We start from the raw sequence: 144,179 nt of genomic DNA on the forward strand, positions 1-144,179 counted from the left end.
ACCAAGTCAAATAGGCATGAACTAATGTTTGCAACCATTAATTCCACAAATTAAAGCATGAACAAAGCTAAATAATATACACTCAACTATAAACAAGCATTAAATTAAACATCCATAAGGTTTACACACTAGGGTTGGGTCACAACCCTAGTGAAAATCTAGCTACTCATGCTTGAAATTGAAGAAAAAGAAGAAGAAATGATAATTAAACTCATATTACAAAATTAAAAAGATAAAATCTATGTTAAAATATACCAAAATATGAAAAACTACTAAAAGAAGCAAAGAAAAATGGCTAATGTAGCTGTTGATGTCAAACTTTAACCTAAAATTATAAAACTCGTCTATTTATACAAGGCTGGAAATTTCGGACAAAAATGCCCTTCGGGAGATTCTGCGGCCGCACAATTCCATTTGCGGTTCGCAGATTTCTTCAACTTGTCAGGACTGGGAGTCTGCGGTTACATAATTCTGATCTGCGGCCGCAAGACACTCTTTGGGCGGTCCACACTTTTACATCTGCGACCGCATAGCACTTTTTCTGCGGCCACACAATTCCTGTGCGGTCCACATTTTTGATGGATTTGGAATGCACATTTTCTGAACTTTGCACTTTGCACCAAACTGTGCTGGCTTTTCCTTCATCATCTGCGGCCGCAGATGATATTTTGCGGTCTGCACTTTTGAGCTTTTGTGCCTTTTATGTCCTTGAGTTCAGATTACTCCTTTTTCAGTTGGATTTCATCTTGGGAGTCCATTTTTCAATATTCCTGCAATTTAGCACATTTTATCAGTTTTTGGGAACATAATTAAATGCTCTTGGACTAAAACAAAAGCTAAAAGGCGTTAATAAATAGTCAAAATCCCCAATTATCAGGGACTCACCTGTGCCAAACACACTTGGTAGCAAGGCAAAACTCCTCAATAATGGTGTCAAGCTCTCCACTCAGAGAAAATGTCCCCAAAGTGAAGGGATACATATAGAAGTACGTAAAAGCCTTCTTGGGTAAAGTTACTCGCTTCGCCAAATCAGGAGCGATAATGTCTAAATCCTGGCAATGACAATCTTCCTTCACAACAGGAATGCTGGAAGGACGGATGGAAGAAGGATATGTGCTAACGGCTCATGTACGAGGGCTAACAGAAGAAAATTTCTTTTCGAAATCTTTTGTTGTGACAAGAAAGTTAAAGAAAGGTTGAAGAACAGAATACAAGTGGAATGAAGAGAGTTTAGAGAATTATGGAGTATAAATGAAGGAGGTTGATGCGTATAAGTAAAGGTTTAGGCGGCTAAATTCGTGGCCATAATTACGTCGATAACCGGTAAAACGTTATGCTGAATCGAGCGATGACGCGTGTTCGGGGCATTAAATGCAGAAAGATGTGCATCTAATCAACCATCAAAAGCTTTTCAGAGGGGATCGGAGAAATTCCCGCAAAAAAGAATGCTTCTACCAACTTCCCGGTGACACAGAATTATATCACCGGAAAGTAGGGGGACTATCTGTGTCAAGCCCCAAACCTGAAGAGGCGTGGCCGGCACCCGGTACCATACTCGGCCCGAGCGTACCACTCTGTAACTGTGAACTCTAGAGGAATAACCCTCAACCTAGGCCGATGAGGCCATATTCTGAATCATCTGAAAATATCGTTTGTCTCATCTAAGGGGTAAACATGCCCAAAAACTCATATAGTATTATACAAACTATACATGACTTGTCTACAAGCCTCTAGAGATAGTTGAACTGTATCATGGTCGGGACAGGGCCTCGACCTACCCATCAAACCTGTATATATATAAAACGGACTCCAAGGTCTAGACCTGGTAACTCCGGGGAAGTGGAGCTTACCAACCAAGCTGATATTTGGCTCTGTCTACTGGGAAGGTCTATCCAGCTGTCTATCAGGACCTGCAGGCATGAAATGCAGCGTCCCCAGCAAAGGGACGTCAGTACAAATAATGTACTGAGTATGTAAGGCAATAAAATAACTGAAAGCTGAAACTGAATCGATGATATAATAACGGAATGTAACTGGGAGTCAAAAATAATCTGAAGATATGCTTACCTGCTGATACTGACTCAACTCTCTCCATATAGTATGTAAAATAGTTGTCCGGCCCTATAAGGCTCGGTATGTGTAACTGCCCTGCCGTAGTAGGCTCGCTCATAGGCGCTCGGCCATACTAGGCTCTGTATCTCGGCCATTCTGGGCTCGCTCATAGGCGCTCGGCCACAGTAGGCTCGGTATATAACTTACCATCTGATCAGAGGTTGCCCAATAGGGGCCTGCCCACCGATTATAGCTCGATGGTGGTAAAAAAATACTGTAACACTGTATATATATATATATACTCTCTAATCTCTTAGATGAAATAAGACAATACTAAACTGAATATGAAGTCCAGATATGGGAGAATACTGTAACTTCTGAGACTAGGATAATGTGAATAAATTCAGGAATACGAACTTCTCTTTATGCCTCGTTATCAAACTCATGCAGTTACGAGATCATGCCAAAATGAAGAAAGGTTTAGCCTTAACATACCTTATCACAATCTTTCCAATCACCAACTTGAACTCTCCTCTTCTCACCTTAATCTACAACAACGATAATAATACTATCATTAAGTTACGAAAGGTACAACTAACGCACAACGAACGACAAGCTTATTTTGTATTAAAACGGACAGCATCTCCCCTATAATCCTTACTTCCTCCAAATTCAAGATAACACCACAACACCAAAAACAACAATAACAACATATATACATTAGTTTCCAACCTTATGCACACCACACAATACTACAAAACAGCCCAACACACCCCAATCTCTTCATACACAAAACGACCACCGTAGTAGTGTCAACAACCCGAAATTGTTACGATGAACAACCAGCCCAACATCCTGCATTTATGTGGTGTTTCTCCACACCCTTCCTCCTCCAAAACTCCACAAAACAATAGTAAAACATGCTGCCCAGCAGCACCACAAAATAGTCCACAAAACAGTCCGCTACAAGTGAATAACTCAAACTCACGGCTTCCGATCACCGTCCCGTGAGTTCTTACAAATATAGAACGACTTACTATGCATATACAGCAGAAAAAATGGATGAAAGAGAGCAGTAAACTTACCTTATTTGTTGGATAACTCAGCTCCTATCTTGGTTCTTCAAACTCTAGGCTTTACCTCCAATTAGAACTTGAAAGGGAGAGAAAATCAATTGGGGTTTGGGGAAAATTTTTGGGAGGAGATTTGCATAGATTAAGTCTGGTTATTTTTCTCTATTATCAACCTAATATATGAAGGGGATAAGACTTTAAAAAGTCCTTTTTGAATGACCCGAACTGGCCCATTTTTGGACGACTCGAAGAGGCCCATTTTTGGATTTTCGTTTAAGCAAGTAGGTGACAGTCTGCGCAGTCTTGGAAAAACTCTCATATCTCTCTACTCTGATGTCGTATTGACAAACGGTTTAATGCGTTGGAAAATAGACTCATAGATATTTAATTTGATGGGTGGAACACCCCATAACTCTACGTATATTAGGAGAAAATGCCAGTTACATTGGACCCAAAGTTTCAGTAAAACGTATGAACGTAACTTGTGATGACTTTCATCGACTTTTGTTCCACCACTCGCTTGACTTCAAAATATAACACACGGCTATCATACGAATAAAATAACTCATAACATAACCTCCTTATCATGTTAAACACCCTGGTCTCACTCCAAAAGTACATGTTATAACATTCCCCATTTTGTCGATTTTCGACGAAATATTATGTTTTTCAATTCCTTTAGCTTTTGAATCTTCCAACCATCTTTGTACTTTTTGTTCATGATCTTCAATATTTGTAACCTCCGAGGTAATATGATTAACTTACTTTATAAACTTTTCAAATATGATTTCATTTCTGAGCTTACATCAATTGACTTACGACGTACTCGTACGTACGAAAACATGGGTTGTAACAATCTGTATAGGGTAAAATATGCTACGCTATGTGGTTGCATAAGAGAGTGACACGTAGAGCCGAAGACAGAGTATAGTTAAAACCAAAGACAAATGTTTCATTTGTCACCGGAAAGAATGACGCTCATAAAGATGTAAAAAATATCTACCACCCGGTAGCATTCAATGGAGAATATTCCACAATATTTAGTATACTTCCCGTTATAAAGAATTTGTCATTTATGCTCACCGTTACACATTCTTCAATGACCCTCATAATTGACATTAAAGAAGGCCATGATCCTAGGGCTTTGTTCTTTAGGTGTAACTATAAATAGTGATCTATGTTATCATTGTAAATGAAATAAATTTTTCTGGCAAACTTACGCTATAATCTATTCAAAGCTCTATACAATTTTGGTCTCCTTACTTTTTGATTTCATTACTGTTGTACCCGGAAGTCTCGCTCCCAGAACTACTATTTATGCTATTTCATCTTCATATCAAGGCTAAGTATTGCATACTTCCTCAATTCTTTTATTATTTCAGGATCGAATTAATTCACTTGTCTAGAAACCACGTATAAATTCAATTGTACCGTTTTACGGGTAAACAAGTTATAAGTTTGATTGAATTCAATAGTTTTGGTCAAAATCATATATTTATTTATGCTAAAAAATCTACTTAATGCATGTAAATACTTTATTCAAAACTTAGTAAGCTGTCTTTTCTAGCATTAAGAATCCATATACTCAAATATTTGATCCTCTCCTGCTAACAGCACAAAATATTTGTTTTAAAAAACATTCCCCCAAAGTCAGGGTGCTAAAGTGCGTAAACTGAAACTTGAAGGTGGTTTAGTGCATTAACCTATAATATCAAGATGGACCAACAAAATTGGGAGCGACTAGCGACTGGGGAGGTATATAATGCGGTGGTGAGGCAGGAACACAGAAACAGAGAAGAGAAAGCCAAAGAATGGAATCGTCAGGGCAATGGCTGGAAAGAGCATTACTGGAGCTATGTGACAAGATAGGGACTGGTCTTGATTTAGATGCTGAGATAATATCTGGGCTCGTCTCCTATTGCGAGCTTGCTCCTCCTCTCGATGCTAAAGAATACCTTGATGTAACCTCTTTCCCTCCATCCATCTCTATGGTTTACACTGTTTTTGTTAATTTCTGTGTTGTTGATTTTCTTGTTTCCAATTTTGATGGGAATTGTGTTATGTTGGTTTGGGTTCTGTTCAGTAGATAGTCCATGATTGAGGGTAGGGTATATGACTGATAATGGACTGCACCCGTAGACATTTTAAGATCAAGGGGTTCTCTTGTTAGATTCGAAGGGATAGTTTTTCTGTGTGTATATTTTGATCTCAGTGTTACGCATTGAAAACCTGATTGGACATCCCGTGGAATTTGCTTTCGTTTTTTGATTTTGTGATGAACTTTGATTTTTTTTTATTTAAGTTAAATCTATTATGGCCATTGGGCTCGGTGTTGAAAAGGTGGTACTAAATAATGTAAATAGAGCTGGAAAAAACAATTGTTATAGAATGATTATGGAAGTATTGTTGGTGATTTAGGTGTAGAATATTAGAAATTTAGCTTTAATAAAAAGTATTTTCCGAAAATAAATTGGATTCTATCTTGATAAAACAGTTTAAAAGATTTTTGAACTTGATTGACATTGGAGCCTTGGCGCAATGGCTAAAGTTGTTGTCGTGTGATCATGAGGTCATGGGTTCGAGCATTGGATATAGCCTCTTTCGGATTTGTAAGATAAGTCGGCGTACAATTAGACCCGATGTGGTCTGGTATTTCGTCGGAAATCACTCAGTGAAAGATTATTGCACCAGGCTGCCCTTTATTCACATTGATTAACTTCAAATATTTCACTAGATTGTTCTCAGTTCATTTGCTCATATAACTTTATTTCTGTTTAAAGATACTTCATGTCACATTATAAACTTTTGTTTTTCCTTCATCTCTTACTTTTTCCACCAAAGCACAGTTTGTTATTGCACTTTGCACTTAAAGCCCGAGCATACCTTGGCGCTTTTCGCCTATAGGCTGTAAAGCACTATATGAATATCCCGAGTAATAAAGCAACTACGCACTCTTCTAACCATTTTCACATTTGTAATAATTGCTTTTACTTGGCAACTAAAATCTGTACAATTTCCAATGTTATGGCTATTTCTATAAGCATCTATATCCTGAAGACAGCAGCCAAATTCTGTACTATAAATCCAAGAGGTGCTGCCGCAATTGTTTCTGCTATCTGAGTCTCGCTTCTCTGAAAATTTTTATTGTTGAGAGGATGAAAAGTCAAATGGCCTCGGTTCATTCCAAACCTTTTCAATCAGACATGAGATCAGACCATTTTAATCATTTATCAAATTGATGCCTAATGCTCATTGATACGAGTAGTTTGTTTTTTCTTGTATGTATGTCGTTAAGTCTTGTTGATATTTAGAGAATGTGTAGATTAACAGGACGGAGCTTCTTTGTTGATTCTTTAGTGTAGCATTCCCTTCCTCCAGTTAGAAATTGAAAGACTGCCTTTTCATTTGGTATTTGAAAACGATCCGAATTGGAATCTTGCTAAGACCTTTCTCACATTGATACTTGTTAGTGGTTATTAAATGGGATCTTTACACAAATAGCCGGCCACATTCATTGTTTACTTTTTCTAGCCATATACATAGATTATATAATGATTATCCACGACTATACACATATAATACATAAATTATGTATATATTATACCTCTACCGGCTATTTTTAGTTTAAGTGGTTGGGTAGGCGGCTATTTGGGTTAATTCTTCTTATTAAATCTTGATCTCATGTATCAACATGTGATTGTTTTGTAAGATCTTCTTTGCAGATGGCCATGGCAATTAAGATTGTGGTTGGTGCTTTTTCTTATTGGTACCATTTGACTGTTGTTGGTGCGTTTACTGAGATCTTTTCTTTCTGAATCTTCTATAGAATATCATAGGTCAGGAAGCTGGAAAAAGTGTGACGGATGAGTATTTGAGACGGAGAGGTCATTCAGATATATACCACACTACCCAAGGTACTTCTGCTTCCAAATTGCAAGCATATGTAAAGCCCCCTTCAGCTGATAGTCTGGCAGCTGGAACTAAAAAACAAGTGCGAGCACCGAAAGAAAGTAAAGCCTCAAGTAAGCAGGAAAGTCAGAGCACAGCTGGGACATCAAATGGACGAAACGTACAAAGAGGGAGTCAAGGAAACTCTACGACAACAACAACAACTGCACCTCAACCCCAAGCAAGTCAAAGAAACTCTAGAAAGAAAAAATCTGACAAAGTTGTTTCGCTTGCTGAGGCTGCAAAAGGGTCTATTGTATATCAACAGGGGAAGCCATGCTCATGCCAAGCCCGTCGACACAGGCTGATTAGCAATTGTTTATCTTGTGGAAAGATAGTCTGTGAGCAGGAAGGTGAAGGGCCTTGTAACTTTTGTGGTGCACTTGTGCTAAGGGAAGGAAGCTCGTATGCTGGATTAAATGAAGGCCCAGTTCCAATTTCCGATGCTGAGGCAGAAGCTGAAGCCTATGCAAAGAGGCTAGTTGACTATGATCGGAACTCTGCAGCACGTACGACTGTTATCGATGACCAAAGTGACTACTATGAGTTTGAGGGAAATAGTTGGTTGTCGAAGGAGGTACAGTGCACGTTTGTGAGAACATTTCACTTTGCAAGACTTGGCTTCTATGATGACATTGACTTATGTTGTGATCCTTCGTTTCCTCCCCTTTTAACAGGAAAAGGAACTTCTGAGGAAAAAGAAAGAGGAGATAGAAGAGGCTGAACGTGCTAAACGAAATAGAGTCATAATGACATTTGACCTAGTTGGCCGCAAGGTTTTTCTTTCATTGCTATTAAGGAGGATATATGTGCTCGCATCTTATTCCCTCTCTCTTTTGTTCTTTTTTCTTTCTTTCGTTTCTCTTTTTTCTTTGTCTTGAGCATGGAGGGTGGGAAAGTGGTTCTTATCTTCTTGTTCTTTTGCGCATATCTTTAATCTTGCCTTTTCAATCATCAGGACAAACTGTTTTGTTCTTTGGCTTTTGACTGTTGATTCCTATCTTTTCTTTATGCAAATGCTGCAGCATAGCTCATAATTTATTACCATGTTGATAGAGATTGCATATCCAAAATCTGGCTTGACTTTAACCAAATTCTGATGAGTTTCATAGCCCAAATAGTAAAATGACATTGGATTTGGTTACAAGTTGCACTGGAGTATTGATCCATTATTTCTGTAATTGATGCTCATGCAATTTCCACAACCTGCTTGTTGATAGTTGGAAACTTCTTCGAACTCACTTTTTTTGTCATTCCCATTTTCTGACTGTGTGCGCGCGCGATGCAATTGTAACTTGTTGCACAGTTGCAGTGTTATTACTCTCTTGTATTCAAGGAGCATTTTCAGATGCCTGATCCAACACCTCAACAATGTAAACATTCTTTTTCGCATATTTGATTCATTGAAAATTTTAGTTGGGGAAATTATCTATTGTGTCTGTTCTGACTTATTCTTAGGCATGGGCCTTAGGGCTTCTCTTTTTTTTTATTTTTATTTTCATGGTGTATAAGCCTCACTCCCGCAACTTTTGTAATAACCTGAAGAATGCCTGCTGGTTGCTTGGAGTTAATCCTAATCGTAACTACAATGCCTTTCTTGATCTATATTCTGCAGGTTCTTATAAATAAAGACGAGGCTTCTGAAGAACTGCAGAATGGAATTCTACTCAGACCAGTAGGGGAAAAGGAAGCAACCCGCATTAGACCTAATCCAAACCTGAAGGTACAACCCGTCTTTGTGGATCCAGGTCCCAGGAAAACTTCCAAGGCGAAGAATAATAAGAAAGGACCAAGTAATGGCTTGTGCTTGGAGATTACTGGGAGAGTACAACATGATACCAATGAACTCTCACGTTTGATAGTAGAGGGCAAGCTACATGGATCTTCGAATAGCAACTCGTGGCATGAGCCATCTGTTAATAGGGCTATTGGAACTTCAGATGACTCTGAATGTACTTTAGATTACTATTGAGAAGTATATAGCTGGCGAGTCGAAAATTTTCATCCCCACACCTCCAATATGCGGTCTTCAGAGATAATACTCAAGATGTCAACTGAGTTTTGTTTTTTTTTTTCCTTTTTCTGGGATAGGGGATGGAGGCAGAAAGTTCTACAAACTTACTATTGTAAGTCCTGATTAATCTAGAAAAAAAGTCTTCTGCATATGTTTGTTCGGGGAGATTTTAAGTGGAACTAAACTTAATGTCATCTGTGTTCATCCTACATCATGTGGATATGGATGCTCTGCACGAGCTGAGAAATATATCAAAGTGTGATAGGTCACTCGGAAGCTTCCTATGTATTACAAGGAAGTTGCATATTTTTATGAATTATATTTTCGTTTACTTTGTAGTTTGTGCATTTTTGGTTCGTTGAAATTGCCAAATTGGGGTGAAAAACAGAACATTCGCATTCTTTTATGTCAAAAATTGTTCCACTGATAATACAACAAAACGAAGATGCAGTTCGCTAGGAATTATTGATAAGGAAAAGAAAAATGAGGAAGATGTAATCTATTTTTGCTTATTCCTTAGCAACATGTAATATCATATGCTTACCTGCAAAACTTGTCTCCCATATTATACTCGCAATTGGGATTTTGTCATAATATTGTACATTAATTTCAGTTGCATCGTTGAAAATACAAACTCAGCGATGAAAACATATGATAATAGAAGAAATGCAGGGGGAAAAAAAAAGAAAGAAAGGCTACTACTTTACTCCCTTTTTAAAATTTTATTTATAAAAAATAGGACTCTATTAGATTTTAGTTTGTCTTCTATAATTAATTAAATCTATATCTATATCTATATCACCGTACTATATCGAAGATCAATAGTTGAATATGAAAGACCAAAACAACCCTATAAACTTAAATGATTATGATACCCTTCAAAAAATTATACCTTCATAAATAAGTACAATAACCAAACTTACATTATTAGTTTCATTATTTTAAAATATCGAAAAATGTGAGGTTGTGTACTGGATAATGAAGTGTAGACTAATTCAATTACTTTAAGGAAAGGATAGTTCAAGAAATTTTAACCATGAAAAGAGTAATTATTATCTTCAATTTAATGTAGAAAAGAGTAATAATTAAGTATAATCATGAATATTGTTGCTAATTATGGGAAAGTTAGAGTAAATAAAGAGCCTACTGCTACAATTATCATTTATGTTGCTACAATTATCATTTAATCACAGATACATAGTTCACCATAAAGTTGCAACCTTTTGGTTCCTCAAGAAATGAGAAACTAACTACATATACTTTATATGCAAGTACATATTCTTGCGATCAAATTCAAATTGTATGTTCATTCGAGATTCAGTGCAATCCTCGCCAAAGGATTTGAAGAACGTAATTATCCATTCATTTAGGTAAAACAATAACTTCTTTTTATCTTAATGATAATCATGTATTTAATTCTTGACCCTATGCTTACAGTGTAAATAATACCTTTTGATAAATCCAAAATAAGATAAGCGAAAAAGGTGAGAAGAAAAACAAATTTATATGTGGAAGCAAGAATTTCTCCATTAATTTAAATATTAATCTTATAGTATATGCTTCTAATTACAATCTAAGTATAAACCTGTTGTTCCTAGATTAACATGTTGTTAACTAATTTTGTTTTCTAATTTTCCGTCTAGAGAATTCATGGCTACAAAGGTAAAGAACCTTATCAATGAGAAGCCAATTGAAGAGAAGAACGCCGATGAAGCCAACACAAAGAAGAAGAAGAATATAAAAGTTTATTGATTTTACTCATATGCTGGTTTTTTTTTTGGGGGGGGGGGGGGGGGGTCAAAGGTATAGTCGTCGGAGTTTATTGCAATTAATATTTCAAAATTCTTGTATAATTTTGCATAACTATGAAAAAAAATTCTTTTTGTTATGTTTTTATTATTGTCAATCGCTTCTTACTTAATTGTTCACAAAATTTTACAAAACATTGAATTCTTCCATTCTTTAAAAAAAAATATATCATGTACAAATAAGTATTAGTTTCTATTTATATTTGTTGCATAGATCATTTCGCTGAAACATCAAAATGGAACAACTTCAAGAACAATATCTACAAAGAAATATTAGGTGAATTATACAGTTATATTATATGTTTGTAACTCATAACAACTAAATTTATGTAATTATAAAATACACTTGTCTAACTAAATAAAATTATTGATCTTTGCAGAGCTATCCAATCAACTTGAGTTCAACACTATATCTCTAAAACTATTTATTATTTTTAGCTTGTATTTTTTTCTTTTGAAATTTTTGTGTAATATTTCACATGTTTTAATAATATTTTTTTTACTGCTTGTACGGAATTACACGTGCAACATACGTATCAAGAAACTAGTTATATTAAAAGCATGAACTCCTAAACTGAAAAGTTAAATTACTTATTTACCCTTTCTAAAAGTTTACTTATCCTACTTATTTAAAATAATTTATTATAATAATATATTGATTGTAATATTTAAACAGAAATAAAGAGGAAACTGTTCGGAAGGATTGTGTATCTTAAAATGCTTCAAATTATTTCAAATGTTGCCTTTTAAATGAATTCAACGGTTGCCTTTGTAGAAGTCTTCTCATCTATTTAAATGGTTCTACCTAAATCTTTCTCCTGTCCAAATGAAATGCCCTAAATTTTTTGATGAGGTATTCTCTTTTTCATAGAATTCAGTTGATGAATTCTTAAGTTGTAGCGATAACACGGTGCACGATTTTCAGATTATGTCCACGTAAAAGTCATGTACTCATTTACAATGAATGAAAATACTGGAGTCAATTACTCAAATGGTCACTCAACTATTTCAAATTATCTCCTAAAGTTACTTTTCTTTCGTTTGTAACAACAAAGTCACTGAACTATGCCTATTGCACTGAGAAGGTCACTCAACTAGATTTTTCAAATTTTGGATTGCCAAATACCTATTTTACCCTCTAAATTATAAACATTTATCTTCTTTTTATTATTTTTAAACTTTTTAGTACTAACAACAAAAATTCAAAAAATTATTTACACAATTTAGAATGAAAGAAAATAAAGGTTGTAAAATATATATTCTATGCACATAATATAAAAATAATTATTTAAATAAAGGTATTTTTATAATATACATTATATATTCTTGAAAATTATGCTCAATTATATTATTATGTTTCTACCAACTTTCCGATGACACAAAGTTATGTCACCAAAAAACAGGGGGATTATCTGTATAGGATAAAATATGCTATGTTAAGTCGTGCATGGAATATATATATATAAATATAATTGAGCATAATTTTTAAGAATATATAATATATATTATAAAAATACCTTTATTTAAATAATTAATTTTATATTACGTGCATGGAATATATATTTTACAACCTTTATTTTCTTTCATTCTGAATTGTGTAAATAAATTTTTGAATTTTTGTTGTTAATACTAAAATTATTATTAGTAACAAATTATTCTAATTAATTTTTTTACTATGCTCATTATTTTGTTTATATATGCTTAAATACTTTTTATTTTTTTAATTTATAAATAATATTTATTTATTCTATAGGTAAGTCCATAATGTAAATTAAAAAGGGAAAAATCATAATATTAAAAAGTTTTAAAAAAATAAAAAGAAGATAAATGTTTATAATTTAGAGGGTAAAATAAATATTTGGCAATCCAAAATTTGAAAAATCTAGTTGAGTGACCTTTTGAGTGCAATAAATATAGTTCAGTGACTTTGTTATTACAAACGAAATAAAAGTGATTTTAGGAGATAATTTAGGATAATTTAGTGACCATTTGAGTAATTGACTCGAAAATACTGTGAACAATTGGTTTTTGAATTTTTCTGGCACAAACTTTCTATGTATAAAAGTCATTCTACAGTCCTTCACTAAATTCACTTCTCATAGAACTTGTATAATCCCATTTGATATTAAACTTCCAATTACTCGCGAAAATGCTTTAAGCCAAAAATGCATTATCAAATTACAACAAATTTTCTCCCATCGCGGTAAATATGACTACTGATTATCAAGGTGGAATAGATGACAACAATGGTGGTGGATTTGCTGCAGACGGACCGACCATACGTGATTTGAAGGCTTTATGTATTAACTGACTGACTTGGTAATTTTAGTTTTCTTATGCAAATCATATGGTCTTTATTTATATTTCATACACAAACGGACTTGCGCTCTCTCTCTCTCCTTTATATATATATATATATATATATATATATATATATATATATATATATATATATATATATATATATAGAGAGAGAGAGAGAGAGAGAGAGAGAGAGAGAGAGAGAGAGAGAGAGAGAGAGAGAGAGAGAAAAATTTTAAGTTCTTTTTAATTGATTTTTTTGCTTTACAATTTATTATTATTATTATTATTATTATTATTATTATATTTATGGTTCATTAAACCTACTTTATGAAGAATAAGCGGAAGAAAAGATTATTTTAGCAAACGAAATTTTTATTGATTAAAAATAATTTGATATAAATAATTTTGAAGATACATTGCCTACTATTGCAATATAACATATGAATATAAATTAAATTTTATACTTCAAAGTATTTGTTAATCATTATTTTGTATTTCAGTAATTAAACGTGTTAAAGATGGAGGTAATAAAAAGAAGGGGATGGAGAAGCAATGAGGTTAATTGGATATTAGAAAGATTATGCGCGTCTTTTCAATTTAGGTTTCACAAGGTTGACACTATATCTTTTTAATTATCAACAATCGATGTTAATATAATTACGTTAATTAGCATTTGCATCAAATGCAGATTTGTTTTCTACTATTCTTAATTACAGGTTACTTGCATTTACTCGAACATACAATTGGTAATACTTCTATTTTTTTAACTAATTAGAATTATTATTTCAATATATTACCTAAATTAATAGCTATCGTCAGTGCAATATGTCACATTATAAAGAAATGTTAAGAATGCTAATCATACTAGAAAATACAAAACCTATCTTATATTATTACTATTACATTATTTTTCTTTGTCCGCTTAATCATCTCAAGTTCAATCAAAATGAGAACCGATGTAGAATTGACAAAATAATATGTACATATTAATAAGTTACAACAATATTTTTTGATCGATGATAAAAGTATTAGTATTCGAAGAGGTTTAGTAAGACCATACAAAAATTAAAGACACAAAGGTATTTTTAGGCCTAAAACGTAAGTTGAAGAAGATGTAATATCATTTTTAATTGTTATTATATTATCTGCTTATTTATTTTGCCTTTGTTAATAACATCACTGCTGGTTAAATCTTTAATAAGGGACAAAGATCTAAGCAATACTTTTCTAAAATCATATAGAAAATGGAAAGACTTCTTTGAGCCAAATAATTACCAATTACAATATTATCAGTTTCATATTGAATCATGCTAATCACAACTACCCTTTAGTGCACAAAGAAGTTGCAATATCTCGTTTATTAACATCGTTATAAAGAAATTCGACAATGATAATATTCACAGCCAAAAAAATTTCAACTGCTCCCTAACATCAAATATGTTCTCCAAGTTCATTATTTGATGAAATTTTGCATTTCATTGATTGACGCTGGGAAAAAAAATTGGCATTTCAAACAAATTTATGATATTTTACAATGGGTTTGTGATGCAATGATTCCGAACTTAACAAATCAAGTGTGAAATATTTTTTGGTAATTGTATAGAGATAATTCAGTTTTATTTACCATGTAAAAAATAAGTTTAGGCTTAGTATAAATACTACGTTTGATTGTTAATCTTTGTAGGTTTCGAAAAAATAATTTACTTGACTCAACATATACATGGAACGCACTTATCGAAAATCATCTTGACATCAACAAATAAGTGTCCATACGACAATCCTCACTGGTCATTCACATGGCTTATATTTTTTTCTTTCATATAGAATTATGTATTTAAAGTTTTGCTTTAATAATATTGATATTATTTTACAAAATTGTATACTACATTACTCGAAGAGACTAGTTTAAAAAAAAAAAATTTATCTTATAGGTAGTGGTATCCATTTTCTTCTTTTAGCTAAACATATTTTTCTTGAAAAATATATATATATTCAACAATCAAGGAACCAAATACTGAACAGTAAATGGTAAAAGGAAAAATTCTGAGCAAAATATTTTTCAGAATAACATTATTCGTCGTACTCAATTGTTTTATACAATATTTTTCACTTTCCAGACGCGTATAGAAAAATAAATAATACTCCTAACAGAATCTGAAAATAAATGCTCCTCCTAGTCCACAATACAACGAATCCCATCTGGGTTGGGAGAGGGTATTATTTGATTTTTTTTCCTTAAAAAGCCAACCTAGTAATAACCCTGTTTTATTGAAAACATCGGATTTGTCTTTTGTAAGTGATGTCGAATGTTGTTGTATACGACTCTCACGAACTAAAATCTTTGCCAATTCTCTCCTTTTCCCCCCTTTCTTTCCCTCTTCTCTCAGCCCCGTGGCTCATTCCAAATACTTACGAACAACATCCCACTTATTACTGTAAAACTTCCGATCAAAAACTTTGTACTCTATTAGCACGTCGTGAATAATCGAACTATGCTCTGATCCGCAAAATTCCTGTTTTCTGAGATCCGTAAGATTTCTATTCTCAGTACGTGTTCGTCGTGTTGATTTCTGTTTCTTTTCTCTCTCTGTGTGAGTGTATTTGTTTTCTTCTTTTTGGTGCTGATACGAGATATAGTAAACTCTTGTGGGTGCTTATTCATTGAATTACGAAATACTCAGTCAATTCTTACAAGAAAATTCTGTTTCATATGTAGCAGTTGTTTCATAGCATTTTAGGAATTAGGACAAAACTTGTTTTCGGTTCTTTCTTTTGTGCTCGTCATGCGAATGTTGCTGTTGAGATCTTTAATTAGTTCTGATATAAATGAAACAATTGTTATTTCTTGATTTATATATGACGTTGGGTAATTGGATGATAAAAAAACGTTAGTATTAATTGAATATACTAAATTGGAACCCTGTGCTTTTTTTCCCCCTCTTATGAGTTACATAGTTACATTGACATCTGTTTGAAATTGCAAATCAAGCACATTTACTTGTTTATTACTTCCCTTTTTTACTTGTATATATTAGGATGTTTGTTTTCTTAACAACATGCAAGTGCTTGCATATTAAGGCTTACGGGTTAGCAAGGTTGCGGGAGGTAGAGCGCGTGTGACGGTTGTTTGCAATGAGATGTTGTTTGGTGAAAATGTGAATTATTGGTCTTCTATAAACACCTCTATTAAATGACACAATAAATAAGGAGCTCGGGAAGATGTCATATATCTAGTGAGGGCAGAAGGTGTAGGCTGCACGCAAGTTGCATTTTGTTATGCAGACAAGAAGAGGGGCAGTACCTCCACTCCATAGAAAAGTAACAAACAGAGGGAAGAGGGGTATGCCCATGATGTAGTGGCAAGTGCAGCACTAACCATTAACTGTGACTGATAACACCTTTCACCTTAAAATGCAGTGGAAGTTGAATCTTGGTAATTTAAAAACTCGCACGCCTTGATTATATCAGTGTTAAACAATGGTCTGAGAATTGCTTCTTACCTGATTGTATTTCTCAAACCAAAATTTGTTTGTTGATATGGGAAGGTACGGGGACGGGCTTATTATCCATCGAGCTTCGAACTATGCACCATTAGTCCTTGGGGATTTCTCGGTTACCAAAAAAAATGGTTGATATGGGGTAGTCAAACTCTTCATCTACATCCTCAATGATTACTTTCCATGAAAACTATTGAGCATTATTTTCTCTCATTGTTTCCATGTCATCTGAAATCTATAATACAATTCCAGATCAATCATGGCAATAAAAGGAAATCCAGGAGATAACAGAAGCCGAGGTCCGTTGCCAATATTTGTTGTAGTTGGACTTTGTTGTTTTTTCTATCTTCTAGGAGCATGGCAAAGAAGTGGTTTTGGGAAGGGAGACAGCATAGCTCTTCAGATGACAAATAAGGCAGAGGACTGCAGCATCCTCTCCAATCTAGAATATGAAACTCATCATGGTGATCAAAGCGGTACGGTTGATGATCCCAAGCTGGAAGTCAAGCAGTTTGAGCCTTGTGGTGAGCAATATGTTGATTACACGCCGTGTCATGATCAGATGCGAGCAATGACATTTCCTAGAGAAAATATGAACTACAGAGAGAGACATTGCCCTCCAGAGGAAGAGAAGCTGCATTGTCTTATTCCAGCCCCAAAAGGATATGTGACTCCTTTTCAATGGCCGAAGAGTCGTGATTACGTACCCTTTGCAAATGCACCACATAAAAGTTTAACAGTTGAGAAGGCAGTGCAAAACTGGGTCCAATATGAAGGGAATTTATTTAGATTTCCAGGTGGTGGAACTCAATTCCCACATGGGGCAGATGCATATATTGACCAACTTGCTTCTGTGATCCCAATGGACAATGGTACAGTTCGAACTGCATTGGATACCGGTTGTGGGGTGAGTAGAAGCTTGTCAATATATTCTTATCTCTTCACTAGCCGTCTTTACTGCTCTAATCTGGATGCACTTACTCTCGGTTTCAGATGATTTAGCTGCTGCTTTTTCTTTGCATTATCTATCTGATAGTTGTACTCTTTGGTTGAATACTTTACGTTTACAATATCAGTTAAGATTCATTTTCATGACAGCTGGTAGTTTGTACAATTTTGCACTATTTTCTTGGTTTCCTCTTCTTTTGCGAGGTTAAAGCTTTTACTTTTATTGCTGTTTCCATCATAATGATGTATGTTTCTACGCCAATTCAATCTCTTAATGTTTGACCAATGGCATATGGCATCTTAGGTTGCAAGTTGGGGTGCATACCTTTTCAAGAAGAATGTTATAGCCATGTCATTCGCACCAAGAGATTCACATGAAGCTCAAGTCCAATTTGCTTTGGAAAGAGGTGTGCCAGCCGTTATTGGTGTACTTGGAACCGTAAAATTGCCATTTCCATCAAGGGCCTTTGATATGGCTCATTGTTCACGATGTTTGATTCCATGGGCTGCAAATGGTGAGCATCTTTTTCTGGATATTTTCGTTCTCCGCGGTCTTTTAGTCTAATTAGAAATCTGATAAGGCAGGGGACTGCTCCACTAGAAAGATGCCACCTATCTTGTTAGGCATATGTGCTTTTCATTTAGTATTCTAGGCTCTTCTTTTGGCGTGTATATGATACCTTGGCATTACAAACTAATTGGTATTAAGACTTAGTTTTTGTTGTAACATTTTTATTAGATCTGGTATTTGTGGATCTTTTTCGCTTGGTGAAAGATTTGTCTGTTAGTGTAGGGTAAATATGATATTTAGTGAACTCTTCTTCTGGAGAAACCCTTATGTAGGGTAAATATGATATTTAGTGAACTCTTCTTCTGGAGAAACCCTTATTTACCTTGAAAGATAAATAATTTAATATTAGAAAAAATAGACCGGAATGGATATACAATATTCATATAGTAAACTCCTACTAGTAATCAACCTAGCTCAAGTCATCCTCAAACTAAACACAAGCTTTTATTAGGAACCATTTTCCAGCATCAATTGCCAATCCAGAATAATCCTAGATTGATTATCCCTTTCCATTTTGGATTGCCAAAACAATTTTCACTTTAAACTTTCCAATGAAAACTGTCCTATGCTAATAAGCCACATGTTCCCCTTTATTAAAGAATACACATTTCTTTGTCTCATTTTAGAAACCCTGCAAGTCAAATAAGATGTTTTACTTGTACTGTACTTAAACATACATTTGTACCTGGTCAACAACTTTCGTAACGTGCATCTACATGCAAAGCATGTCTTTCTTTTTCCCTTTTTGGGTTCCCCCCTTGGTGTTAGAGAAGGAACTTTAGGAGTAAGCAATGTGTTTTTGGTTTTGATAAGTCTTATTCTGAAAGAAGATAGTGCATGTGGATGCTGATGAGGATTGGAAATTTGCTCTATTGGCTGTTTTTGTATTTTGTATTTTTTTAATTACGTTCTTCCTTCAATTATCTTTTATTATTTTTCTGATAACTTCTGAGCTACTCTTTTAAGGTGGAATGTACATGATGGAAGTGGATCGCGTGCTCAGACCAGGGGGGTACTGGATACTTTCAGGTCCTCCCATCAACTGGCGGACTAATTATCAAGCATGGCAGCGACCTAAAGAGGAGCTGGAAGAGGAACAAAGAATGATTGAAGAGATAGCTGAACTTCTCTGCTGGGAAAAGAAATATGAGAAAGGTGAGATAGCAATATGGAGAAAACGAGTAAACAATGAGTACTGCAGTGAACGAGATTCTCGTGTAACTCTATGTGAATCCTTGAAGTCAGAAAATGTCTGGTAACTTCTTGCACCTTATAATGTTATTCATCAAAATTGCAATTCTCAAATGGCCAAATAAATGAGGATTTTCTTATCCTTTATTGTATTATTCAATGGATGCACAAAGCTGTAATGGCAAGCATAATTGAAGTTATTATAGAGGACCCTTTTTATGATTTTTGTCAGTCTCTATAGGTAAAGTCTTTGCTCTTAAGATTTAGAGTGGCAGTGATGTTTGATTATGATGTGGTGTGTTTAGTAGTCAAAGGGGATATCATAAGTTCTTTTATAGTATTTTTATCATTATATTTTGTTGCCGTGTCCTGTGTCTTTCGTCATCTATGACCAAGCATTTCATATTCCTACAAGCACTTGCTGTTCCATACCAAAATCGTTTCATTCCCTTCTTATAGTGAATGTGAGATGTTGAAAACCACAAAATGTTTGCTATAAAATATGAGCACGATAATGCTTATTAAAAGTACTGAATTGCATTACTTTTCGACTATAAATGGGAATCTGACAATTTTGAGTTCTCTATGACTTTGGTGTTGAAGTTTTTGGTCTCCATCTGATTACGTGATATTAAACCAATATATTGCTATAGGTATAAGAAGATGGAGGCATGTGTAACTCTGTATCCTGAAACAACCAATTCTGATGAAGTTGCTGGTGGAGAGCTCAAGCCATTTCCGGAGAGACTTAATGCTATTCCTCCAAGAATAGCAAGTGGATCTGTTCCTGGAGTCTCTGTTGACTCATTCCAGGAGGAGGACAAGTTGTGGAAAAAGCATGTGAAAGCTTATAAGAGAGTTAACAAATTCCTTGACACTGGGAGGTATCGCAATATACTAGATATGAATGCTGGCCTAGGAAGTTTTGCTGCAGCGCTAGAGTCACCTAAACTGTGGGTTATGAATGTTATGCCAACTAAAGCTGAAAGCGACACTCTTGGCGTATTATATGAACGAGGCCTGATTGGCATATACCATGACTGGTAACTATATGAAGCTCTCTTATCTTTTATCATTGTTCTCTAGCATCAGTTCCACCTTCTTTTCATTAATTCTAGATGGTAAGTTGTAAAAGAATAAGTAAATAAAAGAATGTTGTGGAAACAAGAAGACGTACAATCCATTGGTCTGACTGTTAAGTTTATTTTGAGAGATGGTTCGTTCTCTTTGTCTTCTTACTGTGTTGTAGTTGCATCAGATACTGTCCAAGTTTAAATTCTTAGATATGTTTAGCAAGCAGAATAGCTTCTCTATCTGTGACTATGCATAGGTTAAAATTGTCAAATCATGACAACTACTTTTTTGCTTCTTATATGTTTCCCACTCACTTCTCATTGAAACAGAGGTCGTGTATCTTCCAGTTAATGATAATTGTAATTGCAGTTTCTTTTTATTTTACTCATTGAGTAGTTGCTGCTTCTTGATATTTGATGTATAGGAGGATGCATCTTCATTGCATGTCCCACAAATATAAACATAACATTTAAGTACCTGTTGAGCTCAGAATGGGTAGAGCTATACATTTGTTAGGCCGGTCATGCTGCCAAAAGCAGAACAAAGATAACAATTTGCTGGTTAAACACCTCAGGAGCTCAGCCAGCATATGTTTGAACTTGTTACTGCATAACAGTAGTCAGGACATGCCCTTTTACTGATTTTGAGACGAGAGGGGCATAGAATTTCCCAGGATGGGGAAGACTTTAGGTGCAACCATCTTTTCATATTCGTATACCTGTGTAGTTTTCTTTCAGATGGAAAAGGGCATTAGTCTGGTTTGACCTTCAATCATGATCACTACTTTATATAGTCCTTTTATATGACATTGAAGATACTATTTCTACCCCCCAGGTTGCATGCCTCAGCATTCTCAGTTGACGGTAATAGCGTGACAGGACTACCGTTCTGTTTGAGCTTGTATTCAACTCTAAATCCCCCTCTTTGCATATATGTCGGAGATAGCTTGAGATTTGACTTTATAGGGAGTTTTTTGCATGATTTCTTCTGTTCGTGATGCTAAAATTGCAACACTATGAGCCAACCCTTCTCTGTTGGTGCTGATGCTTTTTTTAATGCTTTTACTTTTATAAGGGTAGGGGAGATTTTGGTATCTTGTGAATTTGCTATCTTGAGCTTTCCTTACTTTTTCTTGTTTTTCAAGTCTCTTATTGTTTGTTTCATCTTCCAAATTCAGGTGTGAAGCCTTCTCTACCTACCCTCGGACGTATGACCTTATTCATGCAAATGGAGTTTTCAGCTTATATAAGGACAAGTAAGTTCTTCAGACTCCACTTGATCTGCAGAATCTAGAGCATTTTAATTTAACTTCTTCCAATAGTTTGTCATGGAGACAAACTCCTTATGGTAGAAGGGTACCATGTATTTAGCAGGTAGATGAAGCAATTTTCTTTATTAGACTTTTTTTTGGGGGGGGGGGGGGGGGTTTGGACTTCCGGTCCATAATATTTCAAAAGCATTATCTTACACTTGGAGTTCTCTAATATACTCTAGTGGTTATATCTCTAGTATACTAAGAGTCTTCTAGTAAGCAATAATCTTCTGGTTGGTATCACCTTTACAAATTTTCAACTTCCATCTTTTTCTATCTTTTGCTGGATCTGCCTAGGTTCCGAGATATTCTAAATCTTTTGTGTTAACTTCTTTCCATGTGATTTTTTACCTCTTCCTCTTTTAACACCTTCAATCGTCATGTTTTCACATCTATGAACCGCAGAACCGGTGCATTTGAAGTCCTATGTAACACATGGCGAAACCATCTCAAGTCACATTCTCTCCTTTTATCCTCTATATGCGCTAGCTGCATCTTCTGACGGAATTGATCAGTTCAATATTATCTAATCTTGTATGATTGCAGATCCATCTTAACATTTGCATCTATGCGATACACATCTTGTGGATATGTTGGGCTTAGAGGCCCAACATTCACTCCCTAGAACATTGCTGGTTTTACCGTCGTTCTATACAACATTATGTTCTAGTCAGAAAAAAAATGATACGTCTAAATCCAGACATATCCTTCATTGCTAATAGTTTCAGTAATCTAAATCTTGATCAGAAGTTTCTGTGATCAGACTAACAAAGAACATCTAACCAGCACGCTCGTCGAGTTAGATTTGTAAACTTTCTGATTATGTGAGTATTTCTACTGCATCTGAGTTTCTTTGAATATACTTGCATACAGATGTAATGTTGAAGACATTCTACTAGAGATGGACAGGATTCTTAGACCAGAAGGTGCAGTTATATTCCGAGATCATGTAGATATTCTTGGCCAAGTAAAACGAATTGCAACTGGTATGAGGTGGAAGACAAAAACGGTAGATAATGAGGATGGTCCTCTTATTCCAGAAAAGCTTTTGTTTGCTGTCAAAAGATACTGGGTTGTTGGAGATAACAACTCCACCGCCTTATAGTGAATGGCGGGAAGAGATCCCTGTACGCCAGAGTTAGTATGATTATTTTTCCCCTGGGAATTCAAAGTTGACAACTAAAAGAAGAGATCCCTGCAGTTTGCCATGGTAATCTTTTTCTTTTTTTTTTCTTTTTCTTTTTCTTTCTTCTTATTTAGTGGTTGCAGGTAAGAAAAGTTTTTAGTTTCTTATGCCTCATTGATTGTATATTAAAGGGCTTCATCTCGATCTCTTTGTGTAGTACTTATGCCTCATTGATTGCTTATTAAAGGGTTTCATCTCGATCTCTTTGTGTAGTATTATTACTATTATTATTGCTATCTTCTTTCTTGATTTACTTTGATATATACCATGTATTTGTAGCAGTTTTTCAGAGTTTCAGCTCAGCAGAATGAGTTATTTATTGTTAGGAATCAGACTTACTTTCTAATGTCCTATTTTTCAAGAACATCCAACTGTGAAACAGTTTATTACAGAACTGGACATGGGCCAGGTTACTTTCAATGTTGAAACAGATTGATATGCAACCATCTGAGATCCAACTAGGCATTTATCTAACAGAAATGCCAAAGCAAAAACCGTGTACGCATAAATCAGTCTGTTAAATTGATAACCCTTAACCATGGGTAGCCAAATCATTGAACTACTGAATTTTGGAGAGGCATCAAAATTCATTATGGTGTGTTTTCTTGAGTCCCTACCTCACTTGGATGAGTGGTGGACTTTTGTCTTTGTTTTTGAGTTTTCTTTTGAGCCTCTTGTTATCTGCTGCCAATTCGCAGAAGTCCCATTGCATTTATTATCTGTAGTTAATATTGCATTCTTCCTGTGGATGTAATGACTGACTAAAACTGCAAACTATTAGGTATAGAATGGAAGATATCTTTAGTTAAAAGAACACTGGAGGTACTGTAAAGTCTGATTTATTGTGTTAGATTTGGTGAGAGATTATAAGGCTGTCAATACTAGGCTTCTCCAAACATGTAGGATCCACCATCTTAAAGCTACCCGATCCCCTTCCCTCATGTTTCCATGAAAAGCCATGTTATAAAGGAGTGCATACAGAACCAAGAGAAAACAAAACCTCTTCAAATCAAAATTCATCCTATGACTTTCAATTCTTTTAACTTTTGCTTCTAAAGTAAGTTGCTCCCTCCAAAATATTTTGAGACCTATGTATGTTGCTAAGCTGCTTTATATAAGTCAATTTGATTGATACCTCCGAAGATATTAATACGTACAAGTCCTCTCGAACTTTTGTTTCTTCTAGCTTTTCTGTAACTTTTCGGAAGAAAAAACTTTTTGTTTTCTCCATGGCAGCCGATGATAATGTGACCAGCCTTCGTATTGCATCATTTTCTTGTTATCTCAGCAACCCTGAAGAGAGCTTTGTACAGAAAATTGGTGGTGCAGTTGAGTCTGCTCTTATTTCACCCCCTGAGACCCCATTTTCCTCAACTGCAGTAAACGCTGCTACTGCAAAGCCCTCCTCAAAAAGCAACCAAGATAACCTCGCGAATCTTCGTGTTGAGTCTTTTTCTTCTTGTCTCAAAACTAAGGAAGAAAACTTTGCGTTTACGAATTCAGCAGCTCCCGTTCAAGATCCTACTATTGCATTTGTATTTCCTCAACAGGTAAAGCAACTAGAACGAAACAAGTCCAAAGATGGAGAGATTAGCATATTTGGTGCTGACAAGTACTTCAACATGGACTTGGATTATGGAGCTGCCCATCTCCCTCCAGCTGGGGTGATGAAGTACAGGGGAATAGATCCACCAAACCTGAAACCCAATGTACGGTCAGGAACTCCTAGCATTTGTTCTGAGGCAAGCAGCTGGAACAGTCAAAATGCACTGTTACAAAATATTCGGCGAAATGGATGTCAGACAAAGCAGAAGAAGATGACAAGAAGAAGATTTTTGGACAGCTTCAGCTGTCAACCTTGTTCGGACAAGAAAGCAGTTTATGTGGATGAAAGCATAGGACATGGAATTTCCCAGCCAGGACCAAAGCATGGGGTAGGTCCTTTTGCGTTGAGTTTGGCTCAGGATCAAAGCATTGAAGAGCAGAGGAAATCACTCGAAGTGTTTGGCTCTGGCAAAATGGGAAAAGGAGATATAGCAGTGAACTTGGAGAGGAAACTCTCTATGTTAACTTGGGACGCTATTCCTAAAGCCCAAAACCTCCCTACAACTACCAACGGAAGCAGCACGGTCTGTGATGACATGGCTAGTGATGCTAGCTCCGATTTATTCGAAATTGAGAATATATCCAGCAGTGGATATGGACTTGTGAATACACAAACTTCAGGTGATTATATGTCTGGCAGTTGCATGTCTCCAACAACTCAGTACGCGCCAAGTGAGGTCAGCATTGAGTGGAGCGTTGTCACAGCCAGTGCTGCTGAGTACTCGTCCATTATCTCTGATTATGATGAAAAGAACTTTGGCATTAGTGGTAACATAAATTCAAGAAATGCAACCAATAAAACCACCAAAAACAAGAACACAGTAGGCAAAGAGGTGCAAAAAACTCGCCCTAGTACTGGGCTTTTAGGTTGCAAGAGCCAAAAAGCGGTAAATGTGGCTGAAACTGTGCATAAGACTAGTGAGAAAGCAAAACAAAGATGATTTAATTTCCTCTTAGTTCAGTAAATTTGAGAGAATAAGATTTTCTTATTGAAAAGGAGTGTAAAACTTAATGGTCTAATTGAACCTGTACTTGGTATAATCTTGGTTTAATCCCTTTCTGTCCTTAATAAAGGAATAGTTTGTATTATTGTAGCTAATTTGTCTTCCTCTTAACTGCTATTCTACCTCGCCGTCAGTAAAGCTGTATATTAGTGTCCCTTTTGTGTCAAGAAAAGCCACAGCAGCCGTCATACATAAAAGCATATAGGTTTTCTCTCCAAGACAATAAAACCTAGTTTAAACCACAAAAAAGGTAGCCATCGGCCTGGCTTGTCTGAAAAGAAGATATTATATGGTTTGTTTATATGTTTTCTGCTTTCCTTATGCTCTCCTGATTCCATATAGTTGGTGTTCATCAACATTTGAGCATCTACATAGAAACAAAGCTACTTTCCAAAAGACATTTTTGCCTCACTTAAAAGTCATCAAATCCAAATATTGAAGTTGGCATGCACCTATGTCCAAACCCAAAAGGCCCTACTTGAACAGAATCTTGCTTCAAAATGAGATACACATTTGGATTTTAAACTGATGCCTTCAAGTGATGCTGTCTGCCTTGTCCATTGACAAAGTTTTCATTAGTGTTGAAATATTTGATATACTTTTCTTCTATGTCCGACCAACATGGTTGGGGGAGTGTGGCCATGCGACTTCCAAACCTAAGTAGTAGAATATTCCACTTGATTTTGAACTGTTTTATATGTAGCAGGTGCACTCGATCCCAAGTGTGTCCAACTATGTTATCCGTAAGTCTTGTACAGAAGATCTGTATAAGAGAGTAAGTTGAGCTCTTAGCTAATATTGTTTCCACTAGTTGAATATCTGTAGTTGAAATATTGTGTAAACTCTACTGACCCATGACATAATTAAGAAATTAAAAGTGGGCATTCTCTTAATAACTTAAACTTTTAGACTAAATGGTCATATATTTTTATATAGTCAAAGCAGATGTCCTAGGTTCAAATGTAGCGCACGTAAAAAAAAAAAAAAATTTACAATTAAAAAAATACTATCTTTTATACTTAAGCTTTTCAAATGAAATGATCTCACACTATAATAGGCTCCGCTAGCAATATTGGAAAATTTAAACAAAATCCTCCCAAGGCACTTCCTACCAGTTCTTTGTGTCCCCTAACCAGTTAATTGGATAACAACATTTTCAAGAGAACAATAGGATAAGCTTTGCCAAAACATCATATGCCAATTGCCATTAATGTATAATTTTAGTGGCTTTCATTGTCCTATTCGAAAGCACAAAAATTATATCTTAAAAAATTGCGTAACATGTCGACAGGGTGGGAAGAGACCACGTGTTCAATCTGTTAACGACTCTAAACTGTGGAAGCAGATAGATCTTGATGCAAGAGGTGGTGAGTAGGAACTCTAGAGTATAATTATAAGATTAATTATATACTTCTAATATATAAGTATGAGTTCAATAATTGGAAGAATCAAAAGGAAATGTCAATCAAGATAACATAACCACATGACAATCATGCCTGAATGTGCTTGGACCTTGTCGGTTAAAAATTCTTAATTTTGTAGTCATCCTAATCCTCTATTTGGAAGCGAATATAAGATGGATTCTCTAGTTTCTAACTGTAGTTAATTATTACATCTCTCTGAATAATTTTTTTTAAACATTTGCTTATAATGTATGGTTTCGATGAAGGTGCCACAATAGTGTAACAATCTATGTCCATTGCATATATTATCCGTTTTGGCCCAAAGGGCATGTACCATATGAATTTATACTATATCATATAAAACTCTTTAATTTCCTCTCATTTCAATGTGAGATTCATCTAAGATGTCATGTGCACCCCTCAGTTCTTCTCTTTGACCTGCCATCCAACATAGGCGTCACAAATATAAAGGTCTCGTGTTTTTTATACGGATTAATAGTGAAGAAAATATAAGCTATAGATTGCGATCAAGGAGGAGTAAGCATATGGAGTCATGTGGTTGATATATGCCTTGATTTAAGATAGAAGAAAGTTAGAAGCTAAACTAATAGCAAAAGATTGTGGTATAATATGTAGCTGTTTCTGATAGGCTTATTTACTCTAGTAGCTGCTCTGACATTGAAAGAAGAATGTTTGGAGAGACTTCAAAAGAATGTTGGATAGCTGCCACCAAAGTTAAAGATGGGGTGACTAAGGTGTGACTGAGTTAACATTTATTACATTGGTAGGCCAAGCAATGGGAATGTTTGTCAAGAGGGACCAATAGGAGTTGTGTATCAATGTCAAAGTAGGGTTTGAGGACGACCATATTAATATTTAATTAGGAGTTTAGGACCACTCCTTTTAATAAGCTGACCATCCTATATTCAATTTCTTTTCTTTTTTTGCCAATGAGTTCCATTATGGTTGTCAAGAAAAGGACTTAAATTAATAGGGCAACAAATCAGTTAAGGGTAGAAGCCCATGTCGACCTTGTTACAATTCCACTTGCGCACTTCTATCTTTCCTTAGATATCACACAGTATATATTGTTTACATCTTTCTAAAATGTATAGTTATACCCAATTCGTACCTGTTTGTCATGAGATAGTAGTGAAAACGTAGCATATCACATCTATTGAATTAAAATTCATAAATCACGCCTTCTTATTTGTTTTGGGCCTCACTGGACTACACACTCTTACACAATACCCACTTACCTTATTTGGATTAATATAGGAATGGTCCGTTTAATACAAACGTATAACACGAAGCCCATCCATGATGCTGTTGGACTAAAAGGTTATGCTCTGTTTCTCTGGAATGATTTGGGGCAAGTGCATAGATAGTCGATTTCAGGACCCTTATTTAAGATATGTAGCCGAATTTTATATATTTTTGTTAGTTGAACCACTGAAGTTGAAAAAATTCGCGTCTAAAGTTTGGTATATTGTTTGTTCAAACATATTTGAAATTTCTATGAAGTTTAATCGGGCAGTGCTAAACTTCTGGTCTTTTTACCTGAAGTTTGGCTTGGCAGTTCTAAACTTCAAACCGAATATTTGAAGTTAAAACAACCCAACCTAACTTCAAATTCACAAAAGTATGATTTACAAACCATTAAAACTAGTCAAAAGGAAAGTGCCTGTCGAGTGTAAGTAGCCACATTCTCCATTGCGAAACATAAACGTAGTGCAAAAGAAGTGAACTAACCTTTTTTAGTAGTTTTAAAATTTTAAATATCTTTTCAGATTATATTCAAATCATTTATGAACACTTTTGACATTTATCATAATTATTTCGAGTTCAATTCTTACTATTATTTTTTCCAATCAATTCCCAATGTAATAAAGTAGAAAACTAAAAAAAAAAATTCATTGACCCTTAACTATATGCACCCTTAGATGCACCCAAAGTATTAACCATTGTGGCTCACACGGAAAAAGAGTCGCACATAAGGGTGCGCCTGCCCGTGTACTTTCCAAAACTTGACATGACTAACACATTATTATAAACGAGAAGGGTTTTAGCCAAACTTAATCTTATACTGTCACTGTAGACTATTGCCCAATTCAATGTGTTTGCGTGAAATGTCAAATACCTTGATAAGAAACAGAAGCACAAGTTTTACGATTGATACTGATAATTATTAGTTAATCCAGCAGCGTGGACATCTTTTTAACAATAGTATGCACTCTCTAGGTTAGTCCGCTTTCAAGTGCATGGTTATTCTCATAAGCAGTTAGATATTTTTCTTGGATGACCAAGGGTGTTTTAGTAATTTCATGCATGGATATTTCTAGAAGCTGGACCCATTATATTAATGGCAAAGGGTCAAATATACCCACTCTGATTTCGAAAATGGTCTAAGAATACCTCTCGTTATAGTATTGAGTTATTTATACCCCTGCAGTCATACTTTGGGTTCAAATATACCCCTCATTTAAACGGAGGAACACGTGTCATTGTCCTGTTGGTCAATTCTAAATATCTCCTAATTAATTAAAAAGACTTATTATCCATACCCGTTTTTTTTTTTTTTTTTGTAAAAACTGAAAAAATTAATTTTATTTTTTTTATTAAAACTGAAAAAAATAATTTTTTTTTCAGTTTTTACAAAAAAACTGCTTTAGAAAAAACGGAAAAATATTTTCTAAAATAATGTTTTTGTATAAATTAAAAAAATAAAAAGTTGAAAATCAATTTTCTAAAGCAACATTTTTTGTAAAAATCAAAAAAAACTGAATTCTTTTTACTGAAAAAAATGAAAATATTTTTTTTCCACTTTTTACAAAAAAACTGCTTTAAAAAAAATAAAAAATATTTTTTAAAACAATATTTTTGTAAAAACTGAAAAAAAAACTGAAAAGCAATTTTCTAAAGCAGTGTTTTTGTAAAAACTGAAAAAATAAATATTTTCTGCTTTTTCAGTTTTTAGTTAAAAATATTTCAGTTTTTCTAGTTTTTTTTATTGCTTTTCATTGTTTTTCAGTTTTCACAAAAATATTATTTTAGAAAATATTTTTTAGTTTTTTTAAAGCAGTTTTTTTGTAAAACTGGAAAAAAAAATATTTTTGTTTTTTTCAGATTTTAGTAAATTTTATTTTTTATTTTTTTCAGTTTTTATTAAAAAAAAAATATTTTTTGGGTATGAATAATATGTCTTTTTAATTAATTAGGAAATATTTAGAATTGACTAACATAACGATGACACGTGTACCTCCATTTAAACGACGAGTATTTTTAAACCAAAATTATAAGTGCAAAGGTATACATAGCCTAATAATATATTTGACCGTTATATTAATACAACACTCATTGAAATTGGACCACATGGGTCCTTTTGTTCTCCACGTGCTCCACTTTTTACTTTAAAAATTTATTGCCTTTCTTTTATATCTTTCCATTGTCTAATGTCCAGCCACTTCATCTTCTTCATTGGAAAAAGGTACGACTCTCCCAACCTTCTTCAAACCTTCTTATGTCTTCTTCTTCTTCTTTTTGCTTAAAATTTCTTTTTTTTTAAAATTTCTTTATGCTTTCTGCGTTTCATTTTTCAATGTCTAATTTTAGGATTTGGTCTTTTCTGATTTTGACTGATTTTCCTATGTCTTCCATGTGTGAGCTCATTGAGATGAATAGTGGAAGTTAATTTATAGTGATTAGCACCTGCAAATTTCATATTTTTGTCTCCTGTTTCAGAATAAAATTTAGGACACCTAGAACTTTTAGCTATTTTTGTTGATTGCCTACATGCATGGCAACTGAAATTCTTTTTCTGCTGAAAATTTTATTATCTTTACTGTTTCTGGTGAAATTTATGCTACACTGAATAGTTTTTCGCTATTTTTATTTTTTTAAGATGAATTTCTGTGGGTTGATCCATAGGAAAATATGGGTCAAGAGTTAGGCATTTTCTTTGTACGATCTCTTAATTAGGTAGGAATTAGCGTCAAAGTAGTAATACTTTCTTTTTCTCTTTTGGTATAATATACTATCTTGGTAGTGATGGATGGTTAGTGTAAACAGGAGTGTTACTTACATATCAGAAAAGTTAGTTTGATAAGTTTCCTACAATTAAACTATAAGTTTGATGATCTTCTATATAATTAACACATGCAACTGGAGTCAAAGGTAGTCAAGAAGAATCTTCCCTCCTTGGACCATATTCTACGAATGGAGAAATATGTTTCTTTATAAAAACCCATCTTCAGCAAATATGCTTCTCTGATGCATTAGACTTTTAAGTATTGATATTTTTTATGAAATATTGCTTCTAATTTTTGTTGTGCTTAGGTGACTTCTTCTTCCTCCTCTTTCTTTTTTCCAGTAATTTTGTTGGAATAATGGGGTGTTCCCTTAATTATTTTTCCAGCATTTGTCTATTTCGATTTTTGCAGGATTATTCTGTGTCTTCCTCTTTTTTGTGGCTTTATTCATGCTTTGTGTGTTCCAATTTTCATCTTCTAATTTTGGGATTTGGCCTTCCCTGATTTTGACAGAGTTATCCTATGTCTTGCATGTGTTAGCTATGTCTTGGGATGCATAGTGAAAGTTAATTTATAGTGGTTACTTGCAAAATTTGGTCTTCATATCTGCTGTTTTGAATAAAATTTAGGACCCCTCCATCTTTTGGGAAGTTTTTTGTTGATTGCTTACATGCATGTCAATAATTCTACAACTAGGTTTCTATTTTTCCTCAAAATTGTATTTTTCGATATCTGATGAGATTGCGACTACACTGAATTGGCTTGTTTGCTTAAATTGTTACCTTAGAATAAGTCTAAAGAACCAGCATTCATTGAAAAAATATTTGTAGGTGCTTCGTCGTGCTCCGTCGTTCACGCTACTTATGGTGCGATAGATTGACCAACGAAATGAATTATTTTATCAATTTAGAATAAATGTCTAGAGCTTTGAAATCGTGAAAGGAAATATAAAAGAGGAAAAGCCAGTTGTGATTCTTTATTTTGAGGTGGTAAAGAAGGCACATGGAAGATTTCCGGTGGAGGTCTTTTCTGCCACCAACAAGAGAAAAGTTACCTCATCTTTGATTCTGTGATTTATTGTATTTTCATTCCTGCCCTCAAATAGCTAATAAATGATAAGATCATATATAACCATGGGTAGCTAGCTTCAATTCCAACTAGCGCGAAGATAGAGGATTGATCCCTTCCTACTAAAAGGCATAACATATTGTTTACCCGAAAAACAGATAAAGTTGAATTTGTACGTAGTTTTAAGGATACGTGGTGTAGCTTGATACAAATCGGAAAAGTATGTAGAAAAATATCGAATATTGACTGTAAAAAGGGAATGGAATACAAATCGAATCAAGTAGAAAGCGATTTATAAACAAGCAAGATGAATTAATGTCCAAAACCCACGAAAGGATAATCTTTGTTGTATCTTTATGTGAATATCAATAATCTTTTACATATTGGGAGTGTATAGATGTCTTAATGTCCCTTACAGAATTGATAGCCACTCTTTTATAGTGGGAGATCTTACTTTGGATATAATAAAAAATACATAATGAGATCCCATGATAGATCAGTTTGTTTAGCTTTTCCTTAATTCCCGCCGAGATTCTCTCCCAAGTGCGGCAACAACGGCTCTTGTCTCTTAACTCGTTATTGGTCGGACTTGATATTGGTCGATCTCTAGATTTCGAGCTCGATACTGACTCGAGCTCGATATTGTCTCGGGCTCGGTATTGACTTGGGTTCGGATCTTAAGTTCGATAACGCCACTTCCCATCATAGTTTGATTTAGACTCGAGCTCGATAATGTCTTCGAGCTCGGTATTGATCGGTCCCTGAATCTTGAGCTTGGTAACCTAGTTTCAGATCTCATCTCGGTATTATAAAAATGACCCTCGGTCCATCATGTTCCAATCTTGATTAATTACATGAAGGGCAAAACCGGTTTTGACCATATACAGATAGTCCCCTCGTTTCTCGAGAAGAATGTGGCGAGAAACGATATGATTTTCCAATGATACGACTACATATACACTGACGTTTGTATCGAGCTCGACCATGACGTATGTGATAATTGTCCCGTAGGTTCAGTTACCAAGGCATTAAATGTGTGTCAGATGATGGTCGACCATTGTTGATATTGAATCGTCATTGCCAACTCTATAAATAGCTCATCTCTTTACCATTTTTTACTTTTAGATCTCCAATATTCATATCTTCTAAGTTCCTTTTCGCATCTTCTGAATTCTTCATCAGCAAATCTGTAATTTTCACTGCAAATTTCTTCTCAAAACACCAAAGTACTTCTGATCTTTGTTCACAGAAATTTAGATAGCCAAAACGTCAAAAATTATTCCTAAAAAATAGAACGCCTCTTCATCGCGGCCTGCCGGCGACAAAACACTAGTGGAACCACGACCTGAGGAGTGTGTTCCCGGGGGGTGTGTTCTCACTTCTGATTTTAAGACCGATAGAACCTCGCCGGTTCCCAGTCGATGCGAGCCAATATCGAGGTATATATGCTCGATAACTGAGGGATGTCTTAAACAGGTAAGGAAAGATTGCAACTGGAAGAACAAAGAAGTGATAATCCCGGCTCCCGAAGAAGATATTACTACTCATGTGAAAGGTTTTTTAAGTGTTTATACTTACCCTTTCACGTTGGGCCCCCTCGACCCTGTTTTCATCGATTTTTGTCGCCAATACCGCACAACCCTAGGCCAAATCCATCATTCTTTTTGGCGAATCATTATTCTGATCCGCTTCTTCGTAAACAAAATCGAGGGGATACCTTTCACCATCGACCACCTCATCAGGTTGTACAGCCCCCGCTTCTATCGAGGTGGGTTAATAAAACTTCAACGCCGAGCTACCAAAGTACTGTTCTCGATCATAGACGAGGATAAGGACCGAGTTTGGATGAGGCGATTCATTCGAGTGAAGACTTCCGACCTTATCCCGGCCGAGAAGATGCCATTTCCTGCGGAATGGAATATGAAGCGTAAGTACAATTCTACTGTTAGCTCCCATTGTTTTGCTCCTTCGTTTCTTTCTCACCGATATCCTTTTCCGTGATGTAGCGGTTGCTTGGACGCTCGGCACAATTCTTAACCTTATGGACTGGGTACGGGACCTGGCTTCGACCTCTACATATGTCGAGCGCTCGTGGCGCGATTTATCAAAGGGCCGATGGGAGGCCAAAACACATGGTAAGCTTCTTTCTCACGTCTTTGTTGACTTCATAAAGCATTTACTACTTATTGTTTTAAACATAGGGTCTCCACTCCCTAGTCGTTTTTCCAACATAGGGTCTCTACTCCCTAGTTTATTTTATTTTAGACACAGGATCTCCAGTACCTAGTCTTTTTTCCAAATAGGGTCTCCACTCCCTAGTTGATTTTATTTTAGACATAGGGTCTCCACTCCCTAGTTGATTTTATTTTAGACATAGGGTCTTCACTCCCTAGTCTCTTTTCCAACACAGTATCTCCACTCTCTAGTTAATTTTATTTTAGACATATGGTCTTCACTCCCTAGTCACTTTTCCAATACAGGGTCTCCACTCCCTAATTAATTTTATTTCAGATGTAGGGTCTCCACTCCTTAATTCTTTTCCAACATAGGATCTCCACTCTCTAGTTGATTTTATTTTAGACATAGGGTCTCAACTCCCTAGTTGATTTTCTTTTAGACACAAGGTCTCCACTCCATAGTCTATTTTTCAACATAGGGTCTCTACTCCCTAGTTGATTTTATTTTAGACATGTGGTCTCCACTCCCTAGTCTCTTTTCCAACATAGGGGCTCTACTCCCTAGTTATTTTACTTTAGACATAGGGTCTTCACTCCCTAGTCGCTTTTTCAACATTAGGATCTTCATTCCCTAGTTGATTTTATTTTAGACATAGGGTCTCCACTCCCTAGTCGCTTTTCTAACATAGGATCTTCACTCCCTAGTTGAAGTTATTTTAGACATAGGGTCTTCACTTCTAGTTGTTTTTCTAACATAGGGTCTCCACTCCCTAGTTTATTTTTCAACATAGGGTCTCCACTCCCTAATTGATTTATTCTAGACATAGGGTCTCTACTCCCTAGTCGTTTTTCCAACATAGGGTCTACATTCCCTAATTGACTTTATTTTGGACATAGGGTCTCCACTCCCTAGTCGCTTTTCCAACATAGGGTCTACATTCCCTAATTGACTTTATTTTGGACATAGAGTCTCCACTCCCTAGTCGCTTTTCCAACATAGGGTCTCCACTCTCTAGTTGATTTTATTTTAGATACAGGTTTTCCATTCCCTAGCCGCTTTTCCAACATGGGGCTCCACTTCCTAGTTGACTTTATTTTGGACATAGGCTCTTCACTCCTTAGTCGTTTTTTACAACATAGGGTCTCCACTCCCTAGTTTATTTTATTTTTATACATAGGGTCTTCGCTCCCTAGTCTCCTTTTTAACACAAGGTCTCCACTCCCTAGTTGATTTTGTTTTAGACATAGGGTCTCCACTCCCTAGTTGATTTTATTTTAGACATAGGGTCTCCACTATCTAGTCTCTGTTTTTCTCAATGTACACCAATCCCGACCTTTTATTTGCTTTAAATAATAAAATAGTATAGAGTTTTGTTACAAATAACTCACGAAACTTTTCTAGTGAAAACTCGGGTAGGAAGATTTCGTTTGTTTGTTGGTTTTGGGTGTCTGAGCAGGTGTTACCTCGAGGCACAGGTTTGAGATGACCAAAAAAAAGTCTCAATCCAAAATAAAGAAATAAAAGGAAAAGAAGTGAATCCAAAGTGCAGAAGCGGAGAAAAGATGTGGATTGTTCAAGACACGACTGAAGTCACAAGCTCTACATGTCAAGTCTTGATCCGAAAAAGTCGAAGAAGAATGAACTAGCACCTACAGCTAGCAAGCATCAAGATTCATATCAGAGTCTACATGAAGAACCATCCAAGACTTAAGATCAAGCTTCAGAAGACTTATAGATAGGAATCTTGTAACTCATAGCTCATATGCTTGTTTAGTTCCTTTATATTTTGATTTTGATGTAATATCAGGACCACAGACCAGAGTGTCGACAGACCTCACTCGACTCTCGAACTTATCATTCCATTACTCTCCCAGAACTACACTGACATGATTCCTTTATAGCCAAGGATATGTAGGCAACCTCCGAAAGCAATGTTCGGTCAAGCTTTTCCAAAATGCTTCCCGTGAAGTATCAAATGGGCAAAATATTCCCGTAATTGCTTACTTTATCTTTGCCCGAAAACCTTTCATATTCTCGAGCAAAGAGGGAAAGATGTGAGCACGTAATTTTTGCCCGATATAAAAATTACTCCTAAAAATTCCAAAATAGCTTTAAATATTTTATAGAACTTTATAACTTCATTTCTAGAAAATACAAAAAGAAAATGCTTTAGTCTTTTTTATATTTTTTATACTCCTAGGTCCAACTAGTTAGATAAGTTGTTAATTTACACTTTAATTAGCTTGATTGTTAGACAAATCAGTAAATAGGTTAATTTTACATATTAGGTTAGTTAATTAGTTGGCTAATTATCAAAGTGAAGAAGAAAAGAGAAGTTGGGTTGATTGGTCTTTCAATGGAAGTGGGCCAAAATAATTTTCAAATGGCCCAATTGTGCTCAAAATCTGTCCCAAACTCATCCAAAATTCCAAAGAACTTTTATTAGGGATGTGCATAATTTGGTAAATACCAAAATCGAAATTTTTGGTATTTTAGTATTTGGTTTATATTTAAAAATATTTGGTATTAGGTATGGTATTTGGTATTTTTAAATTTAAAAATACCGAAATACCGATACCGTACCGAAATATATATTGGATTAATTTTAAATATCATGTCATCCTTGCAGCCCCAGGTTACCAGAGAGTTTCACGAGAATGTTTCTAGTTCCATATTCTTTTGTTAAAGCCTGTGCGCTACCTATTTTTGTCTATGTGGTTAATGGATGTTACCCGAATAATTTATGTAAACAACACTTGTGAAAAACTTATTTTGGTCACATTTGAGAAGCTTACCGGTGTCTGGTATATTACGGAGATGCAAGTTAGAGCTTTAGACCAGACATACTTACATGTTGATGAAGTTTGTAAACGTTATTCTAATCTTATGCTCTTGTTTATACTTACATGTTGATGAAGTTTGTAAACGTTATTCTAATCTTTCTTGTTTATAGAAGTCTCATATATGATGTGTAGTATTGTTGCATTCATAAGATTGATTTTGCTGGCTAGTTATAATTTTAATTTTACCGGCTAGTTAAGGTGTTATTCTCCCCTAAATATAACGTTTAGAAGTTGCTGTAGAACCGAATAAACTGAAGTTACAGTACCGAATAAACCGAAATCGAAAGACGAAAAATCGAACCATACTGAATTTAATTAGGTATGGTATTGGTATAGAATTTTAGGATACCGAATACCAAACGGAAATGTCTAAATACCGTACCGACCGACGAACACCCCTAGCTTTTATCATTGTTGGCCGTTCGGGCCAAACCTTTAACAACCACTAGCCAGAAATTAATTAATTATAATAGCCAGCTGATGAAACAAAAAGCCCCATCAACCGCATCCCAAACCCGATGCCAGATATTTCAAATGCTTTTTTTTCTTCTAAGAATCTCATTTTTAGAAATGAAAAATATATATTTAATCCCCAAACAACATAAAATACATAACTATTTTAATTTTCTAACCAAATCAAAAAAACTTTCAATTATAAAAAATAGAGTAGTGTACAATAAAACCCAAAAATATATATCCTTGTTGTTATTGACTCTTAATTTGCTAGATGAAAGGAGTCGGTCATCTTCAAAGTAATATATCCTTATTGTTATGGTTTTCGTTTTATGGGTTTATTTATTTGCTCAATACACCATAATATGTTCTTCACTCTTTAAATTAAATACCCCTTTACGTGTAAAGAACGTAAATGTACATTCAAATAAATACTATATAATAGATATAAATTGTCAATAACTATTATCATTGTAATTTTTAACACAATATTAAATTATAGAAAATCTTTCATATATACATGTTACTACATCACTATGTAGTAAAATGCACGATACACTTTATATATACAATTTATACATTGTAGAATAATCTATACACTTTGGATACACAAAAACACCCGGGATGCATTAATGATATATTATGGATACATTGCAAGATGCACGATACACTCTATATACAAATTTTATGCAATGTATATACTAAATAGTCTGTCACACCCCTAGCTTTATCATTGTTGGCCGTTCGGGCCAAACTTTTAACAACCACTAGCCAGAAATTAATTAATTACAATAGCCGGCTGATAAAACAAAAAGCCCCATCAATCGCATCCTAAGCCCGACGCCAGATATTTCAAATGCTTTTTTTTTCGTCTAAGAATCTCATTTTTAGAAATGAAAAATATATCTTTAATACCCAAACAACGTGAAATACATAACTATTTTGATTTTCTAACCAAATCAAAAAAACTTTCAATTATAAAAAATAGAGTAGTGTATAATAAAATCCAAAAATATATATTCTTGTTGTTGTTGACTCTTAATTGGCTAGATGAAAGGAGTCGGTCATCTTCAAAATAATATATCCTTATTGTTATGGTTTTCGTTTTATGGGTTTATTTATTTATTTATTTATTTATTTAATACACAATAATATGTTCTTCACTCTTTAAATTAAATACCCCTTTACGTGTAAAGAACGTAAATGTACATTCAAATAAATACTATATAATAGATATAAATTGTCAATAACTATCATCATTGTAATTTTTAAGACAATATTAAATTCTAGAAAATCTTTCATATATACATGTTACTACATCACTATGTAGTAAAATGCACGATACACTTTATATATATAATTTATACATTGTAGAATAATCTATACACTTTGGATACACAAAAGCGCTCGGGATGCATTAATGATATATTATGGATACATTGCAAGATGCAGATACACTTTATATACAAATTTTATGCAATGTATATACTAAATAGTCTGTCACACCCCTAGCTTTTATCATTGTTGGTCGTTCGGGCCAAACTTTTAACAACCACTAGCCAGAAATTAATTAATTACAATAGCCAGCTGATGAAACAAAAACCCCATCAACCGCATCCCAAACCCGATGCTAGATATTTCAAATGTTTTTTCTTCGTCTAAGAATCTCATTTTTAGAAATGAAAAATATATCTTTAATCCCCAAACAATGTGAAATACATAACTATTTTAATTGTCTAACCAAATCAAAAAACTTTCAATTATAAAAAATAGAGTAGTGTACAATAAAACCCAAAAATATATATCCTTGTTGTTGTTGACTCTTAATTGGCTAGATGAAAGGAGTCGGTCATCTTCAAAGTAATATATCCTTATTGTTATGATTTTCGTTTTATGGGTTTATTTATTTATTTAATACACAATAATATGTTCTTCGCTCTTTAAATCAAATACCCCTTTACGTGTAAAGAACGTAAATGTACATTCAAATAAATACTATATAATAGATATAAATTGTCAATAGCTATCATCATTGTTATTTTTAACATAATATTAAATTCTAGAAAATCTTTCATATATACATTTTACTACATCACTATGTAGTAAAATGCACGATACACTTTATATATACAAAATTTATACATTGTAGAACTATCTATACACTTTGGATACACAAAAGTGCTCAGGATACATTAATGATATATTATGGATACATTGCAAGATGCACGATACACTCTCTATATAAATTTTATGCAATGTATATACTAAATAGACTGTCACTATACAAAAAATATATTAAAATAGATTGTCACTATACAATTTATATACAATAGACTGTCACTATACAATATATATATAAAATAGACTGTCACTATACAAAAATATACTAAATAGACTGTCACTATATAATTTATTTACACTAGACTGTCATTATACAAAATATACTGTCAATATACTAAATATATACTGTCACTATACAAAAAATATACAAAATAGACTGTCACTATACAAAAAGTATACAAAATAGACTGTCACTATATAAAAAGTATACAAAATAGATATTTTGGGTTATTAGATGTAATATGTTTGGGCCGAAGGAATATTTCGTGTAAGTGAAAAATACATGGGCTATTAAAATTTTGAGGGTAGTTTTCTTAATTCCAAATGACCAAATCCCTTCCCCCATTTAAAAAAAAAAAAAAAAAAGGGGTTGGGGTAAGGGGGAGGTGGGGCAGACACTCACAAAGGGGGACACGGAACAAAAAGGGAGGGGCGGAAAACTTGAAGATCTGGAAAAAGGGGGCAAAAGAAAATGAGAGATCTAGCAGCTAAAGCAAAAGAGAAAGAAAACGAAGCAGCAAAAACAGCTGTAAAACACCACTCAATTGCTCTTCTTCTTCAACCCATCCTATCTCCTTCTCCTCCACTCACCAGCTGTAAAACACCACAAATACTACCTGAAACTCCCACAAAAACAGCTGCAAATACTGTTCAAAAACAGCCCCAAATCCCAGTGTTAACCACACCTCCAAACACCGAAAATATAGCACAAGAACAAGAACGTAGATCACCAATGAGTTCGATTTGAGTCCGCTCGAGTCGTCTATTTCGGTTTGAAGTTCCGTTAGCAGCAAAGTTCTTAATTGAGCTCGTTGAGGTTCACAGCGAGGTCTCCAGTTGGTTTCACTGTTGCTAGAAGAATAATTCTCTCTGTACAAATTCGCTTTATCAAATCATTGAAGAATTTCTTGAGTTTCAGGTCCATTTCTAGCCATCTCTCCCCTGTTTTAACGAGTTGAATGTCTAAGTGATTTTGTTTCAGTTATATGAGTTTATGATGCTTAGCTTCTGCCTGATTCGAATTTAGCTTCTGTTTGATTAATATTTGTTAATGCCAAAGCACTATATCAATATGTTATTTAGGGACTTAGAACATCAATGTATAGTGAAGGTTAGTCATTTCTTCAATATTTCTCGATGCTTATGTATTTAGGTGCAAAGTTAGCTTACTTTCATGTTTCATCATGTATTTAGCCAAGTTCCTCGATATTCTCATACGTTTTAAGCCCATTTGTTTTGCTCTGATGTATTGTGGAATGCCTTAGATTATTTTGTTGTCTTGATGAGGCAGCAGGAGGTATAGTATCTTGATAATCGACTGCGGTTCTTATAATCAGTCCGTTAATTAACTTAAAATAATTTCGAACCCTCTCCTAAATCAACTTCTCGGTAATATAAGGGAAATTATGCCATTCCAGTAGTTTAATTTGTAACTTTTTTTTTTTTTTTTTTTAATTCCAAAAGATAGAATGCCATATTATAATTAGTGACTTGTTAATAATAGCTAAATCACGCCTCTTCCAAAAATAACTCCATATCCATAATTCATGACCTCACAACAGTGTTTAAAAAAGCCCTCGCTTCCTCGCTTTAAGCGAGAAGCGAAGCGAAGCGAGAAGGAGCACGCTTCAGCTGTAGAAAAGCGACCGCTTCCCACTAAAAAGCGAGAAGCGGGAAAGCGAAGCGAAGCGAGAGAAGCGCCCGCTTCTGTGTTATAAAACAGACCCAGCCCTATTTTATTAAAAACAAGATTTTGTGATTAAACACTGGTCTTTCATTAATCGAACAACAACGACTAGGGTTTTAAAGCAGAGACATTGGTCAACTTCTTCTTCTTCATCGACTTCTGATTTCTAAAAGCATCAACTAGGTTTTTTCTTCTTCTTCTTCAACCTCAAGTTCAAGTCTTCAACAACAACAAGTATGTTCTGATTTTCCTTCTCCTTCTTCTTCTTCTTCTTCTTTTTCTTTTTCTTTCACTGTTTAAACGTCCAAAAAGCAGTGAAATGCTGGCGAATTTTTTTTTTACCTTCGGTTCTTTCACCGAGGAAGGGAAAAGAGACAGCTACCTTGTCCCTAGTTGATGAAGAAGAAGAAGTTGAAGAAGATGACGAGCAATATAATAATGATAGTGGAATACAAGAATTTGACGATCTTGTAGAAGAATAGGATGCTCATTTTGTGCTTTAATTGATGCTACTCTTTAGTTTTTTAATTGAAGTATTGAACATTTACTTACAATTACATGTGCTGTCTATGCAGTATTTTTTTTTTTTTTTTTAAAATTCCGCTTCACTTCAAAAAAGCGAGCGCTTCGCTTCTCGCTTTAAGCGAAATGGGGGTTGTCGCTTTTCCTCGCTTCACGCTCTTCACAACACTGCCTCACAACAAATCTCAAAGTAGTTTAAGAAAATAACTTATAAACATTCGTAGCTTGCTTTAGGTGTGATTAATAAACATCGTGACAATGGGTACGGTTCCTGTGGCAGAGTCATGATACGTAAACCTCAATTCGAGTGCGCGTTTCATGTGACTCGACCCTAACTTCAAGTAATAATAAAATAAATATGTTGTAAGTCGCGGGTGCATTTCACGTGACGCGATTCGCAATGTGTACAAAAACATTAAGTGCGCGACATCGCGACTTGTTCAAATAAATTCCAGAAACAACTAAAATCGGTTAAATAAATAATTAAAAGCAGTTGAAAATTAAAAATGCACAATATGTTTTTAAGCATGTAATAAATCAGATATTTAGGCCAATTATTAATAGTTGAGCGACCGTGCTAAAACCACGGAACTTGGGAGTGTCTCACACCTTCTCCCCGGGTTAACAGAATTCCTTACCCGATCTTCTGTGTTCGCGGACCAAAAATAGAGTCAATTTTCTCGATTTGAAATTTTAAAATAAACTGGTGATTTGGGACACCATGAATTATTCCAAGTGGCGACTCTGAATTAAATAATTAATCTCATTTCGAATAATGGTACTTTAATTGGAAAAACTCCCTATTTCTTCGGAAAAAGGAGGTGTGACAATGGGAATTAAGAATACAATGATTGGACTAGTTAATGACAAAAATATCCTTGAAAGTAGCTTCAATCATGACATGATTTGGCCACTTTTTTTTCAAAAATTATTTAAAAATATTGTTTGTTCATGTAATTTGACTAGTTTTTGAAAAACAATTTTGAAGAAAAAATTTCAAGTTCCAGAAAACTAGTTTGAACTAATTTTTGGATGAAATTTTCTTTCATTCACAAAAATTCAATATTTTTTCATGTAAAATGATGTCCAAATACCACTTTTAAATTTTAAAATTATTTTTCAATACAACTTCAAAACTCTTTTATTTTAAATTTCAACCAAAATTATGTCAAAACGCTAGATGAGTAATTCTTGTATACCAATTATACTTTATTATTAATTTTCGCAAAAATAAAAAAAAAGGATTAAAGGAGTATCAATTTAAAAAGCATCTCGACCTAAGTAGAAGAAAGTAAAAAGACTTGAGAAAAAAAAGCTATTTAAAGCGTAAATTCCCCTCTTGGCCCAACTTAGTTTTTTTTTTTGAATTTATTTCGTGCGTAAACCTCCATTAGAAACCCATTGCGCGCCTGCTTTGCTTACCCAAAATTTTCATCTGCAGCTAAATCTAACCATCAAATTTGAGAAACAACTATTGAAAATCGGTCCTTTTGCGAGTTAACAGGTGAAATGCTGTGGCATTGTGGTTTTAACTGCTGCGGCAATTTGACGATTTGAGAAGATTAGAACATGGATTCAGTATCTACTCCTGGTTGGAATGTAGATCGTCCTTTTCTCACTGGCCAATTTTATCAGGTACTCACCCATTTTACACATCTTCTCAGTTACATGTCAATTAAATTTACTAAATTCTTCACTTTTTATTGCAATTTTTCTGAAAATGTGTACAGGAAATAAAGGCTACACCTGGAACGGCTGAATCCAAGGGTTTTTCTACGGACTCAAGGTATCCTTAAATTTTCTTGGCTTTATGATTTCATATAATTTAAGTATTTTTGTGAATATCGACAAGAGTGGGTTGCTCTAGTGTTGAGCACCCTCCGCTTCCAACCAAGAGGTTGTGAGTTCGAGTCACCCTAAGAGCAAGATGGGGAGTTCTTGGAGGGAGGGATGCCGAGGGTCTACCGGAAACAACCTCTCTACCTCTAGGGTAGGGGTAAGGTCTGCGTACACACTACCCTCTCAGACCCCACTAGTGGGTGTACGCAGACTCCACTAGTGGGATTATACTGGGTGGTTGTTGTTGTAAGTATTTTTGTGAATGTGTTTTAGCATGGTGTTTTTGATTTGCTATTTTAAAACCAAACTGGTGACTCCTATTTGGTAGGTCTCCTACTTACTTTCTGTTTCTGTTTGGAAATTTTTGTTCAGTTCTGGGACGGATAATGTGATAGGTACCTACCATGCTACCATTCAGGTATTGCTCTTTTGATGCAATTGGAGGTTCATCGTCATTCTTATTAGAGTTGTTATTATTGTTATTACTTGTTAGTACCATTGGTTATTGCACTTATTGACTATGTTGCTCAGACTCGGGGGTACCTGGGTGCGCGTCTAGAGGTTGGATTCTTCATTGCATAAATTTTAGGATTTTTGGGGTATGGGTCCGAGTGCGGATACAAGTGTTGGGATACGACCAATAAATGTGTATTACAAAATATATAAGTACATATTTCGATTAACTAAGCTATTGAACTAAAACTAATAAAATTTAAATCTCTATGAATACCTAGTAATGTTTTGTAAATAAGATATACCGTGTAATAGCAAAGCGTTCTCATACTTTATATAACTATTTATATATGACATGAACTCAAAAATCAAACCAAATACCCAATCAACCTAGACTTCTTTGTCATAGATGTAGTTAAAACACAAAGGTAAGCTGATCAGATCGGCAAGAAGTAACATATAAGCTTGGATAATAAGTTTTAACAAGACTGTAATAGTCAGCAATCAACATGCTTAATGTGTCATGTACTTCTCTTGTACATGCCAATAAGTGGTTCACATCCTTCTCTTTTTGTTTACAACCAATTTGTTTGGAATTTAGTTCCCGATGAACTTTTGCATTGTTTTATTTAAGTTATAATTTTTAAAGGTTAGGGGGAACAAAAACTATGATGTTGTGGCTCATCTACAAGTTTTTTCTTGTTTATATGTTATGTCATATATGGACTTGACGATCTTGGTTTCTAGCTCGGTCAGGGTCAGTCATTTATTAAAATCTTGTCGAAATATGTAGGAATTAATTGTTATTGATGATCTTCTATCCACCTTGGTTGGAATTGAAGGACGCTATATTTCTATTAAGAAAGTTCGAGGGAAGGAGGATGCCATAACTTTCCAGGTTGATGCATCTATGGATTTAGCTCTTCAGGTACATAATTTTGTTTTTTCATTCAAGTTCTTTGTTTCCATCTTGAATCTGTTCATAGGCAAAAGAACTCTCGTAGTTGATTGGTATGAAATCATGATCTAGATTGTTGCGTTATATCTAGTTTAGTTTTGGGGGTGTGGACCAGATCTATTGGAGAATCCTTGCGAAAGTTTAACAGAATAGGATACTTCAGGAGAATGTGAAGAATGAAGATTTGGAGACTCTTAACCTTCTGTCAATATCAGATGTCAATTTCCATGTCAATTTCCGTGGACGAAATAAAGAACTTGATGAAGTGGCCTTGAGCATAATTTTATTAGAACATAATAGCAGAAATAGGTTAATTAATGTTTCGAAGATGTGGCTTTAGTGGGAATGGGCGGTGCTGAAGATTGGATATTGCATGGCATTATTCTGCAGCGAGCCAATATTTTTGGAGTAGGCTGACAAGTTTAGCATTTAGATTAAGTTACGAAATGATGTTGCTCGCATGTATTCTATAAAACGCATAAAAGTAAAGAACATAAAGTAGAAACACAGAAGTTGGGTAGATACCTACAAAAAAAAGGAGAGGAGTTGGGATTAAATGAGACATTTAATTCCTAAAATGTCTTAAAGTTAATTAGACCAAGTATGTTACATTGTCAAACTTGACAAGAGGGGTTGCTCTAGTGGTAAGCAACCTCCACTTCCAACCAAGAGGTTGTGAGTTCGAGTCACCCCAAGAGCAAGGTGGGGAGTTCTTGGAGGGAAGGATGCCGAGGGTCTATCGGAAACAGCCTCTCTACCCCAGGGTAAGGGTAAGGTCTGCGTACACACTACCCTCCCCAGACTCCACTAGTGGGATTATACTGGGTTGTTGTTGTTGTTGTTGTTGTTGTTGTTGTTGTTGTTGTTATTATGTTACATTGTCAAACTTAAGCTATTATCTTTTGATTGAATTATTCGCACGTGTGTAAGTGCAGCTTATGTTCTTCATAAAAGAAGTCCAACATATTTCATCCAGTAGTTGCTTGTGTTAATGAGAAGTGAAAGAATGTAAGCTCTTACTCCGTCCATGTTAAAGTGCTCGGTAGTAAGCAGGCACTAAGCGTCTAACTGAACCACAAGAAAGTATCGGAGAATTTAAAAGAGAAATGAAGCTAAATAACGCAAAAACAGAATGTTAGCTTTCAGTAGTTCTCTAAATAGACAAAATTTCAATGCTTGAAATAGTTAATACTACATTCTTCATTTTGTTTGTTCTTCCTAGAAAATCCCAAAATTTTCAAGGACGTCGGCAATTTTTGGTGCAGGGAACTGTCAAGCCGTCTCCGCAGCAAGTTTTTGCCTAACAAAAAATACGGATTAGTGCAAGAAAGATGATTCTCTCTTGCTTTCTGGTCCTTTTCCCTTATTCAAAGCTGTAGGTTTAAGTGGTGGTTATTTAGTAAGCAAAAAAGTAAAAATGTTATGTCCGTGGTTAGCTGACAAATCACAGCGCAACACTTTGAAAGTCTAAGGAGAAAAAGGAAGTAAATAAGTGTATATTTTAATAAAGTAATGAATTACTTTGAGGCTGAAAGCTGAGAACACGTGAAGACAATTTCCAAGTCTTATATAGTTTATAATGTGTTGAAATAATTTTGACTATTACTGCAGGAATTTGCAAAAAGACTGTTCCCGCTATGCGAAAGTTATATCTTGATTAACCAGTTTGTCGAGGCAAGGTCACAGTTCAAGACGGGCCTAGTCAATCATGCCTTTGCTGCTGCTCTAAGGGCACTCCTCCTTGTAAGTTTCTTATTTATGGATCTTTCTGGTGTTGCATGGGGTATTATACTTTTCTCCATCTGTTAATCTGGTATATTATTCATCTTATGTATAAGCTCCTTTTGAGGATATATTAAATTATATATTTGAGAAAATCACTTCTGGGAAGACGGTGTCGTCTTCATCATTTGTTTACTCCTTTTGTGATAGATAAATTCAACTATATGAAGATTATCTCCTAGGAAGCTGAGACACCTGTCCACAACCTTTGATTCGGTTAGGCTGATTATTGCTAGTTTTTATAATTTAATTGGCCTATTGCATCATAGATTCCTGGTGGCATGAGTTGTTTCTGTAAATTTTCCTATGCTGGGCATATATGTGCAATGTAGAAGTGCCAATATTTGGTTGCTTTATTAGGCTGAAAACAAAGGAAAATGTTAGAGAAAGAAGTACTTTAAGGAAAACCAATAAAGGAGAGATAATCGGAGCGTGGAATATCTTTTCCAGGATTACCAAGCAATGGTGGCACAGCTTGAACATCAATTTCGCTTAGGAAGACTTTCTATACAAGGATTATGGTTTTACTGTCAGGTAACACTGTTTAATTTAGTCTAATTGCCTAAGCAATCATTTACTTTGACTCGTCGTTTTTGTTGCTTAGTTAAGCTATTTCTTGCAGCCAATGATGGGTTCAATGCAAGCTCTGTCAGTGGTGGTGAAAAAGGCTGCAGCCAATAACTGTATTGGTTCTGCAGTCCTTAACCTCTTGCAAAGCCAGGTATGGACTATGGCGTCTAATTAATGTCATAGCTTTAGGGGATCTATTGTCTGAGTTCCCCTAGATTTATGGAATTCTTTAGTAGTTCGTTAGTTAGTCTTTCTCGTTAGGAAAATCTTCTCTTTTTATGAAAAAGTGCATATTGTTTAATTTCAATTGAAAAAAAGACTGAGGATTTCATTCAGAATTCAAGTTATTTGGATATTGGGAAGTATACATAATCCAAAAAAAGTGGTTTTTCTTTGACCTTCTTTTTCCCAGTTATTCATGACTTGTATTGGCAAGACAAACGGAACGCAGAAAAAAGTTTCAACCATTCCATGATAGACACTATTTTGAGATGTGTCGAATACAAACTACATATGTTATATTTTAGGAGGATCTACATTTATTTCCAGACTAATTATTCCGTTTTAGGCAAAAGCAATGGCTGGTGATCATGTAGTGAGATCTTTGCTGGAAAAGATGTCACAATCAGCAAGCACTGCATATCTTGGGATATTAGAGAGGTATTTACTGTAGATGCCTCAATGATTTTTCAAGTTTGTTTAAGGTCTGGTTGACCCACTACTACCTGGGCATAGTTGCCTAATCAAATTTCTGGTTATGTAATCTGATAATCATCAATTTGTTATTACTTTTTTATGAAGTATAAAATGAAGTTGGTGAGACATAAATTGCTATAGTTAAAATCTCATTGCTTTCTATTTCTGCTATTTAATCTTGGTGGGTCCTCTGATAATGTCTACTTTGGATATCACCTGATAGAGCTACTAGACATTTTAATAAGTAGTAACATATGTTTCCTTGAATAATGACTTTCAGTTAAGTGGAAATGCACAAGTTTGTATCTTTATATTTGTCCCATGATAAGAAGCAAGGAAAGTACTGGTTTTCTTGTTCCTTGTAGAGTAGTATTAGGTTTTCATCGTAGTGCCTTTTGTAGGTATTAGGGTTTTCATCACTTCTCTCACGTTCCACACTTGTATGCTCAACTTCCCCCCTTTTAAGGTGAATTGATATTGTTGCTCAATTTAGGTGGCTGTATGAAGGAGTGATTGATGATCCTTATGGTGAATTCTTTATTACTGAGAACAAGTCTCTTCAGAAGGTACATCTTTGTAAGTAACTCCACTTTTTTACTTAGTTGCTGATATCTCGTTGATATCTCTGTATTTCCCACAGGAGAGTCTTACTCAGGATTATGACGCCAAGTTCTGGCAACAACGTTACAGCCTGAAGGATGACATTCCTAGTTTCCTTGCAAATGCAGCTGAAACAATTTTGATCACTGGAAAATATTTAAATGTCATGAGAGAGTGTGGACATAGTATTCAGGTTTTGACAAGATTTTATTGCTCGTTACATGTTTCACCCAATAAAGTTATTCCATATTTCTTTGCTCTACAAATCAATTAGTAATATTAGCAGGAGCTCTTGACCAAAATGAGTTTGTTAGATCCCTGTGGCAGAAAAGTCAAAATTGACAAGTGTTGGCTCAAATCATCACTATTTGGAGTGCATCAAGTCTGCTTATGATTTTGCCAGTGGCGAGCTATTAAATCTTGTTAAAAACAAGGTGTGCTTGAAGCAAGAAAGTCATTCCTTGACAGTGTTTTTTTCTATGTATCTTAATTCGTGAATGCAAGTGCTTTTATTTTATATGAAACTCCTTACTGATAAAACCTTTCTTTTCTGTTGGTAGTATGATCTAATGGGAAAATTGCATTCAATCAAGCACTATCTTCTTCTTGATCAGGTATCAGCTAACGATTAAAAGATTATACATTTAAGCTTATGATAGTTTCGGGAGTTGGGGCTGGATTGGGGGAAGTACCTGGTATGGAGTTCAAACGCTACATGCAGCAGGGAAATGCTGCATTAACTTTGTTTATTAACTCCTCATCCCCTTTGTATTTCATTCCGTAAAGAAGATATTTCTTGGGCTAGTAGCTGACATCAAAAAGAGTTGAAGGAAGAGGGCAAATATGAAACATTTTTAACCCTATGTTGACCAAACAAGCATATCAGTGAATTAAATACACAAATTCAAAGCTATTGGATGCTTAGGTTCTCCGCTCTCTAGGCCTGGTTTCGAGATTATTCTTTGGTTTCATTCTTTATTTTCTTTATGCGTGCTCTCTGCAGATGGAATTAAAATATTGTTACCTGATTCTGTAGCCAGTTTTTATATCTTTTAGGTTAGATGCATTCTGGCTACTAAGAACTTTGTCTTCGTACTCACTTCAATGGGTCATGCAGGGTGATTTCCTAGTTCACTTCATGGATACAGCTAAAGAGGAGCTCATGAAGAAGCCTGATGAGATCTCCGTGGAGAAGCTACAGGTTTTTTACATAGTTGTTTCTTTGGTTTTCTGCTATCTGTAACATGGAGAAAACACTTGAAGCTCCCCAGTAACATGATGTTCTTCTTTTCTTTCTTCTGAGTAGTCTCTTCTAGACCTTGCTTTGAGATCTACTGCAGCTGTCGTGGATCCTTGCCACGAGGACTTATTGTGTTGTGTGGTGAGTTGTTATTACCTTAGCTTGTTTAGCCTTCAAATATGGGAATAATCTGCAGGATTTATGTCAAATATGGTATTCTCCCAGGAGCGGACTACTTTATTGAAAAGGTTGAGTACACTGAAAGATTTTGAAATCAGCCAGTCTGCTCCAGATAGCAATGATTTAGAGGAACCACTAAGCATTACTGGCTTGGAAACTTTTTCTTTGAATTACAAGGTTTGTATTCTAATGTCTCTCTTTCAACATTTTTGAAGAAATATCCACCATTGCACCCACCCAACAAAAAGGAAGAAAGAAAAAAGAAATGGTAAGAAAGCGCAGACATTGCTTTTAGAAAGCAGTCTCTATGTCTTTTATATCGATCATAGATCCAGATTGTAGTTACTCATGGTACTGGATTGTTGTTTAAAGGGCCCAATTTTAGGTTTGAAATGTAAAACATATCCAGAGTGCGCAATTTTAGGTACTGGATTGTTGTTTAAAGGGCCCAATTTTAGGTTTGAAATGTAAAACATATCCAGAGCTTGGTTGTTGTCCCCTTCCACTTCCTTCTTTGGGCAGTCAATGAGTGCGCAAGAGAAACATAGTCATGTAAAATGAAAACAAACTAAAAATGCGAAGATGAAGAAAATAGGTAGGATTTAAGAGCATGGCATGAGGAAAGAAGAAAAAGACAACTAGGAATTACAAGTGTAAAAAGCGTTGGGACATATGAAATAAAAATACGTAGCAAGAAAGTAAGGGTGGACGTCAAATTGTGAAGACGAAGAAATGAAGCAACTGAAATCTGAAGGTTCCAAAAGGAATTAAGGAAAAGACCTCCCTTCTTAGGAACCTGTCCACCAAGTCACCGCTAGCTACTTCCCCAGTTACAAGATCAGAGGGATCAATTGGCTTGAGAGGGGATATTATTATCCTGATCCAAGAGATAACATACATGTTTATTAGTTTTGGTGTCTTTGACAACATATTAATACCTCCTTTGTCCTAACTATCTAGATAGACAAAACTAATATTCCGCAGATGCTCATCACTTTGATCCGGATAGCTAGAGAGAAATGCATCTATGATCATCCTTTTATATTCCCGTAAGGGAGAGAGAGATGCTGCTTTAACACTGGATTGAAAGGAAGTCTTAGCTAAAAGTTTGTTTTAACAAAGAACGGGCTCCGACCAGCTGTAATTTATTTATTAGCATTCAGCTGGACAAAGTCACGGAGGGCAGCAATATCTGCACTGATTTCATGCTACTGTGGCTTTATCGGGTAACTCTTCATGAACAATCACCATAATCCCACAACCAACAGTGGTCTGTCGGCTTCTGGTGGGAGGCACTAGCATTGCCTCCACCATCTCTTGATCTTATGCTTTCTTGCTTCCTTTATGCTTACTCTTTTATCTCTTCTCTGTTTTGCATCATATTTCTGTTTTTTTACCAGCCTACATCATCTCCTTGAACATGTTTGCTTGAAGGCTAACATTTTGTATCTCCCCTAAAAGATCCTACTCCAAAGTCCCATTGGCAATTTCCAACCTTAAGGCTTAAGCATGTTGTTTTCATATGGTCTGCTTTTCTTATTTTTATTTTTTTTTACTTTAATTGCATTTGTTCTTTGCCTTAAAAATTTTCCTACTGAACTGCAGTTTGGGTATTTTCAATACTTGTATTTAGATGTACGAGAAATAGTCTGCGACAATTTTGTAGTTCAATAGCTGGCCAATCTCCAAAAAGTAATTAGCTGGAAATTTCATTTATACTTTTAGCTAAGTTAAGAAAGTGGAATGGGAATAAAATACTCAATTCTCCCTCCTTTACATGAGTTCACATTGTCCTATACCTGGTATATTTGTCTAATTTATCAGTCTTAGGTTGTCTTTGTAGTTGTGTCCAATGATGTTAATGTGTTCATCACTTCAGTCAGTGCCACCTAGCAACAAGCATATTTAGCTTATGCCGATGGAGTGCATCTTCTTCTGTTATCTTCTTTATCTGTTTTGGGCTTTTGGCAAGAATGACAATTTTAGCTGTAGCATGAGTAATTATATTCCAAAAGGTCCGTAATAAAAAATAAAAAGCTCTTTTAAAAGGTCATGGTATCATTTCTGCTGGATAATTGTATTAGCATCTCCTGATCCTGGTTCCATTTTAATGTGTTTCAGGTTCAATGGCCGTTATCTCTTGTAATATCTCGGAAAGCCTTGACGAAATACCAGTTGATTTTCAGATTTTTGTTTCACTGTAAGCATGTTGATAGGAACCTCTCCGGGGCATGGCAAGTACATCAGGTATGAGATTTCAATTTCTTTTTTGATAGTAGTCAAATAGCTTCTCTTTTCCTTTCACTTCTGATAGATTTACTCATTTGCTTATTTTGTTTTTTATAGGGTCTCCGGAAACTTGACATGCAAGGGACTACAGTTTCTGTATCATCTTTGTTGTGTCGTAATATGCTATAGTTCATCAATAGCCTCTTACACTACTTGACATTTGAGGCAAGTTTCACCCCTTCGCAGGAAACTGCAGTTTTCGTATTATCTTTGTTGTGTCTACCTGCCTTGGGTACATCAATCTCTTCTTGAATGCTTTGAATTTCCAGTTGTTTTTGTTATTATTTGTTATTTTAATTTGATGTTGTATACTTTGGTGGTTTCCCAGTTTTTCTCATTGTTCTTTTCGTCACCGTCACCGCAGTGCTACTAATGTATCCTTTTTCTCCGTTCCTATTCGTTTTCATTTATCATTGCTATAGTGGACATGAGCAATATTTTGTTGTATCTTCAGGTTCTTGAACCTAACTGGCATGTAATGCTCAGTAGACTTCAAACAGCAAAAAGCATTGACGAGGTAAAAGGATTATGCCAAATTCTTGATCTTGTACAAAGGAACCTTGTGTAAACCCATTTATAGAACAGAGTCCTGCTGGTATGCTCCTTTTTGTTTATACTTTAGTGTATTATCTCATTAGTTCTTTGATTCATCTTTGGGGCAGGTTATTCAATACCATGACTTTTTTCTTGATAAGTGTTTGAGAAAATGTTTGCTACTTTCACCAGCCCTTCTCAAGGTTAGTTATGATTTTTAATTCCGGTTATTGGTGGCCTTTAGTTACTTTGTTCCTAATTAGAAAGTCTTTCAAAGTGTTGAGATTGATGACAACTAGCCTTTCTACAATGTTCAAGAAGAACCTGTTAGTGGACACATTTCAATAGACAATACGTTTTAGGTTTCGACTCTGATAATATATTTGTTGTTATTTATTTGTTTGCTGAAGTTCCTTTTCTTTTTGGGTCGAATTTGGTATTTTGTTGTTCTACCTATTTTTCCTTTCCTGATTTTCTCATTAATGTTTTTCTAAATACAGAAGGTGGAGTGGTTGAAATTGATATGTCTGCAATATGCAGCTGCAACCCAACGGTTGATTACCTCCTCGTTGGATACTGCTGATACTAACATGTTGTCCGATGATTCTTCCAGTATAGAAAAATATAAGAACCTGAAACTAAGGACCCCATCTCAGATGCTGAGACTAGCTCCTGAAAACGTCACAGTATTTGAATCCGTTCTGTATGTTACGATGACTTGATACTTTTGGTTTTGATCTCTCTGTTTCTGTGTCTCATAGTTTACTAATCATTTGCAGGAAATTTGAGAGGGAATTTTCCTCTGAGCTTCATAGCCTGGGCCCGATATTAAGCAGTGGCTCTCGGGCAGAACCGTACTTGACTCATCTTACACAGTGGATCCTTGGTGTGGGAAAAGACCAGTAAGCTGTTTGTATTTGTCGGCAACAAACTTAGTTTTAAAATTGCAGTTTTAGTAATCTTTCTTTTTATCTATGTTTGTTAAGCTCCGGGTCGATTTCTTTCCAGATCGTTCTCTTTTTAACCTCGGTTGAGCTTGCAGAGTGAGCATTCTGAAATCAAAATCAAGCTTGTGAGGCCTATTTCCCTTTTTTCTTAATCTCTTTGCTACTCTTTTCTCTCATCAACACCACTGTGAAGCTCTTTTGAGAGCTTGCTCCCAAATACACGTACAAGTATATGTGGTTGCACAACCAAAAGATTGTACAACACCGTAACCTTTTTATTTTTATTTTATATAGAGCTTCTAATTAGTATACCTCTTATTTTTCATGTTCATCTTCTACTTCGAATTTTCAATTCAAACCACCTCAAAACTCTACCAAATCATCCCAAATTGACATTTAAACTCCTTAAGATGTATCCAATCTATTCTAACAATACCCACTCAAAAGAAAGTAAAAATTTGACATTTTATTTTACTACAGATAGCTAATTGGCTAATATTGGTAATATTTTATAAATTGGCTAATTTTTTTAAGTACTTATGAGCTGACATAATTGGTAATTTCCCTTTAAAAAATGTCCATCTGGCATTATTTCTAATAAATATTAAGGACGTACTGAATTTGTGTCGTCATATTTGAAGTTTTACAAAAATTGACTTTTTGTTTCCAAATTAATTTTTATTTCCTTTTTTCAAATTTAATAATTTTTAATTAGTGAGTATTATGAAGAAAGATAAAGAGTAGTTTAGACAGATATTATGATGATTTAGGCTATTAAGTATAATTTTCATATGTATGGGGAAAACCTAAAAGGAAAAATAACATATGGTTAACTAAATTGTTCTAAAATGGCCCTGTGCAGTATGAATCTAAATTTGTCCGGCCAATGCCCAATATTACCCAGATACGAGATGATTAAACCCAAAAAATAAAAAAATAAATTGTGCTTTAGAAAGAAAAGAAAATCCAAACAGAAAAGTTGAAAATTGCCAATGTCAAAACAGTTAAAAAGGGTTAATGTTGACCCATAGGTAAAGAAGACAAAAAGGTCCAAGTCAGTAAACAACAGGTTGTCTGTAATATGAGTAGTCACCACACCTGTAGTGTCGTACTCATGATTAGTTCTAAAGGGTTCTAACTTTTATTTCAAGGCTGTGCCATGCATGATTTTCATTTTCAATAAAAAATGTTATAGAATCAGAGAAAAAGAAGGGGACAAAAAGGGTTGGGGGAGTGGTTTTCACATGGGAGACATGTGATCGATATCCGTCACTAGTAGTCTCTTCGGTTAAAATTTGTTTTATCGGACTTGTCTAGTACGATTTATATCTTTTGTGATTTACGAGCTATTACATAATGAACAGGTTATCCAGTGCGCACATGAAAGATAACGGTAGCGAGTTTCCCTGCAAATTTTTCAAAAAAGAGAGGATATGTAGCTAGTATGAATAATTAATAAGAGAGATAGAGTAGAGTAAATATGGATAAGGTGTTTCTTCTGAAACCTGATTGATAAGTTGTTTTCTTAATCCCTTTCTCCACACATGTACAGCCAGAGAAAAAGAGCCCTTTTAGGTGAGTTTTCCATCTGATGATAGGAAAGTGTAAGTGCCAAACTCCAAGAAGGAACAGAATAAAGCTATGGGGAATGGAATAGTCAAGAGTGGGATAGAAGGATTTCTTAATTGTTTGTGTCTGCATTTCAGACTGAAAGGAAAAGAGAAATATTAGAAAGAGATGAATAGGATTAGTCAATTCTGAGTCTCTGACTACATGGAGGGAACAAGAACACGGGTTTTTTTTTCTTTTTTTTTGTGGGGGGGTTGGGGGTTTTGGGGGGGGGGGGGTGTATTACCCCAAAAGTCACTTAGCTCCCATTTAACCATAAGTTATTTGCACTTTTTTTTCAAAAATATTTTGGAAATATTGTTTAGTTATAAAAGTGACCAGTTTTTGGAGATGAATTTCAAGTTTCAAAAAGTGGTTTAAACTAATTTTTATATAAGTTTTTAAAGTTTAAAACTCACAAAACTTCAACTGTTTGTTAGAATAAAATATATGTCCAAACCCAATTTTAATTTTCAAAAACTATTTTTCATCTTATCTTCCAAAACTCTATTTTTCAAATTTCAACAAAATTTATGTTCAAATAATAATTTAGGATCAAGTGGTGTCATCCAAGAAATAAAGGGTGATTTAAAAGCCGAATTATGACAATAAACTAACACCCTTTAAATAAATTACACATGATCATCACTAGTTATACGTACCATATGGGTTGGGGGTGGGGTGTTGGCATTGTCCAATAAATGCGAGTTCAGAAAAGTGAGGGGGGTTGAATGTGGGGTGTGGAGGGGGAATAAGTAGTAGTACTACACAGTAATTGCTGAAACCAAAAAAGCATATCTTTTGAATATTTTGCATGAACAATAGAGAGAACAGTGATGGCAGAAGTATTATCACAGGGACAACCCGAAATTAAATGCTTTTCTACCAATCCTTCGTGTATTGTGTCGGGATATCCCCCTACTTTTAAAACTGTCCCTTTCACTTCTTCATCTCCCTACTTCCCTTTGTTTTTTAGTCTATGTTTGTATGGGATTTTTTGTATTCTTTTGGACACAATAGAGTTACTTTTTTTTTCTTTCCTTTTGGTTTTTCATCTGGTGATTGGATTTTATTGGAGCCCCGGCAAATTTACATTTACACCTTCGTAAGACCTATTAGAGAGGGAAGTGCATTTTACCTGATCTTTCTTAATTTACAAAGTTTTAGATCTCTGATTAAGGGTAGAGAGATCTGAGACAGAGCTACAAGCCGACAGAGTTCGATCAAACCCAATAGTTTAGTTTAAATTTAATATTACATTGAATTCAGAACCCATGATGTCTCTTCCTAGAATTTAGAACCTGTATGAAGTCCTTTGATTACCAGATGGGATAGATAAGGATATCCTATGGGCTTGGATATCCCATAGGATTAACTATCTCACATTCTATATGAATATGTAATTCTACCATTATAAAATTTATCCTACCACTAGCTAATTCACTTAAAATTTAAAAACACTTAATCTGCTTCAATCTATTTTCTCGAGCACCAAATTTTCAAGGATTCCTTAGGACAACAAAACCACTAAATTGAGATTTAAGCAATAAAACGTAATCGAATTTCGGCTATTGTCTACATTTAATCGATCAAGAGGTATATTTTAAAAGTTTATTGATGGTAGGGATAAATTTAGTCGGATAGTATAACAGAGGTTAAATCCGAAAGTAAAGGGGTATATTTGGCCTTTTCCCTTGACTTTAACATTTCTTTTTCCTTGAAACATTTGGAAGATATGGAGTGGCAAGCCGGGGGGGGGGGGAGTTCATACCGAGTCCCTTTCGCCAAAAAATTACACGATATATATAAGGTCTAAAATAATTTTTTGACATAAAGAATTAAAAAATTATTTATACATTTAATTCTTTATATTTTGAATTCCCTTAATAAATTTTTTAACTCCTCTTGTGGTGGCAAGATCTTAAGCTCTCCTATAGAGTAGGGCCAATTAATTTGGACATGACCCTCTTAGTTTTGTTGCAGTCCTTAGTTTTAGAAGTAATGTCCCCATGGAATTGTTGTCGTGAAAAGAAAAGAATCACCTCAACGGTTTTAAAGATATCACTATTTTCCCTTCATTGTGTGCATTGTACAAATATCTAGGATTCTCTCTGTACAAATATATAAACAAGTTGAGGGTTGAAAAGTTGAAATAAATATTTTTAAAAATAGGTTGATGATTTAAACATTTTTCAACCATTGAAAAAAGAGTTGAAATAAATATTAAAACTGTAACGACCTGACCGGTCATTTTGAGCTCTAGCGCATCGTTCGGCGGTTTGAGGCCATGAGCAACTTCACTTCGGGAATCATGACTTGTACGCATGGTCAGAATTGAAATTTCGGAAGTTCAGAGTTGATTTGGAAAGAAAATTTTCATTTCTGAAGCCTTAAGTTGAAATAATTGATTAAGGTTGGATTTTCGAGTAAACGACCTCGGAATCGGGATTTAAAGGTTCCAGCAGGTTCGTATGATGATTCCAGACTTAGGCGTATGTTCGGATCGGATTTTGGATGACCTGGGAGCATTTCAATGCCTATTGTGGAAGTTAGCATTTTGAAAGAATTTCATAAATTTGGGTTGAAGTGTATTTCAATGTTATCGATGTCCGTTTGGAATTTCGAGTCTGGGAATAGCTCTGTATGGTGATTCCGGTATTGGGAGCGTGTCCACAAGTGGATTTGGAGGTCCGTAGGTCATTTCGGGGTCATTTAGCGAAAGTCAGAAATTTGAAGTTTTTTGAGAAGTTTGACCGGAGGTGGACTTTTTGGATATCGGGGTCAGATTTCGATTCCGGAAATTGAAGTAGGTCTGTAATATCAAATGTGACTTGTGTGCAAAATTTGAGGTCAATCGGACGTGATTTGATAGGTTTCGGCATCGAATGTAGAATTTTTAAGTCCTAAATTGGGGTATGATTCATGATTTTAGCGTTGTTTGATGTGATTTGAAGGCTCGACTAAGTTCGTAATGTATTTTGGGATGTGTTGGTATAACTGGTTGAGGTCCTGAGGGCCTCAAGTGGAATCCGGATGGTAAACAGATCAAGTTTGGACATGGAAGAAAGGCTGAAGCAGCTGCCTTCTGGTGTAACCGCACCTGCGAGGTTTGGGCCGCAGGTGCGGAGCCGCAAAAGCGGCCAAGAAGGGCACAAATGCGATTTTTGGTGGGGAAGTACTGAGACCGCATATGCGGTCATCTCGCCGCAGAAGCGAGACTGCACCTGCGGAAGAGAAGGCGCAGAAGCGGAGCGGGCAACTGGGGGCATCTCCGCAGAAGCGGATCATTTGCCGCACCTGCGGAACCGCAGAAGCGGTCAAGTGACCGCAGGTGCGAAGATCGCTGGACAGAGGAGGATTTTTATAAACGGGACTTGGCCCATTTTTCTTCCATATTTCACTTGGTGGAGGCGATTTTGGAGAGCTTTAAGGAGGGATTTTCTTCAAGCAACACAAGGTAAGTGATTTTCACTTATTATAAGTTAAATACATGATTTGTATGAGGATTTAATTATGAAAATTAGTAGAAATTATGATTTTTTGTAGAAAACCTAGAATTTGGTATTTTGACCACGAATTTGGGCATGGAATTGAGAATAAAGTATATATTTGAGTTCGTGAGGTAATGAGTAAAGTTTATCTTCGAAACTTTTCGAAATACGGGCACGTGGGCGCGATAGTGATTTTATCAACTTTTCGAACGGAGTTGGAAAATTATTTCAATTGAATTGTTGTGAGTGTTAGAGTATATTTTTATGGGTTTGCACATTTATTGATTAGTTTGGAGCGTTGGACATCGGTTTGAATGGTTGAAAAGTCTTGGGAGCCGGCTATGGAACTTCGGAGCGAAGTAAGTCTCCTTTCTAACCTTGTAAGAGGGAATTAATCCCATCGGTGAACTAAATTAATACATGCTTCTATTTGTCTATTTGTGGGGGCTACGTACGCACGAGGTAACGAGAGTCCGTACGTAGCTACTAATTATGCCTATGTCCGGATAGTTCTAGGTTTACACTATGAGTTGCTAATATCGTTATTTGACCTTGTTATTTACTTGCCTTGAAAGGAATTTAGATCGAGTATGCTATTAAATGCCTTGAAAAGAGTTGAAACAGGATTTCAGGACTAGAAAATTTTCACTTGGATTTCATATGTTGGAAAGAATTAAAGAATATTATAATAATAATTATTTGAGAAATTCTATGTGTAATCGCGTTGTAATTATATTCTGCGAGCGGGGTAAATTTCTACTACTCTTATGGGATCGGGCCGTTTGCCTCGGCAGAATTATGAATTTCACTCATATGGGATCTGGCTGTTCTCCTCGGCAGGATTTATCTACCACACTCTCATGGGAGCGGGCTGTTCGCCTCGGCAGGTTAATAGATGCATGGTTCGTGTCGTTCGACCCTCGACAGTGCACAATTTACTTTTATGTTTGATCGGGCCGTACGCCTCGGCGGTTCCTATATCATATCATCATGAAATCGTGCGTGATATTCGGCAAGCAGCCAGTGTATCTGTGAGTTTTCCGAATTTGAATTTATGATAATCTACTTGATGAGGTCCACTACACCCTTATGTGTGCTCCGATTAAGGAGAAAATTTCAAATGGGAAGCTTGAGTTCATTGTGGGGGGGGGGGGGGAGGGGAGGAAGGTATCACATATCTTTATGTTTATTAAATTCATTTATTTACTCTGCCTCACATTTATTTTTCTCTGTACTGTACCTGATATTATTGAACTACTAGTAAGAGTCGAAGTCGACCTCTCGTCACTACTTCTTCGAGATTAGACTTAATACTTACTGGGTATGCGTTATTTTCGTACTCATACTACACTTGCTATACATTTTGTAGTACAAGCACATGTATGGTCAGTGGCCTTGTGGGCATAACAGCGTGGTTGATGCAGGGATTTAGGTGAGCTATACTCCATGTTACGATCCACATCCAGCAGAGTCTCTTTCAGAGTGTTTGTATTTTCTTTCCTGTCCAAATTTGTATTCCGGATAAATGCTGTATTTTATTTCATTTTATCTCCTAATAAATGCTCATGCACTTGTGACACCGGGTTCTGGGATGATTATCGGATATTCAGTATTGAAAGTGGAAACATTATTATTTAATTCTGTAAAGTTCATCTTTTACTAGTTAAATTGAAGGAAATTTATGATTTCAAAAATATTAAAATAAGAATTTAATTAGCTATTTTGTGTTGGCTTGCCTGACAATGGTGTCCGACGCCATCACGACCTTTAACGGATTTTGGGTCGTGACAAAAACTGAGTAAATTAAATTATTCTGCATACTCATGTGACATGATTCAATTGCAGATATATCCTTGCATTTTAAAAGAAAAAACTCAATTTTCTACATAATATAATAGTAGTATATTATGTAGAATTTTCATTATATAGGAGTTTACGTGTTAGGTTTCTAAATATAGAGGATGCATTAAAAAAATGAAGTTTAATTGTTGATGGCTGTATTATAAAATAAGAAATACGTAATATTACCACCAAAATTGTTATAGGATATGAATATATAGGATTCCTCCCTCCTTAATCAAATGTCTCGAATTCAAACATGAAAAAAAATCTTAATAAAAGATAATGTTTTCTTTTTAATGAGTCTTAATCAAAAAATTTAAATAACACCGAATGAAAAAGAAAGTGTTATTATCTTATTCTGCAGATTTATTATTACCATTATTTATTTTAGTTTAGTTATCTTTATTATTTTACTGTCATTACGTTTTCTTCAATCATGTTTTGAAAATATATTTTTTTTAGCCGAGAGTATATGAAAAATAACTTTTTTATGTCACACAAGGCTTATATCTCACTACCCAGAACTCACTTGTAAGAACACATTATGTATGTTGTTGTTGTTCAAGAAAATCCATTCATGGCCATGACAAGTGGCGGATCTAAAGTATTGTTATTAGGTTTCGGGAACCCAGTAACTTTTACGTAGACGCTATATTTTTAATAAAAAAATGTACTAAATATTTATAAATATTTAATTGTAAATTTAATTATTATTATATATTAATTTAAAATTATGATAAGAATAATAAACTTCAAATCTTGAATGCGGCAGGGCCAAAACGACAAACGCATGGAGTGAGAACTGTACTCTGCCAACAATATTTACATTTCAAAAAGGGCAAAATACCATCATTGCGTTAGTACATCATCACTTTGACTACTATGTCCTTTTTCTTTTTCTTTTTCTTTTTTGCTATCCGAAATAAAAAACTCTAACCCTAATATATACTACTCCTTAAATGCTCCAACATTTAAACGTCTCTGGTTTTTATTTTTTGATTGTGCATTGTCCTTCACTACTTAATGTCTTCAACAACCCCTTCACTTGTGGATTTCACATAGGCCCTCAATCGGTCTATTCTTTTATAATTGTGGTGTCTGAATTAACTTGTGTACATCTCGATTACTTTTACGAGGTACATGTTACCTTTCTCAATCGATTTTTTTTATAACTGTGATGTCCGAAATAACTTGCACACACCTCGACTAGTTCCACAAGATACATGTTACCTTCCTCAATCGATTTATTATCATAATTTGACTTTTAAGTGGTTCGAATATGAAGTTGGGGTGATTTTAAAGTTTTGTTTTATCATTAACATAAATATTTATTTTTGTATTATATATCTCCTCGCACGTACATTTTTTAGATCGAAAAGCCGACTAGCAAGCTAACATTGTGTATATATACATATATATTAAAAATCATAAGGATTATATCATGACCTGACTTGTAACTTGAATTTCTCAATTAAACAACAACATAGAATGAGTTTTTTGGGATAATTTTTTGTTTATTTCATTAATTGAAATGCGAATACAAAAATGAAATATCTAATTAACTGAAATTAAGATAAACTACAGAGTCTCCTTGCATGGCTGAAATCTGCAGAATTGAAGAGGGAATCACTATTAGAACGAGAAGAGTGTAGAAGAAGAAGAAGAGAGAGGAGGAAGGAATTTGGATTTATCGGGTGTATGTTGCCCTTCGTTGCATTCTGTTAGCTATGTAACAGAGAGGCTGAGTTGGCCCAAGCTGAGTTGGCACAATCTCCTCCCTCGAAGCTCATTAATTCACTTACAATCTGGATCGTTCGTTTTCAACTACCAAATCTTCGGCTTCTTTTTTCACAACCCCTCATCGACTCTTAACAACTACACTATTTATTTAGCCTAATTATTCAGTTCAATACATGGATAATAACAGATTACTTACGGCAAATAATTAATTAAGGGAGTTTTTAGGAAAGATGAGTCAAGTTAAACCCTTTACTAAAGAGTATATCCGTGTTATTGGTGAAATAAAATAAAATAAAGAGTATCTCCGTCACTATCCCACTCTCTGCCCCAAACTCAACACATCGAATCTGTGTAATCCCTAAACTTTAGAGTTGTGATGACTTATTTTTGCTTCAATTTTTTAGATGTCTTTGATGTACCGATTCTCACGTGTGTGTCCAAAGGCGGACCAAAGATTTAAATGTGGCGGGGCAGCACAATCGAATAAAAATTTGAGCAATGCTGGATTGGAATCAAACCTAGACATCATACTAAAAAGTCAAGTTATATCATCCAAATCGATCAATACAGCTACCTAAGTTTTTTTAATTTGAATCTTAAGGTGTCAATTAAAATATATACAATGCATATTATTTAAGATATATATATATATACATATATTTTTTCTGAAATTACAGGGACTGCCTCTGTGTGTGACCAACCAGCTATATAAGCCAATATAAACTATATATTATTATAGTTTATAGTGGTAATTATTTTCTTCACATTACGTAAAATGAACTCTCATATTTGTCTTCGGCTGCTCTTACATTAAACTGAACTCTTAGATATATATAGATTTTTTACAACCAATTATTACCTATAGTTATCCTAAAGGTAATATGATAATATAAAGATTCTTTTATATGAGCTCATTTGGTTACCGTGATTATGAACATAATCTTTTAAACCTAATATTGGACAGGATTATCTTATGCTTTGTAATTTGGGTGGTTTATTTTTTTCAGTATAAGTAATACTGGTATAATTTTATACCATATCCATTGTAGAATAACAATTCAAGAATTAGCTAAAACATAAATAAATAACAAATGACTAAATTATCCTTCTTCCAGCCTTTCTGTTATGAAGGTTAAAGTTTGAAACTAAACTTTATTCAATTAAAAGCAAACATATGTTTTAAATCTTGTACACTGTATAATCTATTTTTTTCATTATAATGAACTAAACAGATGATCATACGTACTGAATAATTCAGGAATTATTAATCTCAATATTACAATCTGTATATATAAGCTCAACATAATTTTGCCTTTAAACAAATAATTTCTCAATGTGTAAAAGTTAAACTCCAAAATTATTACTTCCTCCTTCAAATCTTCGTATAATTTTTTGTTGTTGTTGATGTTGTTGATCTCTAGGGAAAAATTGATGGTGATACATGTGGTGGTTATGGTCCGGCCTCCCACCCCCTCCTCCTCCCATGAATAACAACAACAACAATAACAACAACAACCCAGTATAATCTCACTAGTGAAGTTTAGGAAGGGTAGTATGTACGCAGATCTTACCCCTACCCTAGGGTAGAGAGACTGTTTTCGATAGACTTCCGGCATCCCTCCCTCCAAGAACTCCCCACCTTGCTCTTGACGTAACTCGAACTCACAACCTCTTAGTTGGAAGCGAAAGGTCCATGAAATTGAACCCCAAATTATGCTGGTTGCTAGCTGCCAAGAGGCCATAACGTTCGTACTAGCAATGCCCCTTGTTGAATAAAATAAAATAAATAAATAGAAGTTTGTTACCTTTACTAACTTAAAATTTTAAAGTAATAATTAATGGTCATACAATTCAATATCCATTGTAAAAAAATTAGGCTCGCACATGAAGAAGCGTCCTGATGATGTATATTGAAGGGGCAACCTGTGCACTAAGCATGGGCTGATTTAAGGGGGTGGAAGGGGGTTCACCCACCCCCATACCAAAAATTACATTGTATATATAAGGCAAAACTATTTTTATTACCTTTATATATTATGTTTTGAATCCCCTTGACACAACCAAAAAGCATAGTTTTGTGATCGAGGGGGTTCAGAACCTTTGTGAGGTAATTAGTTCAATTTTCACTAGCGATAATTTCTTTTAATTTTTTAACTTTTTCCTTTGTTGAACTCCCTTAGCGGAAATTTTGCTTCCGCCACTAGCACTAAGCTTTTACTATGCACGAGATCCGAGAAAAGGCTGGGCCATAACGGTCTATTGTATGCAGCCTTACCCTGGTGCGACAGCTGGTGCTGTAATCATAGGTTGAGAACCCTGATGTACTACATTGCCCCAAAGTCTGGGACAAAACCTCTTCATGTGGCCAAGATCCATGCACTCGTAACAACCCCTCAGAGCATTGTAGTGCTGACCTAAAGTCTGACCCTGATGGCCTGAATACCCACTAGAGGAACCCTGAATAACTGGTGGGCGGTAGGAACTCTCTGGTATGGCGCTGAAATAGAGTCGCACTGGAGCACCCCGAGGAGGCGACGGTGTTGGATATGTGGGCCTGCTAGGCTGACCTCTCCCAAACTAACCTCTGCCCCTAGACGGAGCACCACTGAACCTCCGAAATAGCGAAACCGTTTATCCCGCGGAATCTTCTCTTGACCCCGCTGACGATAACCCTTAATCCTCTGAGCTATCTCCACAACTAGCTGGTAAGAAGTCCTCATTTTAACCTCTCGGGCCATAGTGGCCTGAATACTTGAGTGCAACCCCGCAACAAACCTCCGTACTCTCTCCTCATCAATAAGAAGTATCATAAGTTCATGGCGAGATAACTCAGAGAATCTCGCCTCATAATCAGTCACTGATATCTGACCCTGCTGGAGCTACTCAAACTGAAGCTGCAACTCTTCCCTTTGAGAGGGTGAAATATACCTATCCAGAAAGGTACGTGTGAACTGGTCCCAAGTCAAAGGAGGAGAACCTGCTGGTCTGCCAAGAAGATAAGACTGCCACTATCTAAGGGCCCTACCCTCCAGCTGAAAAGTAGTAAAATCTACCCCCTGGGTCACTAATATCCTGATGTTGTGCAGTGTGTCCCTGCACCAATCAATGAAGTCCTAGGTATCCTCATGTCGCGCACCTCCGAAGACAGGAGGGTGTAGCCTGGTTCATCTGTCCATTAGCTTCTACGGCTCGCCGGCCACAGCTGGTCTGGGCTCAGGCATGGCTGCTGCCACTGGCTGGGATCTGCCCACGGGTAATGCGCCGGGGTCTGGTACATGACAACTGCATGCCCAAGAGCCTGAGCTGTAAGGGTCTGTGCACTCCCTCCCGTCTGAGATGTGGCTGGGTCCGCTGGAAATAAACTAGCCTGAGTCATAGTATCCATGAACCGTAACATACGGCACATAACCTCATGAAATCCCGGTGCGGACATGAAATCTACCAAGGCTGGCTCTGCTGCAGGCGCCTCGTCCTGCTTCTTAATAGTGGGATCCTCTACTGGATCCGCTGGTGGCATAGCTGGAGTGTCCCTGAGATGTCCTCGTCCTCTACCATGGACTGGAGCTCTCCCTCGGCCTCTAGCAACATGGGGAGCAGCTCCTCCCGGGTTTGGAACATCCGCTGTGCGCGTTCTTACCATGTGTGAGAGAATAAGAGAAAGATACTTAGTATAACATCACCTGCATGATTGGAGATGAAAAATGAGTAGTTTCCTAACATCCAATATCATTTTGAAGATAAGTACATATGTCCCTGCACCGATTCGCAAAAATCTATTAGGCATGCTCATAAGACATGAGACCTACGTAAACCTAGTGCTCTGATACCATGTTGTCACGACCCAATTTCTCCTATAGGCCCTGATAGAGCCCAACGTTACCGCTAGGCAAGCCAATAGTGAACAAACCGGATTATTGTTTCTTTTAACAGTTTAGAAATAGTTGATTTTTTTAGTTATTGAATAAATAAGAAATGAAAAATTAAATAACATGAGAAATAGACATTCTTAAAAGCAAATGATATAAAGTAAATAATCAAAATTTACCAAATGTTTACTAACATAATTTCCGAGACATGGTGTCAACAATGTATGAGCTACTAGTATAATATACAAAAATAATACTAAACTACTATCTGAAATGAAGTAGACATAAAGTAAAAAGCAAAATAAAAATTTCGGGTATTGCAGAACGGACTCGGAAGGCAGCTCACCGTAAAGTCTCAAGTATTAGGAGTGCGCGTCGAGATGATAACTAGATGCACTTGCCTCAGATCCTGCACGATTAGTTCAAAAGTGTAGCATGAGTTCATAAACAACATGTACCCAGTAAGTATCTAGTCTAACCTCGAAGAAATAGTGACGAGGGGTCGACTTCGATACTTAAGTCATTTTCGGAAAAGTCAATAAAAAGTCAACGTGGGGCCCACTTTTCGGAACCCGACGAAAAGTCACGAAATCCGAACACCTGTTCCGATACTAGTTCAACCATACAAAAGTTATCGAATTCCGACATCGAATTGACCTTCGGATCCTAAAATTATAGTTTATGAAGTTACTATAATTTTTTCCGAAATTCCATCTCAAAATACTAATTGAATGATGAAAACAATGAAATGTTCATGTATATTAAATTGGAGAATTTTTAGACAAATCAACTTGAACATGGAATTATGTGTTGGCCAAATAAAGAAGGAGCTCGGAGAAAGATTGAGCATATATGTAGAGTCCAGAAGAGCTAGACAATGTCCATTGTTGTTACAACGATTGTATAGTTAGTTTGTAGTTCAGTTGATTTTTCTTTTTTCTTGTAGTGGATGAATTCCTGTATTTAGAAGGATGTTTTTGAGGTCTTGTTGTATTGGGACAAGCTAGTACACTTGATGCTCTTAGGATGTAAAGCTTTTGGGTTGTTATGGTATAATCAAGTGCGTATATAGTTTACGAGTTACAAGTGCATATGAACTTATTACTTTGGTTTTATATATATATATATATATATATATATATATATGTGTGTGTTAAATAATTACTAAATATGTACAAATAATATATTTTATACGTCAAATAGACCGGTAGAATTATGAAATGCTGCATTTTACTTTTAAATAATATATCACTCTCCAGAAAATACAGTTGAGAAGCAAATTTCAACACAATGCTGATTTCTGCAGATGAATCAACTATCTGATGTGAACCGGTTAACAGCTCTTTCTATCCACATTCAACTTGGTTCCATTTTTCATTTTGACATTCTATCTCAACCGTATTCCATTTTGGCCCTTCAACTCTATTTCTTATGTTTCATTTTAACACAAAAGCTGAAACTAGTGCAAAAAAATATAGCGCGTGTGTATACACAAATCTGAGGTGTAATAAATATTCAATTAAATGTTACCACCTGGTTTTTTCATCCTTTATTTCATATAAGCTAAAATTATTTTTTCATAATGGAATGGATATTTGTTCTTGTGGATTTCAAATTGAACTGAAAGTATCATGGACACCAAGAAATTCGGGTCGGGTATTTTAGTATTGATCCGTTTGACAAGGATGAACAATATTTAATTGGATATTTATTACACATATTTGTGTATAAACACACGCTATATTTTTTTGCATTGGTTTCAACTTTTGTGTTAAAATGAAACATAAGAAATAAAGTTAGAGAGCCAAAATAAAATACAATTGAGATAGAATGCCAAAATAAAAAATGGTACCAAATTGAACGGGGTGTATATGGGTTTCGCGTGATTACATATACTATTGATGTGAATTACAAACTTCAGTCATAGTAAAGGTTAGACTAAATTAACCCACATATACAGACTGGCAAGTACTAACTACAGAAATAATATCCTATTATACTGCATGCTATTAGGTTGGTGGATTATATGGTACTAGTTAAATCATTAATGCTTTTAATATTCGGAACATCGGGTTCAGAATCTAGATGCGGACCCTCAGCCCCACTACTATTTGGTTAGACCTCCTCAATGGACTAAATCACATAATTGGAAATAAATGGTAGAACAAATTTTGAAAGAGTAAAGCATCCACAACTCCTTTTAACTTTATAGATTTGTGAACAATGTTCCAGCTGTTACCTTTTGAAAGGACCAGCCAACCTATTTACATAAAATATTATTCAATTTATATATTCAAGAACTTGATTCCCGTTGGGATATATAATTAAGAGAGTGTTTGGCTAAACTTATAAGCTGGTCAAATTGGCTTATAAGCACATTTTGACTTATCTACGCGTTTGGTAAACACTCAAAGTGCTTATAAGCTAAAATCAGTTATAAGTCATAAGCTGGCCACCTCCAACTTATGGCTTTTCAGCTTATAAGCACTTTTAGTTTGACCAACACTTTTACTAGTTTATCCTTAATAATATTTTCTAATTTACAAAATACTTGTTTCAAAATAAATTTCTTGACTTTCTCTTCATTCCATATTCGTTATTAATTCTTTTCTTTACAAAGAAATTTATAATTTATAACTTTTTGAAAAACATTCAAGGGTATTTTAGTCATTTTAACAAAAATAGCTTATCAGTACTTTTTAATCAAACACATCAACTGCTTATTATCAATTTCAGCACTTCTATCCAAACACGTAAATGCTTATTTTAAAAATTAGTTTCAGTACTTAAAAAAAAATTCAGCACTACAAACTTATCAGCTATTTACAATCAGCTAATCCAAACGGGCTCTAAGTGATTTGAAAAAAATTCTTCGTAAATTAATCTACGTAATTAACTCTGACGTGAATCTGACCAATGAAAAAGTCGATTAATTTAGCAGTGGAGAAAAGTGAACAGAATATATTCCAGCATAGTCCTTGAGACTTGTGTTATAAATAGCTTAGCGTCTAACCATTGTTAATCATCAAGGCATCCTTCATTCAAGATGAAAATGAAGCTAAGCCACATTGTATTTGCAACTCTTTCACTTCTTGCTTTGTTACTGATCCCAAGTGTATTGGCCGCACAATGCGGTGAGCAAGCCGATGGTGCACTGTGCCCCTCTGGTTACTGCTGCAGCAACCATGGTTGGTGTGGAACCACCGGCGATTATTGTGATCCAGACAAGTGTCAAATCCAGTGTCCTTCACCGTCTCCTCCACCTCCTCCATCCACCCCAACCCCTCCCCCTCCTCCACCCACCCCAACCCCTCCTCCCCCTCCTACTCCATCCCAAGACATTACTGAAATCATTAGCAGTGATTTATTTGATGAGCTGCTTTTACATCGGAATAATGTTGCTTGTCCTGCTAGGGGCTTCTATACCTACGATGCCTTTGTACAAGCTGCCAGGAATTTCATTGGTTTTGGCACCACTGGCGATATTACTGACCGTAAAAGAGAGGTTGCTGCGTTCTTGGCTCAAACATCGCATGAAACTACTGGTAATCTTTAGCTATTTAATTACGTGCTTATATTATTCCAGCTACGTGCACGTATACTCAACTTAATTAATTTTTGTTATAAATCTGTATTGCTGTAATAAACAATTAAACTATTAAATTTTTTGAAATATATAAACAAAACAGAAAGTTGTTAATACTTGTTTAACAAAATAAATTCTGGAAAAACAGTATAAGAATAAATCGAGCCCACTGAATACACAGTGTGTCCTTAAGGAAATTATTCCCCTCAAGTACCCGAGATGCTAGAATATATCCTCCCAGGATAGTACGATTTAACTCACCGGAGTGTTGATACCAAAACGCCGGTGAACAGCGAGTCACTCGAAGGCTGTAAAACACACTAGAATTTTTGTGCAGAAGAAGAAGACCTTTCAGAAACAGCCATGGCTGTTGGAACAGGTTGTTTGAAATATTGCGAGAAAATAGATTTAAAATAATACGGGAAAGTAAACGAGTCTAATTTTGTCCAAAAAGATTAATTAATCAATCCGAAACCAAGCGACGTCGCGAGACTTTCCTTCTTCTTAACTCTATAAGAGTTAGAGGAAGAGCAATTATATATATACCCATCAAAAGCCTTTTCTTCCTCTAATATGGGACAATGTCCCTTTGCCAAGGAAAGAAACTCAAATATTTTATTTTCCCTCCATTTCTCATTCAGTCTCTTTAAGCTACACAAACTTACGATCCCAATAATTTGGTCAAATATATTCCTGATTAAAATGGTCTATGTCCCTTTTGTTTAATTTTTTTTTCAAGCCAACTAGTACTTGTGTTAAATTCCTAAGTTACAAGATAAATACTTGGACAGGTGGTTGGGACACTGCACCTGATGGCCCTTATGCATGGGGTTACTGTTTCAAAAGCGAAGTAGGCAATCCTGATGACATGCCTTCCTATTGCGAATCAAACGTTGACTGGCCCTGCGCTCCTGGCAAGAAATATTATGGACGAGGCCCCATCCAAATTTCATAGTATGTTCCCTTCTCTTTTTAATTTGCACATTAAGCAAAACTCATTCGGTTCAAATTAGCCACACAAATATTATAATATATTATGATCAAAATTTCAATTGTTTCTTTCTTTCTTAAATTTCGTACCTACTCAAACTACGCCATATAAAATTAAAATTAAACAAAGTGAGTGCATGTGTTTTATGAATTTACTTGTCCTATGCTTTAAAGATAAAGATCACAAATCTCTTTTTCTAAATACTTGAAAGAGAATTCAAATCTTGATAGTAATATATAAGGTTATACTACAACTTTGCTTATAATTCCTTTTTACCCTATTTTAGCAACTACAATTATGGACCTTGTGGAGTCGCCATAGGAGAAAACCTCCTAGGTGATCCTGATTTGGTGGCTGCAGACACAGTAATCTCATTCAAAACTGCACTTTGGTTCTGGATGACTCCTCAACCACCAAAGCCTTCGAGTCATGACATTATTCTCGGGATATGGGAGCCAACCCCATCCGACATAGCAGCCAATAGGCTCCCTGGTTATGGGGTCATCACAAACATCATAAACGGAGGATTGGAATGTGGTCATGGCCCTGACAAGAGGGTACAAAGTCGAATTGGCTTTTACTTAAGGTACTGCCAAATTCTAGATGTTAGCCCTGGTGAGAACCTTGACTGCGGCGACCAGAGGTCTTTTGCGGACGGACTCCTGTTTAACTCTATGTAGAATAAGCAACTACTGTCGTACTAGTTCTTCTAATTTCTCGTTTTAATCCATTAAGCGGATGCTTGTAATCGGATAATCGTGGGCATGTGATGACGCCATATATAAGTAAACAAATAAGGTTTAGAATATCCTCTATATAGTATCAGCGTTAATTAATCACGAGTTGGCTAAATGATAAATTATAACTGTGTCCCTCTATGCGATCATGTTGGTTTAAAATGGTCATTTCACCTCATTATAGGAAAACAGGGGAAGAAAATAGAGCATATAATATACCTTTTCTGAGCTAATCCGCTACAAAATCCTAAGATTTTCATCGTGTGCAGTTACTCCTGATAACGTTACGATCGAGTGCAAATGTTATCGTACTTCTACCAGCTACCAAGCCAGAGAGATTAAAAGTGGTAGTCATGGGCCTTTGTTAGGCTACAATATGATATACACTCGTGATTGGATATTTTCTATAATTAGAGCCGAAAAAGGAAAAGAAACTAAATATTCTAGCTGTCCAAAACTTTAACTACGTTTGGTCGTTATTGCCATGGGGAATCTATACGATAGCAGGATTGGCAGAAAAAAACAAATATAGGTAAGTAGTTTACTATTGCAAGTTGCCTTTAGTAGACAAACACCATGTATATTATAGTAATATGTAGGGTTGATGGAAATAAACAACTGATATATGGTAACAGGAGTTGTTGCAAGTTGTCTTAGAAATAACAAAGAAATTGCTCAATTTTTTTTCAAACAACCTCTTTAAAATAAAATAATCTTTTTTAAAGAGGTTTAAAACAACGGTGAGAGTCAAGAGAAGGAAAACATCATGGCTAGTTTTGATATTCCAACGATTGATGTTTCTCCATTTTTGAAATCAGAGGAAGATGAAGATGGGAAAAGGAAGGTTATCGAGCGAATAAGGGAAGCCTGTGTTAACTATGGCTTCTTCCAGATTGAGAATCATGGAATTCCTTTGGGGTTGCTGAGCAAAACTATGGATTTGTACAAGACTTTCTTTGCTTGTTCAGATGAAGATAAATTATTGGTCTCTCCAAAACCCGGTTCATCAATACCAGCTGGTTATTTGAAAAGCCCACAAAATTCAGCGGAGAAGAATGAGCACTTCGTGTTTCTTCCTCCATCCTCTGGCTTCAATGTCTATCCCAACAATCTACCTCATTTCAAGTATGTCTTTATATTCCCTTCCTCATTTGTCCAACTTATACACTTCCGAATGAACGATTCACACTAGTTAAGATGTTTTAATGTTAAAAAAATTAATAGTTTTATTACTTTATTCTTATAGTGGATAAAGCTCAATTATTTTAATATGAACAAAAGTAATTTTTTTTGACTTTACTGATCCAATAGGTAAAATTCAGTGACCTTATATAAAAATTAGTCTAAATTGAATCAAAGGAAAACCAGAGCAAAGCCCCAAATACCTCCGATATGGTGATTCCAAAGTTAATTAAAAATTAATTTGCGCTATCATCATAGTTAAGCTTTTAAGGCGCATTATTTCCTCTTTGTGAAATATACTTTTTATATCCGTAGACATGTTTTGGAGATGTTTTCTCATTTCGCCAAACTATGTTATGGTGCTTCCAGTAAGAATAAAAAATAATTATCCCAACTTGCTAGGAATTAGGGCGTAATTGTTATTGTTGCAGTATTCTTACTTCTTAGCAAAGTATTTTTCATATTCTTAGACAAGTTTTGGATGAGATGATTTCGCACTTCACCAAATTAGGAATGCTGTTGGAGAGCATCATAAGTGAGTGTTTGGGCCTCCCTCCTAACACACTCGCAATATTCAACAATGATCGGTCATGGGACTTTTTGATTGGTCTCCACTATTTCCCAGCAACAGAAGCTGAAGACAATGGAAAATCTGCACATGAAGATGGCAACTGCATTACTTTTGTCTACCAGGATGAAGTCGGAGGTCTTCAAGTGCACAAAGATGGGCAGTGGATCCCAATAGCACCTTCCAAAGACAAACTAGTTGTTAACATTGGTGATATTATTCAGGTAATTCGGTTATTTTTTAACCTAAATAAAACGGCTAATTTCACGAATATTCATTTAACTTTTTAGTTTATAGCATTAAAGTCATAAAATTGAATTATTTAAATTCTAACTTATATGCCCTAGATCCAATCTCATATTTGATGATTTGAACATATTTTGTGAATGTTATTTGATATAAAAATATATGGCATTTGATATTTGTTTATCATATTTATTATTAATTGCTTGATTAATTTAATAAGGTCCTTGATTAAATTTTGAGACTTGTCATCATGATGGAGATCATGATAATGAGAGCAAAGTCTCTTACAATATAATCTAAATTTTATTCTTGATCGTAGGATTATTAATTTAGACATTAGTAATCTGGTTAGATCAATATTTATGTGATCGTCTTTATGGGATAAAGATTAGTTGATCTCATTAACTAAATAATATAAATAGATGATGCATATAGAGATATAATCATTGAACCGATTCATTGGATAATTCCTAATGGTTAGAATTACCATAAACTGTCAATAGGATATTCTCTTGAAGAATGTGATGTAAGAGTTTCCTTTGACATGATATTATCATAGTAATTGATAAGTTATTTATTGTGCTTTGATACTAGACACCTATGGCCCTAGGGCGATAGTTGAAAGGATATTGGGTACGATTAAATACTTGTAGAATTAGTGATTGATCAATGTCACGACCCAATTTTACTTATAGGTCGTGATGGCGCCCAACACTATAGCTAGGCAAGCCAACTTAATAAATTAAGCATACATTGACAAAATTTAAAATTAAGAAAATAATAAAACACCAAATTCTACCAATGTGTGTGCCAAGACCTAGTGTCACAAGTGTATGAGCATCTAGTAGATTATACAAAACCTCAAATATTGTGTGAAATAAAAATAGACAGAACGAAAAATACAAGGAGAGACACTAGTAGCTGCAGAACGGATCAGAAAGGCAGCTCACCACTATGCCCCTGGATAACGTGGGTGTAAGACGATAGGTCCCCCACTAGTACTTACCTCAGGTCCTGCACAAAAAGTGCAGCAAGTGTAGTATGAGTACGTAAACAACATGTACCCAGTAAGTATCAAGCCTAATCTCGAAGTGGTAGTGACGAGATGACCGACTTTGACACTCACTATGGGTCAATAATAATAATTGAAATACAACTATGATATTTAAATCAGCATGATTTACAGAATTTAAAATAATTTATTTAATCAGCGAAAATAATCAAATTCCTTCAAATGCAACAATTCTCAATATATTAATTAAATTCCTTAAATTCAAATAATTTCCAATTTATCAATTAAATATCATTTACAGGAATAACAATTAATTCTTTAACAAACAAGAATAATAATTCATTAAAATCTAAGGATTTTTCAATTTATCAATTAGCTTCACAAGCTGAAATAAACTATTAAAGTATCGTGTAATTATTATTATTATTAAGCACGATTTCTGCCGAGTACGTACGGTCCGATCCAGAGTGTCGTGTACACTGCCGAGGGACGTGCGACGCGATCCATAGATGCATCTATCCTGCCCAGGCATTCGGCCCGCTCCACAAGAAAGGAGGACATTTTCTTATGTACCTCCGGAAGGAGAGTATATTTATTATAAGATAAATTCGGGAGGAAGAACAATTTATTTTAACAATTAATTAATTTAAACAGAAAATCAAACATATGAATTTCCAATCTTTTAATATTTTTATCTAACAATTCACAACATATATATAAATATATCAAATAATATTAATTAAACAAGGAATACAATTTACTCAAGTAATTCATGCTTTGAGTCCTAAACTACCCGACCTTTAGCAATAATAGTAGCTACGTACGGACTCTCGTCACCTCGTGCGTATGTAGCCCCCGCAATTATCAACAATTATTCAATTTAATCCCTATGGGATAATTTTTCCCTCACAAGATTAGACAAAAGACTTACCTCATCTCAAAGTCCACTTTTCGATTATCGCGTCGCGTAAAATTCTCGATTCAATACCGAAAAATCCGAAACTATCTAAAAGTTATATAAAATAATTAATATATGTTCAAAAATTCAAAATTTATCTATTAAATAAATTACCCTATCCAAAATGGATTTTTTTTTAAATTCACCTCGGGCCCACATGCTCGGATTCTGGAAAATTTCGGATAAAAACGTTACCCATAATCTCAAGAACTTGAATATATAATTTCTACCCAATTCTATAACTATTTTCGTGGTTAAAATCTCATTTTTATAAAAATCTACTTTTTCACCTAAACCCTTGATATCTAAGATTTACTAGTTATAATCTACCTATAATCTATGTATTTAACTCAAGGAGTGTGGAATTAACTTACCTTTCAATTGCTAATTGAAATCTCCTCTCAAAAGTCTCCAAAATCACCCAAGAATGGAAGAAAATGGACTCAAAATGACTGATCCCCGATTTTTAACACACTCTGCACAATAGTGATTTTCGCACCTGCGGACAGTGTACCGCACCTGCGGCTTCTGCACCTGCGGAAAATCCTCGCAGGTTCGAGTCTCACTAGCCTTGGCCAAACTCGCATCTGCGCACACTGCTTCGCACATGCGCGATCGCAGGTGCGCCAAAATTCTGCATATGCGGAGATGGCCTCCCCTTCCCTTTTCCGCTTCTGCGAAGAAATCTCGCATCTGCGAGTTCCGCGCCTGCGAGCTTCTGTCGCATCTGCAAATGTCGCACCTGCGACTGGCCAAGTGCAGGTGCGATTCTGACAGTAGCTGGGAGCTTCAGTTTTGGCTCCCAACTTCCAACTTGGTCCGAGCCTCGTCCGATTGACACTCGGGGTCCCCGGGACTCTGCCCGAACATACCAACAGGTTTGAAATCATAAAATGGACTCGCTCAAACTCTCAAAACGTGTAAAACAACATCAAATCTAAGAATCATACCCCAAACCAAATTGATTCAAACTTAAGAATTTCAAGTTCTTCAATTTACTTCCAATGCGCCGAGATATACTTAAACTACCTAGAATGACACAAAAATTTGCGTGCAAGTCTTAAATCACTATACGGAACTATTCCCAAACTCGGAATTCCAAACGGTCTTTAATTACTCAAAATCCTACTCCAAACTAAATTTAAAGAATTTTAAAGCTTCAAATAGTTAATTTTTACTATTAAGCATCAAACGCTCCCGGGTTATCCAAAACCCGATTCGAACGTACGCCCAAATCTAAAATCATCATACGAACCTATTGGAACCGTCAAATCCCGATTCCGGGGTCATTTTTTCAAAATATTGACCGAAGTTAAACTTCGCCTTTTAAGGCTAACTTAAGGAACCAAGTGTTCCGATTTCAACCCAAACGCTTTCAAATTCTGAACCAACCATCCCCGCAAGTCATAAATTAATAAAAGCATGTTTGGGGAGTTTTATTTTAGAGAACGGGTTTCTAAAAGTCAAAATGACCGGTTGGGTCATTACATTCTCCACATCTTAAACAAACGTTCGTCCTCGAACGAGTTTAGAATAATACCTGGAGTGGTAAACAAGTGTGGATATTTGCTCCGCATGTCCTCCTCAGCCTCCCAAGTCACTTCCTCGACTGGTTGGTCCCTCCACTGGAACTTTACTGCAGAAATCCTCTTGGACCTCAACTGGCGAACTTGTTTATCAACAATGGCAAATGGCTCTTCTTTATAACCCAAACTCTTATCTAGGTGAACTGTGCTGAAGTCCAACACATGTGATAGGTCAGTATGATACTTCCGGAGCATAGATACATAAAAAACCGGATGAACTCCCGATAGACTGGGAGTCAATGCAAGCTCATAAGCAACCTCCCCAACTCGTCTCAACACCTCAAATGGGCCTATAAACCTTGGGCTCAACTTGCCCTTCTTCCCGAATCTCATAATTCCCTTCATCGGCGAAACCTTCAAGAGAACTGTTTCACCTACCATAAATGATAAATCACGTGCTTTCTGATCCGCGTAACTCTTCTGTCTGGACTGTGCTATACGAAGTTGCTCCTGAATCAAATTTACCTTTTCCAAGGCATCCTTTACCAAATGAGTACCATATAACTTAGCCTCACCGGGCTCAAACCATCCGATAGGTGAACGGCATCGACGGCCATATAAAGCCTCAAAATGGAGCCATCTCAATGCTGGATTGGTAACTGTTATTATAAGCAAACTCGGCCAAAGGCAGGAAATGATCCCACTGACCTCCAAAGTCAATCACACATGCCCTGAGCATACCTTCCAAAATCTGAACTGTCCGCTCTGACTGCCCGTCGATCTGCGGATGAAAGGTTGTGCTGAGCTTTACACGGGTCTCCAACTCACTCTGTACTGCTCTCCAGAAATGTGAAGTAAACTGAGGGCCTCTATCTGATATAATAGAAATTGGCATACCGTGCAACCGAACTATCTCCTGAATATAAATCTAGGCCAACCTCTCTGAAGTATACGTAATCACAACAGGAATAAAATGTGCCGACTTGGTCAACCTGTCAACAATCACCCAAACTGCATCAAACTTCCTCAAGGTCTGCGGCAACCCAACTACAAAGTCCATAGTAATTCGTTCCCATTTCCACTCTGGTATAGTCATCTGCTGAAGTAGGCCACCTGGCCTCTGGTGCTCATATTTAACTTGCTGGCAATTTAGACACTTAGCTACATACTCAACTATGGCCTTTTTCATTCATCGCCACCAATAATGCTACCTCAAGTCACGATACATCTTCGTAGCACCTGAATGAATAGAATACCGAGAACTATGTGCCTCCTCCAGGATCGTTTTCCTCAGTTCATCCACATTAGGAGCACACAGATAATCCAGGAGTCGCAAAATACCATCCGCACCAATAGTAACTTCCTTGGCACCACCTCGTAGTACCGTTTCTCGAAGAACCATTAAGTGTGGGTCGTCATACTGGCGAGCCTTGATCTGTTCAAATAGTGAAGACTGAGCTACAACACATGCAAGAACTCGGCTGGGCTCTGAAATGTCCAGCCGCACAAGTCTGTTGGCCAAGGACTGAATATCCAAAGCTAATGGCCTCCCCTCTGCTGAAATGAAAGCCAAACTACCCATATTCTCCGCCTTTCTACTCAAAGTGTCTGCAACTACATTTGCTTTACTTGGATGATATAGGATATTAATATCATAATCTTTTAGTAATTCCAGCCATCTGCGCTGCCTCAAATTTAGGTCCCTCTGCTTGAACAAGTGCTGCAAACTGTGATGATCAGTATAAACTTCACAGGACACCTCATAAAGATAATGCCTCCAAATCTTAAGGGCGTGAACAATCGCAGCTAACTCCAAATTATGTACCGGATAATTCTGCTCGTGGGGCTTCAACTGACGTGAAGCATATGCAATAACTCGCCCTTCCTGCATTAATACACAACCCAAACCAACGTGTGAAGCGTCGCAATACACTGTATACATCCCCGAACCAGAAGGTAACACTAACACTGGTGTTGTAGTCAATGCTGTCTTGAGCTTTTGAAACTTGACTCACAATTATCGGACCATCGGAACTGAACACCCTTCTGGGTTAATTTGGTCAAAGGTGTTGCAATAGATGAAAAACCTTCCACAAATCGACGATAATAACCTGCTAAACCCAGAAAACTCTTGATCTCAGTCGTCGAAGTGGGACAATGCTAATTCTAAACTGCCTCAATCATTTTGGGATCAACCTTAATACCATCACCCGATACAATATGCCCCCAAAATGCTACAGACTCTAGCCAGAACTCACATTTGGAGAACTTAGCATATAGCTTTTGTTCCCGCAATGTCTGAAGCACTACTCTCATATGCTGCTCATGTTCCTCCTTATTGCGCGAGTAGATCAAAATATCATCAATGAAGACAATGACAAACGAATCAATATGTGGCCTGAATACCCTGTTCATCAGATCCATAAACGCTGCCGGGGCATTAGTCAAACCGAAAGACATTACCAGAAATTCATAATGACCATATCTAGTACGGAAAGCAGTTTTCGGAACATCCGAATCTCGAATCTTCAACTGATGATACCCCGACCTCAAGTCGATCTTAGAGAACACCCTAGCACCCTGTAACTGGTCAAATGGATCATCAATATGCGGAAACGGGTACTTGTTCTTAATTGTGACTTTGTTCAATTGGCGATAATCAATACACATCCGCATTGTTCCATCCTTCTTTTTCACAAATAATACCGGTACACCCCAAGGCGATACACTCGGTCTGACGAACCATTTGGCTAGTAACTCTTCAAGTTGTTCTTTCAATTCTTTCGGAGCCATGCGATACGGTGGGATAGATATAGGCCGGGTATCTGGAGCCAAGTCAATACAAAAATTAATATCACGATCAGGTGGCATACTTGGAAGATCTGAAGGAAATACATCGGAGAACTCCCGAACAACTGGCACTGAATCAATAGCCGGAGTCTCTGCAGTAATATCCTAAACATAGGCTAGATAAGCCAAACAACTCTTCTCAACCATGTGCTGAGCCTTTATAAAAGAAATAACCCGATTAAATGAACTAACCGACGAACCCTTCCACTCCAGCCTAGGCAAAGATGGAATACCCAAGGTAACAGTTTTGGCATGACAATCTTGAATAACATGATATGGAGATAACCAGTCCATACCCAGAATAATTTCAAAATCGATCATCTCGAGCAATAAGAGATCTGCTCTTGTTTCATAACCACAGAATGTAATAATACAAGATCGGTAGATCCGGTTCACAATAACAGAATCGCCTACAAGAGTGGACATATAAACAAGAGTACTCAATGACTCACGAGAAATACCCAGGAATGGAGCAAATAGAGATGACACATATGAATACGTGGATCCTGGATCAAATAATACTGAGGCATCTTTGCCGCAAACAGAAATAATACCTGTAATCACAGCATCTGAGGCCTCTGCATCTAGTCTAGCCGGAAAAGCATAGAACCGAGCTGGAGCGCCAACTGGCTGGCCTCCGCCTGACTGACCTCCACCTCTAGGATGGCCCCTACCCACCTGTCCTCCAACTCTTGGTGGTCGGACTACTGGTGTAGCAACTGGTCCGGTAAGAATAGGCTGCTGACCCTGCTGTACTGGTCTACCCTGAAGCCTGGGGCAAAACCTCCGCATGTGACTGGGATCGCCGCACTCGTAACAACTCTTTGGTGCGATGGGTTGTTGAATAAGTGTCTGGCCCTGGGGAACTGAATACCCACTAGGAGGACCCTGAATAGCTGGTGGGCGGTAGGAACTCTCTGGTATAACACTGAGATAAGGTCGCACTGGAGCACCTCGAGGAGGTGGTGGTGCTGGAAATGGGGGTCTACTGGACTGCCCCCTCACGAACTGACCTCTGCCCCCATACGGAGCACCTCTGAACTCTCCAGAGTACCTGAACCGCTTATCTCTCATAATCTGCTCTCGGCTCTGCTGACGCACACCCTCAATCCTCCGGGCTATCTCCACAACTCGCTCATAAGAAGTACCCATCTCAACCTCTCGAGCCATGGTGGCCTGAATACCAGTATGTAAACCGACTACAAACCTTCGCACTCTCTCCGCCTCAGTAGGGAGTATCATAAGTGCATGACGAGATAATTCAGAAAACTTCGTCTCATAATCAGTCACTGACATCTGACCCTGCTGGAGCTGCTCAAACTGAAACCGTAACTCTTCCCTCTGGGAGGGTTGAATATACATGTCCAAGAATATACGGGTGAACCTGTCCCAAGTCATGAGAGGAGAATCTGCTGGTCTGCCAAGAACATAAGACTGCCACCATCTACGGGCTCTGCCCTCTAGTTGAAAAGTAGCAAAGTCAACCCTATGAGATTCCAATATCCTCATGTTGTGCAGTCTGTCCCTGCAAGGATCAATGAAGTCCTGTGGATCCTCATGTCGCTCACCCCTAAAGACAGGAGGATGTAGTCTAGTCCATCAGTCCAATAGTTTTTGAGGATCGGCGGCTATAACTGGCCTAGGCTCGGGTGTAGCTACTGCCACTGGGTAGGCTCCACCCACAAGTAGTGCACCCTGGGTCTGATATACAGCAACTGCCTATCTATGAGCCTACGCGGTAGGGGTCTGTGCTCCCCCGCCCGCCTGAGATGTGGCTGGGTCTGCCGGAAATAAACCGGCCTGAGTCATATTGTCTATGAATCACAGCATATGACCCATGACATCCTGAAATCCCGGTGCAGATGTGAAATCCACTGGAGCTGGCTCTGCCACAGATACCTCATCCTATTCCTCAACAATGGGGTTCTCTGCTGGACCCACTGGCGGCATAACTGGAACAGTCCTGGGACGTCCTCGCCCTCTACCACGGGCTAGAGCCCTCCCTCGGCCTCTAGCAACTGGGGGAGTAGCTTTTCCCTGGCCTGGAACCTCATTTGAGCGCGCTCCCACCATCTAAGAGAGAATAAGAGAAGGATATTTAGAACTACATCAATTGCACGATGGAATATGAAGAAAGGTAATTTCCTAACACCCTATAGCCTCTCGAAGATAAGTACAGACGTCTTCGTACCAATCCGCAAGACTCTATTGGGCCTGCTCATAACTTGTGAGACCTACGTGAACCTAATGCTCTGATACCATGTTGTCACGGCCCAATTTTACCTATAGATCGTGATGGCGCCCAACACTACAGCTAGGCAATCCAACTTAATAAATTAAGCATACATTGACAAAATTTAAAACCAAAAAAATAATAAAACATCAAATTCTACCAATGTGTGTGCCAAGACCTGGTATCATAAGTGTATGAGCATCTAGTAGATTATACAAAACCTCAAATACTGTCTGAAAAAAAAATTAGAAAGAATGAAAAATACAATGAGAGAGACTAGTAGTTGCAGAACGGATCAGAAAGGCAGCTCACCACTATGCCCCTGGATAATGTGGGTGTAAGACGACAGGTCCCCCACTAGTACTTGCCTCAGGTCCTGCACAAAAAGTGCAGCAAGTGTAGTATGAGTACGTAAACAACGTGTACCCAATAAGTATCAAGCCTAATCTCGAAGTGGTAGAGACGAGATTGCCGACTTTGACACTCTCTATGGGTCAATAATAATAATTGAAATACAACTAGGATATTTAAATCAGCATGATTTACAAAATTTAAAATAATTTATTTAATCAGCGGAAATAATCAAATTCCTTCAAATGCAACAATTCTCAATATATTAATTAAATTTCTTAAATTCAAATAATTTCCAATTTATCAATTAAATATCATTTACAGGAATAACAATTAATTCTTTAACAAGCAAGAATAATAATTCATTTAATTACAAGGATTTTCCAATTTATCAATTAGCTTCACAAGCTAAAATAAACTATTAAAGTATTGTGTAATTATTATTATTATTATTATTATTAAGCACGATTTCTGCCGAGGACGTACGACCCGATCCAGAGTGTCGTGTATACTGTCGAGGAACGTGCGGCGCGATCTATAGATGCATCTATCCTGCCGAGACGTTCGGCCCGCTCCACAAGAAAGGAAGACATTTTCTTATGTACCTCCAGAAGGAGAGTATATTTATTATAAGATAAATTCAGGAGTAAGAATAATTTCTTTTAACAATTAATTAATTTAAACAGAAAATCAAACATATGAATTTTCCATCCTTTAATATTTTTATCTAACAATTCACAACATATATATAAATATATCAAATAATATTTATTAAACAAGGAATACAATTTATACAAGTAATTCATGCTTTGAGTCCTAAACTACCCGGACTTTAGCAATAATAGTAGCTACGCACGGACTCTCGTCACCTCGTGCGTACGTAGCCCCCGCAATTATCAATAATTATTCAATTTAATCCCTATGGGGTAATTTCCCCATCACAAGATTAGACAAGAGACTTACCTCATCTCAAAGTCCACTTTCCGATTATCGCGTCGCGTAAAATTCTCGATTCAATGCCGAAAAATCCGAAACTATCCAAAAGTTATATAAAATAATTAATATATGTTCAAAAATTCAAAATTCATCTATTAAATAAATTACCTTATCCAAAATGGAAAAATTCCTAAAATTCACCATGGGCCCACATGCTCGGATTCTGGAAAATTTCAGATGAAAACGTTACTCATAATCTCAAGAACTTGAATATATAATTTCTACCCAATTCTATAACTATTTTCGTGGTTAAAATCTCATTTTTATAAAAATCTAGGGTTTTCACCTAAACCCTTAATTTTTAAGATTTACTAGTTATAATCTACCTATAATCTATGTATTTAACTCAAGGAGTCTAGAATTAACTTACCTTTCAATTGCTAGTTAAAATCTCCTCTCATAAAACTCCAAAATCGCCCAAGAATGGAAGAAAATGGGCTCAAAATGACTGATCCCCGATTTTTAACACATTCTGCCCAACAGTGATTTTCGCACCTGCGGACAGTGTACCGCACCTGCGGCTTCTGCACCTCCGGAAAATCCTCGTAGGTGCAAGTCTCACTAGCCTTGGCCAAACTCGCATCTGCGCACACTGCTTCGCACATGTGCGATCGCAGGTGCGCCAAAATTCTGCATCTGCGGCGATGGCCTCCCCTTCCCTTTTCCTCTTATGCGAAGAAATCTCGCATCTGCGAGTTTCGCACATGCGAGCTTCTGTCGCATCTGCGAATGTCGCACCTGTGACTGGCCAAGCGCAGGTGCGATTCTGACAGTAGCTGAGAGCTTCAGTTTTGGTTCCCAACTTCCAACTTGGTCCGAGCCTCGTCCGATTGACACTCGGGGCCCCCGGGACCCTGCCCGAATATACCAACAGGTTTGAAATCATAAAACGGGCTCGCTCTGACTCTCGGAACGTGAAAAACAATATCAAATCTAAGAATCATACCCTAAATCAAATTGATTCAAACTTAAGAATTTCAAGTTCTTCAATTTACTTCCAATGCGCCGAGATATACTTAAACTACCCGAAATGACACAAAAATTTGCGTGCAAGTCTTAAATCACTATACGGAACTATTCCCAAACTCGAAATTTCAAACGGACTTTAATTACTCAAAATTCTACTCCAAACCAAATTGAAAGAATTTTAAACCATCAAATAGTTGATTTTTAACGCTCCCGGGTTATCCAAAACCCGATTCGGACGTACGCCCAAGTCCAAAATTATCATACAAACCTATTGGAACTGTTAAATCTCGATTCCGGGGTCGTTTTCTCAAAATATTGACCGAAGTCAAACTTGGCCTTTTAAGTCTAACTTAAGGAACCAAGTGTTCCGATTTCAACCCAAACGCTTCCAAATCCCGAACCAACCATCTCTGCAAGTCATAAATTAATAAAAGCATGTTCGGGGAGTTTTATTTCAGGAAACGGGTTTCTAAAAGTCAAAATAACCGGTTAGGTCATTACAATCAAGATGTAATCTGTCAACTCTTGGTAATGAGTTTAAGCTCCATGTTGTCATAAATTATAACCGACCAAATTAAGACCTTGGCGAGGGAGATTGAATAAAAGAAGAAAATAGTTTCTTAGGTCATTCAATGGTTGATTATTTTTGACATGAATACATAGTCGGCCACCTAGTAGGATTTGACAGTCGAACCATATCCTAGGGTGACCCAGAGCTATAAGGACAGAAGGAATTAATACATTATTTTTCTACAGGTTCTTGAGAGTAAATTGTATATTTCATGCTATCCGGTCGTTAAGGAATGTTGCTAGACGCCACCCTTGATTAGTATATTGATGTGATCAATTTACTACCGGTTTAGTATTGAACCTATGGGGTCGCACACTAACGAGTGTTCTGATCTTTGCTAAAGGATTAATTACTTTATTATTTGATAATTAAATTAAAGAATTTAATTAGTCAAATAAATTTAGTTATTAGTCCAAATGAAATATTATTATATTCTTTACTAGCACAGAGGATATAATTAATATTGTGGACAAGTTGAAGTTTTCTATTTTAAATAAGAAAATTAAATTACATCTCTTGGTTGACACACACACACACACACACACACACACACACACACATATATATATATATATATATATATATGCACTTGGTAATTATAACTAATATTTGTAGAATTCAATTTAGAATTGAATTCCATAAATGAGTTACATGTTTTATTTTAAAATGTTGACTAATTTGTAGAATTCAATTTAGAATTGAATTCCATAAATGAGTTACATATTTTTATTTTAAAATATTGACTAAGTTATAGAATTCAATTTAGAATTGAATTCCATAAATGAGTTACATGTTTTTATACTAAGTTATAGAATTCAATTTAGAATTGAATTCTATAAATGAGTTACATGTTTTTATTTTAAAATATTGACTAAGTTATAGAATTCAATTTAGAATTGAATTTCATAAATTAGTTACATATTTTTTTTAAATATTTACCATAAAGCATGTGATTTGTATTATCCAATAGAAATTATGTGTATATATATGTGTGAGTCCTAATTAAGAATTAGGGTGATATAGATCATATACATATTGTAAAACCCAAGAGAGTTATTCTTGAGAACAAAATTGCTTTGAGAAAGTAATAGTGCAATACAAAGCCAAGATAAAAAATACTAGTATAAGAAAATTTTTTCTTGTTCTTCTACCTTTGAGTTGAGATTTTTGAGAAATATTTCAACACAATATTTTCATTCAATTTGTTCACGGGATTTCATTGATCAAAGAGTTGATAACAAGGATCAGTTTTGGTGTGAATACGCATAGAGTCTTCGCACTATCGAAGAAATTTAAAACGAGAATCTCTTCACCAGGTACGTCTTAGATCCAATCTTTGACACATAAATAAATTTTTAACATGAAAAGTTCTGCCTAGGACTGTTATTGTCTTCCGTTGCGTGTTATGAACACCTCTATGCAATCCAACAGTGATATCAGAGTCGTGGTTTATTGTGTCTAAAATTTATTTACGAAATATTTTAAGATTATATTTGAAGAGTTCAAACCATATTACATGTGTCTCGTGCAATAGTCAAATTGTTTTAATGCCTATGGATTGATATTATTTTGTTGTGAATAAAATATGTATAAGTTAAACTATTGAGATAGTTCGTAACTTGAATTTGAAATTTCGTACAAGATACGACAGTAATCTATAATAAGTTATTAGATTATACAATTATTTTAATTGTTATTAGTTTATGAGATATAAATTAATAATAATGTTCTAGCATGAATTATTTTATGTGACATATAAGATAAACATGTTAGAAGATGTTGAATTTCGTTTTTATGTCACATGTTTGTTCATTACATAATTTTGAATTATTTATTACATGTGATGTAAATTAATTTAGGACTAAGCATGTAGACAACTTGAACTAAATTCACATGCTATAAAAGATTTGATCTTTATGATATTAAAATTTATTTTAGTAACAATTCCCTCTTACTAAAATTTGAGTTCTTAAATAATAAAATATAAGATATGGTGATAATTTATATGTGAATGGATACCTCCAACATGATGTTTATGTCTTACCTAATATGAATGCTAATTCGATTATGCATGTTTCAAGTCTTAAGAGGAAAAGAGATGATCAAGTAAATCATACATACCTTTGGCATTATAGACTTGGTCATATTGGAGAGAAAAGAATTAATAAGTTGTACAAGGAAGGGTACCTTGACAAGTATGATTTTGAATCATATCCAACTTGTGAATCTTGTCTCAAAGAAAAAATGACCAAATCTCCATTTACTAGAAGTGGAGAAAGAGCTACTGAATTATTGGGACTAATTCATACAGATGTTTGTAGGCCCATGAAAATTCAAGCTAGAGGTGGATATTCTTATTTTATTACCTTCACTAATGATATGTCAAGATATGGATTTGTGTATCTTATGAAACATAAATCTGAATCTTTTGAAATGTTCAAAAGGTTCCTTAGTGAGGTTGAGAAACAGACTGGTAAAAGTGTTAAAGTACTAAGGTCTGATAGAGGTGGAGAATATCTTAGTAAAAATTTTACTAGGTATCTCAAAGAGAATGAGATTCTCTCATAGAGGACACCTCTGGGAACACCACAACACAATGATGTGTCTGAAAGGAAAAACCGAACCTTATTAGATATGGTGAGATCTATGATGGGGTTCACAAATCTTCCAATAAATTTATGGGGATATGCTTTGGAAGCAGCAACATACTTACTTAATAAAGTTTTCACTAAGTCAGTCTCTACAACACTATATGAGATATGGAAAGGACGTAAGCCTAATCTTAAGCATATTAAAGTTTGGGGTTGTCCAGCTTATGTTAAGAGATTTCAATCTGATAAACTTAACTCAAGATCTGATAAGTGTAGGTTCATTGGGTATCCCAAAGAAACAATGGGATATTATTTTTATCACCCTTCTGACTATAAAGTGTTTGTGGCTAGAGGAGCAACCTTTTTGGAAAGGGAATTTCTTTTGGAAGGAAATTATAGTGGATAAATAGAACTTGATGAAGTTCAAGAAATAAATGAATCAACACAAAATCAAGATCATGAGACACAAGTTGAAGAACCTTTATTGGATGTTTTGAAGTTGACAAGGAAGTTGCCATCTTCAACGGTTGAAGTTCAAGAACTATATGTAGTTCAAGAACAGGTTAATGAACCAGTTCCAAACCAAATTGAACAACAACCAAATCCAGCACAAGATGAACAAGTTGTACAAGCACCTCTTAGAAGGTCTACACAAGAACGTCATGTAATAACTAGATTAAATCTAATGGTACAAGATGATGTATCAAATGAGGTTGATCATAATGATGATGACCCTAAGACCTATGAAGAGACTATACAAAGTTCTGATTATGAGAAATGGCAAAAGTTCATGGAATCCGAAATGGAATCCATGACGGAAAATAAAGTATGGACTTTAGTTGAACCTTCAAAGGATATAAAACCTATAGGTTGTAAATGAGGTTTTAAGAAAAAGATTGGAGCAGACGGAAAGGTGGAGATCTACAAAGCCCGTCTTGTTGCCAAGGGATATCGTCAGAAAGAAGGAGTCGACTATGACGAGACTTTCTCTCCCGTGGCAATGCTCAAATCAATTCGGATTTTGCTTGCTATAACAGCCTACTATGATTATGAATTATGGAAAATAGATGTGAAAACAACTTTCCTTAATGGTGAGCTAGAAGAGGATGTGTACATGACACAACCTGAAAGTTTCACATCTCCGTCTTATCATAATAAAATTTGCAAGTTACAAAGATCCATTTATGGACTAAAGCAAGCTTATCGAAGTTGGAATATTCGCTTTAACAAGACAATTAAAAAGTTTAATTTTTTTAAATGCGAAGAAGAACCTTGTGTGTACAAAAAGGTTAGTGGGAGCATAATTATATTCTTAATACTTTATGTTGATGATATATTGCTCATAAGAAATGATATACATGCATTACAAAGTACCAAGATTTGGCTATCTGAACAGTTCTCCATGAAAGACTTGGGAGAAATATCTTATATATTTGGAATAAAGATCTATAGAGATAGATCTAGGAAGCTGCTTGGGCTTTCCCAGTCCTTGTACATTGATAGCATCTTAAAGAGGTCTAACATGGATTATTCCAAAAGAGGCTATCTACCAATAGGCACTGGAATTACTCTCAGCAGGGAGGATTGTCCTAAAACACCCGAAGAGAGAGAACACATGAGTAGGATCCCATACGCTAGTGCAGTAGGAGCTATCATGTATACCATGACATGTACACGTCCTGATGTGGCTTATGCACTAGGAGTGACTAGCCGATATCAGGCAAATCCTGGTGAGGAATATTGAAAGGTGGTGAAGACCATTCTTAAGTACTTAAGAAGGACTAAAGACCAATTCCTTATTTATGGAGATTCTGAGTTGAAACTTGAAGGTTATACTGATGCAAGTTTCTCTTCAGATAGAGATGATAGCAAATCTATTTCTGGTTATGTATTCACCTTAAATGGTGGGGCAGTGAGTTGAAAAAGTTCCAAACAAGCTACAGTAGCTGATTCAGTGACTGAAGCAGAATATATAGCACCTAATGAAGCTGCTAAGGAAGCTGTATGGATGAAAAAGTTCTTAAATGAACTTGGTGTAGTTCCTTCAATAGAAGGTGCAGTTCCATTATTGTGTGACAATACTCGAGCCATTGCTCAAGCAAAAGAACCAAGATCACACCAAAAATCCAAACACGTCCTGCGAAGGCATCACTTGATAAGAGAGATCATTAAACGTGAAGACGTCGAAATTTAAAAGGTTGATGGAAAGGAAAATATTGCAGACCCATTCACTAAAGCACTAGGAGCAAAAGAGTTTGACAAGCACAAGTGAAAATTGGGAATGAAGTACAAGAGCAATTGGCTCTAGTGCAAGTGAGAGATTGTTAGGGATATATTATATATGCCCTAGATCCAATCTCATATTTGATGATTTGAACATATTTTTGTGAATGTTATTTGATATTAAAATATATGAAATTTGATATTCGTTTATCATATTTATTATTAATTACTTGATTAATTTAATAAGGTCCTTGATTAAATTTTGAGACTTGTCATCATGATGGAGATCATGATAATGAGAGCAAAGTCTCTTACAATTTAATCTAAATTTTGTTCTTGATCGTAGGATTATTAATTTAGATATTAGTAATCCGGTTAGATCAATATTTATGTGATCATCTTTATGGGATAAAGATTAGTTGATCTCATTAACTAAATAACATAAATAGATGATGCATATAGAGATATGATCATTAAACTGATTCATTGGATAATTCCTAATAGTTAGAATTACCATAAACTGTCAATAGGATATTCTCTTGAAGAATGTGATATAAAAGTTTCCTTTGACCTGATATCATCATAGTAATTGACAAATTATTTATTGTGTTTTGATACTAGACACCTATGGCCCTAGGGCGATAGTTGAAAGGATATTGGGTACGATTAAATACTTGTAGAATTGGTGATTGATCAAGATGGAATCTGTCAACTCTTGGTAATGAGTTTAAGCTCCATATTGTCATACATTATAACCGACCAAATTAAGACCTTGGCCTGGGCGATTGAATAAAAGAAGAAAAGAGTTTCTTAGGTCATTCAATGGTCGATTATTTTTGACATAAATACATAGTCGGCCACCTATTAGGATTTGACAGTTGAACCATATCCTAGGGTGACCCAGAACTATAAGGACAGAAGGAATTAATACATTATTCTTCTACAGGTTCTTGAGAATAAATTGTATACTTCATGCTATCCGGTCGTTAAGGAGTGTTGTTAGACGCCACCCTTGATTAGTATATTGATGTGATCAATTTACTACCGATTTAATATTGAACCTATGGGGTCGCACACTAACGAGTGTTCTGATCTTTGCTAAAGGATTAATTACTTTATTATTTGATAATTAAATTAAAGAATTTAATTAGTCAAATAAATTTAGTTATTAGTTCAAATAAAATATTATTATATTCTTTGCTAGCAAAGAGGATATAATTAATATTGTGGACAAGTTGAAGTTTTCTATTTTAAATAAGAAAATTAAATTACATCTCTTGGTTGATATATATATATATATATATATATATATATATATATATATATATATATATATATATATATATATATATATATATGCACGTGGTAATTATAATTAATATTTGTAGAATTTAATTTAGAATTAAATTCCATAAATGAATTACATATTTTTATTTTAAAAGTATGACTAAGTTTGTAGAATTCAATTTAGAATTGAATTCCATAAATGAGTTACATGTTTTATTTTAAAATGTTGACTAATTTGTAGAATTCAATTTAGAATTGAATTCCATAAATGAGTTACATATTTTTATTTTAAAATATTGACTAAGTTATAGAATTCAATTTAGAATTGAATTTCATAAATGAGTTACATGTTTTTATTTTAAAATATTGACTAAGTTATAGAATTCAATTTAGAATTGAATTCCATAAATTAGTTATATGTTTTTTAAATATTTACCATAAAACATGTGATTTGTATTTTCCAATGGAAATTATGTGTATATATATATGTGTGAGTCCTAATTAAGAATTAGGGTGATATAGATCTTATACATGTTGTAAAAACCAAGAGAGTTATTCTTGTTTTGAGAAAGTAATAGTGCAATACAAAGAAAATTATTTCTTGTTCTTCCACCTTTGAGTTGAGATTTTTGAGAAACATTTCAACACAATATTTTCATTCAATTTGTTCGCGGGATTTCATTGATCAAAGAGTTGATAGCAATGATCAGTTTCGGTGTGGATACGCATAGAGTTTTCGCACTATCGAAGAAATTTAAAACGAGACTTTTTTCACCAGGTACGTCTTAGATCCGATCTTTGACATATAAATAAATTTTAAACACGAAAAGTTCTGCCTAAGATTGTTATTATCTTCCGCTGCGTGTTATGAGCACCTCTATGCAATCCAACATAACTCAACTATGTCTATGTATCAAAGAAAATGCTGACCGTGATACCCAAAAACGCAAGTATGGTGCCATATGGATAAAAGTATCGGCATGTAACTATAAGCATAGCTACATCAGCAAATGATCTTCTATAAAAGAAATTATAATTCATTTTCTGACGAATTTTCTTTTTAAATAAACAACTCATGATCTGGTATATGGTATAAAGGTGTTAAGCAACAACAAATTCAAGAGTGCAACACATAGAGTGGTGAGATCGAAGGGGAAAAGCCGTTACTCGTATGCATTCTTCTATAACTTGCACGGAGACAAGTGGGTTGAGCCATTACCACAGTTTACAGAGGAAATTGGAGAATCGCCCAAGTACAGAGGATTCCTTTTCAAAGAATATGCGCAGCTAAGAGTCAAAAACAGGACTCATCCACCAACTAGACCTGAAGATCTCATCCATATAACCCACTATTCAATTTCTAATTAGAGAACTCTATATGTGATCAAAGGTTTTCCTCTATGTCGAAGGAAACATGGCAATAGTATCTATTACTTCACTCAGAATTAATGTGGAGACAATTTATTTGAGTGTTATCTCTTCAATCAGCTATCCCATTTCACTTGTTTCCTGCAGAACCTCTTCGTTCATTTTCATAGATTACTGGAACAATATCATACAAGTTATTATTACACTAATTCTGATTTTCCGGGATCGAATTTTAGCATTTATCATCATTTTCTATTTTCTGTGATATATAAGCTTAGTTGAATTATTTTTTCTGTTGCAAAAATTAGTTTTATGACGTTGGTGCAGTAAGCTAAAAGTTAGATGAATATTGATGAAATTAACCCTTTGCGAAGATTTGCCAACTGTGGAGGGTATTCTAAACTATTGGTTCCTGCTAACTTCCGTAAATATTACAACAGCTTATTTGATTATCTCAACAGTTCTTCAGATTCAATGCTTTTTTTCCCTCTTCCAGCTCTCTTTTACAAGCTGTGTCTTGATCGTTGTTCCATTTAATTTAAAACTACTGAAATTGTATATACTGCAACCTTGTTCCTTTCTTTCTTTTTCTTTTTTCGAATAATGTCAAGTACTCCTTATATTGTTAACTAATATATTCGTTTGTAAGAAAAACGTTAGCACGTTATTAGAACTTTATTAACTAAAGCATATGATACAGACTTGAATATGAAACAAAGTTGCAGCATCTTCTTTTATTTATGACAGAGCTGTCCAGAAGCTGAATATTTATGTGGGGCAGAAATGGTTAAGGGGTATTTGATTTTAAATCCCGTGTAACCATTTTATTTAGTGAATGATTGCATTAATCTATTAATGTTATGTCTAGAATACAAATCTATTCCTATCACCCTTGTAGGGGATGAAAAGCTAAACAGTTAAAATAAACATAATGAAATATTGACCCTCAAGTTGGCTAAAACGTCATGGTTTGTTTTGATATTCCAATGATTGATGTTTCTTCATTAATGACAAGAAAGGAAGATGAAGATGGGAAAAGGAAGGTTATTGAGCAAATAGAGGAAGCATGTTTCGTCATGGCTTCTTCCAGATTTAGAATCATGGAATTCCTTTGGAGTTGCTGAACAGAGCCATGGATTTGTATAAGACTTTCTTTGGTTGTTCAGACGAACAGAAACTCTTGGTCTTTCCCAAGCCTGGAGAAACTGTACTTGTTGGTTATTTGAAAATCCCACTACATTCAGCAGAGAATCTTCAAATGTAGTTACTCCAGCTCATTTTCCTCTGACACTCATTTTTTTCAAATTTTAGTATGTATACTCGGTCCTCGAACAACGGATACAATCTCCGATGATTATTTGACTTTTACTCGGACTTTAAAGCTTTATATTTCATTTTAGCTCGAATTCAAGTCCTGAACATTTAAAGCACGTAATAAGTATAAAATCTTCACATTTAAGCTCAAACATGATCGAAATGCAGTCCACAATAGGTGAAAGAAAGACCAAAATTCATGTTTCTAGTCTACCATTACCTTATTAATTTCAAAAAAGAAATAAGCCGTTAAAACACTATTCCTTCTCCTTCTTCATCATGATTTTTTTCCATTGTCTTCCCAACTCCTTATATTCGCAAATTTTAAGAAATCTCAAACAAATATAAAGATTTTTTTTAAAAATAAACGTAATTAAGGTCTGTAATAAAATTAATTAAAACATCCTTTTTATTTTCAGATAATATTAATTGCAAAGTATGTGTGTGCATGTCCTTTTTGTAGTTTGACGCTCCAATCCTTGCACTATTTTTTACACCAAAAAAGATTATTCCTTTTATATTCTTCTCTCTCTTCTATATTATATTATTTTCTTTTATTTAAATTTATTTTTTTATTTCATAAAACAAATTCTTTCTTTTTTCTCTTTTACATATTCATCCCATATAGTAATTCATATTTTTTTCTTATATAATCATTTAATATAAAATTATTTTATACCATAAATTTTTAAATAATATAAATCTTAAGCAAATATTTTACACTATACTTATTAATGGATAATTTAAATAAAAATAAAATCATTGATAAGATATAATTAAATAAATATTACATTATGGTAAAATTTAGTTTAATTTTTACATAAATATTCAACTTACAGGATTAATATGTTGCTCCCATAAATTCTCTATTAATGCATTACGAAGTGCAAAATGAGTATCTTTGTCCTTAATTTTTTTTGTGTCGAGTTAAAAATTATTCAAATTGGTAATTTTCATCTATTACTATTTCTGTTGTTGGAGTCCAATCAGAAAATAATCTGGTTGTTGAGTTGTTGGCAAAGTCAAGTGCAGAGAGGCAACGAGATATGGAGATAAAAGATAGAGCTTTGAAACTAAAAGAATTTAAAGAAAAAAATAAAATTTTATTGTTGAATTTAGATTCTATTGATGATCCAAATATTCGTAAATTTATTCGACAAGAACAAAAACGATTAATGGATACAAAAAGTCAACAGTTTCAACAGCCACAACCACAATAATCCTTTGCTCAATACACTCAATATTTTAATGATATTGGTGGACCTAGAAGCGACCTACCAGAGTACTAAATTATTGTTGTAATTTTCTCATCCAATTATGTTATTTAATGTATTTTTAATTTTAATCTAGGCCAGTTGCTACTATATTAAATATTTAATTTTATGTTATTTAATGAATATCGTGTTATTTATTAATTAACAACATATTATATTTCAGATTTACGCTTTTCATTTTTTTGATGGTTATATATTTTTATACAATTATAACTTATAATAAAATTAACTTATAATTTTATATAAAAATAAAATATACGAAAATTATTTTATAAAAATTATATGCCAAAAAAATAAAATAAAATTAATACTATAAAGATATTACATAAAAAGTATAAGTAATTATAAAATTTATAATATGTTAAAATAAAAGTGTTATATAATAAAAGATAATAATAAAATATTAATAAATAATATTAATGGTGTTGATAAATAGTGTTACACCAAATTTGGTATAACACTATTCACATACCAAAATGATGTAAGAAATGGTGTTAGGTTGGAGCACCAAAACACCAAATCTTACACCAAAATAGCGTTTGGCGTCAAAATTTGTAGTGTCATTTATGACTTGTGTGCAAAATTTGAGGTGAATACTCAAAACTTATGACCTCAAATTACGTTATGTACGTTTATTTTATTTTTTTCTTGTTTGTGATGATAGCCGAATCAAAATTTTCACTTTGAGTTCTGGACCTCAATATTCGATAGTTCACCGCTTTATTTTTTGTGCTCTTTTTCCTAAATTATTTTTTGAAATTCACTTTTTTTGTCTTAAATGATTTATTTGTTATTTAAAAAGTAAATTTTATTGTTGGTGTAAATATTTTATAAAATAAATTTAAGGGCCTCCGAAAATGATTTCGCCTTAGGTCTCGAGATCTGTTGAGCCGCCCTTGGTCTTAGTAACACTTTTTTGGAAAGAATGAACATGCATATAAGCAGAAGTGGAGTCAGGATTTAAACCGTATGAGTTCTGAATTTTGGAATCACGATTTTAAATATTAATGACTGAGTTCTAAATTTAATATTTATACATATTTCACGAATTCAAAATATCAAATATTGGGCAAAGAGTATTGTGTTCGCCGAACCTGTTGGTCTTGTGCCACCGCCCCTGCATGGAAGTTGCAATTTTTAGCGGGGTGCACATTGTTACCGCCCCATTCACCAATACAGCTCCAAGTTCTATCCACTGATACTTTGGGTGGCTTTGGCCTCTTCGTATTTTTGAAACAAAATTCAAGAGCCCAGACGAAATAATTATCATTTCAAAGTAAACAATAGATAACCCATAATATCGTATAATGTGTCGTTAATGGCATTCTTGTAAAACGATAATTGGATACATTAAATTATTTGTTCAAGAAGGTCGTTGTCATTATATCACAGCGGAGATCGATAACATTCTATTACTGAAAATATAACGAAGTTTCTAGCGCTTGTAATGACCCGATCGATCGTTTTAAGTATTACAATCTCGTTTTTTCATTTACTGCTCAATTTGTGCTTTACAATTATTATGTGACTTGCCGGGGTAATTGGTTCGGGTCCGGATAGGTTTTGAAATGAATTGGAACACTTAGTTCCAAAGTTTAAAGTTTAAGTTAAAATAGTTAGTTGGTTACTGACTTATGTATAAACGGCCCCCGAAATACAGTTTTGATGATTTCAATAACTCCGTATGGTGATTTTGGACTTAGGAGCGTGTCCGAAAAATTATTTGGAAGTCCGTAGTTAAATTAGACTTGAATTGGCTAAAATAGAAATTTAAGTTTGGAAGTTTGACCGGAGAGTTGACTTTTTTGATATCTGGGTCGAAATCCAATTCTGGAAATTGGAATAGATCTATTATGTCATTTATGACTTGTGTGCAAAATTTGAGGTCAATCTAACTTGATTTGATAGATTTCGGCATGGAATGTAGAAATTAAAAATTCTTAGTTTCGTTAAGCTTGAATTGGGGTGTGATTTATGGTTTTAGTGTTGTTTGATGTGATTTAAGGATTCGATTAAGTTCGTATGATGTTTTAGGATTTATTGGTATATTTGGTTGAGGTCCCAAGGGTCTCAGGTGAGTTTCGAATGGTTAACGGATCAAATTTGGACTTAGAAGAAATCTGAAAATTTCTGTCTTCTGGTGTGATCGCACCTACGAGGGATTAGCCGCAGGTGCGATGCCGCAGATGCAGCTCGTTTTACGCAGAAGCGGAGCTGGGCTGGCCTAGGCAGGGCGCAGGTGCGAGGGATTGACCACATTTGCGAGCCCGCAGGTGCGAGCGAGGCTCCGCAGATGCAGAGCTGAGGGAGAGGCTTGTTTCCGTAAAAATGGATGGAAGGCCGTAGAAGCGGCTCCGCAGGTGCGGGACAAGGAGCACAGATGCGGGCCCGAAAAAATTAAGTGGCTTCCACAGAAGCGGTTCTGTAGGTGCGGATATGTGGTTGCAGGTGCGGAAAGCCTGGATAGAATGTTAAAAATAAGGGTTTGCGATTTTGGCTTCATTTCTAACATTTCCAACATGGGTTGAGGCGATTTTTGAGCGAGGAATCACGGGAAATCTTGAGATAAGTCACTTGTGATTATTTTTAATCAATAATATTGGATTATCATTGAGTATTTCAACTAGATTACATGTTTTTGAGGCGAAATTAGAGGATTTGGGCCTAGGGATTTTAAAATAAGAATTTAAGATTTGAAGGTCGAGTTGATGTCAGATTTTGGTAAAATTGGTATGGTTGGACTTGTGGATGCATGGGCGTTCACATTTTATAACTTTGTCGGGTTCCGAAATATGGGCCCCACGGGCGATTTATGAGTGCAATTTCGGATTTTGTTGAAAAATTTATATTTTCATATGGAATTAATTCTTATAATTTGTATTGACTGAATCGAATTAATTGTGACTAGATTCGAGGTGTTCGGAGGCCGATTCGCGAGACAAGGGCATAACGGAATAAAGAATTTCACGGGTTGAGGTAAGTAACAATTCTAAATTTGGTCATGAGGGTATGAAACCCAGATTATGTGTTATATGATTGGTTTTGAGGTAACACACATACTAGGTGACGGGCGTATGGACGTGCACCGTTTGTGACTTTATAAATTCCATGAAACTGTGTGGTTTAATAATGTGTTAATATCCCAACATTTTCCACGTATTAGAGAAATCAAACTATAAATCATGTTTAAAACATATGTTTACACTGTAGGGACCCACAGAGGTCGTGTACTTGTTGAATTATTTGCTAAATTATTATTTTGCACTCAGTCACAGGTTTACTTGCACATTACATCTCAGTCTCTATTGTTCATTATCGATGCATTATATCATTACCGTTTGGGCTGCTTATCATGATTTCTGAGAGCCCGAGAGATTGGAGAGGTTGATGATTGAGTGAGGCTGAGGGCCTGATTTTGAGGATATTTATGGGATAGGGTTGCACGTCTGTCATGACCCAAACTCCTTCCGTATAACATCGTGACGACACATAGTCTCTATGACTAGATAAGCCTAACAAATTGCGAAAAATAACAATACGAACGTAAAACTTATCAACTAACTGCAATAGATAATGAGTAACCAATAACAATGCCGCTCGGCATGTACAGTAACCAAAAACGTAGAAGTACACAACTTTCCCAAAATCCGTAACATCATGAGTCACAAGCTACAGAAAGGAAATAGTATCTCTATACACCAGAGTCTAATAAAAAAAATACAGGAAGAGTTTGACACGGGGGAGAATAGAGGGGGACTCCGAGGTCTGCGGACGTGGCAGATATATCTTGAAATCTCCAAAGCTATCTCGACTAACTGGTAATGCGGTTGATAATGAGCACCTGAATCTGCACACAAAACATGTACATAAGAGTAGCATGAGTACACTACAACGGTACCTAGTAAGTACCAAGCATAACTTCGGTAGAGTAGTGACGAGGTCTGGTCCGGGCCCTACTAGGGTATAATAACAAGAAAGATGATGTAATAAAATGAAGCAAAACGGAGAATTTAAGAGAAGAAATTCACAGAGAAATAACAACACACAAACAATGTGATAACAACAGGGGGCGCTCCCCAGATACCGTTTCGTAGTCCCAAAAGTAAATACTGAATAGGGGATCTCCCGAGATACCGTCTCGTAGTCCCAAAAGTAAATATGCGAGGAGATCTCCCGAGGTACCACCTCATAGTCTCAAAAGTAAATGTATATGGAGAACTCCCGAGGTACCGCCTCGTAGTCTCAAAAGTAAATGTGCAGGGAGAACTCCCGAGGAACCGCCTCGTAGTTTCAATAATAAATGTGCAGGGAGAACTCCCGAGGAACCGCCTCATAGTCTCAAAAGTAAATACACAGCTCAAACCGATAAATACAATAGTTAACAGCAAGTTACTGATAAAGAACAAGAAAAAGAAGGAATTCAACTAGGCATGCGTCACAGAGTTCAAGTAAGCAGTTGAAGCATGTAGACATGCGATATTAGACTAAACATGATAGCTACACATATTGAAATTGCTCAATTAAGAATGAAAAACAGACTAATATTCATGTAAACGGTATAACTCAATTTAAAGGAAAAACAGATTACTACTCAGTAAAATAAATCAGGTTTTACAACAAATAGCCCGTGTACGTACTCGTCACCTCACGTACACGGCGCTCGCATATCACAACAGTACCAAATCCTAAGGTTATTTTCCCCACACAAAGTTAGGCAAGCCACTTACCTCGAACCAAGCTCAATCAATCGGTAACAATACCTTTTTCACGGATATCCGACTCCGAATGGCCCAAATCTAGCCAAAATCAATTACATACCATAAATACAACTATAAGAAATTAATCTAATTAATGAAATCAAAGCTAAAGCAAGAAATTAGAAAATCGCCCCAAAAAGTCTCCCTGGGTCCACGTCTCGGAATCGGGTAAAAGTCACAGAATATGAACACCCATTCGCTCACGAGTTCACTCGTACCAAAATTATCCAAATCCGATATCAAAATCTCAATCAAAACCCAAAACCTTAGTTGAAGAACTTATTTCCATTTTTCCCAATTTTCCACCCAAATTCAAAATTAAAAGATAAAATTAGTGATAGATTAGTGGAATATAACCATAAATGGGTTAAGAATCGTTACCCAAAAACTTCCTCTGAAAATCTCCCAAATTATCGTCCAAATCCGAGCTCTCAAAGTCCCAAAATGAACATGAGACCAAACCCTCAAAATTTTCCTTTTTCTGTCCAGCGATCTCGCACCTGCGGACCACCAGTCGCACCTGCGACGCCGCACCTGCGACGCCGCACCTACGGAATTTCTATCGATGGTGCAGAGATGGCCTAAGGTTCAAAGATCCGCTTCTGCGGTCAAGGGCATGCACCTGCGGGCCCGCTTATGCGGATGACCTTCCGCATCTGCGACTCTGCCCAAGCCGTCCCTTTTCGCTCCTGCGATCAATCCTCCGCATCTGTGGATGCGCAGATGCGACTCCCATTTTGCACCTGCACTCACAGACCAGCTTGACCAAACCTCACCTGTGCTTATCTTTCTGCACATGCGATCCAGTACCTGAGGAAATCTTCAGCAACTAGCCTAAGTCCAAATTCAATCCGTTAAGCATCTGAAACACACCCGAGGCCCCCGGGACCTTAACCAAATATACCAACAATTCCTAAAACACCATACAAACTTAGTCGAGCCCTCAAATCACATCAAACAACGCTAAAAACACGAATCACCCTCTAATTCAAACTTAATGAGCTTGAAACTTTAAATTTATACACTCGATGCCGAAACCTATCAAATCACGTCCGATTGAACTCAAATTTTGCAAACAAGAAATAATTGACATTACGGACCTACTCCAACTTTTGGAATCGGAATTCGACCCCGATATCAAAAGGTTCACTACCGGTCAAAATCTCCAAAAATTCGACTTTCTCCAATTCAAGCCTAAATCAGCTACAGATCTCCAATTCATAGTCCATACACGCTCCTAAGTCCAAAATCACCCAACGGAGCTAACTGAACCGATAGAACTCCATTCCATATTCGTCTTCATACAGTTCCGACTACGGACAAAATCCTAAGACTTAAGCTTCCGTTTTAAGGACTAAGTGTCCCAACTCCCTCCTAAACCAAAAATAAGACCTCCCGGCAAGTCACATAAGCAGAAACAGATAGGGGGACGCAGAAAATAAGGGATCAGGGCTATTACTCTCAAAACGACCGGCCGAGTCATTACATCCTCCCCCTCTTAGAACAATCGTTCGTCCTCGAACGAGCATAAAGACATACCTGAAGTGGTGAAAAGATGAGGATAACGGCTGCGCATATCCTGCTCGGTCTCCCAAGTTGCCTCTTCGACCGGCTGACCCCTCCACTGAACCTTCATGGAATCAATGTTCTTTGACCTAAGCTTTCAAACCTGCCTGTCCAAAATAGCCACTGGCTCCTCAACATAAGATAAATCCTTATCCAACTGGATAGAGCTAAAATCCAACACATGAGTCGGGTCACCGTGATACTTCTGGAGCATAGAAACCTGGAATACCGGATGAACTCCTGCTAGACTGGGAGGTAAGACAAGCTCATAAGCAACTTCCCCAATAAGCCGCAACACCTCTAATGGACCAATGAACCTTGGGCTCAGCTTGCCCTTCTTTCTGAACCTCATAATGCCCTTCATAGGCGAAACCCGAAGCAAGACTCGCTCTTCAACCATGAATGCAACATCGCGAACCTTCCGATCCGCATAACTCTACTGTCTGGACTGGGCTATGCGATGTCGATCCTGAATCACCTTCATCTTATCCAGGGCATCCTGAACCAAGTTTGTACCTAATAATCTAGCCTCGCCCGACTCGAACCAACCCACTGGAGACCGACACCGCCTACCATACAGAGCCTCATACGGTGCCAAGTGAATGCTCGACTGATAACTGTTGTTGTAGGCAAACTCCACCAAGTGGCAAGAACCGATCCCAAGCACCCCCAAAATCTATCACACAAGCACGGAGCATATCCTTCAATATCTGAATAGTGCGCTCGGACTGCCCGTCCGTCTGAGGGTGAAATGCTGTGCTCAACTCAACTCGAGTACCCAACTCCTACTGTACAGCCCTCCAGAACCATGGCGTAAACTGCATACTCCAGTCAGAGATGATAGATACCGGTACGCCATGAAGCCTGACGATCTCACGGATGTAAATTCGAGCCAGCTACTCGGAAGAATAGGTAGTCATCACGAGGGCTGTTCAAAACCGAACCGAAACCGTTAACCAAACCAAATTAATAACTTATTGGCTTATTAGTATCAAATTATTGGGGTAATGGATGGTGAATGGTTTTAAATTTTATAATTAATGGCTTAACAGTTTAGGGGAAGATTACTCAATTTTCTTATCGGGTAAACCGTTAACCTATTAAGAATTTTTATATTTACACTTTTACCTCTATGTATATAAAGTACTATTGAAACTCTAAATGGCTAAATACCTAATTTCTATTTTCTAATTCTCAATTGTCTGCAGCCACCAGAGGCAGAGAAGTTGTCAGTCTCGTCTCTCTCTTGAACTGAAAACTGAGAAGTCAAAAAATTAAAATCTCAATGATTAATACGTGTATGTCTTGATGGTATTAAAAATTTAGTTAATACGTGTAAGACAATATGAGTAGTCTTGAAGACTCTTCAATTAAAAAATATTATTTGGTTAGATCTTAGATGGTATTAAAAGATTGGTATTGATTTGAAACTATTTGGTATTGATTGAATGATTATTCAAAAAATTTCTATTTGGTTTAGCCGATAATCCGCCCGATAATTATTAATCCGATACCAATTCGCCCGTTATCTAATTGGATGGCTAGCGGATTACTACATTTATAATCCGATAACCATTAAGCCGAACCGTTACGCGTAATTATCCTCCCGATAAGTACCCCTAGTCATCACAGGAATGAAATGAGCCGACTAGGTCAGCCTATCCACAATCACCCAGACTGCATCATACCTCTGCTGAGTCCGTGGGAGTCCAACAATGAAATCCATAGTGATTCGCTCCTATTTCCACAACTGAATCTCTAACTTCTGAAGCAACCCACCTGGCCATTGATGCTCATAGTTTACCTGCTGGCAATTTAGACAACGAGCCACATACTCCACTATGTCTTTCTTCATCCTCCTCCACCAATAATGCTGCCTCAAGTCCTGATACATCTTCGCGGCACCCGGATGAATGGAGTACCGCGAACTATAAGCCTCGTAAAGAGTCAACTCTCGCAAACCATCTACATTGGGCACACATAACCTGCCCTGCATCCTTAATGCACCATCATCCCAATAGTGTCCTCCTTAGCATCATCGTGCTGGACCGTGTCCTTAAGGACAAGCAGATATGGGTCATCATACTGACGCTCCCTGATATGATCATAAAGAGAAGACCGAGAGACCACACAAGCCAATACTCGACTCGGCTCAGAAATATCCAATCTCACAAACTGGCTGGCTAAGGCTTGAACATTCAACGCCAAAGCCCTGTTGCTGGTAGATATGCTAAACTCCCCAAACTCTCTGTCTGACAACTCAAGGCATCGACCACCACATTGTCCTTCCCAGGATGGTACAAAATGGTGATATCATAATCCTTAAGCAAATCCAACCATCTCCGTTGACGCAAATTAAGATCCTTCTGCTTGAACATATGTTGCAAACTCCGATGGTCAGTGTAAATCTCACAAGAACCACCGTACAAATAGTGGCTCCAAATCTTCAAGGCATGAACAATAGCTGCTAACTCAAGGTCGTGGACATGATAGTTCCTTTCATGCACCTTCAGATGTTTGGACGCGTAGGCAATCACTCTACCATCCTGCATCAACACTGCGCCGAGACCAATCCGCGACGCATCACAATATACCGTATAAGACCCTGAACCTGTAGGCAATACCAATATTGGGCTGTAGTCAAAGTTGTCTTGAGATTCTCAAAGCTCTCCTCACACTCCTCTGTCCACTTGAACGGAGCAAAATTGTGGGTCAGCCTGATCATAGGTGGTGCAATAGATAAAAAAACCCTATACAAATCGACGGTAATACCTTGCCAAATAAAAAAAACTCCGGATCTCCGTAGCTGAGGACGATCTGGGCCAACTCTGCACTACTTCAATCTTCTTCGGATCCACATGTGTCCCATCACTAGATACTACATGACCCAAGAATGCCACTGAGTCTAGCCAAAACTCATACTTTGAAAATTTTGAATATAACTTCCTTTCTCTCATGGTCTGAAGCATATTCCTCAGGTGTTGCTCATGATCCTCCCGAGTCCGGGAGTACACCAGAATATCGTCAATAAACACAATGATGAATGATTCAAGATAGGGTCGGAACACACTGTGCATCAAGTGCATAAATGCTGCTGGGGCGTTGATGAGCCCAAATGACATCACAAAAAACTCGTATTGACCATACCAAGTCCTGAAAGCAGTCTTCGGGATATCTGGCTCCTGAATATCTAGCTGATGATAGCTTGAACGTAAGTCAATCTTGGAAAAAACTCTGGCACCCTGTAACCGATCAAATAAGTAATCAATACGGGGCAATGGATACCTGTTCTTCACTGTGACTTTGTTCAACTGACGGTAATCAATACACATCCACATAGAACCATCCTTCTTCTTCACAAATAAGATAGGAGCACCCCAAGGTAACACACTGGGCCGAATGAAGCCCTTATCAAGCAACTCATGTAACTGCTCCTTCAACTCCTTCAACTCAAGAGGAGCCATACGATATAGAGGAATAGAGATGGGTTGAGTGCCCGACAACAAATCAATTCCAAAATCAATATCTCTGTCAGGCGGCATGCCTGGAAGATCAGCTGGAAACACACCTGGAAAGTCCTTCACTACTGGAACTGACTCAACTGTAGGGGTATCAATACTGATATCTCTCACATAACCTAGATACGCGTCATACCCCTTCTCAACCATTCGTTGAGCTTTAAGAAATGAAATAACTCTGCTGGGAGTATACTCTAAGGTACCTCTCCACTCTAATCGCGGTAATCCTGGCATAGCCAGCATCACGGTTTTAGCGTGATAATCAAGAATAGCATAATGGGGAGACAACCAGTCCATGCCCAAAATAACATCAAAGTCTATCATACTGACCAATAATAAATCAGCTCTGGTCTCAAAACCACTAAGAGCAATCAAACACGACGGATACACGCGGTCCATAATAAGAGAATCTCCCACGGAGTAGACACATAAACATGGGAACTCAAAGAATCCCGAGATATGCCCAAATATGGAGCAAAATACGTGGACACATAGGAATATGTAGATCCTGGGTCAAATAATACCGACGCATCTCTATGACAGACCGGAACAATACCTATAATGATAGAGTCGGAAGCAACTGCCTCTATACGAGCCGAAAGAGCATAATATCTGGCCTGGCCTCCCCCTCTAGGGCGACCTCGACCTCCCCGACCTCCATCTTGAGCTGGCTGAGTAGGTGGGGCGGTAGCTGGTGCTGGAATCATAGCCCGAGGACCCGGTGGAACACGTGGTGGTTGAGAAGTCTGCAGAGGTGTACTCCTCCTAAGTCTGGGGAAATCCCTCACCATATAGCGAGTGTATCCACACTCAAAACAACCCCTTGGAGGGCGTGGCTATTGTGACTGACTCGGGCCAGGTCTGCTGGAGTGGCCGCTAAAAGCACCCAGAACAGGAGGCACGCTAGATACTAGCAGTGCATAATAAGGCTCCTGGGCCTAGCAGGGGATAGAACACCACTGGCAGCTGGAAGAGCTGAATGAACGGGGTGACTCACATAACCCCTACCATGTCGAACTGCAGCAGGGGCACGCGTATCGATGTAAGTGCCAGACTCTCGAGACCTCTTGGCCTCCCTTTCCTCTCTATCCCGAGCACGCATGCCCTCCAATCTCCTGGCAATACTCACAACCTGCTAATAAGAAATATCCATCTCCAACTCCCTGGCCATACTAATCCGGATATTGGGGTGGAGTCCCTCAATAAACCGTCGAACCCTCTCTCGAACTGTGGCAACCAAGGCCGGTGCATGTCGGGCCAAATCACTCAAGCGGACTGCATACTATGACACAGTCATAGCACCCTGGCGCAGCTGTTCAAACTCCACGTGCCATGAGTCCCTGAGGCTCTGAGGGACATACTCTCTCAAAAACATGTCCGAGAACTGAGTCCATGTAAGTGAAGCTGCCTCATCCGGACTACTCAACTCATAAGCACGCCACCACTGATAGGCTGCTCCTCTAAGCTGAAAGGTGGTAAAAACAATCCCACTCATCTCCGCTACGCCCATAGTACGGATAATACGATGACACTCCTCTAGAAAACCATGAGTATCATCTGTAGCTAATCCGCTGAAGGTAGATAGGTGGTACTTCTTTTACCTTTCAAGTGTGAGCTGCTCCGCCTCAGAAACGGCAGTCCTACTCTCGTGTTGAACCGGAGCTACCGGATGTATAGGGATGAACTCTGGGACCTGGTCCACTGGGACCCTCTACTCAGGAGTACGGCTTGCGGGAGTATGTGCCCCTCCCTCGGCCTGAGATGTGGCAGGAGCAAGTGGAATCAATCCAGCCTGAGCTAAGGTGCTCAACATGCTCAGAAACTAGGTTAAAGTCTCCTAGAGAGCTGGTTCAGCAATAGGCACCTCAGGTGCCTACCCTCTAGCTGGAGCAACTGGGGGATCCTCTATCATAGCACGCACGGGTGCTCTGGCTGCACAGCGTGGTCGTCCTCGACCTCTACCCCAACCCCGGCCTCTCGTGGCTTTAGCAGGGGGCATGGGTGCCTGGTTATCAGATCATACGGTACGAGTCCTCACCATCTGTGAGAAAGAATAGATTACATAAGTTTAGAATTTTTGATGCCAACAAAATTCGCCCGACAAGGAATCAAAGAAATATAATTTTTCCTAACCGTCCCATGGCCTCCCGAAGATAAGTACACACGTCTTCGTACCGATCCGCGATACTCTAATAAACCGGCTTGTAACTCATGACACCTACGAACCTAGAGCTCTGATACCAACTTGTCACGACCCAAACTCCTTTCGTATAACGTCGTGATGGCACCTAATCTCTACAACTAGGTAAGCCTAACAAATTATAGAAAATAACAATACGAAGGTAAAACTTATCAACTAACTGCAATAGATACTAAGTAACCAATAGCAATGCCACTCGGCATGTACAATAACCAAAATGCTAGAAGTACACAGCTTTCCCAAAACCCGGAACATCACGATTCACAAGCTACAGAAAGGAAATACTATCTCTATACACCAGAGTCTAATAAAAAGAAATACGGGAAGTGTTTGACATGGGGGAGAATAGAGGGGGACTCCGAAGTCTGCGGACACGACAGATATACCTTGAAGTCTCCAAAGCTATCTCGACTCGCTGGTAATGCGGTTGATAACGAGCACCTGAATCTGCACGCAAAACATGTGCAGAAGAGTAGCATGAGTACACCACAATGGTACCCAGTAAGTGCCAAACCTAACATCGGTAGAGTAGTGACGAGGTCAGGTCCGGGCCCTACTAGGTATAATAACAAGACAGATGATATAATAAAATGAAGTAAAACGGAGAATTTAACATAAGAAATTCACAGAGAAATAGCAACACACAAACAATGTGATAACAATAGGGGCGCTCCCGAAATACCGTCTGGTAGTCCCAAAAGTAAATACTGAACAGGGGATCTCCCGAGATACCGTCTCGTAGTCCCAAAAGTAAATATGCGAGGAGATCTCCCGAGGTACCACCTCGTAGTCTCAAAAGTAAATGTATAGGGAGAACTCCCGAGGTACTACTTCGTAGTCTCAAAAGTAAATGTGCACGGAAAACTCCCGAGGAACTGCCTCGTAGTGTTAATAATAAATGTGTAGGGAGAACTCCCGAGGTACCACCTCTTAGTCTCAAAAGTAAATGTACAATGAGAAATCCCGAGGTACCGCCTCGTTGTCTCAAAAGTAAATGTGCAGGGAGAACTTCCGAGGTACCGCCTCGTAGTCTCAAAAGTAAATGTGTAGGGAGAACTCCCGAGGAACCGCCTCGTAGTCTCAAAAGTAAATGTGCAGGGAGAACTCCCGAGGAACCGCCTCATAGTCTCAAAAGTAAATATGCAGGGAGAACTCCCGAGGAACCACCTCGTAGTCTCAAAAGTAAACACACAACTCAAACCGATAAATACAACAGTAAACAACAAGTTTTCTGTAGTTATATTGATAAAGAACAAGGAAAAGCAGGAATTCAATTAGGCATGCTTCACAGAGTTCAAGTAAGCAATTAAAGTACGTAGACATGCGATATTAGACTAAACAGGATAGCTTCACATTGGAATAGCTCAATTAAGAATGAAAAACAGACTAATACTAATTTAAATAATATAACTCAAGTTAAAGGAAAAACAGATTATTACTTAGTAAAATAAATCGGGTTTTAAAATAAATAGGCCGTGTACGTACTCGTCACCTCATGTACATGGCGCTCACATATCACAACAGTACCAAATCCTAAGGGGATTTCCCCCACATAACGTTAGGCAAGCCACTTACCTCGAACCAAGCTCAATCAATTGGTAACAATGATTTTTCCACAAATATTCAATACCGAATGGCCCAAATCTAGCCAAAAATCAATTACATACCATAAATACAACTATAAGGAATTAATCTAATTAATGAAATCAAAGCTAAAGCAAGAAATTAGAAAATCGCCCCAAAAAGTCTTCCCGGACCCACGTCTCAGAATCGGGTAAAGTCACAAAATATGAACACCCATTCGCTCATGAGTTCAGTCGTACCAAAATTATCCAAATATGATATCAAAATCTCAATCAAAACCCAAAACCTTAGTTGAAGAACTTCTTTCCATTTTTCTCAATTTTTCACCCAAATTCGAAATTAAAAGATGAAATTAGTGATAGATTAGTGAAATATAACCATAAATGGGTTAAGAATTGTTACCCAAAAACTTCCTCTGAAAATCTCCTAAATTATCTCCAAAATCCGAGCTCTCAAAATCCCAAAATGAAAATGAGACCAAACCCTCAAAATTTCCTCTTTTCTGCCCAGCGATCTCGCACCTGCGGACCACCAGTCATACCTGCGGAATTTAGAACGTAGGTGCGGAGATGGCCTAAGGTCCAAAGATCCGATTCTACGGAAAAGGGCACGCACCTGTGGGCCTGCTTCTGCGAATGACCTTCCGCATCTGCGACTCTGCCCAGGCCGACCCTTTTCACTCCTGCGGTGAATCCTCCGCATCTGCGAATGCGCAGATGCGGCTCCCATTTCGCACCTGCACTCACAGACCAGCTTGACCAAACCACACCTGGGCTCCTCTTTCCGTACGTGCGATCCCGCACTTGCGGTCTCTCCTCCGCAGGTGTGAAAACACCAGAAACCAGAAAATCTTCAGCAACTAGCGTAAGTCCAAATTCAATCCGTCAAGCATCTGAAATACACCCGAGGCCCCCGGGACCTCAACCAAACATACCAATAAGTCCTAAAATATCATACAAACTTACTCTAGCCCTCGAATCACATCAAACAACGCTAAAAACACAAATCACCCTCCAATTCAAACTTCATGAACTCGAAACTTTAAATTTCTACAACCGATGCCGAAACCTATCAAATCACGTCCAATTGACCTCAAATTTTGTACACAAGTCATAATTGACATTACAGACCTACTCCTAATTCCAGAATCGGAATCCGACCCCGACATCAAAAGGTACACTACCGGTCAAAATCTCCAAAAAATTGACTTTCGTCAAATCAAGCCTAAATCAGCTACGAACCTCCAATTCACAATTCGTATACTCTCCTAAGTCCAAAATCACCCAACGGAGCTAACGGAACCGACATAACTCAATTCCAGAGTCATCTTCATATAGTTCTAACTATGGTCAAAATCCTAAGACTTAAGCTTCCGTTTTAGGGAGTAAGTGTCCCAACTCACTCCTTAACTAAAACCAAGACCTCCCGGTAAGTCACATAAGTAGAAATAGATAGGGGGACATAGAAAATAGGGGATCAGGACTATTACTCTCAAAACGATTGATCGGGTCGTTATAACGCCGCATCATATTTCATTGATTTATGCCATGATTGGCTTGTTATAGTGTTTGGGCTGAAGGAGCCCCTCCAAAGTCTGTACGAACCCTAGTGTGCGCAGGTACCTACTGAGTACGAGTGCCGAGTGCTGAGTGATTTAGAGAAATGAGTGACTGTGAGGAAAGACTGATCGTGAGGTTGGATTGAATGGGAGGACGAAGTAACTGTTGCTCTGAGAGGATGCATTGATTTCATTATTTTTGTACTTCAGCTGTCATATATCAGTGGTTTTGAAATTTCTAAAAGACATTATCTTCTATTTTAGTCGAATTTGATATAAAATTATTGTTTGAGTTTTAAATAATGAACTTGAAAGCATGCATATTTTCTTATGTTGGAAATTACTGTAATTGGACTTAGGTGTGAAAGCTCGTCACTATCTCCAGCTCTTTATTTAGTATTGTTACTTGCTGAATTGCTTGTACTCATACTACACTTTTCACCTCGTGTGCAGATCTAGGTACCTCCGGACACGGCAGTTGCTAGTTTTTCGGAGCTTTATCTGTTGGTAACTATCGTGGTAGATTCTTGACGTCCGCATACCTTGACTCTCTTCCTTTCAGTTTTTATACTGTTCTATATTTTCAGACAATGTTTTTATTAGTCAGACTTTATTACCATTTAGATGCTCATGTACTCAGTGACACCAGATTTTGAGAGTGTATTTATATCCAGTAAATGTGGGATGTTCTCTTAAACTTAATTATTATATTTTCAGTATTTAAAAGAAATTGTGGGTTATTTATGTTGTCAGCTTGCCTAGTATTGCGATAGGCGCTATCACGATAGTTGTGATTTTTGGGTCGTGACAAGTTGGTATTACAGCCTAGGTTATATAGGTCTCACGAGTCATATGCAGGTTTAGTAGTCTTGCAGATCAGTACGGAGACGTCTGTACTTATCTTCGAGAGGCTGCCGAACCCTTTGGAAAATTTCACTTTTTTGTATCCTGTTGTGCTAATTTGTTGATTCCGAAAAGTAAATTTCTCTCATTCTATTCTCTCACAGATGGTGAGAATACGTACTACTGGATCAGACAGTCAGCCACCAGTGCCACCAGTTAGGACGCAAGAAGATGGGGTCGTGGTAGAGGCCGGGGCCGAGGTAGGGGTCGAGGTTTCGCTCGTACAGCAGTTGGAGCAACACATGTAGCACTACCAGTTGCTCCAGCTTAGGAGTAGATTCCAGATATAGTTGAGCCGACGGAACCAGCTCAGGCACCAGCTGTGCCTATTGTGATTCCAGGCCTTCACGAGGCTCTAGCATATATATTGTCTAGTTGCACTGTCCTTGCTCAGGTGGTTTTAGCTCAGGCCGCACCAGCTACTTCTCAATCCTAAGGAAGTAACTCATAACCCTATTGCCCGTACTCCATAGCAGGTAGTGCAGGGACTCAGATATCAGGGGCACTACCAGCCCAGCCGGTTACAGTTGCTCCGCCCCCGGTAATCCCCGTTATGGCAGATGATGAGCAGAGGAGACTTGAGAGATTTGGGAGGCTTCAACCTCCATCATTTAGCGGTGTTGAGTTTGATTATGCTCAGGGTTTTCTGGATAAATGCCAGCGAATGATTCAGACAGCGGGTATTCTAGAGACCAGTGGGGTCTCGTTCACTACTTTTCAGTTTTCTGGGGCTGCCTTCAGATGGTGGGAGGCTTATGGGAGGCGCAGGCCGGTCGGTGCAGTACCACTTACATGGAAGGAATTCTCTATTCTCTTTTTGGAGAAGTTCATGCCGCAGTCTCGTAGGGAGGAGCTACGCAGACAGTTTGAGCAATTTCAGAAGGATGGCATGTCTGTGACCCAGTACGAGATGAGATTTTTTGTGTTGGATCGTCACGCAGTTTGGTTGGTTCCCACTGATAGGGAGACGATTAAGAGGTTCATTGATGGCCTCACATATCAGTTGTGTTTACTTATGACTCGGGAGAGGGTGTCTGGTGCTACTTTTGATGGGGTAGTTGATATTGCTCGACAGATAGAGATGGTTCGTAGCCAGGAGCGAGGAGAGAGGGAGGCCAAGAGGCCTCGTGGATTGAGTAGTTTCAGCGGTGTACCTTCAGGGGGTCAGTTTTACCACGGCAAGGGTCGTCCTTACAGACACGCTCAGGCGAGTCGTCCAGTTCACCGTGGTGCATCATCCAACCATGTTTCATATAGTTCTCATCAGGGTCAGTCATCTCTTAGTGCCCTTCCAGACCATAGTTCGTCTCGTGCTCCTTCAGATCATGGTTTAATTGCATCGGGTGCTTCTAGAGGTTATTTTGTTTCTCGGGGCCGATTCAGTCCTCACCGCCACCAGTACCGGGGAGCTGGTTTGAGTGCGGGGAGTTTGGGCATATATGGAGGCAGTGTCCTTGTCGCCCGGGAGGTCTAGTGCAATAGAGGAATCAGATTACCACTTCAGACTAGTTACTTTGCCACCCGCCCAGCCAGCTGGGGATGGGGGTCAGTCAGCTAGGGGTCGCCCAAGAGGGGGAGGTCGATCAGGTGGCAGTCATGCCCGATTCTATGCTTTTCCTGCCAGGTCAGATGTCGTTGCTTCAGATGCAGTAATCACAGGTATTGTCTCAGTGTGCCACAGGGAAGCTTCTATAATATTTGACCATCTTCAGGGAGCGAGAGTATTCTCCAAAATTAATTTGAGATCCGGGTATCACCAATTGAAAATTTAGGATTCGGATATTCTAAAGACGGCATTCAGGACCCATTATGGTCACTATGAATTTCTCATGATGTCTATTGAGCTGACCAACGCCCCAACAACATTTATGCACTTGATGAATATTGTATTCTATCCATATCTTGATTCATTTATCGTAGTATTTATTGATGATATCCTTGTGTGCTCACGTAGCCAAGAGGAGCATGCACAACACTTGGGTATTGTATTACAGAGGCCGAGAGAGGAGAGACTGTATGCCAAATTCTTTAAGTGTGAGTTCTAGCTTAGTTCAGTGGCATTCTTGGGACACATAGTGTCCAGTGAAGGAATTAAGGTGGATCCGAAGAAGATAGAGGCAGTTCAGAGTTGGCCCATGCCATCTTCATCTACTGAGATTCGGAGTTTTCTCAGCTTGTTCGGTTATTATCATTGCTTCGTGGAGGGTTTCTCATCTATTGCAACGCCTATGACTAAATTGTCCCAGAAAGGTGCTCCGTTCAGGTGGCCGGATGGGTGTGAAGAGAGCTTTCAGAATCTCAAGACAGCTTTGACTACAGCCCCAGTATTGGTGTCGCTTACAGGTTCAGGGTCTTATACTCTGTATTATGACGCGTCGCGTATTGGTCTCGGCGCAGTGCTGATGTAATACGGTAGGGTGATTGCCTATGCGTCCAGACAGTTAAAGGTACATGAGAAGAATTATCTGGTCCATGACCTTGCGTTAGCATCTATTGTTCATGCCTTGAAGATTTGGCAGCATTATTTGTACGGTGTCCATTATGAGGTCTATACCGATCACCGAAGTCTACAATATCTGTTTAAACAGAAGGATCTTAATTTGCGGTAGCGGAGGTGGTTGGAGTTGCTTAAGGATTATGATATCACCATTCTCTATCATCCCGGAAAGGCAAATATGGTGGTCGATGCCTTGATTCGTAAGGCGGAGAATTTGGGCAGCTTAGCATACTTACCGGTAGCAGAGAGGCTGTTAGACCCTATGCTTTTGTACGTGAAAGTAAGTCGTAAGTCAATTGATGTAAGCTCGAAAATGAGATCCTCTTTGAAAGTATATGAAGTGATTTAATGTTGTTACACCCCGTACTTTAGACGTCACTGTTATTTAGGATTATCTAATGTAAGCTCAAATAGGACGAAATCCTTCTACAAGGATAAGAAAGGTTTACCAAAGTCTTAACTAAGTTAAGATGAATAACAGACTTCTTAATCATGATTTAAATGATTTTAAAGTCATTATATAACTATATATGATGTTTGGATATATAATATAAAGTTTGGAAAAAATCAGATTTAAGTTGCGGAAAAATCGAGCTAAGATTTGCCTTGTAACGAGCAGTTTTGAGAAATTAAATCCGTAAGTTTTATGATGTCATTTTGGGACATATATCATACCAAAATGAAGGTATTTTAGCCTAGTTTACAAAGGTACAAACCATTTATTTATACTATATTGGGGTAGAGAAATATGGATTTTTAAAATAGGGTCGCCAAATCACGTCGCCGCACTTCAGAGAAACTAGCAGGTTTATAGACCAGGTTGCGAGGCCATTTTCTCCCAATATATTGAGAGTTACAGGGAGATCTTTATATGGAATTAAAGCTCCATGTATCTAGTTTCTTATTCTTTAAACCGTTCATCAATACAACATAGGTGTAGAAAGCTATTTGTGTTTTTGCGAGACTGCGTAGGAAGCCCCTATAGGACCCACTTGGTCGGGGGCCTACCTTCACTTATTCTTATCTCGTTTTTGGGATGAGCTTTGCTCATTTTTATTTCTACTTCTAGCCTCACACTCTCCAAACCCTCCCAAACAATTCCCCAAAGGCTCCAAACAAATTCCAAAAAAATACACCATAATCAAACATCAAAGTTAGCCTAAGTGAAGAAGAGAGTTTCTATGATGTTGTGATGTGATTAAGGGTGCTTGTAAGCTAAGGGAAGCTTTGGTTCGAATTTTTACAGATTATTTAAGGTATGTATAACACCCTATTTCTTGGGATTAATCTTATCTATGTGTTGGTTAAGTTATTTGGATGAAGATTACAAGATAACACTTGAAAGGGGAAGAGATATTGTTTTGATATATATATATATGTTGTTATGGCTGAAAAATAGTGAAAATAACTTTATTATGATATTGTTTCTATTGTTATGCATGTATATATATCAAGTGAATTGATGAAAGAAACATATGAAACTTGAGATTGCAAGTGAAGATTAGCTTAAATCACTTCTATGGAGTTGTATTAACATTGAGGGATGTTATATGCTAAATGTAACTTGGATTTAGACTTGAAGCTACTGTAGAAGGCATGTATATTGTGTTCTTGTATGTTCTTAAGTTTATCTTGACATTGATTAAGTTAAATGGATGGACTAGACATGAACTAGTGAATAAAGTTGCTAATTGAGGATAATTGGAGTTGTAGATTATTTTCTTTGTTATAAATATATGGTATAAGGTTGGAATCATTTATGAATGACTTTATTATCATGTTAATAATACTATTAAGTTAAAGTAAGAAGTCTATATGGGGTATACGGATTCCAATTGGAGTTTGCCGCTCGTCGTGAAGTAGTTGTGACTTGTTGTTGTTATATGGTATCTTGTTATTGATAATTATGTATTGCTGGATTGCTCTGGTCATTGTTGTTGGTATATAGTATTGGAGGAGGCTCTTGTTACAGGGAATATGCTGCCCAGATTTACGTAAACAAGCTACTAGTTTAAGTTGCGGACTTAGCCTTTACTCAATACTGATTTTGAATATCCTTATGCTATGGTAGATTAAGTTGAGTTGTTTGAAAAATTTCTTTGAAGGTATTAAGGACTCAATAGAGTTAAGGTACGTTAAGCCTATCCCTTCTTTCCTTTTGGCATGATCCATATGATACAACGAAATGAGCAAGCACACAACTTTCACAAATGATTATATTCCTAGAAGTACTAGGGTTGCCTATGTTCTTAATTCCCCATATGCCCTACTATCATATCATCTGTTCATGGGTATCATCACATTCCGAGAGATCTTATTGACTTACTTCATTATGCATTGCATTCATTTATACACGTATATTTACCCATGACCCGATGGCATTATATACGCGTATAGTATATGTATATGGGGTATGGGGAAAGGTTATGGTGTTATATACGCACCACCACCTGATCAGCTAGTATACATTGATGATTTCGCCCACAGTGGCTGAGATGATATGATGGGATGCCCTCAGAGGCTTGATGATGTTATGTACGCATATACCTATGCATGGTATGACATTTATATGCACATGCATGATATTATAAATTTTTAATGATTTATAGAGTTATTCAGAATTACAGGTTGAGTTCTTTATTCCATGTTTCTTTCATGTCTTTTATATACTACCTTCATGCCTTACATACTCGGTACTTTATTTGTACTGACGTCCCTTTTGCCTGGGGACGCTGCATTTCATGCCTGCAGGTCCTGATAGACAGGTTGAGAGTTCTCCTAGTAGGTTATCAGCTCAGCGGAAGGTGTTTGTGCACTCCACTTGCTCCGGAGTTGCCTATTTGGTCAGTATGATTTGGACATGAATTGATTGGTATGGTAGGGCCCTATCCCGACCTTTATTACATTTATGTAATCTTAGAGGCTTGTAGACAAATGTCATATATATGGATACTTGTATGGCCGTATCAGCCTATGTTTTGAGTTTACAAATGTTTACTAGTTAAGGCCTTCGATCATCTGTCGGCGTCTCCAGCCCACTTGAACAATTTGAAATAATCCCATTGATTCCTATGAAAATAGGAAACTTATATTATCATGTCGGTCTTATAGGCCCGTATGTCACATGTATAAGTTTCTATATCATGTCAGGTCGTCATATATTTAGTATTCCCTTATGTTTTATTCTGGTTATCTCATGACGGCCCGTCTGAACCATTTACCCATGATGGCATGATAAGAAAGATACCTTATGTTGGTGATCGATTAGGTAAGGCATCGAGTGCCAGTCGCGGCCCATCGGTTTAGGTTGTGACAAATTCTTTTAGCCTTGGATATTCATGCCTTGGCCATCCAGTTTGTCAGATTGGATATTTCTGAGCCGAGCCGAGTTTTGGCTTGTATGGTTTCTCAGTCTTCTCTTTATGATCATATGAGAAAACGTCAGTATGATGACCCCTATCTGCTTGTCCTTAAGGATACGGTTCAGTACGGTGATCCCAAGGAAGTCACTATTGGGGATGATGGTGTATTACGGATACAGGGCAATCTATGCGTGCCTAATGTAGATGGTTTGCATGAGTTGATTCTCAAGGAAGCTCACAGTCCGTGGTACTCCATTCATCCAGGTGCCGCGAAGATGTATCAGGATTTGAGGCATCACTATTGGTGGAGGCGAATGAAGAAAGATATAGTTGGGTTTGTAACTCGGTGTTTAAATTGTCAACAAGTGAAATACGAGCATCAGAGACAGTACGGATTACTTCAGAGACTTGAAATTCCGGAGTGGAAGTGGGATCATATTACCATGGACTTCGTAGTTAGGCTTCCACGGACTTTGAGGAAGTTTGATTATTTGGGTTATTGTAGATCGGTTGACCAAGTCCGCATATTTTATTCCCGTTGGTACTACTTATTTTTTGGAGGGTTGAATGAGATTTATATTCGCGAGATTGTTTGCCTGCACAGTATGTCTATGTCCATCATTTCAAATTGGGGTACGCAGTTTACATCACAGTTTTGGAGGGCAGTACAACGAGAATTAGGTACACAAGTTCAGTTGAGTACAACATTTCACTCTCAGACGGACGGACAATCCGAGCGCACTATTCAGATATTGGAGGATATGTTGTGTGCTTGTGTCATTGATTTTGGGCGTTCTTGGGATCAAATTCTGCCACTCACGGAGTTTGCTTACAATAACAGCTATCAATCGAGCATTCAGATGGCTCCATATGAGGCTTTATATGGGAGACAGTGTCGATCTCCAGTGGGTTAGTTTGAGTCGGGTGAGACTAGGCTATTGGGTACTAATTTGGTTCAGGATTCTTTGGAGAAGGTTAAAGTGATTCAGGAGCGGCTTCACACGGCGCAGTCTAGACAGAAGAGTTATGTCGACAGAAAGATCTGTGATGTTGCTTACATGGTTGGGGAGAAGGTTCTGCTCAAGATTTCACCCATGAAAGGTGTGTTGAGGTTCGGGAAGAAGGGAAAGTTGAGCCCTCGGTATATTGGGCCATTTGAGGTGCTTAAGAAGATTGGAGAAGTGGCTTATGAACTTGCATTGCCGCCTAGTCTATCGAGGGTTCATCTAGTGTTTCATGTATCTTTGCTCCGGAAGTATGTCGGGGATCGGTCTCATGTTTTGGATTTCAGCACAGTGCAGTTGGATGGTAATTTGACTTATTATATGGCCGGCAGGTTCGAAAATTAAGATCAAAGAACATAGCTTCGGTGAAAGTGCAGTGGAAAGGCCAGCTAGTCGGAGAAGCTACTTGGGAGACTGAGCGGGAGATGCAGAGCAAATACACACACCTATTTGAGGCTTCAGGTATGATTCTAAACACGTTCGAGGACGAATATTTGTTTAAGAGGGGGAGAATGTAATGACCCGGCAGTCATTTAGAGTTTACAACCCCATCCCCCCATTTACTGCTCAATCTGTACTTTACAGTTGTTATGTGACTTGCGGGGGTAATTGGTTTGGGGCTGTAAAGGTTTTTGAATGAATTAGAACACTTAGTTCCAAGGTTTAAAGCTTAAGTTAAAATAGTTGGCCGGTTGTTGACTTATGTATAAACGATCATGGAATAGAGTTTTGATGATTTCAATAGCTCCGTATGGTAATTTTGTACTTAAGAGCGTGTCTGAAAAATTATTTGGAAGTCCGTAGTTAAATTAGACTTGAAATGGCTAAAATAGATATTTAAGTTTGGAAGTTTGACCGGAAAGTTGACTTTTTTGATATCGGAGTCGGAATCCGATTCTGGAAATTGGAATAGGTATGCTATGTCATTTATGACTTGTGTGCAAAATGTGAGGTCAATCGGACTTGATTTGATAGGTTTCGGCATCGAATGTAGAAGTTGAAAATTCTTAGTTTCGTTAAGCTTGAATTGTGGTGTGATTCATGGTTTTAATGTTGTTTGATGTGATTTGAGGATTCGACTAAGTTCTTATGATGTTTTAGGACTTTTTGGTGTATTTGGTTGAGGTCCTAGGGGTCTCGGGTGAGTTTTAGATGGTTAACGGATCAAATTTGGACTTAGAAGAAATCTGGAAATTTATGTTTTATGGTGTGTTCGCACCTACGAGGAATTGGCCGCAGATGCGGCGTATTTTACGTAGAAGAGGAGCTAGGCTTGCTTGGACAGTGCGCAGGTGTGAGGGGTTGAGAACATCTGTAAGCCCGCAGGTGCGAGCGAGGTTCCGCAGATGCAGAGCTGAGGGAGAGGCTTGTTTCCACAGAAGCGGATGGAAGGTCGTAGAAGCGGCTCCGCTGGTGCGGGATAAGGAGTGCAGATGTGGGACTGGGGAAATTAAGTGGCTTCCACAGAAGCGGAGAATTCACTGCAGAAGCGGTTCCACAGGTGCGGAAAGCCTGGACAGAATGTTAAAACATGGGTTCGCGATTTTGGCTTCATTTCTAACATTTCCAACACGGGTTGAGGCTCTTTTTGAGCGAGAAATCACAGAAAATCTTGAGGTAAGTCACTTGTGATCATTTTTAGTCAATAATATTTAGATTATCATTGAGTATTTCGACTAGATTACATGTTTTGGAGGAGAAATTAGAGGATTTAGGCCTAGGGATTTCAAAATAAGAATTTAATATTTGAAGGTCAAGTTGATGTCGGATTTTGATAAAATTGTTATGGTTGGACTCATGGTTGAATGGGCGTTCATATTTTGTAACTTTTGTCGGGTTCCGAGACATGGGCCCACAGGTAAGTTTTGAGTGCAATTTCTGATTTTGTTGGAAAGTTATATTTTCATATGAAATTAATTCCTATAATTTGTATTGACTGAATCGAATTAATTGTGACTAGATTCGAGGCGTTCAGAGGTCGATTCGCGAGGCAAGGGCATAGCGGAATAAAGAATTTTACGGGTTGAGGTAAGCAACAATTTTAATTTTGTTCATGAGGGTATGAAACCCTAGATTATGTATTGTATGATTGGTTTTGAGGTGACGCGCATGCTAGGTGACGGGCGTGTGGGCGTGCACCGTAAGAATTGTGACTTGATAAATTCCATGGAATTGTATGGTTGAATAATCTTTTGATATCCGTACATTTTTGACGTATTAGAGAATCAAACTATAAATCATGTTTAAAATATGTGTTTATACTGTAGGGACTCACAAAGGTTGTGTACTTGTTGAATTATTTGCTAAATTGTTGTTTTGCACTCAGTCACAGTTTTACTTGCACATTACATCTCAGTCTCTATTGTTCATTATCAATGCATCATATCATTACCGTTTGGGCTGCTTATCATGATTTCTGAGAGCCCGAGAGACTGGAGAGGTTGATGACTGAGTGAGGCCGAGAGACTGATTGTAAGGATATTTATGGGATCGGGCTGCACGCCGCATCATGTTTCAATTATTTATGCCATGATTGGCTTGTTAAAGCGCTTGGGCTGAAGGAGCCCCTCCGGAGTTTGTGCACACCCCCAGTGAGCGCAGGTACCAACTGAGTGCGAGTGCCGAGTGTTGAGTGATTGAGAGGAATGAATGACTATGAGTAAAGAGTGATCGTGAGGTTGGAGTGAATAGGAGGACTGAGTGACTGTTGCTCTGAGGGGAAGGATTGATTTTATTATTGTTGTACTTCAGCTATCATATATCACTATTTTGAAAATTTCTAAAAGACATTATCTTCTGTTTTAGTCGAATTTGATATGAATTACTGTTTCAGTTTTAAATGATGAACTTGAAAGCATGACTATCTTCTTATGTTGGAAATAACTGTAACTGGACTTAGTTGTGAAGCTCGTCACTATCTTCAGCTCTTTATTTAGTATTGTTACTTGCTGAGTTAGTTGTACTCATACTACACCCTACACCTCGTGTGCAGATCCAGGTACCTCCGAACATGGCGGTTGCTAGTGTTTTGGAGCTTTATCTGTTGGAGACTATCGAAGTAGCTGCTTGACGTCCACAGACCTTAACTCTCTTCCTTTCAGTTTCTGTACTGCTCTATATTTTTAGACAGTGTTTTTATCAGTCAGACTTTGTTACCATTTAGATGCTCATGTACTCAGTGACACCGGGTTTTGGGAGTGTATTTATATCCAGTAATTTTGGAATTTTCTCTTAAACTTGATTATTATGTTTTCAGCATTTAAAAGAAATTGTAGGTTATTGATATTTTCGGCTTGCCTAGTATTGACATAGGCGCCATCACGACAAGTGTGATTTTTGGGTCATGACAGTAGTACACATTGCTACTGCCCCATTCACCAAAACATCTCCAAATTCCATTCACTGATACTTTAGGATGGGTTTGGCCTTTTTTAGAGTACGTCATGAACCACAATTCTAAAGTCCAGACGAAATAATTACTATTTAAAAGCAAACAATATACTCCCTCTGTTTAGTTTTACTTATCCACGATATATATGTTTACCCTTAAAAATGGATAACAATTGAATTTATACGAGGTTTTAAGGATATGTGGACTAATTCAATACAAGTGATTAATGACTTTAAATAGGCAAATTAAAGACGGAATAAATAGCCAAATCAATAGTAATATTGGGTCCGAGATCGGTTACAAGGTTACCCAATAACCCGCCCTCGATTCGGAGCCAAGCACTTATGAGGAGCTATGAGTAAAATCAAAAACTTAGAATGATCTTTAGAAGTAGAGAAAACAAATGTATATTTTCTTGATATGCGTGTTACAATATGTCTAATGAATAATCAGCTTCCCTTTTACATAGTAGGGGAGTTCTACCTTAAGTACGATTCCAAGAAAGGTAAATCTTCATTTTCGCTAATCACTCATCTACTGCCGATACGAGCCGAAATTCACGCCATGATATCCGGTTGGACACGAATATTACGACCCTTTGTTAATAGTGCGTGGATGTTTGGTAATGCTCTCCGAGGTCTTGGAACTCGAATCGGACCCGGGGAGGGGGGGTCTCGATAGCTTCCGAGGGTAGGCATTTTACTCGGGCCTTGATGCGAGAGGCTCCTAACTTTGATTCTGATTCCTTGCAATCATGTCCTTGCTTCTTTTGCCTCACCGGAAAATCGGGGTACTCATTAAGCCTTGGATTTACCAGTATACAGATAGTCCCCTTGTTTCTCAGAGAGTAGGTTTACCGAAATGATGGGAAACGATAGATGTTCTCCGGTTCCTTCCTCTGTATGTTACGACGAAGGAGTCGAAACGTCCTATCAGTTGAGTCGTTCTGACTTCGGATACGTGTCAATCATCGGTTGGTTGCATCCGATGCGAAACGTCACCTACTTCCCTATAAAAGCTTCCATCCTTTGTTCTATTTCTACTTTTTGACCAAGCTTTTACCTTTGAGCTTCCCATCTATCATCTCATAATTGTTCTTAGAGTCTTGCACAAATCTTCTTAAATTCTTCATATCCCGTTGTTCAACCTTCAAACTTGTTCTTCCAAACCTCCATACCTATTCTACTAATCTTCAAATTTTACCAGCCAACAATGGCTAAAACTTCCAAATCAGTTCCCCAACAGGCTGCCTCTTCATTTTCCCAACCGGTTGATGGTATTGAGGCGGTCGATCCCGAAATAGTCGTCCTCGAGGCAGCTGCTCCCAATGTGGCTACCACCGAGTTGGCAGCCGCCAAACCGGCTCCTGAGCCCCCTTTGAAAATGTTTATTCCCGAGGGCTGTTCTATTGCGGACGACTTCAAGGTTAAGAAACCTCGCCCAAGCAGGACCGGGGTGAAGGAGCATCAAGGTACATATGCTCTGTGGCCGAAGATGTCCTTCCCATGGTCCGAGAGGATTGTAATTGGGAAAGTAAGGACGTGGTAGTCTATGGGCCTGAGGACGCTATTACTACCCACGTGGATGGGTACTTAAGTGTTTACACTTACCCCTTCACGCTGGGCCCGTGAACCCGGTTATTTTAGATTTTTGCAAGAGGTACGAGGCGTGCCTCAGGTAAATCCACCCATCTCTATAGAGGATCGTGATCCTTCTTCATTACTTCGTGAATAAGACCAAGTCCCATTGGTTTACCTACTCCGTTTATACAGTCCCCGAATCTTTCGAGGGGGACTGATTAAGCTCACTCACAGGGCCAGCAAGGCCCCCTTTTCGAGAATTGATGAAGACCGAGACTGGGGGCTGGTAGGGATGCTTTATTTGGGTGAAGATTGAAAACTTGATCCCCCCCGAGTTCATGCAATTCCCTGAGAAGTGGAATGCATCTCGTAAGTGCAGCCTCTCCTTAAGCGTCAATTGTTCTTCATTTTCTTTCCTTTCATTCACTATTGTGATTGTGCAGCTGTTGCCTGGGTTCCAAATGCGGTCCCCCAGCTTAAGGAGTGGATCGAAGGCATCTGTAAACAGATGTCATACTTCGAGCGCTCATGGCACAAGTTGTCGAAGGGCCGATGGGAGACATGTTCTCATGGTAAGGTTCCCCTTCAAATAGTTGTTATCGTGTCCTCAGCTCACAATAGACTTTTTTTTAATATATAGGTTTGTCTAAGACCACAAAGCTTAGGCCTTTAGAAGCGGACGAGGACGTTTCTATTGATCCCTCTGTTATGGGACAACATCAGGGCTGCTGTGGCGGAAAAGAAGAAAAGGAAAAGAAAACCTTTGGGCTCCCCGGGCCATGAGGTGAAACCAAAGAAAAGGGTGGCTCACAAGCCCGGGAAGAGCACCAGCACCTGGGTGCCAGACTCCGATTCGCTTCTCTGGCTTAGAGATGAGCCAAAAGAAGATGATATTTTCATCGCCCATGGATCGACCCCTCCCAGGGAGTAGGAGGCAATCAAGGGGGAGACTCGTAAGGCCGACCTCCTTCAGACTCGAGAGGTCGATATAGAGATCGGGGGTGGGACCCCCCGGGACGTTGGATCCGCTCCGAAGGAAGTGCCCGGTATGGTCTAGGAGGCCTAAGCAGGGAAGGAGAAGTCTAATAAAGGGATCCATGGTGCCGACGATCCTCTTCATTCCTTTTTTGATGGTGTGGACTCGTCCAGTTTGGAAGACTTTTTCGGGCTGGGTGACCTGGAAGTCCCGAGGAAGGATACATTATTGGAAGTTGGTGGGAAGAGTTCAAGCCCAAAACTGGTTAATCAGTTCCCTACTCTGAACGTGGACCCCGGTCGCAAGAGATCGGTTATCCTCATTGTTCCGAAAGATGCCCGGGTTTTATCTACTCTTGTGGGGGTAGCCAGTTACCTCTGATTCCTGGTGACCGAGGAGGACCAGGCAAAAATGAACAAGGTGGACGTGTCGTGTCTTTTCAACAAGGCACAGCAGGCGTTGAACTGGTTAAGGCGTCATTACGTCTTTTTGAATTTTACTTATGTTTGGATATTTCTCATGACTTTGTTTGTTTAGCAGGCCTCGGTACTTCATTATGAAAGCTTCCTCCGGTACCAAGTCGAGGTCAACCAGCTCGAGCTCGAGCTCAAGGACCAAGCATAGAAAAGGGATTCGTACAAGCTCCTCAGCTAGCAACACGACTGGATCATTAAGGACCTTCAGGCCGAGCTGGATAGGACTCAGAAAGAAGCATCGGTCCTGAGGCGGGAGCATTCCGACTTGGTTGAAAAGGTAAAGGTCTTTGAAGTTAGAAACAAGAAACTAGTCGTAGAGGCTAACGACCAAACCTCGTAGGTCCAGTAGAAGATCGACCAGATCGACCAACTCCGAAAGCAGATGGACGAGATCCAAGTCATGGCCGATGGGTCGAAAAGGAAGATGGATCTGCTGGCATCGGAGAAGGAGACCATCCAGGTAAAGCTGTCTTCGGTAGAGGTTCAGCTTTGGGTGGCAAAGGAGAAAGCTGATAAACGGGCTCAGCTAAATGAAGATCTCCAAGCATAGCTGTGCTCGACCACCGCAGAACGGGATGCCCTTGTTAAAGAGCCTGAAGCAACGAGGTCCAAGCAGGAGACAACCTCTGTTGATGCTGACGAGATGGTGGCCTAATACAAGGCTGATGTCGAAGCAGCCGAGGATCTTATGAAGACCAATACCGAATATGTGAGGCGGCTGTCTCGAAGGGGACCCTCGAAGAGATCCATGCCCGAACTTCGACTGGACGACCGAGATCCAAAAGGCTAAAAGCCTTGAGGCCGAGGCAAAAAAACTATACGAGCCCGAAGGTACGGAGGGCTCCGAGGGTTCCAAAGGATCCGAAGGCCCCGATGGTTCTGGTGACGAATCGGGCTCTGGTGAAGATCAAGCGTGAATGCCTGAGAAATTTTTAGTTTTTATGTAGTGTACATAGTTTTTGTTTATTTTGAGGCTGTTTTTGTTAGGGCTTTGTAAAGATATTCTGGAATATATAAAATTTTCCCTTTTGGCAATTTCAAGTCTCTACTTTGTTAGCATCTTTTTACAATTTCTATTCTTGCAAATATTTCTAATGCCTTAGCATAGAACCAAATGTAGTAATAAGTCGTTTGTTTTTCGGAGGTCCAAATAGAACCTGATCTCGATGCAATTTTTTATTTGGTTGAAGCTTTGAAAAATTAGGGTGACCGAAAGTTTTCCCAAAATGCTTAAGTGTTCTTAGATGATACTTTTGCCAGGATAACCTTTTGGCAGGTTTTGAATTTTTATCGAAGGCCTTACACTTTGATTACGGGGGTCATATCCTTTTAGGTTTCGGCACTACCTAATAGGTTTTGTGCCTTTGGGTTTTGATAACCCAAGTGCCCGAACTTATTTCGGACGACAGTCCCCGAGTAGGGGTAGCCCTTAGGCTTGATAGTCCCCGGGTAGGGATAGCCCTTAAGCTCGATACTTTAAAAGGAAAAAATACGTAATAGCAAGGTGAAAACTTTCTTTCATTTCTATGTATAAAGTACATGATTGAAAGCGTGTAAAATCTTGTAATATGGCTAAGGTGGCCTACACGAGCACGGTTCACTTAACCGTTTTGCCCATAGAATAAATCCTAACCACCGAGCCTAGGCTGTTCAAGCATGAAATTTCCTTCTTTCCTTTCTAAGAAGCTTAACCCGAGGGTGATGGACTCCAGTATTCGAGGTCGATCTTGACAAGGCTTGGATATTATTGATGCAACCATTGATTCTGATTTAAAATCGGTCTTCAGATCTAAGTTAGCACGATTCACTGTTGCCTCATTAAAAACCTTACTGGAAAACCCATTTGGGACAAAACTGGTTCAAGGGAAAAAGAGTGCAACACGTGCTTTCAGAAGTTATAGTCACATTCTCCTTTGGTTGTTGCGTGCAAGTGTTAGTCCAATTCACCATATTATAAAAGGGTAAATGAGATCGTACCTTAGCGGTGGTACTACTTTAAGTGCATCACGTTCCAGTTGTTCGGTAGTTGTGCACAGTTTCCTGCTTCGAGTTTGTATGAGCATTTACCGATAATGTCGATGACTCGATATTGTCCTTCCCAATTCGGCCCCAGGTTCCCCTCATTCGGGTTCCGGGTGTGCAGTGTTACTTTTCTTAATACCAAGTCCCCGATATTGAAGTGTCGGAGGTTGACTTTTCGATTGAAATAACTTTCTATCCGTTGTTTCTGGGAACCCAACTGGACTAAGGCGGCCTTGCGCCTTTTATCTAATAGTTCCAGGCTCGTGCTCATGGCCTCACCGTTTTATTCTTCGGTCGCATATCATAACATGAGGCTCAGTTCTCCCACTTCAACCAGTATTAGTGCTTCGGCACCTGTAACGCCCCGACATTGAGGAGCGCGACCGGCGCTCAACCGAGATACCCCGGCCGAGCAAGCCTGCTAGATGCCTTCTACCTAACCTTGCCCATTAACAATATAAGAATCAATATAAGTGATAGACATGAGAAGAGTGAAATGTTTTTACCTGAAACTACACGTGCCGATGTAGGGGTGGATTGTGATTATTCCCCTTGTTTGGGATGAGATTGAAATATTGATGTGATTGTGGTTATTCCCCTTAATTGGGATGAGGTTGATATTAGCTGTGAATTGGAAATTCAACCCACACGGCATATGTGGGAAGGCGGCCAAGCTGATCGGGTGGAGATCGAATGCCATGTTGCGCACATGGTGGTACTACTATTGGTAACACCTTTCTTTCGCACCACATATCAAACCACATTGTTCGTGGGGAGATGTCCTAGCCGAACAGGTGTGATCGGACTCCGTGCTAAAAATACGATGGTATATCGGTGCTAATGATCTCCCAACCAAAAATATATAATATTTTTCATAATTTGTGAAATTATTATGTTTTAACTTGGTATTTGGATATCACTGATTGTTGATTTGTTTCCATGGTTTTTCATACTTACATTGGCATTCTATTTTGAAAGAGGACAATTAGCTTAACATACTAGTACTATTCCATATATACTAACGTCCCTTTTGTCGGGGGTGCTGCATCTTCAATGGATGTGGGTGGTTCATCAGCGGGCAGCTTCGGTCCTCATTAGCAGTTACTCCCTTTTCAGCAGGTTTTGGTGAGTCCTACTCTATTCTGGGCCTGATGTCATTTGATGTTGTACATTGTGTTTTGAGGTATAGCCGAGACCTTGTTATCGGCACTTCCATTCTACTCTTTTATTGTACTTAGAGGCTACGTAAACAGGTTGTGGGTGGTGTTTGATGTTTTGAATTGAACTAGAAGTTTTCGTATTTGGCAAACATGTTGTTTTTCATTATATCTATAAACTCGCAATATTTTGGAAATCGTAAATGGATTTCTTTTGAGAAATGAGAGCCTTATGACCCGCCCTTCCTCGGTTTGCTAATGATACTCCTAAAAACATTTTTTTTGTTTGCACACAAGGAAAACAAAAGCACAAATATATTTTATATTCACCTCATTATCTTTCACACTATATATAGCCTCGTTAGTACCTTCAACCATTCACAACATCATTATAGTTTTCATTGGCTCTCTTGGCCATACTTATGATTCCTCATCCCAAGGCATGGTGGCCGTATCTTATATTCCACACTTTAATTTTTTTTTACTATTAAGGATCATCAACATAAATATCAACATATGAAATATTTCAGAAATCACAACTATAAGTTCATTAGTAATGAAGACTTTAAACACAAAGGATTTCTTTCCAAGAAATGGAGTAAAATGGTTGGCAATCGAAGTATAAGTTAAAATCAGTAACACATCATTTATTATTGAAATAATTTCCCCCAAAAAGGGCAGTACACAATTTTAACTCATGAATATGTAAAAGCCTAAAACACATTGGAAATACTTACAAAGCATAGCATTAGTTAAAACAGCCACATTGGGGCACGACTTGAGGACATAAGCTTTTAGGTAAATCTATTTTCGAGGTCCATTTGGAATAGTTGAACCAAGGCTAATTTCATAGGCTTTCTCACATAATTTCATTCATTGGAACTATTAGCCACAAATATAACTTTCATTATCGGCATGGTGGCCACACATTACATCTTCAACCCACTTCTTTCACTTTCCAGCATCTTTATAGATTATCAACAACAAGGCATTTCAAATCAAGACTTTAGGTACATATACGAGCAATTAAGAGTCTTAAGCACATCGGAGTTTTTCTCCCACAATTTGGCATTATAACTTTCATTTGAAACACGATCAAAGCCATAACATTTTAATACACATATCATTCTTGGACACATTCCCGAAGGATAACATACTGTGATAGGAGTAATTGGAACACATTTTGAATACATACATATTTCGACACTTTGCTTATTTGGGATAATCGAATTTATAGGAACAACTCGAAACATTGGAATTAGAAACTTGAGCCAACCATACTTGAAACTTACGGGAGCATTATGGAATTAGATTCTAAGAGAGTAGTTTAGCCAACATACCTTGCTTGAGCTTTCTTTAGATTACTAAAACATTCCGGAAATCCTAGAAACTTCGATCTATTAAGAAACATAACAAAAATTGAGCACAAATTAAGAAGATATTCATAGTTTCAGCTCATTTGAGCATTTTATCAAACACTAGATGTGCGATTTTGATTACAAGGTTCTTTCACAAGATTTTCTTCACTCCACAATCCAATCTTTACCCATTTTAGCTCAACAATCTTCCCACAAACTGGTACAGGCATGTATAAATAATATTCTCACATGCAAGAATCATACTCATAACAAACCATCTTCTACCAAAATTCGAAATTGAAAACTAGGGTATGGAACCTTACCTCTAAGATGAAGATCTCGTGAGCTTTCTTATTGAATTTCAAGGCTTGAGCAAGATGTTGATGAACATTTAGCTTAGGAATTTCTCATCTCACTCTAGGTTACTTCCTCTATCTAAAAATATCAGATACTCCCTTCAAAAATGCTCCCTTATGTCTATTTATCGAGATAGGGTCGGGTTGTAAAGATAGATGAATGGATCCTCTGAAATCCAGACCAGGCTACAGACCAGGCTAGACACGCTCTGTAGCGAGCTACAAACCAGGCTTCGCGAGGGATATAGCACAGTATGGCGTGCTAGGAGATGGGCGATGCGAGGTCGAAATGATTCAACTCTCCAACACATTGTTCAACCCAAAAAGTCCAAAAATACAATACATGAGCCTACATAGTCACCACGGAGTCTTAAATTACTTGCTGGAAATTTATGGGGCCTTACAACACCATAGACCAATGAAACGGAGTGGCCCCGATACTAGATTTCGAGGTTGTACGGTATGCCCACAAGACTTCCGGCAGAATTTCCTTTTATTTTCCTTTGGCATCGTTCAACCTCTTATTTATGTTTTGAAGTATAGTTTTATTTGTTGATTTCACTTGTCCGTTCCCGCTAGGGTGATAGGGTATTGACAAGATCTTTTTGATCTTATGATCTTCGAAAATTTTGTTTACCTTGCTATCGATAAACTGCTTCCCGTTATCACATACTATCTCAGCCGGTATCCCGAACCGATATATTATGTGGTCCCAAATGAAGTCAATGACTTCTTTTTCCTGGACCTTCTCGAAAGCTTGAGCTTCGACCCACTTAGAAAAATAATCGGTCATAAACAATATGAATTAAGCCTTACCAGATGCCCATGGCAGGGAACCGACAATGTCCATTCCCCACTTCATGAATGGCCAAGCTGACAAGACCGAATGTAGTAGCACTCCGGGTTGATAGATGATCGGTGCATGTCTCTGACAGTTTTCACATCTTCATTCAAAGTCCTTTGCGTATTTCTCCATGTCGATCCAGTAATAGACGACCCTGATTATCTTACGAACCAAAGAATCTGCCCCCGAATGGTTTTCACAGGTGCCTTCGTGAACTTCCCTCAAAACATATTTGGTATCTCCCGACCCCAAGCATATGGCGAGTGGTCCGTCGAACGTTTTTCTATACAAAGTACCTTCAGACAGGCTGAACCTGGCCGCCTTCGTGCATAGAGCTCTCAATTCTTTAGGATTCGAGGGCAACTTCCACATTTTCAAGTAGTCTATATACTTGTTTCTCCAATTCCAAGTTAAACTTGTTGAGTTTATTTCGGCATGGCCTTCTCCCACTACCGATTTCATGAGTTGTACGACCGTTCTTGAACTGAATTCATTGTCATCAACCGATGAACCCAAGTTAGCCAGAGCATCAGCCTCGCTATTTTGATCTCAGGGTACGTGTTGTAGGGTCCATTCCATGAATTGATGCAACGTCACCAGCAATTTGTCTAAATACCTTCACATTCATTCCTATTTTACTTTGAACGTCTCATTGACTTGATTTACCACAACGATGGAATTATATTTAGCTTCGACCACCTCGGCCCCCAAGCTTTTAGCCAATTCTAGACCTGCAATCATGGCCTCATACGTGACCTCATTATTAGTCTATTTAGTAGTTCTAACTGATTGCCTAACTACATTACCCGTACGTAACTTCAACTCGATGATGAGTCTGGACTCCTTTGCATTTAAGGCACCGTCCGTAAAGAGGGTCCAGATTCCCGAGGAAGTCCCCGAGGTTAACAATAATTCCTTTTCGACTTCGGGTTTAAGGCCGGCGTAAAGTCGGCCACGAAGTCTGCCAAAATTTATGATTTAATGGTAACTCGGAGTCGATATTTGTTATCGTACCCGCTACTTTCTACGGCCCATTTGGCCAACCGGCCTAAGAGCTCGGGTTTGTGCATTATGTTCCTCAGTGGGTAAGAAGTTACGACACATATATGGTGGCATTGAAAATATGCTTTAACTTTCTGAAGGCGCTTATCAAAGCGAGCTCCAATTTTTCCATGTGAGGATACCTTATTTTGGCCTCGCCTAGAATTATACTTACATAATAAATAGGAAATTACGTACCTTCCTCTTCTCTCATTAGGACTCCGCTTACCGCTACCTCGGATACCGCCAAGTACAAGTACAACTGCTCATCCGCCTTTAGAGTATGGAAATGGTGGACTCGAAAGGTACCGTTTGAGTTCTTCCACAGCTTGTTAGCATTCCGAGGTCCAAGAAAAGTTATTCTTCTTCTTCAATAATGAGAAGAACCGATGGATCTTATCAGAAGACCTCGATATGAACCGGCACAGGATAGTTATGCGCCCGGTTAGCCTCTGAACAATCTTGACACTATCCACGATGGTGATGTCTTCTATAGCTTTGATTTTATTAGGATTGATCTCAATCCTTCAGTTGGACACCATGAATTCAAGGAACTTCCCAGATCCAACCCCAAATGCGCATTTCTCCGAGTTCAGCTTCATATTGTATTCCTTTAGTATGTCAAAGGTTTCCTGCAAATGTTTCAAATGGTCCTCTGCTCGTAGGGACTTAACTAACATGTCGTCAATATGAACTTACATTGATTTTCCTACTTGTTCTTCAAAAATCCGATTTACTAGGCGTTGGTAAGTGGTACCTGTGTTATTTTAGTCCAAACGATAGGTGTGGAATTTAGGAATAAAGGAAGTTTTATAACAATAGGTGTGGAATTTAGGAATAAAGGAAGTTTTTTCTTGATCGCCTGGTCCATCCGGATTTGGTTGTACCTGGAATAGGCATTGAGAAAGCTGAGTATCCCGTACTCAGTCATCGCATCGATCATGCGATCGATATTAGGTAAAGGAAAAGAGTCATTGGGCCACGCCTTGTTCAAGTCTTTGTAATCTACGCATATTCTTAATTTATTTTCCTTTTTAGGCACTACTACTACATTAGCCAACCAATCCGGGTACTTAACTTCTCGAATTGAACCTATTTTAAGAAGTTTCGATACCTCGTCTTTAATGAATGCATGCTTGACTTCAGACTAAGGCCTCATCTTCTGTATAACCGGGTGGAACTTCGGATCCAAGCTTAGCTTATGAGAGGTTATTTCTGGCGGTATCCCTTTCATATCAAGATGGGACCAAGCGAAACAATTTATGGTAGCTATAAGGAATTTAATGAGCTTTTTCCTGAGCTCGGGAGTTAACCTCGTGCCCAGGTATACCTTCTGATCGGGCAAGAGTTCGATCAATATGACTTGCTCCATCCCCTCGACCGTTGATTTGGTGGCAACGAAATTGTTAAGGGTGATGAACGACTTAGGAACTCTGTAATCATCATCCTCGCCTACTTCTTGCTTCTCCGGTTTGGTCGAGGCTGGTATCAGTGATTGCTATTTAGTTTCTTCCTTCCTAACCGGCTCCATGTTCTTTGATGTCGAGAGTGTGGACATCGGGATCACCTCATCGACCGCAAACATTTCTTTTGCGGTCGGCTCCTCTCCGAAAACTATCTTGATCCCTCCCGGTGTGGGGAACTTCAGTACCTGGTGTAGTATGGAGGGTATTGCCCTCATGTTTGCCCTCATGTTGTGAATCCATGGCCTTTCAAATAGAGCATTATATCTCATATCCCCTTCAATCATATAGAACTTCATTTCTTGAATGGTCCTAATGGTGTTCACCGGCAAGGTTATCTCCCCCTTTAGTAGTTTCGCATGCCATGTTGAATTTATTTAAAACCCAGACTATAGACACTATTTGGTCTTGTAGACCCAATTGCTTTACGACCCTCGATCTGATGATATTGGCTGAGCTACCTGGATCAATTAACACCTTAACTCGAGATTTATTTATGAGTACAGATATTACTAGTGCATCATTATGCGGTTGCACGATGCCTTCACCTTAGTGCGCTTTAGCATTTGGCTCGATCACTCAGAAATTCTCGGAGGTGCCCGTTATTGAATAACCGGGACACTTCTTCTCTTAGTTGTTGGCAGTCCTCGGTCCTGTGGCCATGAGTGTCATGATACTTACACATCAGGTTAGGGTCTCTTTGGGTAGGGTCGAACTGTAATGGCCGAGGCCACTTGGTATCCTTGATGCGCCCGATGGCAGATATGATGCTGGCAACATCGACATTGAAATTATATTCCGATAATCTCAGTGCCTCCCTGCCCCCGAGTGTCCTTTCGAAAATCATTTTTTTCATGAGTCCCCGGCCATTGTGGCTTCGATCGTTCCTTTTTTCATTTTTCGCAGGGTTACGCCTGGATCTATTACCCTTTCGATCTCCGCGATACGATTGATACCATTCTCTGTTTGGTTTTGGTTCATGATCGACGACTCTCTCAGACCTGTCATTAGTTCTGATGGGATAAATAGACTTGGAAGGGGCCCCGAGCTGATCATCCTCGACTCTGATTTTTGATTGGTACATGTTATGGATGTCGACCCAAGTTACCGCTGGATATTCTATCAAATTCTATTTTAACTGATGTGAAGCCAAGGAGATTTGGGGGTTGAGTCCTTGAGTGAATGCCTGAACAACCCAATCGTCCGCAACTGGAGGCATGTCCATTCGTTCCATTTGAAACCTCGACACGAATTCCCTGAGCATTTCGTTATCTCTTTGTTTTACTTTGAAAAGGTCTAATTTTTTGGTCTCGACCTTGATGGACCTAGCGTGAGGTTTTATAAAGACATCTGCAAGTATAGAAAACGAATCAATACAATTAGGGTTAAGTTGTGATACCATATCATTGCTCCTTTCGATAGGGTTTCTCCGAACTTTTTCAGCAAAACCGATTCGATTTCATCATCTTCTAAGTTGTTTCTCTTGATGGCACACGTGTAAGAGGTCACGTGTTCATTCGGATACATGGTTCCATTATACTTTGAAATCTCGGGCATAGGGAACTTCTTCGGGATTGGCTTCGGTGTCGCGCTCGGGGGAAAAGGTTTTTGGACAAATTTCTTGGAGTCCAGGCCTTTCAGCATCGGGGGTGCTCCTGGAATTTGATCAACTCTGGAGTTATAGGTCTCCTCGTCGTTTGCCTCAATTTTTTTCTCCCCTAATTCCACCTGTTTTGTTAGTTCCTCAAGCATCTTTATTATTTTGGGGTTGGTCCCGGGTTCAACTTCACCCAGCCTTTTCGGGACTTGTTCATTTCTTCGAGTGTTTTCCTGGGCTGGTTCAGGCTTAACTCTGCTGGGGGCGCGGCTTTGGTTCTGCAGCTGGGCTATCGTCGCCTGTTGAGCTTGTAACATTTCAAAGATCACCCGCAGATTGATTCCGTCACCTTCATAGTCGTGCGTACCTCGAACTATTGATCGGACTCCTCCGCGAACTCTGTTCTAGGGGCCGGTCGGCAGGTTTGTACTGATGGACACATGTGAGTTGGCATCGATTGGGTCTGCAACTGGGACTCCGTTGGGGTCATCAAGGGGCACCTCGTTGCTAGGTACTATATTGTCGTTTTTACCATGGTAGCCAAACTCAGCATCAACATTCAAATGAGCAGATTGAGAGTTTGACATTCTTAAGTTGACCTGAAATTAAAATCGCTAAGAACAAGCGTAAAACAAAGTGTGTATGGAAATCTGTATCAAATTACCACTATTATCCTTAGCCCCACTGTGGGCGCCAAACTGTTTACCCTTGAAAATGGATAACAATTGAATTTATACGCGGTTTTAAGGATATGTGGACTAATTCAATACAAGTGATTAATAATGTTAAATAAGCAAATTAAAGACGGAATAAACAGCCAAACCAGTAGTAATATTAGGTCCGAGATCGGTTACAAGCTTACCCAGTATCCTGCCTTCGGTTCGGAGCCAAACACTTATGAGGAGTTATGAGTAAAATCAAGAACTTAGAATGATCTTTAAAAGCAGAGAAAACAAATGTATTTTGCCTTGATATGCATGTTACAGTGTGTCTAATGAATAATCAGCTTCCCCTTTATATAGTAGGGGAGTTTTACCCTAAGTACAATTCTAAAAAAAGTAAAAATTTCCTTTTCGCTAATCACTGATCTACCGCTGATACGATCAGAGATTCACACAGTGATATCTGGTTGGATACGCATATTACGGACCTTTGTTAATAATGTGCGGTCATTTGGTAATGCTCTCCGAGGTCTTGGAACTCGAACCAGACCCGGGGGGCATTGTCTCGATGGCTTTTGAGGGCAGGCGTTTTACTCGGGCCTTGATACGAGAGGCTCATGGCTTCGATTCTATTTCCTTGCAATCATGTGCTTGCTTCGTTTGCCTCATCGGGAAATCGGAGTACTCATTAGCTCGGATTTACCCGTATACAATATACTAAAGATATATATATTTAGCAAATCAAAAAAAAAATTATTTTACCCTTATCATTAACTACTCGTTCTCAAATTATTTACCAAGACTTTTTGAAATGCTATCATTATTATGGGTATCAAAATAAAAAATTTACTTCACTTCTTATTTCTTAATAGGAGTGCAAAATCAATTGTTAACATCTAAAAGTGAACCGAGAAAGTATAACCCATAATATCGTCTAATGTGTCATTAATGGTATTCTAGCAAAACAATAATTGGATACATTTAATTTGTTCGAGAAAGTAATTGTCATCTGTATGTTGAATAGCAGCTACCTACCATACATTTTATTTCATCATATGCTAAAAAGAATGTGACGATGGAGAAGAATCTATAAAAGTTGATGGTTTTTGGGCTCATTCAAAGAACGTTCCATATTAAATTATTCGCACTGGAATGTGTACTCTGTGAGATTTGTAGTACTATGTTGTTTTGGACACCAAACAACTTAATGCTTGAGTTACACGGTTGAACTATTGGAACAAACAATAACTATTTTAATCCATTTTTTACTTCTTTCTGAAATTGAATACTACTTTTTATTTATATGTTTCTTACAGAGGCAATTGTCAAATCGCAAATCATAGACAAGATGTTTAAGATATTCCCAAGTGAACTTTTTGATGTGGGAAACCACCGTTCAAATCTTTTGGGAGCTAATTAGTGTATATGAAAATATCTACTAAGTATGTATTTTAATCATGGTTAAAATCTTGTTTCTGTTAATTATATCTAGATCATTGATATTATAATGGGTCATGCAAGTATCACATTTTCAAACAAATAAGAACCTAGAAATACGTATACGAGATGAAATAGAGAGGAGCTCATGTGCACCTTTGAGGAAGAAAGAAAAATAAGAGATATAATCATTGAAATGAAGAAAGAAGCTGTTGTGTACCCTTTTTACAAAACAGACGACTTGGGGCAGCTGTCGCACGCAAACAAACCCATTAAAAGAAGACATGTACTCCCCCTCACCAGCTAATATCATAGGACTGAAATAAAACAAACTAAACTTACGGACTCAAATTGCAAAACCGAGAAGTAATAAGTAAAACTCCTGGTCCTTACGTTTCAAAAAGATTCTTATTATTTGCTTATTAGTCCCAAAGATTGATATATTCCTATATTTTTCTAATGAGAAGTACTTATAGTCACTCAAATTATGATTAGTTTAATATAACAAGTTTCAAAAGTTTTATAGCTATACAAATATTATAGCAATGGAAGTATGATAAATAATTGAAGTTTTCATATATCCTCTATATAGTAACTGTGTTAATTATTAACTATGTCACTCTGTGTGATAATGGGGTGTAAGACAATAGAGCATGTATATGTACTCTATGAGGTTATCTGCTAAAAAGTCCTATTTTATTGGAAATTAGAAATAGCTTAACCATTTACAGAGTTAATCACTCCTCTTTCTCCACAAATTAAATTAAAGAAGGTAAGAAGCAAAGCATGAGAACTAATTAAGCCACTCGTGTATTGCTACCAGTTATAACAAGTGTGAGAACTAATTAGCCTACAATATGCACTCGTGACTGGATTTCTTTTCTTCCTTAATTAGAGCTGAAAAAACAAATATACTTAATTAAGTAGTTTACTATTGTAAAGTTGCCTTTTGAAAAATAACAAAGAATTCTTGCTATCAATTATTTGTTGATAATATTTTAACTAATATATTCGTTTTGTAAGACAAACGTTAGCACGTTATTGGATCTTTTCGGATTACTATGTGCCTAGAACTTTGTTAACTATAACATATAATACAGACTTGAGATGAAACAAAGTTGCAGGATCAACTTTTATTTATGACAGATCAGCTGTCCAGAAGCAGAATATTAATGTGGGGCAGAAATGACTAAGGGTTATTTAAATTTATATCCCGTTTCACCATTTTATTTGAGTGAATGATTACGTTACTCTATTAATGTTAAGTATAGAATACAAATCCATTCCTATCACCCTTGTAGGGCATGAAAAGCTGAAATTGGTTAAACAGAATGAAACTTGACTCTCAAGTTGGCTAAACGTCATGGCTGTGTGAACAATTGTTATTCCAACAATTGATGTTTCTCGTGTTCAATTTTGACAAGATTAATGTGAACTAGTGTAAATATTTGAAGCCTCCTTTTAGGAAGAAATTGGTAGATACATTTTTTATGTATTTACATTGCATGTTCACACTTAATATGATATCATGCATGATATTATTAAGGCCATTTCCCTTCTATAAATAGCAAAATTTTTGTTCATTTGTAAATATCTCTCACTTGCTTTCTTATCTCCTAAGGCATTTGAATCTTCTTTCTCTCTTGTAGTATTTCACTTGTATTTTTGGAGTGAAATAAATTTGAGTTGATTGTGTCCGAGAACTAGGTAAAAATTAAATTTTGCCGAACCTCGTTAATTTCTGGTATTCATTTTATTATTGTCTCATTTACTATTTATTAGCTACTTTTAGATATAGTAGTTGTGATTCAATCACTCTCTATATATTCGGGTTCCGCAACAATTGGTATCAGAGCCAAGGTTCTATCTTAGTATGCTCTGTGGTTGCAGCATAGTCTGAACTTCCACATCAGAAAAGAATTACTATGGTGTTCTGTACTGTCAGCAAATAAATAGTATCTATAGCAAAATGGGAGATACACATCGGGTGTTAGTAATACGTCGTTGACATCTTCGCTTATGACAAGAATTATGTCAAATGCGAAATTTACAGTTGAAATATTTGACGGGTCAGGACATTTCGGGATGTGGCAAGCTGAGGTTCTTGATGTCTTTTTTAAACAAAGGCTAGATATTGCCATAGAAAAAAATAAACCAGACAATATCGGAGAAGAAAATTGAAAGATTATCAACCGCGTTGCTTGTGGTACCATTCGATCTTACTTTGTAAGAGAACAGAAGTATCCATACACAAAAGAAACTTCTGCAAGTAAATTGTGGAATGCATTTGAGGATAAATTCTTGAAGAAAAACAGTCAAAATAAACTTTACATGAAAAAAAGACTATTGCGCTTCACATATGTTCCTGGTACTACAATGAATGATCACATCACCAGCTTTATTAAGTTGGCAACAGATTTGCAGAATATGGGCGTGACCTTTAGTGATGGAAATATGGTCTTAATGTTATTAAGTTCACTTCCCGATGAGTATGAGCACCTTGAAACAACTCTACTTTATGAGAATGATGATGTATCTCTCAAAAAAGTTTGTTCTGCCTTATACAGCTATGAACAAAGAAAAAGAGAAAAGCAAAAGAGTGGAGAAGGAGAAGCACTGGTTGAGAGAGGTCGTTCTCAAAATCATATGAGAACGAAGAAAGGAAGATCCAAGTCAAGATCCAAACCTAGCAAAGATGAATGCGCCTTTTGCCGAGAAAAATGGCACTGGAGGAAAAGCTGTTCAAAGTTGAAAAACAAGGCCAAACCTAACAATGGGAAGGCTGTCATGGATTCAAATATAGCTGATTGTGACGATTCTGATTTCTCACTAATTACAACTGAGTCATTAAAACCATCTGACATATGGCTGATGGATTCCGCTTGTAGCTATCATATGTGTCCCAACAAGGACTGGTTCGTTGATTTTCAAGAAGGAGAATGTGGAGTTATTCACACCGAAAATAACAATCCTCTTACCGCATATGGTATTGGTTCAATCCGATTAAGGAACTATGACGGATTGATCAGAACATTAATAGATGTTTGATACGTACCGGAATTGAAGAAAAATCTCATTTCTGTAGGAGCCCTAGAGTCAAAGGGGCTCAAAGTCGTTGCAGAAAATGGGGTAATGAGCATATGCTCTGGTGCACTAGTGGTAATAAAGGGAATTCGGCAAAATAATAACATGTACCACTATCGTGGTAGTACAGTTATTGGGACAGCAACAGTGACATCCAATGATGACAAGGAGGCAGCAGCAACCAAGCTATGGCAAATGCGCTTTGGACATGCTGGAGGAAAATTCTTGAAAATTTTATCAGATCAAGAATTGTTAAAAGGAGTAAAGACTTACAATTTGGAGTTTTGTGAGCATTGTATCAAGGGAAAACAGACAAGGGTTAAATTTGGAACAGCTATCCATAATACTAAAGGTATTTTGGATTATGTTCACTTTGATGTTTGGGGTACTTCCAAAACACCTTCATTAGGTGGAAAACACTATTTTGTAACCTTTATTGATGACTTTTCCCAAAGAGTGTGGGTGTATACTATGAAAACTAAAGATGAGGTACTGGAAATTTTTCTCAAATGTAAGGCGATGATAGAGACTCAAACAGGCAGAAAGATAAAGTGTCTCCGCACAGATAATGGTGGAGAATACAAAAATGATCTATACAATAAGATTTGTGAAGATGATGGCATTTTGAGACATTTCACCGTCAGAAATATACCACAACAGAATTGAGTGGCAGAACGCATGAACCGGACTTTGCTGGAGAAGGTTCGGTGTATATTGTCCAATGCTGGTTTGGAAAAAGAATTTTGGGCTGAGGCAATAACATATGCATGCCACCTCATTAATCGTCTACCATCTGTCGTTATTGGTGGAAAGACACCATTTGAAAAATGGTATGAAAAACATGCTGAAGATTATAATTTTTTATATGTGTTTGGCTCAATTGCATACTATAATGTGAAAGAGTCAAAATTGGATCCGAGAGCAAAGAAAGCTATATTTATGGGGATTACTTATGGAGTCAAAGGATACCGATTATGGTGTCAAGAGACAAGAAAAATTATATTCAGCAGAGATGTTACCTCTGATGAATCTGCCATAACAGATAAGGTGACAGTTAAAGATGTCAAACAAACTGATGGTGCTTCAAAGCAGGTAGAGTTTGAGGGAAAATTAATTTTTCCAACACAGGGAGAAAACGATAGAAGATTTTTCCCTGGAAGAAGAGTCAGTGGAATGGGAGATTCCAACTCAGGAATCCCAACAACAACTTGAATCAATAGCAACCAGCTAATATCATAGGACTGAAATAGAACAAACTAAACTTACAGACTCAAATTGCAAAACCGAGAAGTAATAAGTAAAACTCCTGGTCCTTACGTTTCAAAATGATTCTTATTATTTGCTTATTAGTCCCAAAGATTTACATATTCCTATATTTTTCTAACTAGAAGTACTTATTGCCACGCAAATTATGATTAGTTTAATATAACAAGTTTCAAAAGTTTTATAGCTATACAAATATTATAGCAATGGAAGTATTTAATACCATAAATTTCAAAAGTCTTAATTTCTTTATTACGAATTGTGCCAAATCAAATCAGGATAAATAAATTGAAGTGAAGTAATTAATTAATCAAACACCCCTTCATTAATAAGAAGATGGATCCGATCGATCCGGATGTTCGATGTTATATTTAAGATGGTTGGTTATTGTCTTGTAGAGTGTAATGCCAAAGATTAGAGAGGGTAAATGGAATTTACTTATTTTAAAATCAAGCACAGTCCTCGGAGACTATCTCTATAAATAGCTTACCATCTCATCATGTGTGTCGTCAACTCATCCCCATCTCAATGCAAAATATGAATATGATGAGAATGAAGCTGAGACACTACTGTAAATTTGCAACTCTTTCACTTCTCGCTTTGTTACTGATCATCCCAAGGGTCTTGGCCGCACAATGTGTTCAGCAAGCCAGTCTACGAAAACCAGACATAACCGAAATTATTAGCAGTGAATTATTTGACAAGCTGCTGTTGCATAGGAACCACAATGATTGTCTTGCTAAGGGCTTCTACAAGTACGATGCCTTTGTGCAAGTGGCAAGGAATTTCACGGGTTTTGGCACCACCGGTAGCATTACTGACCGTAAAAGGGAGGTTGCTGCATTCTTGGCTCAAACATCGCATGCAACTACTGGTAATTTTTACTCAAATGTATTAAAAGTTTAAGGATTAACTTCTACATATTATGAGTAATTACCTTTAATGTGACTTGAAAGTGTTAAAAAATGCCAATAATGTGACTTGAAAGCGTAAAAAATTGCCAAAAGTTATTATATAATGCTACAGTATGATAATTTCTAGGTTCCCGAGTAAACTGCATTGCTACCTTGGTTTTCTTAATTTGATCTTCAAACTGGCAATTTCGGCGAACTACTTATGTTAAGTTCCTAACTTGTAAGATATATCCTTGAACAGGTGGTTGGCCAACTGCACCTGATGGCCCTTATACATGGGGTTACTGCTTCAAAATCCAAAGAGGCAACCCTGATTCCCACTGCAAACCAAGCGTTGAGTGGCCGTGCGCTCCCGGCAAGAAATATTATGGACGAGGCCCCATCCAAATTTCATAGTATGTTCTCTTCACTTTTTTGCACACATCCATTGAGTGGCACAACGTCTATTTTGTAAATCTACTAGTGCTCTGCTTTAAGATATTTTGCCTTAAATCTTGATATACTAACTAGAGGTACTTATAATTTTGCTTGTATTTTAAACCATGTTAATGCAGCAACTACAACTATGGACCTTGTGGGGATGCAATAGGAGAAAACCTCCTAAGAAATCCTGATTTGGTGGCCGCTGACAGAGTCATCTCATTCAAAACTGCACTTTGGGTCTGGATGACTAGTACTTCAAAACCACCAATGCCTACGTGCCACGATGTCATCCTCGGGAAATGGAAACCGTCCACATCAGACACAGCAGCCAATAGGCTCCCTGGTTACGGGGTCATCACAAACATCCTCAACGGAGGATTAGAATGTGGTCATGGTTTTGACGAGAAGGTAAAGGATCGAATTGGCTTCTACTTGAGATACTGCAAAATTCTAGGTGTTAGCCCGGGAGAGAACCTTGACTGCGGCAACCAGAAGCCTTTCGGACACTTCAACTCTATATATGTAGAATAATTAAGCTACTCTCAATAAGAAGGTGGCTTTATTAATTGCACATTTTAATTCATGAAATGGATGTTTGTAATCATGCTCATGTGACGCTATATGATAAATAATTGAGGTTTTCATATATCCTCTATATAGTAACTGTGTTAATTATTAACTGTGTCACTCTGTGTGATAATGGGGTGTAAGACAATAGAGCATGTATATGTACTCTCTGAGGTTATCTGCTACAAAGTCCTATTTTATTGGAAATTAGAAATAGCTCAACCATTTACAGAGTTAATCATTCCTCTTTCTCCACAAATTAAATTAAAGAAGGTAAGAAGCAAAGCAGGAGAACTAATTAGCCTACAATATGCACTCGTGACTGGATTTCTTTTCTTCCTTAATTAGAGCTGAAAAAACAAATATACTTAATTAAGTAGTTTACTATTGTAAAGTTGCCTTTTGAAAAATAACAAAGAATTCTTGCTATCAATGATTTGTTGATAATACTTTAACTAATATATTCGTTTTGTAAGACAAACGTTAGCACGTTATTGGATCTTTTCGGATTACTATGTGCCTAGAACATTGTTAACTATAGCATATAATACAGACTTGAGTATGAAACAAAGTTGCAGGATCAACTTTAAATTTATGACAGATCAGCTGTCCAGAAGCAGAATATTAATGTGGGGCAGAAATGATTAAGGGTTATTTAAATTTATATCCCGTTTCACCATTTTATTTGAGTGAATGATTACGTTACTCTATTAATGTTAAGTATAGAATACAAATCCATTCCTATCACCCTTGTAGGGCATGAAAAGCTGAAATTGGTTAAACAGAATGAAACTTGACTCTCAAGTTGGCTAAACGTCATGGCTGTGTGAACAATTGATATATCTCCTGTTCAATTTTGACAAGATTAATGTGAACTAGTGTAAACATTTGAATCTTCCTTTTAGGAAGAAATTGGTAGATATATTTTTTATGCATTTACATTGCATGTTCACACTTAATATGATGTCATGCATGACATTATTAAGGTCATTTCCCTTCTATAAATAGCAAGGTTTTTGTTCATTTGTAAATATCTCTCACT

The 144,179-nt window shown here is 37.2% G+C and overlaps 6 protein-coding genes and 1 pseudogene across 7 annotated transcripts; all 7 read left to right on the top strand.

Annotated features, from left to right (window-relative positions):
* The first annotated feature begins 4,870 nt into the window (after positions 1-4,870).
* LOC104115839 (uncharacterized) lies at positions 4,871-9,418 on the top strand. Its single transcript, XM_009626561.4, has 4 exons — positions 4,871-5,086; positions 6,952-7,650; positions 7,751-7,849; positions 8,689-9,418. The coding sequence occupies exons 1-4, from the start codon at positions 4,937-4,939 to the stop codon at positions 9,043-9,045; spliced, it is 1,305 nt and encodes a 434-aa protein (XP_009624856.1). The 5' UTR covers positions 4,871-4,936; the 3' UTR covers positions 9,046-9,418.
* A 6,004-nt stretch (positions 9,419-15,422) lies between these two features.
* LOC104091965 (probable methyltransferase PMT2) lies at positions 15,423-23,178 on the top strand. 2 transcript variants are annotated; one of them, XM_009597415.4, is made up of 7 exons: positions 15,423-15,746; positions 16,949-17,603; positions 17,949-18,159; positions 19,182-19,470; positions 20,060-20,449; positions 21,658-21,735; positions 22,666-23,178. In XM_009597415.4, the coding sequence occupies exons 2-7, from the start codon at positions 16,956-16,958 to the stop codon at positions 22,895-22,897; spliced, it is 1,848 nt and encodes a 615-aa protein (XP_009595710.1). In that variant the 5' UTR covers positions 15,423-15,746; positions 16,949-16,955; the 3' UTR covers positions 22,898-23,178. The 2 variants fall into 2 exon arrangements, with proteins under 2 accessions (XP_009595710.1, XP_009595709.1); XM_009597414.4 differs by having other exon boundaries at positions 15,423-15,728.
* A 143-nt stretch (positions 23,179-23,321) lies between these two features.
* On the top strand, positions 23,322-25,677 carry LOC104091964 (protein PHYTOCHROME KINASE SUBSTRATE 3-like). Its single transcript, XM_009597413.4, has one exon. It carries the CDS (start codon positions 24,208-24,210, stop codon positions 25,522-25,524), a length of 1,317 nt encoding a protein of 438 aa, XP_009595708.1. The 5' UTR covers positions 23,322-24,207; the 3' UTR covers positions 25,525-25,677.
* Positions 25,678-43,462: 17,785 nt separating this feature from the next.
* Positions 43,463-60,934, top strand: LOC104091963 (gamma-tubulin complex component 2-like; annotated as a pseudogene).
* An 8,816-nt stretch (positions 60,935-69,750) lies between these two features.
* Positions 69,751-72,129, top strand: LOC104104689 (endochitinase 3-like). The gene is made up of 3 exons (XM_009612831.4): positions 69,751-70,289; positions 71,122-71,284; positions 71,608-72,129. The coding sequence occupies exons 1-3, from the start codon at positions 69,791-69,793 to the stop codon at positions 71,999-72,001; spliced, it is 1,056 nt and encodes a 351-aa protein (XP_009611126.2). The 5' UTR covers positions 69,751-69,790; the 3' UTR covers positions 72,002-72,129.
* Positions 72,130-72,776: 647 nt separating this feature from the next.
* On the top strand, positions 72,777-93,214 carry LOC104104688 (flavonol synthase/flavanone 3-hydroxylase-like). Its single transcript, XM_070197586.1, has 3 exons — positions 72,777-73,183; positions 73,711-74,032; positions 92,720-93,214. Exons 1-3 carry the CDS (start codon positions 72,825-72,827, stop codon positions 92,987-92,989), a joined length of 951 nt encoding a protein of 316 aa, XP_070053687.1. The 5' UTR covers positions 72,777-72,824; the 3' UTR covers positions 92,990-93,214.
* A 48,445-nt stretch (positions 93,215-141,659) lies between these two features.
* Positions 141,660-143,245, top strand: LOC104085487 (endochitinase-like). The gene is made up of 3 exons (XM_009589531.4): positions 141,660-142,107; positions 142,389-142,542; positions 142,702-143,245. The coding sequence occupies exons 1-3, from the start codon at positions 141,762-141,764 to the stop codon at positions 143,099-143,101; spliced, it is 900 nt and encodes a 299-aa protein (XP_009587826.1). The 5' UTR covers positions 141,660-141,761; the 3' UTR covers positions 143,102-143,245.
* Positions 143,246-144,179: the final 934 nt, after the last annotated feature.

The sequence above is a fragment of the Nicotiana tomentosiformis genome, chromosome 3 (genome assembly GCF_000390325.3).
Source record: "Nicotiana tomentosiformis chromosome 3, ASM39032v3, whole genome shotgun sequence".
Taxonomy (NCBI): Eukaryota; Viridiplantae; Streptophyta; class Magnoliopsida; order Solanales; family Solanaceae; genus Nicotiana; species Nicotiana tomentosiformis.

Coding starts and splice junctions, on each gene's coding strand:
- LOC104104689 (XM_009612831.4), top strand. CDS start 69,791: ATGAAAATGAAGCTAAGCCACATTGTATTTGCAACTCTTTCACTTCTT. Junction 70,290..71,121: donor AACATCGCATGAAACTACTG/GTAATCTTTAGC, acceptor ATACTTGGACAG/GTGGTTGGGACACTGCACCT. Junction 71,285..71,607: donor GGCCCCATCCAAATTTCATA/GTATGTTCCCTT, acceptor ACCCTATTTTAG/CAACTACAATTATGGACCTT.
- LOC104115839 (XM_009626561.4), top strand. CDS start 4,937: ATGGAATCGTCAGGGCAATGGCTGGAAAGAGCATTACTGGAGCTATGT. Junction 5,087..6,951: donor ATGCTAAAGAATACCTTGAT/GTAACCTCTTTC, acceptor AATCTTCTATAG/AATATCATAGGTCAGGAAGC. Junction 7,850..8,688: donor TTGACCTAGTTGGCCGCAAG/GTTTTTCTTTCA, acceptor TATATTCTGCAG/GTTCTTATAAATAAAGACGA.
- LOC104091964 (XM_009597413.4), top strand. CDS start 24,208: ATGGCAGCCGATGATAATGTGACCAGCCTTCGTATTGCATCATTTTCT.
- LOC104091965 (XM_009597415.4), top strand. CDS start 16,956: ATGGCAATAAAAGGAAATCCAGGAGATAACAGAAGCCGAGGTCCGTTG. Junction 17,604..17,948: donor CATTGGATACCGGTTGTGGG/GTGAGTAGAAGC, acceptor ATGGCATCTTAG/GTTGCAAGTTGGGGTGCATA. Junction 21,736..22,665: donor TTCAGCTTATATAAGGACAA/GTAAGTTCTTCA, acceptor ACTTGCATACAG/ATGTAATGTTGAAGACATTC.
- LOC104104688 (XM_070197586.1), top strand. CDS start 72,825: ATGGCTAGTTTTGATATTCCAACGATTGATGTTTCTCCATTTTTGAAA. Junction 73,184..73,710: donor AACAATCTACCTCATTTCAA/GTATGTCTTTAT, acceptor TCATATTCTTAG/ACAAGTTTTGGATGAGATGA. Junction 74,033..92,719: donor ACATTGGTGATATTATTCAG/GTAATTCGGTTA, acceptor TATGGTATAAAG/GTGTTAAGCAACAACAAATT.
- LOC104085487 (XM_009589531.4), top strand. CDS start 141,762: ATGCAAAATATGAATATGATGAGAATGAAGCTGAGACACTACTGTAAA. Junction 142,108..142,388: donor AACATCGCATGCAACTACTG/GTAATTTTTACT, acceptor ATCCTTGAACAG/GTGGTTGGCCAACTGCACCT. Junction 142,543..142,701: donor GGCCCCATCCAAATTTCATA/GTATGTTCTCTT, acceptor ATGTTAATGCAG/CAACTACAACTATGGACCTT.